The sequence below is a fragment of the Heloderma suspectum genome, chromosome 3 (genome assembly GCF_057233095.1).
Source record: "Heloderma suspectum isolate Gila_16-S chromosome 3, 16-S_ref, whole genome shotgun sequence".
Classification (NCBI taxonomy): domain Eukaryota; kingdom Metazoa; phylum Chordata; class Lepidosauria; order Squamata; family Helodermatidae; genus Heloderma; species Heloderma suspectum.
Window position 1 is genome coordinate 159,432,540 of NC_139460.1, and position 144,179 is coordinate 159,576,718.

The 144,179-nt window shown below is 45.7% G+C and overlaps 1 protein-coding gene across 1 annotated transcript; it reads right to left on the reverse strand.

Annotated features, from left to right (window-relative positions):
* Positions 1-294: 294 nt before the first annotated feature.
* On the reverse strand, positions 295-74,310 carry LOC146350378 (uncharacterized). Its single transcript, XM_084845540.1, has 8 exons — positions 74,201-74,310; positions 69,570-69,630; positions 69,252-69,330; positions 66,106-67,152; positions 12,994-13,111; positions 11,405-11,469; positions 10,872-10,993; positions 295-459 (listed from the first exon to the last, which is right to left on the reverse strand). The coding sequence occupies exons 1-8, from the start codon at positions 74,308-74,310 to the stop codon at positions 295-297; spliced, it is 1,767 nt and encodes a 588-aa protein (XP_084701666.1).
* Between the last annotated feature and the right edge of the window lie 69,869 nt (positions 74,311-144,179).

Here is a 144,179-nt window from a genome sequence, read left to right on the forward strand (position 1 = left end):
CCGCATTGTGCAGGCCATGTTGAATTTATTGTACTCTTAAAACTACAGCACACAGTCCAGCCAAATTTAAGAACATTTGAGTTCTACCAAGTTCAGGGGGACAGATTTGAGCAGTAGCTTTCATCTGCTTAAATCCAACAGAATGTAGGGCTGCAAAGACTACCTAGGAGTAAGTCTCATTGAACTCAGTGGGGCTCACTTCTGAGTAGACAGGCATAGGGTTGAACTGCATATTTAGCTGGATTGTGCCCCAAATTTGTAAAACATTTACCATGCAATCATATAATGAACAACTCAGATGCAGCAGTATAGTGCTGAGGGGTCGCACCGGGGCTTTGCTCCTGCACTTTTATTGGAGCCGGCTCCCAGCCGGGTTGCAGTCTGTTGCTGCTGTGGGGGCAGACGTGGTGGGAGGAGGAGGGTGCAGACTGGCGGCTGTGTCTCGCCTACAACACAGAGCTGGCCAGACAAACGGGGTGAGAGAGGGAGCCTGATGGAGCTCTGCAGCCTCCTCTCGGTGCCCCTTATTCTCCTCCTCAGCTCTCGGATTCTCTGCCTCCCACCCCATGAGCAGCTGCCATGCCTCGCAACTTGACCGTCCCCAGCCAGCCCCTCAGCTTCCTGACCCTTTCCCCTCCCTGCTGCCCATCCCCACGCTGTGCCTGTGCAGAATGTCATCCTGCAGCACGAACCACGCATTCAGGGCTGCAGCTGCTGGCCACAGCAGGAGCAGGCATGGGGGGGGGGGTGCCACCGCTGCCATTATCTGTTGCTCATGCTTATGCATGGGGTTTTCTTAGGGGTGGACGGAAGTCCCTTACCTTTCACCGAAGCTTGTTCGTGATGGGGGGGAGGCGCTTCGCTGCTCCCCCCGCGAAGTTCAGGCCGGGGGGGGGGAGGCTTCTCGCCTTGCCCCGGCAGAAATTCAGGCTGGGGGGGAGGCTTCCCACCTCGCCCCGGCCGAAATTCAGGCCGGGGAGGAGGCTTCCCGCCTCGCCTGGCCGCGAACTCGAAAGTTTTTTTTTTTTTTAAATGCCCCCTGATAGGCTACGTGACGATTAACGTAGCCTATCACGGCTAGGGGTGAACGAAAGTCACTTACCTTTTCTCGCAGCTTTTTCGCGGTGGGGGGGAGCGCTTCGCTGCTCCCCCCGCGAAGTTCAGGCCGGGGGGGGAGGCTTCCCGCCTCGCCCGGCCGAAATTCAGGCTGGGGGGGAGGCTTCCCGCCTCGCCCGGCCGAAATTCAGGCCGGGGAGGAGGCTTCCCGCCTCGCCCGGCCGCGAACACGAAAGTAAAAAAAAAAAAAAAAAAACGTCCCCTGATAGGCTACGTGACGATTCACGTAGCCTATCACGGCTAGATCTGGAAAGTCAGCCGTGATAGGCTACGTGAATCGTCACGTAGCCTATCACGGGTGACTTTAAAAAAAAAAAAAAAAAGCGCGTACGCGAATGGCGGCCCCCATAGGGAGCCGCCATTCGCGTTCCTTATTTAGTTGCTGTAGTCTACGTCAATGTTTACGTAGACTACGGCGAAAATAAGGGCAACGCAAATAGCGTTGCCCTTCTTTTCGCTGTAGTCTATGTAAACATTGACGTAGACTACAGCAACTAAATAAGGAACGCGAATGGCGGCTCCCTATGGGGGCCGCCATTCGCGTACGTGCTTTTTTTTTTTTTTTAAAGTCACCCGTGATAGGCTACGTGACGATTCACGTAGCCTATCACGGCTGACTTTGCAAATCTTGCCGTGATAGGCTACGTGAATCGTCACGTAGCCTATCAGGGGACGTGTTTTTTTTTTTCTTTCATTGCAATGGCGGGGGCGGCAGCCGGTCAAAAGACCGGCTGCCGCTCCCGCCCCGCTCGAACACCGGACGAACCGCCAGCCGGACCCGCCGCCAGGAAGGACATTCAGGGAAGGTAAGTCCCGTCCCGGGGGGGGGGCGGGGGGCGGGGGATTTCTCCCTGAAACTTGTTCGGGGGGCCGAACACGTTGGCGCTTAGCCCCCCGAAGTTTCGGGGAGAAATTCTCCGCCATCCCTAATTCACGGCTAGATCTGCAAAGTCAGCCGTGATAGGCTATGTTAATCGTCACGTAGCCTAGGCTACGTGACGATTAACGTAGCCTATCACGGCTAGATCTGCAAAGTCAGCCGTGATAGGCTACATCAATCGTCACGTAGCCTATCACGGGTGACTTTATAAAAAAAAAAGCGCGTACGCTAATGGCGACCCCCATAGGGAGCTGCCATTCGCGTTCCTTATTTGGTCGCTGTAGTCTACGTAAATCTTTACGTAGACTACAGCGACCAAATAAGGAACGGGAATGGCGGCTCCCTATGGGGGCCGCCATTATCCGTACGCGCTTTTTTTTTTTTTTAAGTCACCCGTGATAGGCTACGTGACGATTGATGTAGCCTATCACGGCTGACTTTGCAAACCTAGCCGTGATAGGCTACATTAATTGTCACGTAGCCTATCAGTGGGCGCTTTTTTTTCTTTTCTTTTCTTGGAATGGTGGCGGTGGCAGCCGGTCGAAAGACCGGCTGCCGCTCCTGCCCCGCACGAACAGCCGCTGAACCGCCGGCCGGACCTGCCGCCGGGAGGGACATTGGGCGAAAGTAAGTCCCGTCCCGGGGGGGGGGTGCGGGGTGCGGGGGGGTGCAGAGGATTTCTCCCCGAAACTTGTTCGGGGGGCCGAACACGTTGGCGCTCGGCCCCCCGAAGTTTCGGGGAGAAATTCTCTGCCATCCCTAGGTTTTCTGTGTGTGGGAGAGGGATTCTAGTGGGCTTGACGTGCAGACGTTAGCAGGGTATCATGTTTTAGCACCATGCAGTGAAAAGTTTTCACCTGCTGTTTGTTTGCGCATCAAGTTTGTCCTTCAAGGCTCAGGTGGGGGCCTGGGGTTGGATCCAACCCCTCTGGTTGACAGTAGGATGCTAGCCTTGTTTAATCTAAAGTAAGTCCCAATTTGTTCAATGGAGTTTACGTTGGAGGGTCTAGGACCATGAGTCACTTAACCTGAACTTGAAGGGTTAATATGAGTAAGGTGGGCGGGATCTCTGAGAGGTCATCCTGCCTTTTCCTTGTCTCCTCCCTCTACTTTCCTATCTTCTTCCTTCCTCCTCCTGCAAGTAATGCTGACCCCAGCCAGCTTACCCGGAGATGTAAGTTTGCTATATCTCCAGTAAAAGTCTGTTCCTAACCCACCACTCAAGTGTGTTTTGTCTACATCTGTGTCTACTGACAGGGGGCTGATTTGGACTTCAGTTTACTCCCCTAGTGAGTACAGTTATGCTTGTAGCCTTGTAAGGTAATCCTACTTGTCTATTCAGAACTAAGTACATTTATGTTCAATGGGATTTACTCCCAAATAAGTGTGTATAGGACTGCAGCCTTAAAGGAGTTGTGGGTCACTGCGGACTAAGTTCCACTTATTTTAATGGGGCATTGCTTCACATCTGGTTGCAGTGGTTCCTCATAATAATAATTCATAATAAATATACTATGATTGTGTTGTTGTTGTTGTTATTGTTGTTACCTGTTTCTTGAATTAAAAAGGACTAACCTTTTTAGTCCACACTGGAGGCATTCAAGATGAAGCTGGACAGCCATCTGCCAGGTATGCTTTGACTTGGATTCCTGCATCGAGCAGGGCGTTGGACTCGATGGTCTTATAGGCCCCTTCCAACCCTACTATTCTATGATTAACAAAATAATATTTTCTAGCAAGTTGCTGGACATGTCTTTGTGTGTGTGTGTGTTTTCTTTTCAAGTGGACCTTCTAATAGTTCTGAATTAGGATGATCAGACAAAGTGACTGAAAGCTCATTTGTATTGTATAATCTTACAAGGTTGTATAATTTTAGAAGGGCCATGAATGTGAGGGGGTGTGGCTGTGACTATCATGAAGGGATGCTGCACTTCTGAATTTGCCACTACACTACTGCTCAGATGAGCTCATTGGGACTTGTTCCCAGGTAAGTGTATATAGCATTGCACCCTTAAGGAAAAATTTAATTCTTAAGGTTATTAGCTCATGTACCAATTATAATTGATTTATTCTTTAAAAAACACATTTTTATCTCACCTTTCAGAAAGCAAAGAAACCCCAAAGCAGCTAACAACCATTATATGCAATTAATAAAACATAAAAAATATTAAAAACACCCTGATCACAACCCAGGACATAGTTGGGCATAGTTAAATGATTTGACTTCAGTTAGCTCAAATGGCCCGAACTCTGTTGGATACATATACCAGTCAATGCAGCAGCAGCATTCCCTCTATTTCCAATGTTCAGGCTGTGAGTGCCTTTGCTTATGAAGCAATGGCATCACATAAGACCGATATATCATCAGGCTTGGGGGAATCCTAATGTTTGCATAAATACAACAAGTCTTTGGGAAAAGAAAATCTTAAGGGTGGGGGCAGAGCCCCCAAACAGCCCAATGAGGACTGAGCATGCTCAGTGGCCACGGAATGTTGGGTGGAGGGATGGAAAATCAGTTGGGAGGGAGAATGGAGTGGAGTGCCTGGAATCCTTAGGAGGCTGAATTGCATGTGGCAACATATTGTTGCATGTAGGGATGTATGGACGGTGTAAAGTCCACTCTGTCTGTGTTTCGCAGATTGTCAAGTGCCTTTTGTTTAGGGATGGGGGAGAATTTCTCCCCGAAACTTCGGGGGGCCGAGTGCCAACGCATTTGGTCCTCCGAAGGTTCGGGGAGAAATTCTCCCCCCGCCCCCCCCCGGATGGGACTTACCTTTTACGAATGTCGCTCCCGGCGGCGGGTCCCGGCGGTGGTTCGGCAGGTCATCGTCAGGGGCGGGGGCGGCAGCCAGTCTTTCGACTGGCTGCCGCCGCCGCCATTACAAGAAAAGTTAAAAAAAAAACGCCCCTGTGATAGGCTACGTAACGATTAACATAGCCTATCATGGCTAGATTTGCAAAGTCAGCTGTGATAGGCTACGTTAATCGTCACGTAGCCTATCACGGGTGACTTGGGGAAAAAAAAGCGCGTACGCAAATGGCGGCCCCCATAGGGAGCCGCCATTCGCGTTCCTTATTTGGTCCCTGTAGTCTACGTAAAGATTTACGTAGACTACGGCGAAAATAAGGGCAATGCCATTTGCGTACGCACTTTTTTCTTTTTCTTTTAAAGTCACCCATGATAGGCTATGTGACGATTAACGTAGCCTATCACGGCTGACTTTGCAGATCTAGCCGTGATAGGCTACGTAAATCGTTGCGTAGCCTATCACGGGGCTTTTTTTTTTTTTTACTTTTCTTTTGAAGTTCGCGGCCGGGGAGACGGGGCGCTTCTCCCTGGCCTGAATTTCGGCCGGGCGAGGCAGGAAGCCTCCCCCCCAGCCTGAATTTCGGCCGGGCGAGGCAGGAAGCCTCCCCCCCAGCCTGAATTTCGGCTGAGCGAGGCGGGAAGACCCCCCCCCCCTCGCATGAACTTCGGGGGGAGAAGCGAAGTGCCTCCCCCCCACCGCAAAAAAAGCTGCGAGACCAGGTAAGTGACTTTCGTACATCCCTACTTTTGTTCCATTGTTAGCCCACAGATGGATGCGAATATTTTTTTTCCATCATGCAGAAAAGTACACAAATATTTATGTAAGTATTTACGTAAGTATTTACTTAAGCATTTACATAATTTACCTTTGTATGCATTATTTAGCGTATTGCCCCCCATTCCATCCAATGTTTCCTCAGCAGAAACCATCTGTATTTTCCTACGAATTTATATGTATAAATTTCGGGAAAGTAAAAAAATCACCCGGAAGTCCATGGACTCTGCCCTGCCTGAGGGGGTTGCTCCACAACAGATTCCGCAGGTTGGATTCTTCGAAATCTGAGCTCATTTTAGTCTGTCTCGAATTTCTCTAGCATCCCTAGTTGTATGTTCCACTTTTTGAGTTCTATGGCTATTGGGTGGTATAGAAATGAAATACATACACACATACATAATTTTTTAAAATAAAGATACTTATCCTTCAAACTCCAAAGGCTTCCTGGAATGAAAAACACAGCAAAATTTTCACCACTCTCTTGAAGGCAAGAATCCATCTAGCCAGGCATGGGAAAATTTGGAAATGCTCTGAAATTTAATAAGAAACTTATTTATAAAACCCTGGGATTTGAGAAGGATTTCTCATATATATTTGGTTAGTGTGAGACCATCAGGTTCCAGAATCTGACAATATGGGTAGTTATAAAGCCTCACCAGTGCCAAAGGCACCAAAAGTCAACCACATGTACCTTTTCCTAGGCTCATCCCGATTAAGTTAGCTTATGCACATGTTCAGCAAATGTGATGTTAATTGGTATGTATGTACCCACAGTCCAACACTAGTAGTAGTATTCTTCAAAACCCCACTGTGCCATATTATGATCTGCTTTTAAAGTTCCTCAGCAAAACAATCCTGTGCTCCCCAGGACAGCTGGCTGCATGGGATACTTCAAAATCTGATGAATTTGGGAGGGGGTATCCAAAATTGGATGCTTTACCCACCTGTTCCCACCTACTAATGCTAAATAAGCTAGATGGGCTCAATGGCCTGTCTAGCTGGGGTTTTGTATTGGGTCAAATTGCCTCCTGCCCTCCGCCCACCCTGCCTGTCTCAGAACACTCCATCATGACCATGCTCTAAGTTTCCAAACTGGTTTGCCATGCAGCATTGGAGGCAAAACAGGGTGGGTAGGTTGCTCTTCAAGAAACATACGTTGAAAGGCTCTTTGGGCATGTGGAACTAATTGTGTGGTTCCTTGGGTTCCAGCTTTTTTGCTGAGCTAAATGACCACGTTCATCCATGGGAAATAAATATTCCATCCATCTCTATCTGATGAATACCTCTGCTTATCCACATAGTTAATCCTTACTGGTAAAAATATACATATTTTATTGTCAGTATTACCTAAACCTGTGGTCAGGTTCTACAATGATAGCTATTAAATTACAATTCTAAACACTGTACACAGGCATGTCCTTTGCTAGCATAATATTTGGGAATAGGATTTCCATGACCTTTATTAGAAAGTTATGTAGTTTGATGTTTGAGAGATTTAACCCACCTAAATCAAGAGCAGATGATTGCTTGCTGCAACGAAGACTTCAAAAGAGAAACAAAATTCTTTCCCCATTTACTGCGAGACCTCTCATGCCTAATCCGCATGCCACTTTTATAGTAGTGGAATAATGTGTAATAAATTCATAGATTAAACAGCACTCTATCCAAGTATAATCAATCAAAAATGACAGCTGATTGATTTCTTTTGTAAATGAGAATATACTTATTGTTTAATTGATTTCAGTGTTCTCCAAAAGGTGATTTGAAAGTCATAATTCAACTGCAGCTTAGCTGCAGTTTTAGTATGGCTTTTACATAAATAAAAATGTTATTTTGGGGGGACAATGCTGATCTTTTTACTTTTCTTGTTTTAACTCTGTGATAAAGACATTTACAAGACTCATTCAGTCTGGGAACTAGAAAGGATGCTATAATTTGCATGTTCATCGTGAGGTTAACGTAAAACTCCAGGAACATTTTTCCACTTAGATACATTCTGTTAAAGCATAACTTCGAATGAACATCTGAATGTAAGTTATATCGTTAGGAAAGAAATCTCCCTTGAGACTTATGACTGTAGGATTTAGGTACCATAAAAGGCAAGAAACAGATGGCAATGCAACACAAAAGCATTTTAAAATAAACATTAATACAAGTTGGGATACACATCTTATTAGGAATGCGGTTTTAATCATATTAACTGTTGTTGACATTGCTACTTCAGCTGCTTCATGGGAGTTGATGGAGAAAAATCCCTAATTAATGTGGAAAATGATGCATGTACGGCATTAACATATATTATTTACTTTTGAAAAAGACAGTACTATTTTGGTTTAAAAAAACAAACTCAATGAATATTTCTAAGTACTCTCATATTTTCCATCAGCATATTGTGAATGTTTTGCCATGTTCTTATGGTAAAACAGAGGAGGGGAACCTCTAGTCCTTCAGATATTGTTGGAGCCCAGCTTTCATCAACCCCAGCCAGCCTGGCCAGTGATTAGGGATGATGGGTGTTCTAGTCCTACAACATCTGGAGGGCCACAGGTTTCCCACCCCTGCTCTAAAATATTCTAATGAATTGCACAATACACCCTTTGCTGTTCTTTTTTAGTAGTCAGTAAGAAATGCTACAGCTCTTGCATTGTAAATTGGTGGTTTGAAAATACAACTAGGGATATATGAATCCCTTACCTGGTTTCGGTTGGGGCATCTGCTGCAGGGGGATGAGGTGATCCGTTCCTCCCCCCGGAATCCTGCCTGGCTGGCTCTGCTCTGCGGCCATGCCATGGAGCCGCCGGCCAGGCTGATCTGCAGCAGGGCCTCCAGCCACTGCCAGGCTGGTGCAGATGCAAATGGCATCCTGCGTAGGGGGCACCATTTGTGTCCCTGCTTTAGCTGTGATAGGCTACATAAATATATACATAGCCTATCAGAGGCTAGCGTAGGGACGCAAATGGCGGCTGCTATGTCAGCCGCCATTTGCAGCCGCAACAGCCCGGCAGCGGCCAGAGCCGCCGCTTTATCCACTGCCGGAGCCACCAGCAGAGCCGCCGCCGCCGCATCTGCCACCAGGTACGTCCGTCCTGGGGGGATTCTGCGGGGTGGTGGGAGGCTGTTCTGCCACAGACTCTTGGGGGGGCAGATTCTTTAGAATCTGGCCTCACTGGAGACTGTGGCGGAATTCTCCACCATCCCTAAATACAACAAACATCTCATTCTGTAACACGTTGGCTCTGATCTTTACATCCAGGAGCTCTGGTATGTACACAATGCACTTAGGATACAATCCTATGGGGATACTCGGCCACCTCCCATTGGCGACCAACTATCCAATGCAGGGTGGGCAGAGCACGGAGGGGATTTTCTCCACTGCATTCTGGCCACCCTGCATTTGTGGCTAAATGGCTGATTTTGGCTGTCTAGTCAGGGCACCTTGGAGCGGGGGGTAGGGGAGGCCGGATGGCATATAGGAAATGTTGTAATGGTGCTTCCACCATCCCCTCTCCTAGGAATGCCCCCATTTTGGCTGTTCCATGCTGCTCTTGCGAGGGCGGAGCCAGGAACAAACTGCGCCACCTATGAGGTGGCAGGGGAAGGGGCAGGGAGTCGGTTTTCTGGAACTGACCTCAGAGTGCTGGCTCCGAGCTCAGTTCCCAGAAAACAAAAAATCCTGTGGCCATCTTGATGCTGTCGAGTGGCCATAGGATTGTACCCTTACTTGCAAAAAGGTTTTCTCCATTAATTTCAGTAATGTGAATTCACTCCCAAAGCTAGCCCTTGTTATCTGATGCTAAAATTGGACATCAAATGGACTGCGTCAACTGTTGGCAATATAGGTTGAAGCTAGAGATGGGTGAGAAATTGTTTCTGTTCCACTGTGATAAGAATTTCCTAAAATTCTCCATATTTGGGACAAAAAGAACTTGAGATTTAATTTTTTAAAAATCCATCTGGGAGAACTCGAAAAATTCATCTGCCCGGGACCAGGACATTGAGTGCTTTGGTCTTAGATATTTGGGTTCGAATCCCTGTGTATTTAACTACATTAGTGCTTACGTAGGGTTGCCACTCCGTTGTTCTGTCAGGCTCCTCGTCTTAGCTCTATGGCAGGCAGGTACCTTATGGTCCTTTCCATGATGGAAATAGTTGTGGCTATTGAATTTGGCCAGTGCCCATGGGTGAGAATTCTGTTTCAGTTCATTTTTAATCAGAATTTCCCCAAAATTCGCTAAGTTATTTGTATTTGGGACAGAAATAACATAAGAACTGAAAAGTTTGGATATGGGAGAAAGCAGAACTGAGAGATTCACCCATCCCTACTTGAAGCGAGCCCTCCATTTTCTACCAGTTTATTACGACTGTTGGCGTCATTAGATTATCTTCGTTATATTTGTCTTGTGTTGAGTTTGCTTTGGGGGCAATGCTGATTTTGTTAGCTATTTTGAACATATCAATGAAAAGGCAGGATGTAAATTTAATAAGCAACTTGTGTGCAATGGGGATGCACACATAATCTACTCCACTACTGTAATGATGTAGGGAAGCTTTCCTTGAAAATATAAAGGCTCTGTGTGCAGATCTGGAGCTTCAGATTGGGTTACTCATATGGATGTGAATGTTCACGACTGTGACCACATTGGAGGCTTATGTGCACATGAACATTCAAGAAAAAAAGTCAGCACAACTTTAAATAAGCCCAGGAAGTGTTCAGGTTATCTATGACACATGGAAATCAGTACAAAGCATAATCAAATAGTAGACACAATCCACAGAGAAGTTTTGCTGCATAAGCCATATTGAAATGAATGACTTGTGTAGAAGAGCTACTTGGTGGATTGTGGTTAGGACTGGGATTTGGATGTAAGTTCTACTGAACACAGAGTCAATTGACATGCTATGCAGAATATCGTGCCCCTTTCACATTACCTTTATACATTCCCTCCCTCTGGGGAAGCTAATTAGATGGTTGGGATCCTTATGCACATGCTCTGTCCATACAGTTGTGTCTGCAACTGCAACTGCAACAACCCAGCTGCATAGGAGCATCTCCTGTTCTGGCCGGAATCCATAGGACACTCAGGCAAAACAGCATAATAAGGCAGATCAGGACTATGGAGAGCTCTCTGGGGAGCAGGATTAGGCCAGATGCTACACTCATTAGAAGTTGCTCCAGCACAAGTCTGGAGCGGACTGGTGCTCTATTTAGCCCTGCTGGGAAAGGTGTGGGCAAAGCCCCCATCTTCTTGAGTGGAGCATGTGTGGTGGTTTTTAAAGGGCCTGCATTGTACCGTGCAGACATGTGCTTTGGCATGGCTGCAATGCTTCCCGTGCCCCCTGGCAAGGGTGGGGTGGAGGAAGAAGGCCAACTGGGACTGCAGGCGGTTCTGTTCACTAGAGGAGTCATTTGGCTCTAAGGAGGAAGGCAGAGCTACAGATCTAGGGGTGAAGCCTCTAATGAAGGAACTTTGAACCTCTTTCAGCAAAATTCCATTTTGGAGAAGCTTTTTAGGGCTGCATTCCAGTAGTGCGTGCAGCCAAAGGCAAAAGAGGCGGGGCCAGATACCCCAGATTCCATATTTTAGCTTAGAGCTTTTACTGCCAGCAACTAAGCCTTCGGAGAGGCATCTCAACCTTTTCGAATGGAGAAAAAAGTGCACAAAGGTCAGGAAACCACCAAACACTGGGTGGTTGAGGGAAACGGGGTGGGACCAAGGAAAGGGGGTAGACATCTGAGGAACCTCAACAAGCCAGAGTGGAGCTCCAGGCAGGCCAGATTTGGTCCCTGGGCCTGACATTCTGCACCTCTGCTCTAGTAGGTCACCATTTTGGACACTGTCTCCTGGGGAGTCTTCAGAGCTCTCCCTTTGATTAAGATGGGTTAAGGTCCTAGACAACAAAATGATGCAGGGTGTGGAGAATGTGGATAGTGAGACATATTTCTCCCTCTCTCAAAATACTAGAACCCGGGGTCATCCTATGAAGCTGACTGGTGGGAGATTCAGGACAGATAAAAGAAAGTACTTCTTCACGCAGCGCATAGCTAAACTATGAAATTCGCTACCACCAGATGTAGTGATGACCACCAATTTGGATGGCATGAAAAGTGGGTTGGACAAATTCCTGAGGAAAAGGCTATCAATGGCTACTAGTCTTGATAGCTATGTGCTACCTTTAGTACCAGAGGCAGGGAGCCTATATATACCAGTTGCTGGGGAACATGTGTGGGAGGGTGCTGTTGCACTCATGCCCTGCTTGTGGGTTCCTGGTCGACAGCTGGTTGGCCACTGTGTGAACAGAGTGCTGGACTATATGGACCCTTGGTCTGATCCAACAGGGCTGTTCTTATGTTCTTACTATGACAGACCTGCTCATAGAAGAGTGGCTCTCATACATCCCAGGTAGCATCTCAAAGACCTGTTATTCTGCATAGCATGTAGATCAGCTCTTCCAAATTCACATGTGTGTAGATAGACACACACACACACGCACACACAGTTAAACACTGAATGATACACTTTGCCACAACTCATATAGTGCAGCTCTTGGGCATCATGTTAATACTTTTGTCACTAATAGCTTTCCATTTATTCAGAAAAAAGGATGTTCTGGGTGATATAGTTTAGATGACAGTCATGATGCTTCACAGTGAATCACTGAGGAAGCTGAGATTTGAATTTAGTGTATCAGAATGGGAAGATAGTGTATGCCTACAATCTATTTCTCCAAACTGCAACAAGATTAAGATTACAATTTTGATGAAATATTGATGCCATTGCTGAGGCATTTTTGGACAATTCAGAGTTAAAAATGAGCATGTTATTTGCATTAAAAAACATCTGTATACATCTTGGAGTGACAGATGTGCTTATGCACTGCAGAAATGTGCTTCTGAGTGACAGGGGCCTTGAAACGTTGTTTATGTGTTTAGCTCCCAGTATCAAGGACATGATTTAGTAGGAAGCATGTTAACACCATTAATACCATCTTCACCAACATTTATAATCCCATCCCAAAGAGGATCATTTCCCCTCTTTTATGAAGCGAACACAAGTTCCCATATTCTATGCACACGACTTTCTGCTCACGCTATCAAAAGTTAAAAGGTATCTGGTTGAAAGAGTCATTCCCAACTTAAAGAAACAGATTAATTGATGAGAAATTCCTCATTGCAAACATGAAGGCGTATACTTTTTTTGGTAGTTGTTGTCATTGTCACAAAATTGTGCTTGCATTTTTCTATTATTAAAATGAATGTCAACACAGAGAAAGGTATGTTCAGGCTGTCATGGGGTGTACACTCAGACTGCATCTGAACTTTTTTTTACAGGGAGAAGCATTCGACGATTTGATCACCTGTCAGAATCATCTCTGTGAAATGTCTCATAGAGCCTTCACTTCTTTTTTCATTACCATCTGTGAAGCAAAAGAACAAAGCCTCCACTGCTTTGCCAGGAAGGTCTGCTGGAGTAGAAGAATTCAACAGACATCCAGTTGAGGGCTAGATGGACATCCAGTTGGGCCGTTGTCCCTGTGAAAAGGAAGGGGAATGTGACAAGGGGTTTCTTTTCCTGGGGGCGTTTTTAGTAACATCATGGGTCACCTGAACTTTAAACATTCAAGTTTGATAAGCAGGCAGACTTCTGCATTATTAGCTTTAACTTACAGTAAAATGTAGTAGTAGGTAGCGATGCTGGAGAAATTTGAGACGGATTAAATTGAGCTTGGATTTCTAAGAATCCGACCTGTGGAATCTACTGTGAAGTACCCCCGCTCAGGCCATGCGGAGTCTGTGGACTTTTGGATAATTCTTTTTACTTTCCCAAAATTTATGCATATAAATCTGTAGAAAAATACGTAAGTTTCTTCTGAGGAAATCTTGAATGGAATGGGGGACAATACACTAAATGTTACGTACTGAGGTAAATTATGTAAATACTTATGTAAATATTTATGTAACTATTTATGTAATTATTTCTGTATTTTTTCTGCATGATGAAAAAAATATTCTCATCCTTCTGTGGGCAGATGATGGAACGAAAGGTGTCTGACAATCTGCAAAACACAGATGGAGCGGATTTTACACAGTCCGTACATCCCTAGTAGTAGGTACTTAAACCAGAAACGAGTTCAGTGAAAAGTACCTACCAAATGCCTCCACTGTGCATCAACAGCAACCTTCTGGATTTCTAAAAGTGCAATCAACATTCAAATAGGATTCTCTTTATTTAAATTAGACTTATTAGAAATTTAAAGCAGAGGAAGGCACTTTCAATAAAATGAATAAATAATTAAGGCAAATCTGTATACTTGTCAGAAGTTCCATATTAAGAATTAGGAGACGAGAGACAGCTTCCTGACAGTTCTGTCCCATTTTTTTTTTTAAAAAATAAAGAACGGTAAATTTAAAGAGAGGCTTGATGTTTTTTTCAAGTTTACTTGATCAAACCCCAAACCCCAAACCACGGCCAGATAACTTCGCTGATAATAATCATAGCATTTAATCACATACAATTTTTTTTAAAGAGCACTGCAGTTCACTTTATTTATTTGCTTATTTATTTATCTTAAAAGGTGGGGGGGGAGAGTCAAGATTTTATGCTTCAACTGGTTTTAAGCATTGATCTGGTTTGTGAAATACAATAACAAATTGCATGTTAGAAACTGGTCAGTTGGCAATGCATTGTCAGCAAACTTAGACAATAATCCTTTGAGTGTTGTAGCTCTGCAGCCGTTAATAACAGAGCTTGTTAGCTAAAAGCTGGCAAAGCCTCAAGTATTTAAGAGGATTACTGCTATAAACCATTATATATATATATATATATATATATATATATATATATATATATATATATATATATAAAATCTTTCTCTTTAACATTCAGTGCCATTGTCATACTTTGTGGCAGAAGCTCCAATTTTATTTTATTTTTTATTTTTTAAAATGAGCTTCCATTTTGCTAAGTAAGTATTCATGGTTCTGATTTGGTTAAAGGCATTTTTGGTTTTAAGGGTCTTAGACACTTGGTTCTCCTTGAATGGCAATGGAAATCAGAATGGTAAATTCACTTTCAAGTTCAACTCAGGGCGAGTTCTAACTGGTGCTGATCCAGAAGTACACATGCCCATGTTCAGGTGTGTTTTTTCCATTGTCAAAAACTGATCTCTGTTTTAGGGATCTGTTTGAGGGTGCATCCCAATGGGTTTGCTTGACTTGGTCTTCTGGTGGCTCTGGTATTTCTAAGAGTACCAACACATTAATATTTAAACATCCATAATAAAGCTCTGTGTGATGTCATCCCGACAAGATGGAAGATTCAAAAAGTGGCAGATCTAAATAATTAGGTTTCGCAAATGCCTACCCAGTGAGACAAAAAAAGAGGTTATGTGGTGGAAAACATGGTTCTTCTTGAGTTCCAAGTCCTTGCATGTGGAATTTTCCTACTTTTACTGTAAGTCAGTTATTCCGAATTCTGGGAAACACGGGGCTGATCTACATTGCGCCCGCCATCGCAATGAATTCGGTGTCCTATTGGGTTAAACGCTCTCGCATTAAAACGTGATTATTCACACTCACCCATTTTCCCCATTGCAGTGCTTCATCGAATGTGCAAGCTCAGTTCACACTTGAGCGCTGTGCTGTTTTCCTGCTGTTTTCCTGCTGTTTTCCCGCGCGCGCTTGTCTGATCTCAGATGCTAAGCGGGGTCAGCCCCGGTCAGTAGTTGGATGGGCAACTGCCTGGGAATCAGGCTTCCTGCATTGAGCAGGGGGTTGTTGTATCCCCTCAAATGACACTAAGTTTTACCCCCTCCTATCCCCCGCTCCGGATGTTGTTGTTTTTTAAAATTCAGGCATTATCCTCACAGAATCGGGGCTTCTCTGCGATGTTTTTTATTCTAATTGAGGCATGATCTTCGAAGCTTCAAAGTAAAGTGGCCACTAGAACACTGGGGGCAGGGCCAGAGCTCTGTGGTGGAGCATATTATTTTCATGCAAAAGGTCCTAGATTTAATCACAGGCATCCCTGGCATCTCCAAGTAGGGAAAGATTCCAATCTGAAACTCTGGACTGCTGCTACCAGTCAGTGTAGACAAGACTTAAGATGGGGCAATGACTTAGTGTAAGGAAGCTTCCTATGTTTGACTTTTGTCCTCTGAAATGCATAGAAGTTCCATGGCAGTTGTGTTGGGTTTTCTCGACAGACCAGTGTATATGGACTGGTTTCTGATGGTGTGAAGTTTAAACACTGACATATTAATTGGTCTTAAGGGCATACATGATAATGAAATTATGGTATATGACAGTTAGAAGTGATTTTAAAAGGATTGCTAGCCTGTGTGTATGTGAGTTTTTAATCTGTTTTTAAAAGAAATACATACAGAACTATCCTGGTAATAATTTAAAGGATACCACCTTTGTTCAATTACTTCTCAGGGATTTTAATTGCTGCAGGGTGCTCTGGGATTCACGTAAAGAGGAAGCCTCTTATATTTTGTAATGATTTATGCTGACACCACACACCACATAGTACAATCATTAGTTAAAAGTATTTCACCATCGGCACTATAATATTTGAATGCTCTCTCTCGTTCTCTTTCCCCAATGTCTACTACATGTAGAAAGGAAGGATGGCATGGAGAGGATTCTGTCTAAATTTATCCCTGACATTTAATGTTCCTTTGTCCAGAAACGATGATAAAAACAACAACTACTACTACTTATGGAGACCATTCAAATATGGATTTACACTATTTGCAGCCTGAGGTGGTAGTTTGGAATAGGTTTACCACTTGATTCTGGGATAAACTGCCCATCACCATTCAGAGGTTTTTGGCCTCCTTCAATGGACAATAAAGGACATTTATTTAAAGGTGTAAAAGGCAAGCACCTTTCACCTGAAGAGAATGAAACTTGCCTTTTCCTTGTGTCTTTTGAGATTAGATTATTAAGCAAGTTATTCTTGTTGTTTTGAGTAGAGCTGTGCACCACCGCATTACAAGGCCCAAATAACGAGGCGAAGCAGGCTTCTTTGGAGCAAAATCCTCATCATAAAGGTGGGTCACAGCAATACCGAGGCACCCTGGAGTGAAGCACCGCCCCCATGAAGCGCCTCCTCTGCCTCATATATTCAGAGCTCTACTTAATACCTGAGAAGTCCAGACAGGCTGTCTCCCAAATCTATCAACTTCTCAAAGCTCACACAGAGGGGCATGAGGAGGAAGAGAAAGGGGAGGGGAGGGGAGTGGACATGGGAAGGTTGGGGAGGCGGGAAGGCGAATAAGGAGGAGGAAGGAGTGTGCTTTGGTGAATAAGAACTCTTAGCCAGAACCGACGCCAGCAGTCACCAGTCAGAGAGAGTGGTGGAGGAAAGGGGTATATATACTTTGGCGAAAGGCTGCATTCAGTTATTGTGCCAGCTGTGGCTTTGGGAGAGGGCTGGTGTGGATAGATGATCGTGTGTGTGCATGTGCATTCCAAGGAGCTGTTCCTTCAGTTTATTTGATTTTGATCGCCATTAGGCTTTCCTCAAAATTGAAATTAAAAGGAAACATCTTGATTGTACTGGGAGCATTCCCTCACTTCTTGATCGTCCATCCCCATAGGGACGGTGTCTTTTGCAGCACCTCTTCTTGCCACCTTCTACTTCTTTCTACCTCTGACTCATTTGTTATTTGTATTTAACTAGATTCATCTCTCCTTTCCATATTTTTTCAAACTAATATAGCTTTTCCTCACTTGTTGCTGCTACACTCTCCACTCCCCTGCCATTCCTGTGTTTGTCTATCTCAATTTTGGACTCCGGAAAAGGCTGCGTTTGTTGTTTAAGGTCAACCTTCACTTCTGCTTTCTCCATTCTATTTCCTTGTAGTTTTTCTCTGTCAACTCTGTCTCTTTTAGATTTTTACAATCCCAGTCTTATTTCAATTTTTAAAAACAAGCATTGACTTCTGGGCATGTTCCTCCTGCCCTCGCTTTTAAGTCATATGTAAGCATTTAGTTTTTTCTTTTTTCTAAATTCTTAAGGAAAGGCATATTATAGCAGCCTATGTGTGTAGTATTTGGTCCCCCACCCCGCAGTGCTGAAGTGAACTGTCTGTGTCTTCTCTCTAAGTTGATCCTCCCAAAACAGAAATTAAAGGGTTTTTTTTAAAAAAAGAAATCTGAGTTTGATTTTTCTTGGCTCACATCTTATTGCCTGCGCTGTCCTGTGTTTCTTGAAGTTACCCTGCCTTCCATAAAAGAACATGAAATATAAAATAAATTAAAGACACCCGTCATTTGCTTAGGTAGTTCCGCTTTTCTTTATCTCTTTTGTGTCTGTGTCTGTGTGCATGCTAGGTTGTTGTTCCCCCAAACTATACATCCAAATTTCAAGGCAGCGTTGAAAAAGTACAAGACACAGTATTTATATTAATTACCTTCTTATTCTAATAACACTCCACTGTGTGGCAAAGCAATCCAGCACAATATGAGGCATCTTCAGTGTGCTGGCAGGGGCAGAGGTGGGGAAAAGTTACTGCTCCTTGCTTTGGGAGGTTTCCTGGAAAAACTCAAATTTTACCTGCGCCTAGCACACAAGCCAGTGGGCCAAACTGCCTGAGCTTTGGAGGGTGCAATGCCCTCAATGGAGGTTGGGAGGGGCCAAGGTGTCACACCTGTGCATGGAAAGAGGGATAAGTTACAGCTCTTTGCTTTGAGAGTTTCTGTGGAAAACATCAGATTTTAACTCCGCCTAGCACAAAAACCTCTGGGCCAAACTGTCTGAAAATTTGCAGGTGGCCCCCTCTCCAGGAGGTGGTGGAGGGGTCCCTTAGGTTCATGCCTGTATTATAAAAACTAAAAAAGTTATGACAATTTGTGTTTTCCCATGCAAGTCAATGGGAAAACGCCAAAAATGGGTGATCCAGATATCCGAATCTTGCTTCAGAATTGGATCCAAGTTGAAGCAGAGCAGGCCCAAACCAGTCTGTGGCAGATAGGGGTCACTTCTGAGCAGGGCTGTGCATGGACCCCCCGATCCACTTAGGATGCCGCTTCAGGTCCTCTGAAGTTTCCACAGATGTGTGTGACACCTGGGCCCGTCCCAGCCCCCTCAAGGGCATCCCACTTGCCAAATTCCAGGCCTTTTGGCCAACTGGCTAGTGTGCTAGATGCAGGTTGAATTTGATTCCTCCCCCCTGGAATCCTCGTGGAGCGGCTCCACTCCGTAAGGATGCTGCAGAGCCAAGGGCTGCCCTGTTCCGCCATCCACCTGCCCCGTATTCCCTCCCCTGTTTTTTTTTGGCTCCAGAACTTATGTAAATACGTTCATAATTCCTGCCAAAAAATCCTTTCTGCACGCCCTAGGTCTCTGTAAGAGTAAAGCCCTTTACAGGGATTCGCCGTGTAACTTCTGGTAACCTCACCTCACCTCACCTGACCTCACCTCACCTGACCTCCACAGACGATAAACAAAAGATGGAGGATTTCTGTGGATGACTCAGCCCCAGCGAAAGAAAGCTTTCGGAAAATGCCTCGTAAAAAGGGTAAAGCCAGTCGCGGTCTTTCTTCCTCCATTTCCGGTTTACATTTTTATTTTCGTAATTATTTCCAAAAAATCCACCCTTTGGCGGAGAAAAAAAAATTGGGTCTGCGTGAGCTCTGGTCCAGGTTGATCTGGCCGCCCCGTTCTGAGGATTCTGTGGACTGGATTTGTTAGAATTCGAGCCCATTTAAAATACGGGTGGAATTCTCTGACATCCCTATTTTCAACACTGCCTTGAAATTGGAACAGATCGAAATAAGACTGAGTTTGTAAAAGTCTAAAAGAGACAGAGTTGACTGACAAAAATGACAAGGAAATAGAACAGAGAAGGCAGAAGTAAGGGTCAAGATTACAGAACAAATGCAGCCTTTTCTGGAGTCCGAAATCGAGATAAACAAACAAATACAGGAATGGCAGGGGAGGGGGGAAGCGTAGCAGCAACAAGCAAGGAAAACCTATGTTTGAAAAAATATGGAAAGGAGAGATGAATCTAATTAAATACAAATAACAAATGAGTTGGAGGTAGAAAGAAATCGTAGAAGGTGGAGGGAAGAGGTGCTGCAAAAGACACAGTCCCAATGAGGACGGACGATCGAGGAGTGAGGGAACGCTCCCAGTAGGAATTCCCAGAAGGAACAACTCCTAAGAATGCACATGCATGTGCACGTGCACACACACGATCATCTACCCACACCAGCCCTCTCTCCCAAAGATATAGCTAGTTCAATAACCAAATGAAGCCTTTCACCAAAGTATATATACCCCCTTTCCTCCACCACTTTCTCTGATTGGAGACTGCTGGCATGGGTTCTGGCTGAGAGTTCCTATTCACCAAAGCTCACTTCCTCCTCCTCCTGCACTCACCTCCCCACCTCCCCCCGCCTGCCCATGTCTGCTCACCTTCCCCTCCCTCCTTCCCCCCCCCATGCCCCTCCACGTGAGGCATTGAGAAGTTGATAGATTTGGGAGACAGCCTGTCTGGACTGCTCAGGCATTTAGAAGAGCTCTGAATATACGAGGCAGAGGAGGAGCTTCGTTAGGGGGGTGCCTCAGTACTGTTCAGACCTATCTCGTATCACGAGAATTTTGCTCTGAATCAGCCTGCTTCACCTTGTTATTCAGGCTTTGTAACGAGGTGGTGCACAGCCCTACTTCTGAGGATCTAAAGTATGGATGTACAGATTACCCACCATCCATGCCGATGGGGAATTCTGTGGGGGGGGAGGTGATCCGTTCATCTCCCCTGGAATCCTCGCAGGGCGGAGCTGCTCTATGAGGATTCTGCAGAGTCAAGGGCCGCCCTGTTCTGCCGTCCGCATGCCCTGGATTCCCCCATTTTTTTCAGCTCCCCGAACTTAAGTAAATAATTCTGTAAGTACCACCGGAAAATCCTTTTCACATGCCTGCCGTTGGTCTCCGTAAGCCTCGGGTCATAAGAAAAATGCCTATTTATTTTCATAAAAAGAGTAAAAAAGGATTCCCCATGTAACTTCTGGTCACCTGACCTCACCGGACCTGACCTGACCTCACCTCCACAGACAATAAACAGAAAAAATGGAGGATTCCCACTTCGCGACTCAGCCCCAGCGAAAGAAAGCCTCAGGTCACAGGGAAAGTGCCTATATCGTAAAAAGGGTAAAACCATTCGTGTTCTTATTCTATTTCCGATTTACAGATTTCTTTTCATGATTATTTCAGTAAAATCTGCTGTTTGGCAAACAAACAAAAAGAAGGGTCCGCATGAGCTCTGGGCCGGTTGGACCGGGCCGCCCCATTCTGAGGAGGATTCCGTGGACCGGATTTGTCAGAATTCAATCCCATTTAAAATTCGTGCGGAATTCTCTGACATCCCTAATCTGAAGTGGCATCTGAAGAGGATCGGGGGGTTTTGAAACACACACATACAGCCCTAGTTTTGAGGGCCTGTATGTGTGTGTCTCTTTTAACGTTCTGTTCATATTGTCTTGCTTTTGCTGCTATTTTGGTTAAGCTTTTTGCCTATTGTTGTTGTTGTTTTAGACTAGAATTGTGAGTTGTTTTTATTTGTTTTTCCTTTTAATCACTTAGGGATGGAAAGATCTGTCAATCTCAGTCTCACCAAGATTGTTGCTTTTTGAGCTCATTCTATCCAGTTTCTGCATGAGCTTGTGATTGACTGATTTATTAAAAATTCATACTTTTTAGTGTGCATTTCCCCTAATGCACGCATTAATGTATGCATTTCTGTGTACATTTTCCAAGTATTTAACTTGCTGAAATACTATGTTGTGAGAACTTTTTTCAAATATATGGATGTTGTTTACACTTTTCCCCCAGAAGAGCAGCATCAGAAAGTTTATGAAAATGCAGATTTTGGAACACAATTTTAGGGCAATCTACATTACAACTTTAAACTGGTTTCAAACCGGTTTATCTAAAGGGATCCTGCAGTTTCATGAGGGTACTGAGAATTCTTTGCTAGAGACCCCTGCCCCCTGCCCAAGCGGCCCCTCTTCCTACAGCTACAATTCCCCAAATTCCTGTATTTGGTAGCCGTAATCGCTAAAAACAGGTTTGAAACTAGTTTAAAGTTGTAATGTAGATTGCCTCTTTGTCTCAGCTCACTGAAAGGGTCTGGATGGGGGAAATCCATTAAAAAAACCCAATGGAGCAAATGTCTCACCCATACCTAAATTGTTTTGGGTGCACTATGGTTAAAAGGCAGTTGATAAATACAGTTAATTTTAGACAGGCGGATAAATAATAGATATATTGATATATATTTGTTCAAGTGCCACATCTTCATATATCTTAGGATCCTTAGTTCAAGAGTCACAGTTTGACTACACTTGGCAAGCACAAAATATTTATACCTTCTTCAAGATGTGCAAGTATTTTTGCCTCCAAATTAGCATAATCATAAAGTTATTAAACTCAGCTCTTGTTAATGCCTATGATATCTCTGAAAAAGGACACCATAAAGAATGAAACTTCATATTATGAATATGTATGTGTTGCCAGCCATTTCATGCCTTCCTCAGCTCTATTGGCTCTGCTATTGCATTCAGACAATGCCATTGGCAGATGGGATAATTTTCAGCTCACTCTTCATGACAAATGGAAGAGGAGAACAGCAGTGAGACACCTTTGTGCAAGTACTAAAATAGATTGTGAAAGGCTCGCCTCCCTTCTCTCTAAATAAGAAAAGTAATGTTTATGTAAAGCTGTAACTTGAAATGAATCTTCATTAACAGCACTGAGATAGAAAAATACGCAAAGAGCTTTTTCTTTCACCTGCAGAAATGAAACCTATCAGAATATATTGACAGACATACCTAGACACACAGTTCAACCGCATCTGGATTTTCTTAACATCTATTTTTGAGAAGTTATTGATAATTTAATTGAAAATAATATTTACATTCATCTGAAATAAAGAAAAGAATGGAAAAAGTAATGGCTCAGTATGGTGGATTAATAATATAACCTTTCGCTTTGATACAGAGTACAAAACTGATTTATCCATAAGCTTGAAGAAGATAGATGAGGGCAACTCAATTTCATCTAAAATATTAATTGCTCAATGCGTTTGCAAGGGTAGAAACTGTAGCCCTGTACAGACAGTTAAACAGGGTAGAGATGGATGGATGTGGGAGAGATATGGGGGGAGTAGGATCACATCTGATGACTCCACCCCAACCACCGCACATTGATCCGGACTCGTGCTCAGGGACCTATGTGCATATGTATCTCTGGAGTATGGCTCTTTCAGTATAGAAAAGAGTAGCACTTCATCGAATGCTCGGTGAGGCTAATTGTTTAGGGCTCCTGAATCCTGTCTTCATCACACACCTGTTGCTGTGGAGATCATGCCTAGGTGGGAAAAACTGAATTTTAAACCCTATTTGAAAGATTGCATCCTCCCTTATGGGCCTCCCCAGGTTTTAAGATCCTTGGGAGAGGCTTTTCTCTCTGTCCTGCCAACACGGGAGACAAATTTAGTGGGAAAACATGAGAGGGCCTTTTTGGTGGGTGTTCCCCCTAGGCTCTGGAGCTCCCTCCTAAGGAAAGGCAAGGTTAGTTCCATCTGGCAGGCAAATACTTTTTTTCATTCAGGCAGGCGTTGTTTGCTGCATGAGGTTTTAACTGCTGGGTGCTGTTTACTATTCTTTTTAACTTATGTGTTTTTACATGATGTGTTTTAATAGACGTGGTTATGTTTTAATTATGTTACATTTTATCTGTATTGGTACCCACCTTGAACACTGTTTTAAGTGGAAAGGTAGGGCATAAATTGAAATAAATAAATAACTCCTGAACAGTTTGTCTCAGGTAAGTTAAATATATGTACGTGATAATAATTGCCTGTGACTGTGGAGTGGGCACATTTTGTCAAAAGCTTATTTTTTTTAGCTGCTGTAGGGTGTCTTCTTCTCCTTTGACAGCCTACCTTCTGTAAGTTAGGTGGAACATAAAAATGGTCCCTACATTCATACAACTGTTGGTGTATTGGGCCTCTACTCTTAACTGTGAACTGTGGTATTGCAGTGTTCCCCGATTGTGTATACAGGCCCAAAGCACATACAGCTGTATGCACCTGTACACATGCAGCACAGTGGATGTAAGTCTTTATCATAAAAAGTATGGTGGCCATGTATTTGAAGGGCTGCCAGAGGACCATTTGAAGGTGTCCTCTGTTTGAACGGCTGCCAGGTCCAATTCCAGATAAAGAACCATAAGACTTGTTGCCCATCTGCAGCTAGCAATTGAAAATCAGACTGAATAGGCAGGCACACAGGTCACAGTCTTCTGCACTATGCTGAGATGTACTGTATTTCTATTTAAATTATGGTAATTATTTCTATATTTGCATCTATACATTCCAATTAGCATATGCAAATTTTATGCAAATCACAGCTTTCTTTTGTCCTCTTTTTTGGTGATGCATTTCCTTGTTGTTCAGTGATTCAGTCGTGTCCGACTCTTCATGACCCCATGGACCATAGCATGCCAGGCCTTCCTGTCCTCCGCTCTCTCCCGGAGTGTGCTCAAGTTCATATTCATTGTATCGGTGATGCTATCTAGCCATCACATCCTCTGCCATCCCCTTCTCCTTTTGCCTTCAATCTTTCCCAGCATCAAGGTCTTTTCCAGGGAGTTTTCTCTTCGCATTAGGTGGCCAAAATATTTGAGCTTCAGCTTCACTATCTGTCCTTCCAATGAGCAGTCAGGGTTGATTTCCTTTAGGATTGACTGATCTGACCTCCTTGCAGTCCAGGGGACTCGTAAGGGTCTTCTCCAGCACCACAGTTCGAAAGCATCAATTCTTCGGCACTCGGCCTTCCTTATAGTCCAGCTCTCACAGCCATACATTACTACTGGGAAAACCATAGCTTTGATTATATGGACCTTTGTTGGCAAGGTGATGTCTCTGCTTCTTACTATGCTGTCTAGGTTTGCCATAGCTTTCCTCCCAAGGAGCAAGCGTCTTTTAATTTCATGGCTACAGTCACTGTCTGCGGTCATCTTGGAGCCCAAGAAAATAAAATCTGTCACTGCTTCCATTTCTTTCCCTTCTATATGCCAGGAAGTGATGGGGCCAAATGCTATGATCTTTGTTTTTTTAATGTTGAGTTTCAAACCAGGATGCATTTCCTCCTTTTGGGCAATTCATAAGTGACCTCCATATTAAAAAGTGCACGCCTGACTTAAGTGTGCATCATTCCCCATTCAGAAGCACAGACATTTGGCGACATTGTGGTCTGCCTTAATTGCAAATAGTTCCTCATTCAAAAGCACAGACCTCAGCAGTGCAATGTTGTCCTTGGAACTGAAACATAATTCTGCAATTGGCTTAAATGCATAAGAACATATGCAGCGAGCCACTACCCTTTTTCCATGGATCCAACAATAGGATTAGCAAATGAGTTGCATTTTCAAGAGACTCTTGTTCAACAGCAAATATGTGATTTTCACTTCAGAGGCGTAGTGGATATTTATGGCCTCCCTACTACTGCGATTTCTTCCTTCTTCTTCCTTCCACCTTCTACTATCTGAGACATTAAACATTTCTTTATAATTAGTGAGCCTTGTCAAGCTGGTGCAAAATAGCAGAGCAGTTGGCAGGCGGCCTAAGAGCAGAAGCAAGAATAGCAAATTCTTGGAAGCAGAGAGAGACAGAAGCAGAAGTTAAACCAAGAGACAAATCCCTTACAGTTGGCTCGCTCTCAATTTGGCAAACCTGGAATGTACACAGAGACAAAAAAAGAAAAGAAAAAGGCAAGGACAGGATGTGTGTGGGAGAATACGAATAATAAACACATAAATTAAGTAAACTCCAAATAGTGTTTGGTGTACATTAATGACAACAAGGCATATTTTCCCTTATCTTCAACTTCATGGTGAGATTAATCATCTGAGATAACTTCTTCCGGAATGAAGCAGCATTACTGGGAACTACTGCAACCTTCCCCTCACCTGATGCCTTCCAGCTCTTAATAATAATAATAATAATAAACTGCACATGCACAAGTGCTGTAAACTTGCATTAATTTTCTCCTCCTTGAAGCGAGAGGGTTCTAGATTGAGAAAAAAAATTCCATCCAAGGTAAAAAGACAGCAAAATTAGACATTCTCTCAATATGTACCATGTAGCGATGTTTCAAGTTTGGGCTTACTGAATTACAGCTGCATCGTGGGGTGGAGGGGAATCCTTACAGGTAACAGTGCACAGGGGAGGTTATCTCTTCCCTCCCCAGCACACTTGGAGCCCTCCTGTGCCCCGCCAGGTATGGCTAAAATTCTTAGGAAAACAGTTCCCAATGGTACCATATGCTGCATTTCTTGTAACAATCCTCCCTGAGTGCTGGTAATTAGGTAAGCAAAAACTGCATTCTGTGCATCAAGAGAATGTATAGTTTGGGTCTAATGCTTAGTCATTGAGGTGGTGAACTTCATCTGGACTCTACCACTTCAGTCTGCAGGTGGGAGTTCACATGACTTCATGGTCTTCGATACAAAATAATTCCCTGCACATAGAAATCTAGCATCTCAGGGAAACAACTGGGCTAGAACCCTTCCTCTTGACATATTGGCTTTTTATGTGGAGGAAGATTGCTTGTTGTTTGTATAGAGGCGCATTCAATCATGCGAGCTCTCACTTGCAATTTGGAGTGGTGTCTCTAACTTGCTGCTTCCAGTTGGACCTTCTCTTTTGTTCTCACCTCAGGGCAAAACCTCAACATAGTACGATCCTTTGTCCTTTACAAGTGTTACGTACTTGTGCTGATGTGTGATGCAAGAGCTATATGAGTGTAGGCCCCATTTACACTATTCTTCCAACCCTCACAAAGTGGTGGAGTGATGGGGAGGACAGCATCCATTAGGCCTCAACGTATACAGGGCTTTTGTGGAGTGCGTGCTTCACACGTTGCACTATTGATATGCTCGTTAGAGGATCAATGCAAGGGCGAAGGCACAGACAGCCCTGTTGTTTCAGATTTTCCTCTGTGAAAGAAATGGAGGGAAGTGCATTATATGTAGCAATCAATTCTGAATTGGCTAGGTTTTTTTTTATTATTATTACCCTTGCCAAATATTTGCACCATGTTTGAATTTGTTCCTTCTTATCCTTTTAAAAATAATGACCATGTTAAAAGAAATCTGAAGGCCTGTTTGGAGTAATATTTGGCAGCTGCTCCCTGTGAAGGTCTTTATTGCTCAGCTCAACTAGGACAACAAGAAGCAGTTAGTAACCAGTATTTATTACAATAAATTTCAGCATAAATTCAAACTGCTGTTAACAGCTACATACAGATCTCCATCGACAAAAAAGCATGTGGTATCCTTCCTATTACTATTTCAAAACCACTCTCATAGATTGTGAACTGCCTCTGTAAATCAGATTGTCCTGTGTATATCAACTGCATGTGGAATCTGCAGCCAACAGGTGGATTAATTTTACAAAATAAAACAAGAACAGCAGATTGTAACGAGCTCTTTTCAGCCAGCTTTCCCTATCTGAAACTGAACTGATGTTATTCCATTTTTAAATCTCTAATTGCATCTACATATTGTAATTAGAAATCTATGGCTGTGATCCATAAACCTATTTTATTCCAAGTGTTTGGTTAATTTATCTCCTTCAAGAAACTCGGACTAAATGGACAAATCCAGACTTTGTGGTGCAACATTTGTATAGATGGTAACAGTTCTCAGTTTTAACCACAAAAGCATATGCAGAAAACCTTAATTTATTTTCCAAATTCCTGCTGTGAGTCTTTAATTTTGAGCAAATTACCAGTATCTCTGATGTATCATGACTTCAGCTTTATAAGATCTGCAACTCTCTGCACAGCCTCGTGTTCCTCTCCTCTGCTGTAACTTACCATGTCCTGATGTCAAGACATGCAATTCCCTATTCCAGGTCATGTTAGTAGCTAGGGTCCTAGGGATGTCTGTTGCTGGGAAATCTGGCCCATTTTGGGCTCATCGACTTCCACGGCCTGCCCAACTCAGCTTGCTTTTGTGAGCTGAGCCATGCATTTTCTCTGACTTCCAGGGACTTTTAACACTTTGTTTTTCGCCTTGGCTGAAATTTGCACAACTAGATATTTGTAGAAATTATGGCTGCAAATTTGCTTAATTTGTGCAAATTTCAGCTGTAAATTGCACAAACTTTCATAACTTCCAGAATTTACAGCCATAATTTGCACAATTATTTTTGCACAAAAAAGAATAATTTACAGAAATTCTGCCAGCTGGCCCAACTCGTTGTGCACTGAGTTGGGCCAGCTGGCAGAATTTCTGTAAATTATTCTTTTTTGTGCACTCGTTGTGCACTGAGTTGGGCCAGCTAGTGGGAGATGGAATAAAGCTGAGGGGGCTAAGCTGACAAAAGCTTGTCAAGCTCCACCCCCCAACCAGATTCTTCCAACAGCCCTATTAGTAGGGATGTATGAACTATGATAAATCCACTCTGTCTCTGTTTCGCAGATTATCAGGTGCCTTTTGTTCCATCGCCCGCCCACAGATGGATACGAATATGTTATTTTATCATGTGGAAAAAAATGTGTAAATAATTACGTTAAGTATTTACTAAAGTATTTATATAATTTACATCAGTACGTAACATTTAGTGTATTGTCTCCTATTCCATTCAATGTTTCCTCAGCAGAAACTTGTAATGTTCCTACGAACTTATATGTGTAAATTTTGGAAAAGTAAAAAAAACTCACCCGAAAGTCCATGGGCTCTGCGTGGCCTTCAGTAGGGATGGCAGAGAATTTCTCCCTGAAACTTCGGGGGGCCGAGGGCCAACGTGTTTGGCCCCCCGAACAAGTTTCGGGGAGAAATTCTCCACACACCCCCGCCCCCCGCACCCCCCCCGGGATGGGACTTACCTTTGCCGAATGTCCCTCCCGGCGGCGGGTCCGGCCGGCGGTTCGGCGGGTGTTCGTCCGGGGCGGGAGCGGCAGCCGGTCTTTTGACCGGCTGCCGCCACTGCCATTCCAATCAAAGGAAAAAAAAAAACGCCGCCGTGATAGGCTACATGACGATTAACGTAGCCTATCACGGCTAGATTTGCAAAGTCAGCCGTGATAGGCTACGTAAATCGTCACGTAGCCTATCACGGGTGACTTAAAAAAAAAAAAAAAGCACGTACTGATAATGGCGGCCCCCATAGGGAGCCGCCATTCCCGTTCCTTATTTGGTCACCGTAGTCTACGTAAAGATTTACGTAGACTACAGCGACCAAATAAGGAACGGGAATGGCGGCTCCCTATGGGGAGCTGCCATTTGCGTACACGCTTTTTTTTTTTTTTAAGTCACCCGTGATAGGCTACGTGATGATTAACGTAGCCTATCACGGCTGACTTTGCAGATCTAGCCGTGATAGGCTACGTTAATCGTCACGTAGCCTATCACGGGGGCGTTAATTTTTTTTAAAAAAAACTTTTGAGTTCGCGGCCGGGCGAGGTGAGGCGCCTCCTCCCCGGCCTGAATTTCGGCCAGGTGAGGCGGGAAGCCTCCCCCCCCCGGCCTGAACTTCGCAGGGGAAGCAGCGAAGCGCCTCCCCCCCACCGCGAAAAACTTCGAGGACAGGTAAGTGAGTTTCGTCCACCCCTAGCCTTCAGGGGTCACTCTGCAGCACATTCCGCAGGTCGGATTCTTAGAAATCTGAGCTCATTTTAGTCCATCTGAAATTTCTCCAGCACCCCTACCTTAGTAGCTGCTGGTGACGGGGAAACGCACAGCACAGTGATGTCAGAATACACATAAGCGATAGTAGACATTAATGGAGTAAGGAATTAGTCACATGGCGACTGTTGTTGGTGGCAACTGTATGCATATAGTAATGTATAGTTCTAACCTTGTCATATTCTGAGACTCACTCTAATTAAGTCTCCCAAAATTATGAAAGAAATAAACCGATTCTTTCAATCCTCAAGGGACTCTATGCTGTTCAACATCTGAGGCCTTGCTTTGGGGGGCTTTGCCAACTGATTCTTGGAGGGTATCCATGAGAATCAGGGCCTTCTCAGTTGTGGCATCAGTACTATGGATTGTCCTGTATAGAACCCCAACGTGCTAGTCCTTTAGGCACCAGATTAAGACCTGGCCTTTGGGCCACCGTTTTTTTCTCCCTGTGCCCCACAATGTCACAACATCTGGGTATTCTGGAGAATTTGGGTGGGGTTGAATTTCATCACTCCTAATTTATGCCCAAAGGCTTCATGTGAGAGGCTTAGTTTGATTCACTTTCTTTTCTTTTGTAAGAAAGGCAGACTAACTACAACAACAATAATAAATCAGTCCAAATGCCTATTTAACTCACAGTGGCTAACTGGGGACAGATCTGCATCTCGTGTCATATCGATCCGATCCGATCATGGTGACGCTATATCCCTCTTATGCATTTAATACCTCGTAGCACTCACAATGACATCCATTGCGTTTTTTTGATAATACAGAATAAAAAAGCATTATATAATGCTAGAAAAGCTCTATATGGAATGCGTAAGATGCCCCAACAGTTATCAATGCACTTCAAAAAGCACAAGTGTAGCCTAGATGTCTATGGAAAGCCCTCAAGCACAAGAGGGCAATAGCCCTTGCACACTGTTGTATTTTAGTCATTGATATTCAGAGGCATGCTGTCTCTGAACCTAGCAGTCACATATAGCCATAATGACTATAGACATTTGGGTTGGATCTGGTTTTAGACATACTTAGAGTAGACCCATTAAATCAATGGGACTCCCATTTAATGAGTCTACTCTAAGCATGACTAAGTCCAAATCCAACCCATTTCATTTTTTTCAGTTTGGACAACACTTTTCAACTAGAGGTTAACATTAAAACCATAAAATGTTGTGAGTACATATGAACATTTCACCTAAAGCAAGACATGAGGCAAAATTGAATGGGACATATATAACAAAACATCTGTAGGAATTTTGTGGGAACTTCAAAAGGGTTTTAGTAAGCTTAGAAAATAATATTTTAATGAATCATGTTTCATGTATTTGACACTCCTACCGTAAATTTTGTGCATGTTTAGAAAAGGGAAATTAGGATAACACGAGAAAATCAGAATCAGATTTACATCTCTCCTTTTTATCTCCTGAGACCCCTGTAGGCTGTTGCTTTGATTTTACAGTTTATGAGTTCAGGACCAGAAGTGAAGTTCATGTTTCTGTCGTCCCCTCTGAGGAACAGCAAAAGGCTGGCCATCAATCTGGGCTATTATTCTGGTCTGATGTATTGCTTTTGTCAAGAAACCAAGAAAAGAACACCCATTTTGAAATGCTCTTGTCAGAAACCCCCACCCCCATCTTAGGAACCTCATGTCTATGGGTACTTTGTGTTTTCATCACAGTTTCAAATTAATTAGCAAGGGACTGCTTCAAAAGCCTTAATCTGGCCTAGTGTATTAAGACACATGCATTAGCAGTTTCCTGTTTTCGTTTCGACATTGCAAGGTTTAAAGAGTTCTTTTTACTTTCATTGAGTAGTATTGAGGCCCTTAATGCACAATATTGACAGAGTAATAAAAATAGCAAATTACATTGCAGGCTTTGTGCCAACTTCATTAAAACCCCAGTCATATATATATATATATATATAGAGAGAGAGAGAGAGAGAGAGAGAGAGAAGGATGGAGTACAAATAACAGCACGACTGCATAGGCTACCTTGTGAAAGCTACAGAAATCCATTAAGTAATGGTAGTCTTGTGTTTCTGCTGCATTGCGTAATACGACCTCATCGACACATGCAACGGAATAACGTGGTAGAATGGACTTTACCGCTTCACACTGTGTAGAAGGAATTACATTTTGAATGTAACACATTCTATGCAAGTAGAAAACTAGCATAGCAATGAGAACTAGGGATAGACTAAATCACTGTCACATGTCTTCATCCATTAATCTGTTCTGTACTATTTTCACACTATTCTATTTTTTCCAAAACTGCACATTTTTTTGCATTTATACATGTATTTAAACACATATTTTATATACGTATTTAAACACATATTTTAAAACATATTTCCCCTCAAAATATGGATTTCTATATTTTTTTCTCAAAATATGCATTAAAATGCATTCCGATACTGTTTTGAGCTGAGAACTACATTGGAACATTTGGGAAGTCCAGAAGCCAGTGGGTGACTATGTTCTGATTCGCACATTAATCCATCAGGCACAGATCGCATCCATTTATATTGAAATGTGCAAAGATCAAACTCCTCAGACATCTTTAACTAGAACTTTCTCCCTGATGTACTAGCTTCCCCCCCCCAGTACCTATCCTTGGTATATTTGGTCATATTTTTTCTTTCAGACAGTTTTTGGGGATGCCTTACAAACGTTGTTAATGTGAGTTTCTAGTCAACATTCTTCAGGGTTCATCCCCCTTCCCCAATTCTCTAGAGGTTAAGGTTGCAATTCCCTTTCCTGGGAGTAAGCCCATTAAACTCAAGTGGGCCTACATCTGAATTAGTGTTGTGCTGAAAATTTCTTCCATTTTTTTTTAACCATTCTTATTCTTTATATAAAAAGAAATTGCTTTAAAAATGTTCAGAGAAGAACATTTTGGAGTTCATGATCAGAGAAGAACATTTTGGAGTTCACTGAACTCATGGGTGGAGTTCAGGGTTCTTTTGCTTACCTTAAGAGGAGTGGATGGGATTGCCCTGTGGTTCACTGTCTAATCATCTCTCCAGCAGTCTGCAGCCCACTGTCTCCTCTGCTTCCCATACTTCAATTAAACACATGGGAAGACATCATGAGATAATTCCTCCCTCACAGCTTCTCCCCCCTGCTCAGATCAGGAAGTGCAGGCAGCTAGGGAGGCTGCAGAGTGATGGAGAGTTGTGTAATAGAGACAAAACATACAGAGCACCCTCAGCCACCTCACATTGATAAGGATAGCTCAAACATCGCTGAAAAAAATTATCCACCATTCTTTTTGTAGGGACCACTTTCCTCAGCTCCCACACAACCCCAATGCCCTGGAATGATGCTAGGTATGGGGCATTCTGAAGAAAGCAAACGGTGGTCATGCTGCCAACACAGTTGTTGCTGTCGTCAGTTGCAGTGGCAGCACAAAACCAAAATTGCTTTGGAAAAAAAGAAGCTGTGGTACAACATTGAGCCCCACCTCTGAGAAACTGTTGGAGAATTTCTCCTTCCCCTGGAGAAATTCAGTGAAATGGCTGATGGCTCCCTCCAATTTGTCTGCAAATAGGGTGGGAAATGTCAAGAGGTCATTTGTGCATAGCTAAATAGATGCACCTAAGAATGCACGTTTGGTCTGCAAATCACATGGCAAGCTCAGAAATGTATGGACTTTGAGCACAGACTACATCCAAATCTGTGTTCAGTTTGGAATGTGCAGACTGGGTAAATCCTCATTAACAACGTACTGAAACTAGGGATGTACAAAATTGCCCTTACCTGGCTCTGCTGGGTTCCGCTGGGGGGGAGGCACTCTGTCCCTCCCCCCGGAATCCTCACTGGCCGGCTCCGCTCCATGGGGATTCCGTGGAGCCGCCGGCCGGCTCCGCCAGCAGCCGGACATCCAGCCGCTGGCTAGCAGGGATGCAAATGGCGGTGGCCGTAGCCACTGCTATTTGCATCCCTGTAGTCAGCCGTGATAGGCTACGTAAATCTTTACATAGCCTATCACGTCTGACTTTAAAAACAAAAACGCACGTACGCAAATGGCGGCTACGGCCGCCACCATTTGTGTTCCTTATTTTGAGCCATCTTAGTCTACGTAAATATTTACGTAGACTAAGACGGTGAAAATAAGGGGAACGCAAATAGCGTAGCGGACGCTATTTGCGTTCCCCCTTATTTTCGCCATCTTAGTCTACGTAAATATTTACGTAGACTAAGACGGCCCAAAATAAGGAACGCAAATGGCGGTGGCCGTAGCCGCCGCCATTTGCGTATGCGCGTTTTTGTTTTGTTTTTAAAGTCAGATGTGATAGGCTACGTAAATCTTTACGTAGCCTATCATGTCTTTTTTTTTCTTCTCCAACATTGGAAATGGCTGCAGTGGCAGCTGGTAGGAAGACCAGCTGCCGCAGCCGCCGCTGCTGCCACCGGAGCCGCCACCACCCAGAAGATCCGCCCCAGGTAAGTCTCGTCCTGGGGGGGATCTGCGGGGGGGGGGCAGGGGGCCGAATGCACTGGCATTCGGCCTCACCGAGATCCGTGGCGGAATTCTCTGACATCCTGAAACAAATGTCTCATGCATCCCTAAGAATAAGTGGCGCATTCCATTTTAGTAGTCAGTGCAGAAGAATCTATTGCAGGACAAACGCAGGCAAAGCAGAGCAATATGTGCATGTGGCTTATCCCTGATATGAAAAGGGGGCTGTTAACAGATGACGTGTCCCTGTTTTCATCTGTGAAATTTTGAAAACTTAACAGGTGTCCACAAGTCAAATTATTCTATGACAATTCCTTTTTCTTACATTGGTGGCCTGGTGTTTTTGGGTTTTTTTAAAATAATCATGACAGTTCCTGTACCTCAGCCCCTGATTTGTCTCCACAGCCAGGAGGCTGCATTAGTACTTTTAGTTGAGGCTGTGACCCATAAACAAGATTGTTGTTGTTCAGTCGTTAAGTCATGTCCAACTTTTCATGACCCCATGGACCATAGCATGCCAGGCCTTCCTGTCCTCCGCTCTCTCCCAGAGTGTGCTCAAGTCCATATTCATTGCATCGGTGATGCTATCTAGCCATCTCATCTTCTGCTGTCCCCTTCTCCTTTTGCCTTCAATCTTTCCCAGCATCAGGGTCTTTTCCAATGACTTTTCCCTTCACATTAGGTGGCCAAAATATTTGAGCTTCAGCTTCAGTATCTGTCCTTCCAATGAGCAGTCAGGGTTGATTTCCTTTAGGGTGGACTGATTTGACCTCCTTGCAGTCCAGGGGACTCGTAACAGTCTTCTCCAGCACCACAATTCGAAAGCATCAATTCTTATGTGCTCAGCCTTCCTTATAGTCCAGCTCTCACAGCCATATATTACTACTGGGAAAACCATAGCTTTGATTATACGGACCTTTGTCGGCAAGGTAATGTCTCTGCTCCTTACTATGCTGTCTAGGTTTGCCATAGCTTTCCTCCCAAGGAGCAAGCGTCTTTTAATTTCATGGCTACAGTCACTGTCTGCGGTCATCTTGGAGCCCAAGAAAATAAAATTTGTCACTGCTTCCATTTCTTCCCCTTCTATATGCCAGGTAGTGATGGGGCCATATGCCATGATCTTCGTTTTTTTAATGTTGAGTTTCAAACCAGGTTTTGCACTCTCCACTTTCACTCTCATCAAGAGGCTCTTTAGATCCTCTTTGCTTTCTGCCATTAGGGTGGTATCGTTTGCGTATCGGAGGTTGTTGATAATTCTCCCGGCAATCTTAATTCCGACCTGTGATTTTAATACTGAATCTGTTGCACATAGCAAAAAAAAAAATGAAACTCCAGCAGTGGGTTTGACTTATGCAGTCTAAAGAACACCCTCTAAGTATTAAAGTGTTAGAGCAACTAGGGATGGATGAATTCACTCCATGGGAAAGCTTGATATATGCAATATTAGAGGTGTGAATAGGCCATTTATGCCCCTAATATTGCGTAGATCAGCCTTTCACAGCCCAAATTTGCACGTATTTAAATATGCATGCTTTTAGTGACCTCCTTTTCCCCGTAAAAATAAGTTGGGCAAAATAGCGGGCATTCATGGACAGGTCTGAGTGAATGCGGGGAACGTCTGGGAAGGCGCAAGTGGTAGGGATGCTAGAGAAATGAGCTTGGATTTATAACAATCAGACCTGCGGAATCTGCTTTGGAGTGCCCCCTCAGGTCGTGTGGAGTTTGTGGACTTTTGGATGATTTTTTACTTTCCCAAAATGTGCGCATATTTATTCGTAGGAAAAAATATACCAGTTTGTGCTGAGGAAAAGTTGAATGGAATAGGGGATAATACGCTAAAAGTTACGTACATAATTGTTACGTACTAAGGTAAATTATGTAAATTCTTACGAAATCTCTTATGTAATTATTTGTGTATTTTTCCGCATGATGGAAAACAAACAATTCACATCCATCTGTGAGCAGACAATTAGGGATGTACGAAAGTCACTTACCTGTTCGCGGATTATGTTGATGTTGGGGGTGGAGACGTTCTGTCCCTCCCTCCGGAACCCTCGCCGGGGGGGAGGTGCTCCGTTCCTCCCCCCTGGAATCCTCAGCAGCCGGCTGTGCTCTGCGGCAGCTCCACGGAGCAGCCGGCCAGGCCCAGCCAGGCCAGAGCCATCTGCAGCCGGATTTCTGGCCGCAGAAGGCTCTGGGTAAAAACAACAAAAAACCACGTACGCAAATGGCAAATATTTATGTAGGCTAAAACGGGGAATCAAAATGGGACGCAAATAGCACCCACTACGCTATTTGCATTCCCCTTTATTTTCGCCGTCATAGTCTACGTAAATATTTACGTAGATTAAGAGGGCAAAAATAAGGAACGCAAATGGCGGCGGCCATAGCCGCCATTTGCATACGCGGTTTTTTTTTTTTTAAACCCACCCAGCCATGATAGGCTATGTAAAGATTTACGTAGCCTATCATGTCATGTTTTTTTTTTAAAAAAAAAAATCTAGCCATGATAGGCTACGTAAATCTTTACGTAGCCTATCACGTCTTTTTTTTTTTTTTTTTTTTTACAAGAGTGGAAATGGCGGCAGTGGCAGCCGGTTGGAAGACCAGTTGCTGCCGCCGCCAAAGCCACCGCTGGAGTCACTGCCACCCGGAGGATCCACCCCAGGTGAGTCTCGTCCCGGGGGGGATCCACGGGGGACGGGGGGGCAGGCCGTTCTGCCATGGAGTTCGGGGGCCGAATGCACTGGCATTCGGCCTCACCGTGATCCGTGGCGGAATTCTCTGCCATCCCTACAGACAATGGAACAAAAGGTGCCTGACAATCTGTGAAACACAGACAGAGCAGATTTTACCCTGACCGTACAGCATGAGTGGTGAAGAGCAAGGCGAGTGGTTCGGCGGGGGCAGTCTGGGGGCGTAGGCAGGGGGGGAGCCCAACGGACTCCTGGACCCAGCTGGGTGTCTCTGCCATCCCTCAGAACAACTAAACCAAAAAAAACCCCTTTCAAAAATACACTTTAATATAGAAGAAATACATCAGAACAGGGAAACTGGCAAGGTAATATTTAGGTATCAATAATGACTGCAGCTGAAATGGATTCTGCCGATAATGGCTACAACTATTAGAATAATAAAATAATATCATATTTAATAGCCATAAAACCCAGGAAAATAACTAGCTTGGCATTATGTCTGTAAGGAATATATAAATGACAAAGCTACAGTCTGCAGATATGTCTCCCAGCAACAAACAAACCACTTCCATTGTTTTAACCCACTGTCTACATTTTAGTTTTATTTATAAAACTGTATTTTATACGTATTTGTAGAATATGTTTTATTCTATAAAACAGGTTGAAATAAAGTAACCTGCATAAAGGAAAGGCGAAGCTTACAAAAATAAGGGCATGATCCATTCAGACTTCACTGCTGTTAAGTCCCATTGATTTTAGGGACTCACCTCCACCCGTCCTCACGGGGTGCTTGCCGAAGCGCTGCTGCCTGCCCTCACTCGGTGCACGAGCTGCTGATGGTCTGGCAAGCCTCTGGCAGCTACCTGTCCCCTTAGCAAGCTGCCATTTTGTGTAAAATGGTGGCTCGGGGTAAAAGCCCTTTATGGCCACCATTTGCACAACATTACATTTCTGGAAAACCCCAAGTTGTAATTTTTATGCAAAATGTAGGCTCGCTAAGGGGATGGGTGGCTGCCGGGCAATCCTGGACGGCACAGTGCTTGGCGAATGGGCCCCATAAGCAAGCGGCAGCTCAGGGAGTTGGGTCCAGTAGGCTGAACAATGGGGAGTCCACCAGACTCCACCCCCCTCTTGGACTCCCATGACATCCCTAGCTGATTTTAACTGGAGAGATGTAAGCATTTGGCTAACTTTCCCACAGAAATCAGTAGGACTTTAAAAAGTTCCAAACTTTGACTGGATTATGCCTAGAATGCCAGTCCTAAACCCATTTGTAATCTTTTTGTAACTGCCTTCCAATTTAAACTAAACTTCTATTATCAAATATATAAAGGCATAGCATCGTGAAACTGCTTTAGAGGATGTATTTATTTTCTACTACAGGGAATTTTGTGCGGGTGTGCTTTTTAAAGGTGAGGTGGTTGGCTTGGTAGGGTGGGCATGTGTCCTCCTTTACAGAGGACCATCTTTTATTTGAAAGGCTGTCAGAGGACATTTCTCTGTGTGAACATATGCTCTATATGAAGGGCTGTCCTCTCCAACTGCAGCTTGAAGATAAAGAACCATCAACTGTTGCCCATCAACAGTCAGCAGCAAACTGAACAGACAGTCGCACAGGCTACCTGGTTCCAGCCTTCCAAACTGTGGTGAGATGTACTGTATTTCCATTTAAATTATAATAATTAGTTCTACATTTGCATCTTATCTAAGCTTATGCAAATTTATGCAAATCAATGTCCTCTTTTTTATGATGTGTTTCATCTTTTTTTTATGATGTGTTTCATCCTGGGCAAGGTGCTTGAGCAGGTGGTTGTAGGACAGCTCCAGGCACTGTTGAATGAAACGGATTATCTAGATCCATTTCAATCGGGCTTCAGGCCTGGTTTTGGAACGGAAACTGCCTTGGTCGCCCTGTGGGATGACCTCTGCTGGGAGAGGGACAGGGGGAGTGCAACCCTGTTGATTCTCCTGGACCTCTCAGCAGCTTTCGATACCATCGACCATGGTATCCTTCTGAATAGGTTGTCTGGGTTAGGAGTTGGAGGCACTGCACTACAATGGTTCCGCTCCTACTTGGATGGCCAATTCCAGAAGGTGGTGCTGGGGGATTATTGCTCTGTGCCATGGCAATTGTGCCATGGGGTTCCACAGGGCTCTATTTTATCCCTCATGCTGTTTAACGTCTACATGAAACTGCTGGGGGAGGTTATCCGGAGGTGTGGGCTGAGGTGCCATCAATATGCGGATGACACCCAGCTCTACCTCTCTTTCTCATCAAAACCAGGTGAGGCAGTGGCTGTTCTGAATCAGTGCCTGGGCACGGTAATGGACTGGATGAGGGCCAATAAACTGAAACTCAATCCAGACAAGACGGAGGTACTGTTAGTGGGTGGTTCGTCTGCCCGGCTAGGTGATATTCAACCTGTTCTGGAGGGGGTTGCACTCCCCCTAAAGGATCAGGTTCATAGTTTGGGGGTGCTCTTGGATCCAGAACTGTCACTTGAGGCACAGGTGAACTCAGTGGCATGGAGCACTTTTTATCAGCTTAGGCTGGTATACCAACTATGCCCTTATCTGGACAGAGATAGCCTAGCTACAGTTATCCATGCTCTGATAACTTCTCGTCTGGATTACTGCAATGCGTTATATGTGGGGCTGCCTTTGAAAACGGTCTGGAAACTTCAGCTGGTCCAAAATAGGGCAGCAAGATTGTTAACAGGGACTGGCCTGCGAGCTCATATTACGCCAGTACTTTTCCAGCTGCACTGGCTGCCAGTCCATTTCCGGGCCCGATTCAAAGTGCTGGTGTTAACATTCAAAGCCCTTAACGGCTTGGGGCCAGGTTACCTGAAGGATCGCCTCCTCTCATATGTGCCTGCCCGGACCTTAAGATCATCCTCAGCGGCCCTTTTCCGTGAGCCCCTGCCAAAGGAAGTGAGGCGGGTGGCTACTAGAAGGAGGGCTTTTTCTGCTGTGGCACCCCGGCTCTGGAATGAGCTCCCTAGTGAGGTTCGCCTGGCATCTACATTGCATTCTTTTCGGCGCCAAGTGAAGACCTTTTTATTTTCCCAGGCATTTTAGCATTTTAGCTTTCTAAATTTTTATCTTTGCTGTTTTAATTCTGTATTTTAAACTCCTGCACTGCTGCTAAGTTTTATTGTGGTTGTATTGTTATATTGTGGTTTTAATGTTCTATATATTTTTAATTGTTTCATTGTGTGTTGTTTGGTTTTAATTTTTGTGAACCTCCCAGAGAGCTTCGGCTATTGGGCGATATAGAAATAAATAAATAAATAAATAAATCTTTTTGGCAATTCATAAGTGGATGAATCCAGCTAGGGGGCATAATATGTATGAGGAAAGAGGTTTATGTGCATATATGCTATCCCTCCCCTTCATGGATCACTGCCTTGTTGTGGCGAAGGGGCTTGCGTAACTCAGTGAAGCCATAAGCTATGCCGTGCAGGGCCACCCAAGACGGACAGGTCATGGCAGAGGGTTCTGACAAAATGTGGTCCACTGGAGAAGGAAATGGCAACCCACTCCAGTATTCTTGCCAAGAAAACCCCATGGAACGTATCACAAGGCTAAAAGATATGATGCCGGAAGATGAGCTCCTCAGGTCGGAAGGTGTCCAATATGCTACTGGGGAAGAGCAGAGGGTATTTCCAAGTAGCGCCAGAAAGAGTAAAGCGGCTGGGCCAAAGCCGAAAGGACACTCAGCTGTGGATGTGTCTGGCGGTGAAAAGAAAATCCGATGCTGTAAAGAACAATATTGTTTAGGAACCTGGAATGTCAGATCAATGAATCAAGGTAAGCTGGAGGTGGTCAAACATGAGATGGCAAGATTGAACATCGACATCTTGGGAATCAGCGAACTAAAATGGACAGGCATGGGCGAATTTAATTCAGGTGACCATCGTATCTACTATTGTGGGCAAGAATCCCTTAGAAGAAATGGAGTAGCACTCATAGTCAACAAAAGGGTGGGAAAAGCAGTACTGGGGTACAATCTTAAAAACGATAGAATGATCTCAGTACGAATCCAAGGCAAACCATTCAACATCACAGTAATTCAAGTCTATGCCCCAACCACTGAGGCTGAAGAAGCTGAGGTTGATGGGTTCTATGAAGACCTACAACACCTTCTAGAACTAACACCAAAAAAAGATGTCCTCTTCATCATAGGGGATTGGAATGCTAAAGTAGGAAGTCAAGAAATCACCGGGATAACAGGCAGGCATGGCCTTGGTGTACCAAATGAAGCAGGACAAAAGCTAATAGAGTTTTGCCAAGAGAACATGCTGATCATAGCAAACACTCTTTTCCAACAGCATAAGAGGCGACTCTACACATGGACGTCACCAGATGGTCAATATCGAAATCAGATTGATTACGTCCTTTGCAGCCAAAGATGGAGAAGCTCCATACAGTCAGTAAAAACAAGACCTGGAGCTGACTGTGGCTCAGATCATGAGCTGCTTCTTGCAAAATTTCGGCTTAAATTGAAGAACGTCGGGAAAACCACTAAACCGTTCAGGTATGACCTCAGTCATATCCCTTCTGAATATACAGTGGAGGTGAGGAATAGATTTCAGGGATTAGACCTGATAGACAGAGTGCCTGAGGAACTATGGATGGAGGTCCGTAACATTGTTCAGGAGGCAGCAACAAAATCCGTCCCAAAGAAAAAGAAATGCAAGAAAGCCAAGTGGCTGTCTGATGAGGCTTTACAAGTAGCTCACGAAAGAAGGGAAGTGAAAAGCAAGGGAGAAAGGGGAAGATATACCCAACTGAATGCAGAGTTCCAGAGAATAGCAAGGAGAGACAAGAAGGCCTTCTTAAATGAACAATGCAAAGAAATCGAGGAAAACAACAGAATGGGAAAGACTAGAGATCTCTTCAAGAAAATTGGAGATCTCAAGGGAACGTTTTGTGCAAAGACGGGCATGATAAAGGACAAAGAAGGCAGGGACCTAACAGAAGCAGATGAGATTAAGAAGAGGTGGCAAGAATACACAGAAGAACTATACAGGAAAGATCTGAATGTCCCTGATAGCCATGATAGTGCGGTCACTGAACTTGAGCCGGACATCCTAGAGAGTGAAGTCAAGTGGGCCTTAGGAAGCATTAGTAACAACAAAGCTAGCGGAGATGACAGTATTCCAGCCGAGCTATTTAAAATCCTAAAAGATGATGCTGTTAAAGTGCTGCATTCAATATGCCAACAAATCTGGAACACTCAACAGTGGCCACAAGACTGGGAAAGGTCAGTTTACATTCCAATTCCAAAGAAGGGCAACACCAAAGAGTGTTCAAACTACCGCACAATTGCGCTCATTTCACATGCCAGCAAGGTGATGCTCAAAATCCTACAAGCTAGGCTTCAGCAGTATGCGAATCGAGAACTACCGGAAGTACAAGCTGGGTTTCGAAGAGGCAGAGGAACTAGAGATCAAATCGCCAACATTCGCTGCATCATGGAGAAAGCAAGAGAATTCCAGAAAAACGTCTATTTCTGCTTCATTGACTACGCTAAAGCCTTTGATTGTGTGGATCACAACAAACTGTGGCAAATTCTGAAAGTGATGGGAGTACCAGACCACCTTACCTGTCTCCTGAGAAACCTGTACGAGGGTCAAGAAGCAACAGTCAGAACCAGACATGGAACAACCAATTGGTTCAAAATTGGGAAAGGAGTACGACAAGGCTGCATATTGTCACCCTGCTTATTTAACTTATATGCAGAGTACATCATGAGAAATGCCGGGTTGGATGAATCACAGGTCGGAATTAAGATTGCCGGGAGAATTATCAACAACCTCCGATATGCAGACGATACCACCCTAATGGCAGAAAGCGAAGAAGATCTCAAGAGCCTCTTGTTGAAGGTGAAAGAGGAGAGTGCAAAAGCTGGTTTGAAACTCAACATTAAAAAAACGAAGATCATGTCATCTGGCCCTATCACTTCCTGGCATATAGAAGGGGAAGAAATGGAAGCAGTGACAGATTTTACTTTCTTGGGCTCCAAGATCACCGCAGACGGTGACTGTAGCCATGAAATTAAAAGACGCTTGCTCCTTGGGAGGAAAGCTATGGCCAACCTAGACAGCATAGTAAGAAGCAGAGACATCACCTTGCCGACAAAGGTCCGTCTAATCAAAGCTATGGTTTTCCCAGTAGTAATGTATGGCTGTGAGAGCTGGACTATAAGGAAGGCTGAGCGCCGAAGAATTGATGCTTTCGAACTGTGGTGCTGGAGAAGACTCTTACGAGTCCCCTGGACTGCAAGGAGGTCAAATCAGTCCATCCTAAAGGAAATCAACCCTGACTGCTCCTTGGAAGGACAGATAATGAAGCTGAAGCTCCAATATTTTGGCCACCTAATGCGAAGAGAAAACTCCCTGGAAAAGACCCTGATGCTGGGAAAGACTGAAGGCCAAAGGAGAAGGGGACGGCAGAGGATGAGATGGCTAGATAGCATCACGGATGCAATGAATATGAACTTGAGCACGCTCCGGGAGAGAGCGGAGGACAGGAAGGCCTGGCGTGCTATGGTCCATGGGGTCACGAAGAGTCGGACATGACTGAACGACTGAACAACAACAACAATGCTATCCCTAGCTGGATGAGCGATCATGCATGCAATAAATTGATGTTATGGGTGCGAATCCTTCTCTGAATTGGTGGTGAAGGCTCTGTATGTGTAGCCTTGTCTGCAAATTATAATAGCACCAATCAGGTATTTGGAGGGTGGACTGTGAAGGCTATATTTAGCCGTTTCAGCCTAGGGATGTATGAAACCCCTACCTGGCTCCACGCCGGGCAATCCACGGTGGGGGGGAGGCGCTCTGTCCCTCCCTCCGGAATCCTGCCCGGCCGGCTCCGCTCTGCAGCCTCTGCTCGTAGCCGCCGCCATTTGCGTCCCTGTATTGAGCCGTGATAGGCTACGTAAATATTTACGTAGCCTATCACAGCAGGGGGAAAAAACCCCAGCGTACGCAAATGGCGGCGGCTACCGCCATTTGCATACGCTGGGTTTTTTCCCTCCCTGCTGTGATAGGCTACGTAAACACTTACGTAGCCTATCACGGCCTCTGCAGGGACGCAAATGGAGTCCCTGCGTTAACCATGATAGGCTACGTAAGTATTTACGTAGCCTATCACGGCTATGAAGAGGAGGAAGCAAATGGCAGCCGCAGGACGGCCGCCATTCGCAAAGCAGCATGGACGGGAGCAGGTAAGTGCTCCGTTTCGTGCGCCTTTCGTGGGGTAGGGGCGGTGGGGAGTTCGTCCCACGCACCTTTCGTGGGTTGGGGGCGTGGGGGCTTTGTTCCGCAATGGATTTCGGGGGGCTGAATGCACTGGCATTCAGCCTCACTGACATCCGTTGTGGAATTCTCTGACATCCCTATTTCAGCCACAGACAACAGTGCCATGAAACAGGGTGAAACCTTCTTATCCCCTGTAAACAACAAGTAGAATTGCAGTTGAGTTTCCACACTTCAGAAGGCATGGAGCTTTTTTCAAAGTGTGTATCTCACTATATTCTTTCCACACAGTGGGCATGACATAGCCACGTGAGCAGTGTTTGTCCCCTCCCATCTTGCCCACCCCCAATTGCTTTAATTCCAAGTGCACTGTTTTAATGAATTGTTTCCATCCTGAAGTTGTTTTATCAAAGGGTTAAGGAAAAACAGCAGTTGAAACTGTCAAGGCATGTATCAAGTTCGCCTCCCTCTCTCCTGTAGCAGTGGCAGCTTTCATTAATTCTCCCCCCTCCCACCGCACCCTCTCCCAACATTTGAAGCGGCTGCTTGTCTCTTGAAGCTATTTCCTCCTTCCTATTGATAGTGCCCTTTTACCACTGTGGTGTGTGTGTATGCACGTGTGTGTGCAAGAACAGCTACATTTCTTGCCCCTAAAGGATTTAATTTTTTGTACCTGTGCTAAAGTGAAATTGTCGATTTTTTTTTTAAGCAAACTAAACAAACAAATCCTAGTGCCTGCAGTGTTGCTCCTGCTGTTGAGTGTTGAAAGGGGAATAAGGCCATGCTGCACAATGGGAGCAGGGATATTTTTTTTAAAAAACCCAACACATTATTGTAACTTTGGGGCTGTGTATATGTGCCCCCTCCGCTTTTTCTGGAGGATGGAAAAGAACAGGGGAATAACTGGTGTTGAGCTGTCTAGAGATGGGTGGAGCAGGATCAGGGATGTGACCTTTTAGCAGCACTGGACTGCAGAAAAGTCTGTAAAGCAATGAAAGATCTCCCAACCTTCTGAGCTTTCCTGTGATGAAGTACAGTACAGATTCGTCTCGCACTTGCCCTGCCTCCGGAGACAGCCTTCACAAGTCACGACGCAGTCTCTCAAGGCTGCTACAGGTCATCACCACTTCCTGCCCTGTGGTCTGTGCGAGCTTTCTCCAACTTGGCGCCCTCCAGATGGGGTGAACTACAGCTCCCATAATCCCCAACAGGCCACCCTGGCTGGGCATTATGGGAAGTGTAGTGAACCCCATCTGGAAGGCTCTTTAGAACCTCCCCCTTAATTTTTTATTTCCTTGTGCATTGTAAAGTTAATGTTTTCCTTTTGAGGGAGGAGGAGACATCTTTCCTCCTTCCTCCTCTTAATTCTTGCAAATAGCTATGATAATAGGACACATCATTACCCAAGTGAAAAGCATGCCTCTCATGACAGACAGAAGAGGGGTGCTAAATGAAAGGCCCAGGCACACCTGTGGAAATTGAGCTGCTTTTCTGATTTTTAACAAAAAGCCAGATTCTCTGCATTGTGATAAAAGACAGAAGAAGTGCAGGATGATTATTATTCAATGATGACATCATGCAGATGCCCTGTAAAAGGTGTGTGAATGAATTGTGGCAATTCGACACTGAATGCAGCCCTAGAATTAGTTACACAAAAGGGCTTCTTTGCTTGTGTTTTTATACCGATGTAATCATGTATAGACTCACTGGAAAGACCCTGATGCTGGGAAAGATTGAAGGCAAAAGGAGAAGGGGATGGCAGAGCATGAGATGGCTAGATAGCATCACTGATGCAACGAATATGAACTTGAGCACGCTCCAGGAGAGAGCGGAGGACAGGAAGGCCTGGTGTGCTATGGTCCATGGGGTCACGAAGAGTCGAACATGACTGAACAACAACAAATCATGTATAGATTTTTTGTTAACAAAAGTCCACCACTCCCAGTAAATTACGAAATATCAGGAATTATTTAACTTTTAAATGGAAAGTATTTTACCTGTCATTTTTTCATGCTAAATTATTCTTCTGAATGTGCTCCAGGATTGGGAAAACTAGTGTTGTTTAAGATTTTAAGTGAATGAGATTTTTCCATTAAGTGGAAGAGCTAGAATGGTGGCGAAGAACATGGAGGGAACAGTCCTATGTCCTCTAGACAGCATCTGGGGGACATAGGATATTTCGGTTTCCTGGATCCGAGCTCAGAGACTTGGAGCCAGGAAACCACATTCCCCCTCCCTCTTGCAGCCAGTGTGGAAACACCTGCAGTGGCTGCTGCTATGACCTCACAAATGCGAGTTTATTTGGGAGTGAAAGGGGGTGTTCCAGGGGAGTGGTGGAGACCAGGGCAGCAGCCATATGACAAATCCTATGGCCACCCCAGCCTCCTTCCTTCCCTGAAGTCTCTGCTAGGCAGGAGAAAATGCCCATCTAGCTTAAATACAGAGCAGGAGGTGCTTCTCCCTCAGCATTGGATCTTTGGAAGCATCCAAGTACAGACGCTTATGAGTACCTAGGGCAGATCCAGTAGGATTGCACCCTTACTTGCTTGTCTGGGTTTGGTTATTCACATCGAATGCTCTAAGGAGGCAGCTTGGGTCAGCAATAGGGATGGCGGAGAATTCCGCCATGGATTTCAGTGAGGCCGAATGCACTGGCATTCGGCCCCCCAAAACCCATGGCGGAACGGCCTCCCACCCCCCGCCACCCCGCGGAATCCCCCCGGAAAGAAACTTACCTGGGGCTCCAGTGGCGGCGGTGGCGGCTGGTCTTTCGGCCGGCTGCTGTGGCCGCCATTTGCGTCCTGCCAAGCTGCCGTGATAGGCTACGTAAGTATTTATGTAGCCTATCATGGTAAAGGCAGCCACGCAACTGGCAGCCACTACGCCATTTGCGTCCCGCCGTTTGCGTCCCTGCTCTTTGCCGTGATAGGCTACATAAATACTTACGAACCCTATCACGGCAGCCTGGGAGGACGCAAATGGCAGCCTCTACAGTGGCCGCCATTTGCGTCCGCAGCAGTCCGGCCACTACGGTGGCTGCCATTTGCGTCCACAGCATCCCGGCCGCGGCTGGAACTCCGGCTGCAGATGGCCCTGGCCGGCGTCTCTGTGGAGCCGCCGTGGAGCGGAGCTGTCCAGGGAAGATTCCGGGGGGAGGTCCAGAGTGCCTCCCCCCCACACTGCGAATCACACCTGCAAAAAGGTAAGTGATATTTGTACATCCCAAGTCAGCTATGCTGACTCAGTTATAGCAAATCCTGCCCCAAAAGGTAGGTTTCTATCTCAAATTTTAAAGACTAAGACTGCATCCTATACACACCTACCGGTGAGTAACTCCCATTGAACTCAGTGGGATGTATTTCTGAATATACATGCATAGGATTGCTACAAGCTTCTGCTGAGAGCTCCAGCTTTTCTTTTTTAAAACCACTACCACCCACATTTATAGAAAATAGGAGCTAACACAGGCATGGAACATTCAATTGTTTATTTGGCTTTACATCTTCCTTTAGGAGCAAGTGGAAGAGATAAAGAACACCTGGTATAGAAGGAGGAGGTCTGGCTAGCCCAAACATTTTCTGATGGACTGGAAACTTTGAGGGAAATGATATTAAGAGTTTATGTAAAGGCCTGTCACATGTAGTATTTTGACAATGGGAAAATGTAAATGCATGTAACTTTAAGAAGACTTGTGTTGGTTTGCCTGGGGAAGGATAAATAATTAAGAGTGCTTGATATAACATTATATTATGCACCCTTAGAGATTTGTTTTATAATGCATTGATTTATCTATTGTTTTAGAGCAGCTTATCTTGAGTTTTAGGAGTTCGATTGAGTGTTTGTGTATGAAGCGATGTGACCAGGGAGGTGAGGAAAATGTTATGTATTTTAAGAAGCTGGAATGAAAAACCTTTCCAATGTGCTTATGATGGTGTGTTTAGTAGTAGCAGAAGTACTAATAGTGGGAAATATTCGAAGTTTCCTGGTTAATTATGATGTGACATTACACAAACCAACCACGTGATACATGGGAATCTGCTGTAGGGACACAAATGGCGTTCCCAACGTAGGACACCATTTGTGTCCACAGCAGCCCAGCTGTGGCTGGAGGCCCCACTGAGGGTTGGCCCAGCTGGTGGCTCTGCAGACTGGTCACAGAGCGGAGCTGGCCAGGCAGGATTCCGGGGGGAAGGAATGGATCGCCTCCTCGTCCCCGTTGAGGATTCCAGGGGGAGGAACGGATCGCCTTCCCCCACCTGTGGACCCCAGCGGAGCCAGGTAAGCAAGATTTCGTACACCCCTACTCAGCTCCTCCTCGCTTTCAGCCATCAAAGTGGTATCATCTGCATATATCTGAGACTGTTAATGTTTGTTCCAGCAATTTTAACTCCAGCCTTGGATTCATCAAGCCCAGCACATTGCATGATGTGTTCTGCATACAGGCTGAATAGGTAGGGTGAGAGTATACAACCCTGCCATACTCCTTTCCCAATCTTAAACCAGTCCGTTGTTCCGTGGTCTGTTCTTACCATTGCTACTTGGTCATTATACAGATTCCTCAGGAGGCAGACAAGATGACTTGGTATCCCCCCACTACAGTAACCTGTGCATTCTCCTTGTGTGTCTGTGTAACCCACTGGTATATTTTCTTTAAGAGTTTTGACTGGGAATATTACTGCACATGCCCAGTAAGAGTGAGATAGGGAGTGGCCACCATTTTAGGCAGTTACCAAAATGCAGTGTGGAAGAAGCTTGGTTTCTCCTCTCTGTTAAGACCTTGAACCTTTGAGACAGGTTAGTAGGGAGGTTTCCTTTTTTAAAAAAAAAAAATAGTCATAGTTTTTTTTCAAACAATATGAGTTCTGTGTTTGTTTATGTTCTTTTATATTGTATAAAGGGCTGTTTGCAAAGTTTGCTCCTGTGTTATTGGACTCATCCACCTTGAGAAGATTGCTCCGGAGCTGGAGTGAATGGAATAGAAACTGTTTTCTTTCTTTGGCCAGCAGAAAAATCAAACTTCAGAGAGAAGTTTTATTTATATTTTTGTGGTGGACTTAAGCTAAAAGACAGAACTTTGGGAAGGCTGTGCTCTGTGTTACTGTTTTTGGTGATAAGTGAATTGCTATGCAGGTACAATTATTACACGTGCATTATTATTGTTTTTAGTTAAGAAATTAAAATAATATATGTTAATTGTCCCGGTACAAGGCCTTTGCTGTGAGTCTCTTTGGAGACCCTGAAGAAAAGTGCTATATCTGCACATGCTTTGCCTGGAGTCATATTTCATGGCATTTAGAAGCCTACACAGAGTAGCAGAAAAATGGACATTTGACAGCACTAATGAAGAAGAGTGTTATATTCAAAAATCATCATTGTTCCCAGCAGTAACAGATAGGTGCTGGTAATGACAGAGGAACACTGGACCATAATTGGTGGCATTGTAATCCTGTTAAGAAATATTGGAAGAAGATCATAAACAGCATCAGAGAAATTATTGGCTATAAGTTGCAGTTAACCCCAACAACTATACTCCTGGGTGATATTAAAGATCAGATCCCTAGGTATTTAGTGATCATGATGAGTTATATGTTAATAGCTGCAAGGGTCCTCTTAGCGAAAGCTTGATGATCAACATAGAGTAGCAACTCTAATCTGAAACAAATTGAATATTTACATGTTGCTTTAGATCAAGGGTAGGGAACCTGTGGTCTTCCAGATGTTGTACTTCAACTCACATCAGGCCCAGCCGTTATGGCCAATGATAATGAGAGTTGCAGTCCAGCAACATCTGGAGAGCTGTAGGTTCTCCACCTCTGCTTTAGATGTTGCTGTGGACCATTCTGGGAAGAGATGATCTGGCTACTGTCACACTTATGCAGGCCATGACAAACTTGGACTTAGGGATGTATGGACTTTGTAAAATCCGCTCTGTCTGCCCACAGACAAATGTGATTTTTTTCCCATCATGCGGAAAAGTATGGAAATAATTACGTAAATATTTACATAAGTATTTATGTAAGTATTTACATAATTTACCTCAGTATGTAACATTTAGTGTATTGTCCCCCATTCCATTCAACGTTTCCTCAGCAAACTTACGTATTTTTCTACAGGTTTATATGCGTAAATTTTGGGAAAGTAAAAAAATCACCCCAAAGCCCACAGACTCCGCACGGTCTGAGGGGGTCACTCCACAGCGAATTCCACAGGTCGGATTCTTAGAAATCCAAGCTCATTTTAATCCATCTCAAATTTCTCCAGCATCCCTACGTGGACTATTGCAATGCATTTTATATGGACCTCCTCTTAACATCTGGAAGCAGAAAACAAGTATTAAATATGGATAGTTCCACAGTTGACCAGGAGTAGTGTGGTTGCTGCCTATTACCAGTGAGAATACCATTTCACTGAGGCCTTTCCCACAGCAGGAAACACCTTCCCCCACCCCACAGTAATGCTGCCACCAGGACCTTTACCTCAGGTCCAGCCCTTTTACTTTGTGAGATGTGAGGACACACTGGCTTTTATTCTGACCTGTCCTATTCCCTTTATTACTTTACCCTTTTTGTAGCCATGAATAGTAGGTGTAGGATTTTATAAAATAAAGAAATCTTCATTAATTACAGCATTAAGATCTTAAACTGTAAATAAGTAACTTTAAAAGCTTCTGTCCTCCTGCACACTTGATTTCCACTTTAGTCCTATACACACAAATCTTAGTCACTATCTCTTCACAATTTATCTCTTCACCATCAGTCTCTTCACAGAACCTATCCAAACCCTAGCTCTCTCCTCAAGCCCTATCCTGATCTAAACTTTTCCCTATCTTGATCCCTATCTGTTCTAAACCCTATTCTGAAGCTGAACTCCATAAGAACAGCTCCTTGTTTATGTAGCACATGCCATTTCACTACCACACCCAGCCAATTATCCCAGATATGCAAATACATCATACCTCCTGTTACTCATACCATTCTCACTCTAGATCTACCTACCATAAAATGTAGGGTTATAACATCAATACACATATATAACCACAGGTGCATTATATATTTACACATGTAACATCATCAGGAGCAATAAGGACTATGGTACTCCAGTATTCAAAGAACTTCAATGACTGTGAGTTAGCCTAGGAATAGATATGTGAAGGCCTGGGGAAAAAACAAACAACACCCCCCCCCCCGATTATCCTTCCAGTTTTTTCCCCCAAGTGCTGTTTTTGTTTTTCCCCTGTCCCTCATGGAAATATTGAATAATTTTGGATTATGAGATATTTTATTTAGAATTATTAATACAATGTTTCAGATAAGGTGCTCATATATTGCTACCTGGCCTTTACTCCCTCAAAATGATTTCTAAAACCTAGTAAGATTGTTACGTAAGACTGGAGATGAAAAATTTCTGGAAATGCTGAAGCCATGGGGGAATTTTTTTTAAATCTACTCTGTATGGTTCCCAGCATAATTATTTCTTCCATTACTTATTACAGTTATTGATCTAATATGTCTTTTACTGATAGATATTTAGGGATGCTCATGATCAGTTTCCCCAACGTGTGACTAGAGTCACCATATCATAATATGTGAAGAAGATGTGCATTCTTGACAGTTTGGGGTTTATTCCAGAGTCCTATGTTTCTGGGCTTGTTCTGGTTAAATGCTATAGAGTCAAAGAATGTAGTTCTAAAACCCACATGTGAGAGAAATACTGTAGGCTATTCCACCCCGTGTGATGGAACACTGTGTGGATTATCCCAACTGTGTTTCTTTTTAAAAACAAACAAGAACTTTAAAGCTTGGATTGGTGGAACTCACTGCCACAGTGTTTAATAAAACTCCCAATTAGACTTCACTGTTAGGGAATGCTGCCTCAGTTATAAAGAAAATTAATTGCTACCACCAGTATAAATCACCTACACCTAGAGAAACTTAGTACCCTGGTACTTATGATGTACATGGGATTGACATTATCACTGGATATAATCACTCAAAATGAACAAAAAGTAAGGTGTTAAGGGGAATGATTTACAAAAGGGAATGTCACTCTTCAAACAGTTCTTAAATATGCTTTGTTGACATTCCTAATAGGTAAAAGAGTCTTCCCCAGTTAAATAAACTCTCAATAGAGCTTATTTTCTTTTCTTTCAGACTAGATTTTCCTAAATTCTACCCAAACCAATACCTCACAAACAGGAACAGTTGGTGTATACCTGTCTTCCTCTGCCTTGAGCGACATTTTCTTGGTGGAAAGGTGGGCTATAAATCAAATAAATAAACTGTTGCCCGGCAACAGTTAGCACCTAAATACCAGACTGAACAGGCAGGCACACTGGTTGCCTAGTCATAGTCTTCCACGCTATAGTGAGATGTACTGTATTTCTATTTAAATTATAATAATTAGTTCTACATTTGCATGTATCTACTGATTTGTCTAAATTAGCTTATGTAATTCCTCATTTGTCTACTTTTATTGATGATGCATTTCCTCTTTTTTGTGATTCATAAATGGCCAGCCTATATTTCATAGTGTTTTATGATATAAGCCACCTTGAAGGCTAGGGGTGCACGAAAGCCACTTACCTGGTCTCGCAGCTTGTTCGCGGTGGGGGGGAGGCGCTTCGCTGCTCCCCCCGAAGTTCAGGCCGGGAGGGAGGCTTCCCGCCTCGCCCGGCCGAAATTCAGGCCGGGGAGGAGGTGCCTTGCCTCGCCCGGCCGCGAAATAAAAAGTTAAAAAAACCCCATGCCCCCGTGATAGGCTACATGACGATTAACTTAGCCTATCACGGCTAAATCTGCAAAGTCAGCCGTGATAGGCTACGTTAATTGTCACGTAGCCTATCACGGGTGACTTAAAAAAAAAAAGCGCGTACGCAAATGGCAGCCCCCATAGGGAGCCGCCATTCGCGTTCCTTATTTGGTCGCTGTAGTCTACGTAAATCTTTACGTAGACTATGGCGAAAATAAGGGCAATGCAAATAGCGTTGCCCTTATTTTCGCCGTAGTCTACGTAATCTATCTTTGCAAATCTAGCCGTGATAGGCTACGCTAATCGTCACGTAGCCTATCACAGCAGCGTTTTTTTTTTTTTTTTTACTTTTATTGGAATGGCGGCGGCGGCAGCCGGTCGAAAGACCAGCTGCCGCCTCTGCCCCTGTCGAAGACCTGACGAACCGCCGCCGGGACCCGCCGCCGGGAGGGACATTCGGGAAAGGTAAGTCCCGTCCCGGGGGGGGGGTGCGGGGTGTGTGTGGAGAATTTCTCCCCGAAACTACTTCGGGGGGCCGAACACGTTGGCACTCGGCCTCCCGAAGTTTCGGGGAGAAATTCTCCCCCATCCCTATGAAGGCCTGGTTCAGTGATAGGAATGTCAGAGAAATCCAAAGCAAATTCAAATGACATTGGATTGCTATGAATCTGACCTGTGGATTCCACTGCAGAATGGCTTTTTCCAAGTCACACAGATTCCATGGAATTGCAGAATTGTTTTTACTTTCCAGAATTGTACAAAAATTTCTTCATATAAAAATACTAAAGTTTCTGGAAAATATGCTAATATATACACCATTTTAAAAAACACACCCAAAACGCTTTATACATCTCCAGTTTCTCTTCCGCCTTTGCTGTGTAGCCATCTTTTTGTGTGTATGCTCTGCTCATTGATTGTATGCTAGGGATGGCGGAGAATTCCTCCCCGAAACTTCGGGGGTCCGAGCGCCAACGTGTTCGGCCCCCCAAACAAGTTTCGGGGAGAAATTCTCCGCCCCCCGCCCCCCACACACCCCCCGGGGTGGGACTTACCTTTGCCGAATGTCCCTCCCGGCGGCAGGTCCGGCCGGCGGTTCGGCGGGTGTTCGTCCGGGGCGGGAGTGGCAGCCGGTCTTTCGACCGGCTGCCACCCCCGCCATTCCAATAAAAGAAAAAAGAAAAAATGCCCCCGTGATCGGCTATGTGATGATTAACGTAGCCTATCACGGCTAGATCTGCAAAGTCAGCCGTGATAGGCTACGTTAATCGTCACGTAGCCTATCACGGGTGACTTAAAAAAAAAAAAAAAAGCGCGTACGGATAGTGGCGGCCCCTATAGGGAGCCGCCATTCGCGTTCCTTCTTTGGTCGCTGTAGTCTACGTAAAGATTTACATAGACTACGGCGAAAATAAGGGCAACGCTATTTGCGTTACCCTTATTTTCGCCGTAGTCTACGTAAATCTTTACGTAGACTACAGCGACCAAAGAAGGAACGCGAATGGCGGCTCCCTATGGGGGCCGCCATTTGCGTACGCTTTTTTTTTTTTTAAGTCACCCGTGATAGGCTACGTGACGATTAACGTAGCCTATCACGGCTGACTTTGCAGATCTAGCCATGATAGGCTACGTTAATCGTCACGTAGCCTATCACGGGGGTGTTTTTTTTTAAAAAAAAAAACTTTGGAGTTCGCGGCCGGTCGAGGCGAGGCGCCTCCTCCCCGGCCTGAATTTCGGCCGGGTGAGGCGGGAAGCCTCCCCCCCGGCCTGAATTTCGGCCGGGCGAGGCGGGAAGCCTCCCCCCCCGGCCTGAACTTCGCGGGGGGAGCAGCGAAGCGCCTCCCCCCCCACCGCAAACAAGCTTCGAGGACAGGTAAGTGACTTTCGTCCACCCCTATTGTATGCTGAGCTAAGAATATGCTAAATTCTTATATGCAAAATATGCAAAATTATGCAGTGTCATCAATATGCGGATGACTCGCAGCTCTACCTCTCATTCAAATCTTCACCAAGGTTGGCCGTAGAATCCCTGTCCAAATGTCTGGAGACGGTGAGTGGCTGGATGGGGAGGAATAGGCTAAAGCTGAACCCTGACAAGACCGAGGTACTTTTGGTGGGAGACAAGAGGAGGCTAGGGGATGTTGACCTGGTGTTGAATGGGGTACGGCTACCCTTGAAAGACCAGGTCCGCAGCCTGGGGGTCATTTTGGACTCCCAGCTGTCCATGGAGGCTCAGGTGTCAGCTGTGAGCCGGACAGGGCTGTATCAACTTCATCTGATACGGCGGCTGCGCCCCTTCCTTCCCGACCATCTGCTCCCATCGGTAGTACATGCCCTCGTCTCCTCTTGTTTAGACTACTGTAATGTGCTCTACGTTGGGTTACCCTTGAAGATGGTTCGGAAGCTGCAGCTGGTACAGAATGCGGCGGCTCGCCTGATTAAAGGCAGCAGCCGGCGAGATCTCATCACTCCAGTGCTGAAGGAGTTGCACTGGTTACCAGTTGTTTTCCAGGCCAAATTCAAGGTGTTGGTTTTGACCTTTAAAACTCCATGTGGTTCTGGCCCAGCCTATCTTAAGGAGCGCCTCCAGCAGCACCAGACAGGCCGCTTAACAAGATCAGCCTCGGATGGCCTTCTCTCTGTCCCATCAGCCAGGACAGCTAGACTGGTGGGGACGTGAGAGAGGGCCTTTTCTGTAGTGGCCCCCACTCTGTGGAACTCCCTCCCTAGGGAACTCCATCATACCCCCTCTTTAATGAGCTTCCGTCGTGCATTAAAAATGTGGCTGTTCAGGCAGGCATTTGGGGTGGGTTAGGGTATTTTAGAAAATGTTTTTATTGTAGAATTTTATTGTTTTATTGTATGTTGTACATCGCCCAGAGTGGCTGGGTGACCAGCCAGATGGGCGATTAATAAATTAAATAATAAATAAATAAAATGCAAAATGTTATGTGCCACTGAAATTCCATGAATTTTAATGGACTTTTTTGTGGACTTTTCTTAAGAGGAAAAAAAAAGTCTGAATCCATCAATGAGCAGACGATGGAACAAAAGATGCCTCACACTCTGTGAAACACAGATGGAACAGATTAAACAAAATCCGTACTTCCCTAGTCAGTGGTGTACAAAAACCCTTAATAATAAATATGATGCCTCCATTGTAGACCATGCTTTGCCTTTCCTTTTATTTATTTTCTAGTCACAATTGTTTCCGCATTCCATGTGAATGATAATGCCTCCTACACTGATAACACCTTCTGTTACACTGTCTATACTGAAGGCCCTCTCAAAAGTCTTACCGATAAATACAAATTAAGGGCGCGATCCTATGAGTTGTGCCCTGGGTACTCATAAGCCCCCAAACTCGGAGGCTTACAAGCATCCTATGCAGAGCAGGAGGCACTTTCCTCTCTGGATTTTAGGTAGATAGGCAATTTCACCCGTCTAGTGGAGGCTTTGGGGAGGGGGAGGCAAGGAAGCTGGGGCAGCCATAGGAAAGATCATAGGAATGCCGCTCTGGTCTCCTCCCCTCTCCCGGAAACGCCCCCTTCTCCCTATCTCCGAGCTCCGTTTTATGAGCACAGAGAAGCAGCCAGCGTGGTTCTCTCTGCACCAGCTACAAGTGGGTGGAGGGGAGTGCGGCTTCCTGGCTCTGAGCTTGAAGCCCTGTCTACGAGCTCGGAGCCAGGAAACCAAAAGATCCTTTGTCTCCCAGACGCTGTCGAGGGTACATAGGACTGCTCCCTAAGTTACACAGAGAACCTATTTTGGTTTTCCTCCGGGGTTGTTTATTTGTGCAAAGTAAGGGCAGACTCCGGCCATGGAACTCAAATGGTTTCTCCTTCCCTGCCATAGAGAGTAAAAAGACAGGCTGTTTTCAACAGAGGTCTACACAAACAGCACTATAGTGCCACCTACTGACAATTAACCAGAATCCTAATCATTAGATAATAGCCTATTTATATTTAAAAGAGCAGATGAAGTTGGCTGAGGGAAGAATTCATGTGAGGTGATTGTTTAACTTTAAGATTAATGTCTAACCCAAGTAACCAACCACAAAAGACATCCAAATAAAGTGAGTGTGTAAATTTATTTAGAGGATTTATTTACCACCCTTCATAATAGGAAGGGCAGATAACAGCAAACATTTATAAGCAAGAAAGTAGAACAAACAAACAAACACATATAAAACAAATATAAATATATATAAGCAACTAGAAGGGCTTAAAAATTACACTGAAGATATAAAGGGAAAATTTAGGATCACCACATCAGAAGAGTAATATGGATGGTGGAAACACTGGATTGGTGGTTCAGGAAAAACACATAAAACTTATGCATTCACTGCCATAAGATTTGGTAGAAGCCAATAGTTTAGGTGGCTTAAAAAAAATGGAATAGAAGAATGAATGGAGGATTGTCAATGATGACAAGCCTTTATATCAGGGCTGGCAAACCTATGGCTTGCCTCCAGGTATTATTCAACTCCAATTCTCATCAGCCCTAGCCAGTATGGACAATGGTCAGGGAACACGGGAACTGTAGTCCAGGAACATGTAGAGGGTTGCAGGTTCCCCACTCCTGCTTTAGATAAATGGAGCTTATACTTGAGAGGAATTATACCTCTGAGTTCCTAACGCTGGGCAAAACAGTGAGGGCTGAAGCCTTCGTTACCTGCTTGTGAGCTCCAGTTAGCCACTGCTGGAAACAGAATGCCATTGAGAAAAAAAAACAATTCCAACCTGGAGTCAGACTACAATTCCCATCAGCCCCAGGCAGCATAGATAATGGTTGGGGGCATTGGGGGTTGTAGTACCACAACATCTGGAGTCCCTAGTTCGGGAAATTTATTTTTCGTTTTATTTTATTTCTTTTTATTTCTATACTGCCCAACAGCTGAAACTCTCTGGGTGGTTCACAAAACAGGACTTAAACCCTTAAAATACAATAACATAATAAAGCATAATATAAAAGCCTTAAACAGTTAAACCAACAGAATAAAGGCAGAGTAAAAACCAAAATAAAAGCCAGCAGCAGCGCAAAGATCTTAAAACACACAAAACACTTTTCATTTAAAGATGAAGATCTAAAAAGGCTGTCCTACACGGAACTTTGGTCCGAATGAACAATTCTTATGTTCTCGTAGGGAAGGAATTTGCACAGCCGTTGCAAAAGACTACAACCCACTTCTTCTAGTATACTGTCATCTGCTGAATAAAGCTTTGTTTTAACTACTGATTCAGAGAGTACTATCCAAATCCTAACATGAATTTTATTTAAATCAAGTCAGAAGTACGACAGCAGGACAGAGAAATCTGTATGAAAGCCCAAGACAACAGGACACCTTATGGTGTGCTCACACAATCCACTACATAACTTCTGGAGAGAATACTGTTGAATATAGTTTTCCTTTGGGTAAATTTTTAATTAAACTAACAGCATGGATGCAAGCTTTAGATCTTCACTATTCAATTGCCAGAGAAAGCTATTAGAATTTTAACATCTTCAAGTGTTTCATTTTTGTAAAAGAAGAGTTACTGCTTTTATTTGCATGAATATAGAAAGTTTGTAATATGAACTGGCCATCATTTATAAGTCCAGAGTTCCCTAGAGTACATTGCAAAAAACAACAACCACACAACCCACTAGGCAAGGGATCTTATAAGGATGTGCTATACATCAAAGTAAAGACCAGTTTCTTAACTTTATTGAAGAAGATATAGAAGGAACTGATTCCAAGGGTGGCTTATGCTGCTGCTACCATTTTGCAAATGGAGTCCCATTAAGCAAAGCCAAAACCTTCAAGACATCAGTGAATTTAGTAAAAGCCCAGTGCTCAATAATGCATTGCATTTGTCTGTGGTCCTCTACTGTGGCCTTATCACCAGTGGGCCTATGCAAGTGTAGTGGTGGTATGTGTGTGCGACACACACACACACACACACACACACACAGATATAACCAGTTGTCAGCCATAGCTCTCAAATTGGTTTAAAAAATGAACATAAAAATACAATACAATCCAGCAAAGGTAGAATCAAGCAGGTAGTTGAAAATAATTTAGCATAAAATAAACACAGAACTAAAAGGCCTGGGTGACCAAAATGTTTTCACCTTGCTCCAAAGATAAAATTAAGATGGCACTAGGCAAATCTCCCTGTGGAAGGAGTTCCATAAATAGGGTGCTGCTCTGAAGAGGCCCTGTCTCTGGTCACAACCCATCTTATTTGAAATTAAGGATGCATGAATCTGTCCATTTCATTTTCTCTCAATTCTGATGGGAATTATTTGGTATTGCTGCCTCCTGTTAAAAAGGCAATTAGCAGAAAACAAAACAAAAGGCAGAGCAGAATGGGCATTTACCAGTCCCACATATACACAAAAGGCTAAAGAGAGAGAGAGAGACCAAACCTTTCTTTAATGAGAAATAAGTAAAATGGTTTACTCACAGTTTCTTGCACATTCAGTCCAGTTTGTTCAGTCAATTTCTTTGTGTTATATAACACAGGCAGGAGCGAGAGAACAGGCCATGTGCTCCCAGCAGTGGCAGAAGGCAGAGAGAGCTAGGGAAAGGAAGGGGAGGAATAGGAAATAACTCCAGGCTATAGAGATCCTAAAGCTAGCTATGCCCATGCATTAACTAACTGCGACACTGCCCCCTTCCTGCAACTTGCAGATGGGGGAGCAGTATTCCCAACAAATTTCTCATTTTTCCAGTCTTAAAATCTTTCTCTCAATTTCGCATTTTTCCAATCTTAAATTTGGTCATCCAAAACTGAGAATTTCCCCAATCTTAAATTCAGTTAATCTTGAACTTCAAGAATTTTTACAAACAAAAGTTCATTTGAAAATTTGTCACACATTTTTGTGTGCATTTCTTCTAATACATGCATTTTTACCTAACATACACATTTTTGCAAGCATTTTTGCAAATACAATGCATTTTAAATGTTATTTTTACAAATGTACACATGTTTATATGCACGTTCCCCTAATATACACATTTTTGTACACATCCTTTGATTGGACAAAATTTGCAATGAAAATCTTACAGTTTCTGAAGCAGGTTTTTAGTAGAATATTTAAATAATTTTTTAAAAAATAAGTAAATAAATCCAGATTTTTGTTGTTGTTCAGTCGTTCAGTCGTGTCCGACTCTTCGTGACCCCATGGACCATAGCACGCCAGGCCTTCCTGTCCTGCGCTCTCTCCCGGAGCGTGCTCAAGTTCATATTCATAAACAATATTGTTCTTTACAGCATCGGATTTTCTTTTCACCACCAGACACATCCACAGCTGAGTGTCCTTTTGGGTTTGGCCCAGCCGCTTCACTCTTTCTGGCGCTACTTGGAAATACCCTCTGCTCTTCCCCAGTAGCATATTGGACACCTTCCGACCTGAGGGGCTCATCTTCCGGCGTCATATCTTTTAGCCTTGTGATACTTTCCATGGGGTTTTCTTGGCAAGAATACTGGAGTGGGTTGCCATTTCCTTCTCCAGTGGACCACATTTTGTCAGAACTCTCTGCCATGACCTGTCCGTCTTGGGTGGCCCTGCACGGCATAGCTTATGGCTTCACTGAGTTACGCAAGCCCCTTCGCCACAACAAGGCAGTGATCCATGAAGGGGAAATCCAGATTTAGCAACCTCCATAATCTCTTTGGTCCTTTTGCTCTTCACATAATATGCTCTTTTGCTATATAAGCCCAAGACTCATTGCATGATTTTTGATAGTACACAAAGGACGAAAGACAGTTTTCATTTTAAGAGTTGTAGTATTTGAAATTTACTCCAGTGGGCTAAAATATTTAATACAAGGACACACAAACATATCCTTACTCATAGACAAACACTGGCATACTTCCAGGGATTGGCTGTCGCCTCCAAGCCCGGGGGTGACTGCTTATCCACTGCAGGGCGGGAGGAGTGATGAGGAGCGCATCTCTTCCGTGCTCCTGCCGCTCTGCTTTTGCAGCTAGACAGCTGATTTCAGCTGTTTAGCTGCAGGACTTTGGAGGCCAGATGACATATAGGAAGTGCTGTATCGGCACTTCTGACCTCCCACCTTGGCCCGCCCCAGGAACACCCCGTTTCCCTCACTCTACACTGCTCTTCTGCGTGCAGAGTGCGGGGATGATCCGCGCTGCCTACGAGGCGCTGCGGGGGGAGGGGTGCAGGTTGGTTGTCCGAGAACCGACCTCGGAGTGCGGGCTCTGAGGTTGCTTCCCGGGAACTATGGCTGTCTAGCCTCTGATTAGTGGCCATAGGATTGTGCCCTAACTTTTATAATAAGTAAACTTGGATCTCCAATCTTCTTTTGAATATATATTTTCCCATTTAAGTAAGGAAAAATAGAGAATACGCTGTAAATCTTACTTGTTATTTATTTGAACTGTACCCTTAACATTTTTTTCCACAATGGGAAGTCTACCTTTTCAGAACTTTGTCTGTTATTGTAAATTATACACATACATAAACTAGGCATAGAGATTTATGTTTGGTGTGACCCTTTTAATGCTCTGTACTTGCTGTTAAGTTGCATATTTTGCTACCAAAGCATTGTAACTCATAAAAAAATAACTAACGCTGAAAATTCAGTTAAGTCTAAAAAAACCCTAGGCATTAGTTCTCAGACTTGGCACTCCTTTTGGGAAATCAAAATTTTTATTGCCAGATAAATTAATGTTTCAAATGTGTGAATACAGATGCTGTTTGCAAATTTGCACAATCTGTCTTCCAGGGGAAAGAATTTATACTGTATACAGTAATGGAAAACAGAAAACTTCATATTTCACTAAATTGCATCTGTAGAGAGAAAGATTTATATTGGCGATTTTTGTCACTGAAATGTGTGGCTCTAAAGCATTTCACTTGAGTGCTGGAAATGGACGTTCCGTATTTCTATTCCAGTTATTCTCCCACATGTTCAAAAAGATGGATACATTATATCATCTGCTGTAAAAATAGATACATTAAATGCTCAGCTGTGTTCTGTTTATTTGTAAAGGACTGGAGAAGGTAACACCTCCAACCCCTCCAACCACATAGTACCCCCCCCCTGCAAGTCACTCGTAAGAAAACAGCAAGCTTGGGCATGCACGGTGGACAAAATCCAATGTTACATGAGTGGACTTCCACTTGTCCAACATGATTTCCCACTCTTCTCACTTCTGCAGCGCCCTTCGCCCGCCCTGCCCCCGAATTCTGTTCTGGAGATTCCCCCAAGTCTCAAGAGCAGATTTTTAGGGCTCTTAGGGGACTCCAGAGGAGTGGAAATAACCCCTCCACGTTCTGCTGGTGAATGCTATTCCATCGATGGAAGAGGCTAATTGGTTTAAACCCTGTATTTGCAGGCAGGGTACATTCTTTGCTCGGTGTGGGCTGTAATAGAGCACAGCTCTGTTTTTATTCTCTACCAGCCAGTTCCCTTCTGCCTCTTTTTTATAGGCCTGTCAGCCCCACCCTCTGCATAGCTTCACCCCAGGGGTGTGGTGAAGTGGTGGGGTTTGGACAGGTATGGATTGTCCGACTGTAGAAGGCAGAGACCAATTCTTCCCCTCCAACTGTGCTCCTGTTTGTCTGCTTTTCCATTTGTCTGCTGTAGCCATATCTGGCCTTCTTTCTAGTTGACCTTCCCTTTACTCAGCTATGTCAGTAATGGAGGATGGAGACATACTTCACAGTATTATTTTAAAGAAACGGCACCCCCCAAAACATGGTTGTTGAGATTCTGTCACTGGAAGATCACCTCATAGAGTTCCTAGCTATTTTAATCATTCCTAAGCATTCACTCAGACCTCTATTAACATTTCTGGGAGTTAACACAGATAGGGTGCCATAAACTCTGAACTGTGGAAAGTGACAAAGCTACAGCAGAACACTTTACCATCAAATTCCCAAGCACATTGGTAATAGTGCCCAGGAATAGTGCTTTTGTTATAGTATCATTTTCACCTAATGGGGTCTTCTTTCCCCCCCTCCTCTGGTGTCAGTTCTCCTTCTGCTAAAAGGCTTCAGAACAGAAGCTAACTCTTTTTTCCAGCACTGTAGAATTGGATCCAATTACTCTTAGCATCTAACAACAGAATGTATTTTAATAGGATTTTCAGTAAAACAAGGCAGATAAAAATCAGATGCATAGGCAAAGGATTTTTCATCTTTAATCATTAAGCTACCAGTACAAATTGAGCCCTGCAGTTATTTCATTCCCAAAGGAGATCAGAGTTTTAAAGAATTCAAGGGATTAAACATTTGTGTCTGAGTGAACATGCTCAATGGTTTTTGTGTGTGTGCCCGATATCATTAAAAATGTACTTCTTTCCATACTTTATTTTAAGTAAATACAATACAGTTGCTTTCTAGGTTGCTGTTCTTTCTAGATGCTCAGCTTCAAGAGTGTCTATTTGCGAGCAGAGATGGGTCAAAGAAGACGCAGACAACAAGCTTGGATTGAAAATTGGGCCACATTTTATTGAAATATTTGCAAAGGGGTAACTAGGACGGGCATCTAACTGTGTCAGCGGCTAGCTGACACTTCATGGGCGAAAACACACCCAGCCTGAGGGGTGGCGGTGATCTCGCCATCCCTCCGGACTGCCCCTTGTGGGGGAGGTAGACCTTCCGGTGTCACCCCCAACCCGGTGCCGCACAACACCTGGGTGAGTGAGTAGGGTTGGTCTCCCAGGCAACCCTTATCCCCCCGCCGAGCCACACAACCCGTTCGGGGGGCCCTCAGGTGTCACCTGTCACCATAAGGTGCCTCTGTGTGCACACCATCCCTACTCCCTTTCCAGTTTTGCCCGTCCTAGCCGCCAAGTGGAATGTGGCCAATGATATAGACTAAAATCCCTTACAGGACACACTCAACCCTCATAACAGTGTGACGTAGGCAAAAAAGACTCACAGTCTACGGCCAATCTGACTGTGAGCCAAAATATTCCTACATGGCTCCCAAAGGGGCAACCGGCAACAACCCACACTGCTAAGGGGAGGGTGGGAGGGAGCTGCGTCGTGCCAAAGAACTGAGATAAGGAGGGGATCGAGTTTAAGACAACTCAGTCTGCTCCTCCCCGAATGGTGGTGCGACTGGGGTGCACCAATCAGAGGCCCATACATCTTATCACCCCACCCGCCCACAATGCCCCCCCCCCTTTCAGCCAGACAAGCTGGCGCCGGGTAGGGCATTTGCGAGCGGAGATGGGTCAAAGAAGACGCAGACAACAAGCTTGGATTGAAAACTGGGCCACATTTTATTGAAATATTTGCAAAGGGGTAACTAGGACGGGCATCTAACTGTGTCAGCGGCTAGCTGACACTTCATGGGCGAAAACACACCCAGCCTGAGGGGTGGCGGTGATCTCGCCATCCCTCCGGACTGCCCCTTGTGGGGGAGGTAGACCTTCCGGTGTCACCCCCAACCCGGTGCCGCACAACACCTGGGTGAGTGAGTAGGGTTGGTCTCCCAGGCAACCCTTATCCCCCCGCCGAGCCACACAACCCGTTCGGGGGGCCCTCAGGCGTCACCTGTCACCATAAGGTGCCTCTGCGTGCACACCATCCCTACTCCCTTTCCAGTTTTGCCCATCCTAGCCGCCACAGGAGTCACAGGCCTATTGCCTGTGAAACTCCCCCCACCTGCGCAGAAGAACTTCCCGCAGGCCCCTTTGCAGATCGGCCAAAAATAAATCATTGCCTGTGTCTGACAGGTGGACACCGTCCTGCCTGTAAAGCTCCCTCCTAGTCCAATGAATTCCTTGGTGGTTGATGCAACCGTCACCATGCTCTGGCAACCCACGTGCCAGTTCTCTATTCACCTTGCGCCGGGCCCTTTCCATGGCCGCATTGCTCTGCGCCCTCCAAATTATTATCAGGAGCATTGAAGACCATAATATGGTCACCCCCGGCCAGCGATGTCGGATCGTCCACAGATCGGCCAACGCCTGCTCAATCAAGTCCTTTCCAGGCTTGTAGCCCGGGTCGTTCCCTCCAAGGTGTAACACCAGGACCTGTGGAAGGAAACTGACCAAACCTCATTGAAAGAGTATGGGGAGCAGACCATCCCATCGCATACCCCGTCAGCCAAGCCATTGTATCGCCACCTGTTGGGGAAACTGCAGCCATGATCCGAAGGCCGATGTAGAAGCTCTGCGGGCAGCCCAAAAAACCATACTGTGCCCACAAATGAGCACCCATACTGGCGTTGGTCGAATCCCATCTAAATAAAACATTGGGGAAGGCAAGAAAATCATAAAGAAGCATCAAGAAGCATCAGGCAACTTGCGAATGTAAGAGCGGAAGGCCCTGGAGCGCCATCTCCCTACCGCTTTCACTTGCTTGGATGAAAAACCTATGGCAGCTGCTGTAGAGGCCGCCCCAATACAAAATGAGTGAGTCCCGAAACGGTAATGCCACAGACCCAGTGTGGTCAAGGCTAACTTAGTGACTGCCCAAAATTGGAACTTTGTCAGTGGTGAACCATCCGCATGGCAAAATAGGGGACCCTCACTTGCCCCGCGGTGCTCAATGAAAGCCTGCAAGACCCTGACCGGGCATAACTCGTCGGCCTGGGCCTGGTTAAGGGTAACCAATGCTCCCTTGCCTGCCTGATCGGTTTTTGAACGTCAAATATGGAGGTGAATCAGGCTAAGCTGGATCTGGATACCTCAAGGCCCCTGGTGGTGTCGGATTTGGAGGCCCAGACCAGTTCTGAAATCCTGAGGGCCCCAAAAAAGGCTGTTAAAGCTGCAGCGTGAAAGAGGGAGGCTTCGTATGGAGAAGAGCAAAGGGAGGGCCACAATGCCTGAAGTCCTGTGAGAATAACTGGCGACAAAGGGTGCCTGGAGTCTGGCGGGGCAGGAAACATCCGTGCCCAGCCTTGCACAGCTCTCCTAATTCGGAAATCTGAGGTGGAGTCCTCTACCCCTTGCACCTTGGCCCAGAAGGCTAATGAGGCGAGCTTCCCTGAAATGGTCCTAGCAGATAGTCCCTTGTTATGCAGATGTACGCAAAATTGTAACAAGGGGTCCACAGGTAAGGGCCACACATCCTGCAACTGAAGCCCGCACCTGAAGACGCCAAACTCCCTACCTGCTCTCTCGTAGGCAGTTCTAGTGCTGGGGGCTATAGAATTCAGGATCGCGTGTTCGACTTGAGAGCGCCAATCTCCCACAGTTCGTCTGGTATGGGGTCTGGCAGCGGACGGGCCCACGGAGCCAGTGCACGGAACCTGTCGATCTGGTTTCGTGACAAAGCATCGGCTACAGGGTTCCCCGGACCCGGCACATGGCGGGCGCGGAACCATATGTTGTGGCGTAGGCATTGGAGGGTAAATGCCCTAACTCCATGACCCTTTGGTTTCTAGAGGATAATGTATTAATGACGTACACTACAGCCAAGTTGTCGCACCAAAAAAGGGCGACAGAGTTGGACATCAAGTCTGCCCAAATATGTACAGCCACGTAAATGGGGAAGAATTCCAGAAAGGTGAGGTCCCGACAGATACCGCCGGCAGCCCAGGTCTCCGGCCACTGGCCCAGGCACCACCAGTCTCGCCAAATTAGCCCAAAACCAAAGGTGCCAGCCGCATCCGAATGGATCTGCATGTCAGCTCGCAGAAGTAATTCATGTCTCCAAAAGGAGATGCCATTAAAGTCCCTCAGGAATTTAAGCCATACCCGCAGGGCCATGCGCATAGCAGAGGTGACTCTGGTGCAATGATGCGGGAGTTGAATACCCCGCATTGCCCAGCAGAGCTGTCGCAGGAATGCACGGCCGGGGGCAACCACCTTACAAGTGAAGTTCAGATGGCCAACGACTTCCTGTAGTTCTCTAAGGGAGACTTTACAAAGGTGCAAGATGGACTGGAGCTTATTTTTAAGTATCATCAATTTATCGTGAGGGAGATGAGAACACTGTGCGCGGGTATCAAGCTCGATCCCCAAGAACGTCAAAGTAACAGCAGGGCCCTCTGTCTTCTCGTGTGCCAAAGGGACACCCAAGTCTGAGGAAAGGGATATGAATGCCCTAATCAGGTCAGAGCATTGACTGCTGTCACTGGGTCCAGCAAACAGGAAGTCATCCAAATAATGGACTACATCGCCGCAGCCCATCTTGTTCCATATGGCCCATTCCAGAAATGTACTAAATGTTTCAAACATGGTGCAAGAGATGGAGCATCCCATAGGGAGGGCGCGGTCGATGTAAATTTTGTTCTGGAAGGAAAATCCCAGCAAATCAAAATCCAGAGGATTGATAGGCAAAATGCGAAAAGCGGATTTGATATCACACTTGCCCATCAATGCCCCATGGCCCAGAGCTCTTATCATGGCTACCGCAGCATCAAAGGATGTATAACGCACGGAACATAGGTAATCTGGAATTTCATCATTAACCGACTGGCCCTTGGGGAAAGAGAGGTCATGAATTAACCTGAATTCACCGGGCAATTTCTTGGGTATAATTCCCAAAGGGGAAATACTCAGGTTGGGTAGCGGGGGCGAGGAAAAGGGGCCGATGACCCGACCTGACTGAACTTCTTTGTTAATCTTATCTTGCACCAGGCGCCGCATGCTAAGAACAGATCGGTGGTTACCGGACAAATACGGCCTGCGCAGGCCCGTAAAGGGGATCCTGAAACCCAAAGTAAAGCCGCGTTCCAAGTAGATCGCTGCCCACCGATTTGGGTAACGACCTAGAGGTTGAAGGAGTGGAACAATCTTAATTGGGCTGGGGCCCTTTGGGAGGGGGAGGATGCCCACCGCCCTGTTTTCTGCCACCCCGGCCATCCTTTGGGGGACCTCTCCAACCTCTGGCTCTTGGGCAAGAGGGGCAGGAGTGTTGACCGCCACAAAGGGAGCACTCGTGCTGGAAGTGGCATGGGTTATGGGAGCAGGAACCTTTGGAGTTGAACTCCCAGCACAGCCAGCGGTGTTGAACCCCTGGACCCGCAATAGTCTTGGTGGCTATTGCGGGCAACAGCTTGGCCAGGATATGGCCGCTGTCGGACCTGTCGCCGAAGCCTGGCCTAGAAGGGGTCATGAATTGGAGCCAAAGGTCCTGGTCCTTCAGATCCCAGCGCATGGAGGGGTTGATGGCGGCCCTCCTTCGGAAGGCCTCGTTGTAAGCCAGCCATGCGCTCCCCTCATAATCGGAGTAAGCCCTGAATATTATGTTGAGGTACTTGGTGAGAACCCAAGCCCTCTCAGGGAACCTCTGCTGGAGGATGCCAGCGTAAATTAAAAAGCCTGGCAACCAGTTCGCCCAGGTGCAAGGCACCTTGCAAGCTTTGCTCCGCTCAGGATCTCGGTCATGGGTCCTATCTTTGTCACTGGGTTCGGGCTCATGAAAGAGTAGGGCAAAGACATCGATAAATTCACCCCGCAATATATTTTCTCTAGTAGCAATGGTTAAGTGAAAACCAGTAGGTGAGGATGTAGCACCAGTGGGCATAGATCCACGACTCAGGTTGGCACATAGGTCAATTGAGGACAACTGTGGGGCTAGCAGGGAAGGAGGTAGGGAAGCTAGTGGGTCACTAACCGAACCGACGGGCCCCTGCCAAACACTGGCGGAGGCGACATTAAGCGGATGAGGCTGGACCAATGGCGGGGCAGGCACAGTGGCATCTCCTGCCGGTAGTAGTAAGGGGAATGAAGAGCCAGGCCCCAAAGAACTGGGAAGGCTGGCTGATAAAGCAGCTGAACTAGGAGTTGAGGCCGAGGCAACGGCCTGAGGAGTACTAGCTGCGGGGCCTGAAATAACTGAAGGAAGTGGACAAGGGGGGACTGGGCCGCCTTGAAAGGTAACCCACGGCACCCAACCCAAGGGGTTGATTTGCCCCATACCCGGCCAGGCGAATTGAGGTGCCAAAGCGGTCTCACCTGTACCAATCGTGGGCACGCTCTGATCCCCAGCTGGAAAAAACCGAGGTTGTTGCTTGTGCGCCCAGGGAAGATGAGGCAGCAGAAGGGAGGAGCTCCGCTGAAGGCAATGAGCCTTCTGGAAGAGCCGATGAAGAGGAGGTGGATGCCTCAATAGCGTCCAGGCGATCTGAAATAGAAAGGAGCAACGAGCGTTGGGTCTGCTGTCACGTTCGCTTGTGCTGGACCACTGAGGATTTTTTGTGCCTGGCCCGGGGAGGAGGAGGGATCCCCGAGGAACACTCAGCAGCTTCCAAATGAGAAAGAATTGATGCCAGTACCGGGTCTGCGTCCTCATCAGAGTCAGAATCGGGCCTTGGCAGCGATCTTTTGGGTAGGGGGGGCAGGGCCCTCCCCTTCCCTTTCTTACCACCCTGGCCCTTCTTAGGAGGCATGATGTAGGAGGTGAATTAAGCTAGCTATCAAAGAGTTAAGAAAGCCGCTGGGCCCCCCAGACAATAGGCAGCCACCCCACAGCCTTAAGGTGTGCGGGTACGAGTTCCAGACATGACAGAGAGGCCTGGGGATGAAGATGGGAGCGCTGCACTACCGATTAGATAGAAAATCAGATTTTCAAGAGGCGCAGCCAGGGGCCAAAGGTGATGGAACTGTGTTTGAGCGCGGGCGCACTCAGCCGAGGGCACCCTGTCTAGGGAGGCGCCAAACAGGCAGTCGCTGCTGTTATGCAGTTTTATTAATTAAATATTTAATAATCGTGATTTAATTTTTTTGGGGGGTGGGGGGGAGACGTCCCAAGCCCCTGGGAGGCGACCAATCGGGGCTGTGATATACACGCCCCGACTCGGCACAGCAGCCAGGCGCCCCTCCCAACAGGCAGACTCGGCTGACAATTGGGGGGGGGCAATCAGACCGCCGCTTGGAGCGCTGCCGCCGGCAAACCACAGCGCCGCGCCCACCTGCCCGCCGATGCCCCACGCCAGGAGCAACACCTAAGGGAGACCGGCAAGGTGAGGAGGAAGAGGCCGGCAAGGCCGACGGCCAGGTAGACAGGCCAGCCGGCAGGCGGGCCGTGAGCCGAGCCGGTCAGGCAAGTGGGCAAGCAGGCGGGCGGGCGAGGTGAGCGAGCGGGCAGGAGAGCGAGTACACTAGGAGACCGAATGGACGGACGGACGGATGGATGGGCAGGAAAAGGAGACGGCAAAGGAGGGAGGGAGGCGAACGATATCACCAATAACTCCGGAGCCCCGGAGGCAGCAAAGTTGGCTCTCCCGACGGCCAGGTCCAGGTGGCTGGAACGAGGATGAAGCTGTTCTCCAGCAGACCAAAGTCCCTCGTCGTGTCTTTAGCTGTGTCGCGCCAAACAGCTGAGATAAGGAGGGGATCGAGTTTAAGACAACTCGGTCTGCTCCTCCCCGAATGGCGGTGCGACTGGGGTGCACCAATCAGAGGCCCATATGTCTTATCACCCCACCCGCCCGGAATGCCCCCCCCCTTTCAGCCAGACAAGCTGGCGCCGGGTAGGGCATTTCCCACTGATGTCATTCAAATATCTAATTCCAAAAACAATGTTATTGTCACGTGTCATCTTGAACTTCTAAATTATACGAAGTGCAAGGTACACTCCTGGACTCAACAGATACAGTCCTACCTCATTTGTTTATGCATAAATCCAGTCCTCTCTCTCTCTCTCTGCACACCCACTTTTCATCATCTACAAATCAATCCTTCCAACCATACACACACACAAAAAAATCTCTTGGCTATATCTGTGCCCCCCACCAGCTCCTCATGCCATATTCAGAAATGTGCAGACCTTTGACCCCACCCCACCCAAGCTGTTGATCAGTGGGTCTATGTGGCCTTATTTTGAAGCCCTCAACAATCTGATCCTGATCCAGAGTGAAAGTAAATTAAAGCACAGTGGGTCAGTTGAAACCCAAGGCCAGGGAAAACCCATGCCTAGTACTGGGGAGTCAAGAAAGAACATAGTACTGAGAGTCAAATATTCAGATCAGGGGTCAGATGCATGTGGAGGGAGTTGAGCTGCAAATCATGGGGATGTAAAGAGAATGGCTGTATCTGGAGTGATGATTCAACGAGAGATGCAGATACCATGGAAATGATTCAGAGATGAAAGGAACCTGAGGGAGGAGCAGGGAATTATGCAAAATACAAGGTTATGCAAATCTGGAGCTCGCACAAAGAGCAAAGAAAATGAAATTTTCAGGTGTGTAGAAGGCTGCCAAAAAAAAAGAGCCAAGTGGACACACTCCTGTTTTGCTCTTGGGTTCTGATATTGTAACAGAAATGTTATTGTGTAATATTAAGGGAAGATACAACTAGTAGAGCTAGATTGTTGGCTAATGGGCACTGGTGGTCATTTACTATTCCTGAAGCTAGCTGAAGATGCATGCTCGATAGCTTTTGAAGGTTAGATGACTTTTTCAGTAAGCATTGGTGGCTGGAGACCACTAGCTATGATCACCACAAACAGAGAGAAACAGTCTGGGACCTGAAATGCATCCACAGAAGGAAGATGCATTTTGTAGCTTGCTGGATGAAGCAGCCCTGTTAGGGGGGTATTAAAACTGTTTTACTTTGAGGGTAGCTGATGCTGCTTAAAAAGTGAGCGCTGGCTGGCTGGTTTCTTGCCTGCCCCATGCTCAATGCATGTATTTCTAAGCAGGTATCATGAAATTGGCAAAAATCTCCAGTGTTCTTTCCTAGTCGATCCCAAAGTGCCAGCTCCTAGAACGTCCGATCACTTGGGGGAAGATATAAGCAGTGTACGAAATAATGCTGTCAGATGTAACATGCTTAATGATGTAGATTCAGAATGGACATGCTTCCTGAAAGAAAGGCTCGAGATCCTTCTATGACCAAACTGAAAGAAGAAATCACAGCAAGGGAAAATGAATTCCTAATAAATTAGGGATGGACGAAAGTCACTTACCTGATCCCAAAGCTTGCTTCGCGGTGGGGGGGAGGTGCTCCGTCCCTCCCCCCGAAATTCTGGGTGGGGGGAAGGCGCCCCGTCCCTCCCCGCCAAAATTCTGGGCGGGGGGGAGGCGCCCTGTCCCTCCGGCCATGAAACGTTGTCTCCTGCCGGAATGCAAATGGCGGCAGCCGTAGCTGCCGCTGTTTGCGTCCCTGCGGTCAGCCGTGATAGGCTACGTAAATGTTTACGTAGCCTATCACAGCTGACTTTAAAAAAAAAAAAGCACGTACGCAAATGGCGGCGCCCATGGGCGCCGCCATTTGCATTCCTTATTTTGGCAGGTGTAGTCTACGTAAACATTTACGTAGACTAGGGAGAAAATAAGGGCAACGCAAATAGCGTTGCCCTTATTTTCACCATAGTCTACGTAAATGTTTACGTAGACTACACCTGCCAAAATAAGGAATGCAAATGGCAGCGCCCATGGGCACCGCCATTTGCGTACGCGCTTTTTTTTTTTCAAAGTCAGCCGTGATAGGCTACGTAAACATTTACGTAGCCTATCACGGTGTTTTTTAAAAATCTAGCCATGATAGGCTATGTAAATCTTTACATAGCCTCTCACGTTTGCTTGTTTTTTTGTGTTTTTTTACCTGGAAATGGCGGTGGCGGCAGCCGGTCGGAAGACCATCTGCCGCCACCGCACCACTGCTGAACCGCCGCTGGAGCTGCCGCCGCCAGGGACATTCGACCAAGGTAAGTCCCGTCCCAGGGGGGGCGGGGGGGCAGACCGTTTCTCCACCAATTTCGGGGGGCTGAATGCACTGGCATTCGGCCTCCCCGAGATTAGTGGAGAAATTCTCTGACATCCCTATAATAAATATGTCAAGTGTTTGAGCTTTTAAAATGCAGAATGAATTAAACAGACCCTTAAGGAAAAGAAACCTGAGTCTCAGAAAAATAGTGCCCTGTTGCAGGTTGCCTTTCTTATGCTGTCAAGGAAGGTTTTTCCCTGCTTTTTTCCATCCAAACCCACTCCTACTAATTTGAAAGTACATTACGTTTGATCAATGTATTGCATGGTATCTGTTTTATTATGCATTTGTTGTTTCTTCATCCTGAAGAACTTCTTACAACAATTCTGTGTGGTGAGGCAGAGAGGACTGAGCCTTTGGGTTTTTCCTGTGTCTAAAAATGCTTCGAAACCATTTGCCTTCTTCTTGATAATGTTGCTGTTTGCTCTCCTTAAGTTCAGAATCTTCAGCACTTTTGGATTCTTTTTTTTCTCTCTATATGTCCAGGGTTCTGTCCAGTTTTCTCATGGTTGGTTCATCAGTATATCTAGAATTTGTTCTTTTTGTTCCATAGATACTACCAACAGTTTAAGTTCATATTATTTTCCACATTGATTTCTGTAACATTCTTCTTGTTGGTCTTCCTGTCTCTAATGCATCCCACTCTGTCTACAATGCTGCTACTTGTCTGATACTTTCTGCTTGCACTCATATTACTCCTTAGTACCAGGCTTTTCACTGGCTTTCTCTCTCTCTCTCCCTTTGTCTTCATGTTAATCTTTTTCTTCTTACTTGATATTAGCTTGGAAAAAAGGAGGGTAAGGGGAGACATGATAGAGGTCTACAAAATTATGCATGGTGTGGAGAATCTGAATTGGGAGACATTTTCCCCCCTCTCTCAAAATACTAGAACCCGGGATCATCCTATGAAGCTGATTGGGGGAGATTCGGGACAGATAAAAGGAAGAACTTCTTCACACAGCACATAGTTAAACTATGGAATTCACTACCACAGAAAGTAGTGATGGCCACCAGTTTGGATGACTTTAAAAGGGGATTAGACAAATTCCTGGAGGAAAAGGCTATCAATGGATACTATTCTTGATGGCTATGTGCTACCTCCAGTAACAGAGGCAGTGAGCTCAGGTACACCAGTTGCTGGGGAACATGGGTGGGAGGGTCCTGCTGCGCTCATTCCCTGCTTGTGGGTTCCGGGTTGACAGATGGTTGGCCACTGTGTGACCAGAATGCTGGATTGGATGGACCCTTGGTCTGATCCAGCATGGCTCTTCTTATGTTCTTATGTCTGCTGATCTATAGCCCTTTTCACACCAGTACAATGAATTGATTGGAATAGGCACCAGGGACAGCACAAGATGTGCCACCTGAGGCAGGAGAATCCACGTTCACCTCCCCCCTTTGCATTTTTTGTGTGGGTTGTGTGTGGATGATCTTGCCTGAACAACAGGGCCTTCACTGGAGCAAGGCATTGTGGGCATTGTGGGCTCTAGAGACTGGCTCTACCACCGCAGCACAGACATTCATTTTCATTCATGTATAACATTTCTATACTGCCCGATAGCCAACGCTCTCTGGACAGTTTACAATGCTTAAAAGCATGAAAATACAATATAGTGATTTATACCCCACCTTTCAACCAAAAAATGGCATTCAAGTCGGCTTGATATAAAATATAATTTAAAACCATTCACTTACAAACATATAAACAGTTTTACACTATCAACAGTAAAAATCCCAAGGCCCATTAAAATACCTTATCTTATGCTGTCAAATGCCTGGTAGTGGAGGAAAGTCTTGACCTGGTGCTGGAAATATGACAATGTTGCACCAGCCAGACCTCAATCAGGTAGTCTACAGCATAGATCCCTTCCTCATAGCAAGAACAGAGTGCTCATCCCACCTCTGGAGAGCCTTGCCAGCCACAGTAAATGACAGGTGGGAGGCAGGCAGAGTGGCAGGTGGGTGTACAGACAGACATGGTGACCGGCCCTATGGAAATCTGGAGAGGGAGTATAATGGGCAGCTGCTGTGGTGGGCAGGTGAGCTCCCCAGCCCCAATTTGCCACTCCCCACAATCTTCCACTTGAGTCAAGGGTCTGACCCTACCTCACAGGGCCAGTGCCAAGGGTAACATGACTGGTCACCTGCCGAGGGCCCACAACACAGCAGGAGCTCATTGTCAACAGCCCCAAGGAGTTGATCCTCCTCTTCACCATTGCAAGATGCTTGGTCACCTGCCACTCTCTCTCTCTCTCTCTCTCTGGCCAAGGCAATAGTTGTGGTGAGAAAGGGAGCAATAGATTCTACTGCCTACCTGCTCACTGGCTTTATGCCTGGCTAGCAAGCAAATGGTAGCAACAATGAGAAAGATAATGAGGAGCAATAGCAGCTGGTGACAATCGTGGTGAGAAGGTTGACTCACTGACAGAGGGGGCCTACTGAGGGTGTCTTGCCCAAGAGCCTTCAAATGACTGGAACCAGCACTGTGGTCTCATAAGAGATTTGCTCCTGGCAGGCTCACACCCACTGGCCCAGCCTTGACCTCCATGTATTCAGTGTAAGCCCCTGGTTGACATAATGTGGGAGAACGCTTTTTGTCCCAGAGAACCAGCATGGGGGTCTGATAAGGCACTCACCTAATGATTACCATTGCTTAGGGATGGATGGTACACTTACCTTCCGTTCCGTGCTGTTTCCACTGGGGGTGGAGGCGCTTCATCCCTCCCCCCGGACTCCTCAACGGGGGGGGAGGCGATCTGGTCCTCCCCCCCGGAATCCTGCCCGGCTGGCTCTGCTCCGCAGCCAAGCCGTGGAGCTGCTGGCCAGCTCCAGCCGCCCACAGCCGGACATCTGGCTGCTGGGCAGCCCTGCAGGGACACAAATGGCAGCTGTCGTAGCCGCCACCATTTGCGTCCCTGTATTTAGCCGTGATAGGCTACATAAATATTTACGTAGCCTATCACGGCAGGGGGAATAATCCCCAGCGTACTCAAATGGCGGTAGCCGCCGCCATTTGCGTACACTGGTTTCCCCCCCCCCCGCTGTGATAGGCTACGTAAATACTTACATAGCCTATCACGGCCTCCGCAGGGATGCAAATGGTGTCCCTGCGTTAGCCGTGATAGGCTAAGTAAGTATTTATGTAGCCTATCATGGCTATGCTATGAAGAGAAAGTGAATGGCGGCTGCAGGACAGCCGCCATTCACAAAGCAGTGCAGACAGGAGCAGGTAAGTGCTCCGTTTCACCTGCCTTTTGTGGGTTGGGGGCGGCGGGGACTTCATCCCACGTGACTTTTGTGGGTTGGGGGGGCGGGGGCTTCATTCCGCGACGGATTTCGGGGGGCCAAATGCACTGGCATTCAGCATCTCTGAGATCCGTCGCGGAATTCTCTGACATCCCTACCATTGCTTTAGTCACCTTACAGATAAGATTCCAAGGACCACAATTGCACACGTGACATGCTGTCAGCTCAGAGAAAAAGCTAGTCCAGTGAGTAGCTCATTTGTGTGCCTCAATTATTACTTATGTTGTGTATATATTTTGTCATCTTGATCCCACACAAACATACTTTATTCAGCCGATCCACTCCAGTTAGTTTAGCTCTGTTATGCCTAACGTGCTTGATTAGCAGAACAAGGTGGTAAAGGCCTAAGATGTTAAGAGTGAACTGTAATATTTTAAATAGCAGGAGATGTTGTGCTAATGTTCCCTCATATTTTTTTAAAAATAAATCTCTGTATATATAAAACTGACATCACAAGGAGAAAAGTTGTAGTTAGGGTTCTTTTCTGTTATATTAGTTTCCTACTTGCAGGGGCGTGTGTGTTTGTTTTATTTAGCAAGAGGGATGATTCAAACATGCAAAGTCCCCCGCAGTCTGAAGTAAGTGATACAGGCCAGTCTTAACACCTTGGCCTTTGCCACCTCATTAATAACATTTTAATCACTCCAAATCCAGTTTGTTCATTGTCCTCATTTGGCCTCATAATAGGTTTTACAGTGTGATTATTTATACAGTTCAATGGGACTTACTTCCAGGTAAGTGTATGGGGTTGCAATGCAATCCTATGCATGTCTACTCAGAAGTAAGACCCACTGAGTTCAGTGGAGCTTAGTCCCAGGATTGTGTATGGGTTTGTAGCCGAAGTGGGGGACCTGAATCTAGGGATGTCTGTTGCAGGGAAATCTGTTTGTTTGTTGGCTTGATGGAGTTCCACAGCGTGCCTGACTTGGCTCGCATTTATCGACTGAGCTGCAGGTTTTTCCTGAACTCCAGGAACTTTTTGCATTTTTAAAAAATTGCGCAAATAGAGATTTGCACAAATTGTGACTGAAACTTGTGCAAATCTCTGTGCATTTTTTTTTTTTTAATATGGAAAATCCATGAACTGGCCCGACTCAATGCAGATTGAGTCAGGCTCCATAGTGAAAAATGGACCAAAGTCCAAGGGGGCGAACCAAGGGAAACTCATTGAGCTCCACCACCCAAATGGATTCCTTTGACACCCCTCCCTGAACCTAGGCTTCCCTGGTCCAAGTCCAGCACCCAGTATCCACACTGACATATGGTAGTCATGCTGCTTAAACATTTCTCTCTGTATGCAACATTACTGAGCTCAACACTGACTTATGGGGAGGAAGTTAAGCCCTTTCCTCTGCATGCAACATTACTGAGCTACTAATAATTGAAGGGTATTGATCAGGTTCTCCCTACTATTTTCTGTATTTTTTTTTAGGTATCAAGATGAGCCAGAAGACATGGAAGGGCATGCTCGGGTATATGCCAGGGAGAAGGGGACTGAAAGAGAGAGAGAGAGGTTGCAGGTGGTGTTTGACTGCTGAACTGAGAATATGTATCTATACTTTATCTGGAAATCAGAAGTAAACAGCACATTAATTAAAACTGCAGATGATATCAAGCTGCAATAGACTGGTAATGGCACTAAGAAGAGATACAAAACAAAGTTACTTAGAAAGGTTAGGAAAAATAGGAAGGACAGAATAACTCTAAAAATGCACTACAAAGAAAACAAAACCATTTGAGAGAAATATTCTGCTGTGCATGGAAGGGAGATACTAAGAATACAGGGAGGGAGAAAAGATAAACAAATTCAAACCTTGGATGTAAAAATGGAAAGTACATTGTAGAGAAAAGCTGTGAAGCTAAGACTATTTTTTCTGGGAAATGTTTGCTTATTAATGATCAGTGATGATCAGTCGATATTTCTAGAGCTAGCTGAAGATGCCTGCACAATGTCTTTTGTTCTGACTGAGGACTAGAACGTGTTTCAGAAATGAGCACAATTGGATGGTGGTGACCACTCTACAGATGCTTGAATGGTGTCTGGCGAGAAAACATTTGGGAGTGATATGCAGTCTGAGAAGGAAGCAACTTGTTCTCCAGATGTTGTTGGACTGCAACTCCCATCATCCCGCCCCATTGGGTATGCTAGGTAGGCCTGATGGGAGTTGCAGTCCAACAATATCTGGAGGGCCAGAAGTAACCCAACCCTGGTCTTGGTGCTTGCTTGCACAACTTGTATAAATAGGAATTATATAATATTATACACCTCCAAGTTGTCCTGAGAGGGGACAGCTATATCTTCGCCACCTCTGTCAGGGAAAAACCACCACCCTTTTTACCATGAAATAGCAGCATTTGTCACAGCTGAAGAAATGGCAGGTAAATGGCAGGTGTGGCTTGCCAACCTTCCATTAAATAGGTATCTGTATATATCTATAGATATCCATGGTGGCATAATGAAGTTCATCAGTCATGAATTGCACAGATAAAATACCCTTGCTCATATTTTTGTCAATGGCCAAAGTATATCTGGATGAAAAAAAAAAGAGATAATCAGTCATATTCAAGACATTCAATGCCATATATAGACAAAGCTCTGTCAAGTTAAAAGAAACATGCTCGAGTGTGTGTATGTGTAGAGAGAGAGTTGAATAAAAATGAAGGACAGGGAAATAGTAAAAAGAGAAGATTCTAGCTGATACCTAACACTTTCATGGTTTTTTTTAAGTATTATCTGAGCTGTGAGATAATAACTGAAAGGTTTGATCAGGATAAGTAATTTAGCATCTTGGTTGTAACTATACTATCAGTTTCAGAGCGAGACAATTTAAAATGATTTTCTCTTGAGCAGCCAAACATCCCAAGAGCTTTTGTCATGTCTGAGGGCAACATTTTGCATGAGAAATATTATTCCCATAACAGACAAATCATATACAGCTTAAATGGTTGTAAAAAAGCTTTAAAACGTTTTGAGTCACTAGCTCAGCACACCATAAATGGACCTAAGTGGATGCTTTGTAAACGCACTGGTGAGGCTTATCAACCATTGGGCCAGTTCAAAATTACAAACCATGGTGCTATGCTGGCACTGGAGAGCAATTTGGTTTGGTTGCCCATAATTACAAACCATGTCAGGTTTATAATAATAGCTGCTCTGAGTATGTAACCCGGTGCAGGGGAGCTCTCTGGTGGAGTGCCTCAAGCTCCACTCTTGACCCTGATAAGATACAGTAGAGGTGTCTGTTCTGAGGAAGAAAAGTTCTGAGGAGGATGGTGTGAGACAGGTGAAGAGGAAAAGAAGAGAGAAGAGAGGTCCTGAGGAGTACTGAGAGAAGACAGGGAGAGTGACAGCAGCCACACTGCCTTCTGCCCTTCCACAGTTACAATTCAGCAGCTGCTCCATGATCGCTAATTGTCCGTGAATGAGGCCTGCCTTAGAACACCAGGCCGAGGCCGCACAGCCAGACACAGGTGCTAAGAGATAAACCCATTCTTTCAGATCCTATAGTTATTGGACTTGGTTTTATTGTTTAGAGACAATCGTGAAAGTGTTTCATCATTTGAATATTCCTTTTACTTCCTTCCCCTCCTTTTGCTAAATAAATCCCAAATCTTGGTTTTAATTATCCTGGTAAGTTGCTCATTGGTTCCTTTCCTTACCCTCCTGTGAGGGAACAGGAACCTGGTGCAATGGAGGCACTGTAGTCTATTTTGGGCTCAGCCTTTCCCCCATCTTCCATCACACTATTGTATGAACCCAGGTCCTATGGTTCCCACCACAACACAGGGTTGCTGCTGGTCAAGAAAGCGGGGTTGCAAGAACTGGATTGTTCCCCCATCTTGCGTAAACCTACCAATATTCATACTGGCACAGTGTGATTTGGTTCATATTGATGCATAGTTAATAGGGATGGTCGAACTCACCTGCCGCCACCTCGCTCACCACTCGCCAAACCCCCACCAACTGCCCGACCCTGGGGGTGTCTCCACAGCAATGGAAGGAGAAATGAATGGTGGCTTACCCAGATTTTTCAAGGAGATTTTTGGCTTTGGTCCATGCAGGGCTTCATGAGTGAGTGCACCGGACCAGTATAAGTCGCTTCACAGAACGTACTTCCGGGTGGGGTGGTGGTGGTGGTGGAGTGAATGTCATCTGACTGGCAGGGGCTGCTCAACCAATAAGAGAGGCTTCCCTCCCATCCATGCTCTCCCCCCTTTCTCCTTCGATAAAATCACTCTCCTTCTCTCCCCGCCCACGCATTACTTACTCCCTTAAAGCAGCAATCATTCATTACAGGAATGAACACAGTGTTCTCCCTGCCTTGAACCTGCTGAAGCTGTGAACAATCTCCTTCTCTCTCTCTCTCCCTCCCCCCCCACATTACTTACTCCCTTACTTTTTAAAACAACAAAGAACATAGGAACACAGTGTACTGCCTGCCATATTGCAATCAATTGAAGCGTCGAAGCTTTGACATCAAGGCTCCTAAATGTTTTATTTCGATTCATGGGATCTTGGTAACTTTGGCAGTACACATTTTGGGAGCAAGCCTCATTGACCATAATGGGAGTTACTTCTGGGTAGACACAGATGTGTTTGTGCTGGGAAAGACAGGGAGGGAAAACAAAGGGATAGGAAACTAGCTCCCTTTCTAATCCGATGCTGTGCAGGATTGGATGATCGACGATGGAAGTAGTTACTATGTCAGAGAATTTCGCCACTAATCTCGGGGAGGCCGAATGCCAGCGCATTCGGCCCCCTGAAATCGGTGTTGAAACGGTCTGCCCCCCCACCCCCCTCTGGGACAGGACTTACCTTGTGCGAATGTCCCTGGTAGCGGTGGCTCCGGCGGTGGTTCAGCGGTGGTTCGGCGGCGGCAGCTGCGGCGGCCGGTCTTCCAACTGGCTGCCGCCGCCACCATTTCCAGTAAAAAAAATAAAAACCAAAAAAAGTGATAGGCTACGTAAATGTTTACGTAGCCTATCACAGCTGAGTGAAAAAAAACAAAAAACCGCGTGTACGCAAATGGCGGCGCCCATGGGCGCCACCATTTGCGTTCCTTATTTTGGCATGTGTAGTCAATGTAAACATTTACATAGACTATGGCGAAAATAAGGGGAACGCAAATTTGCGTACGCGCGTTTGTTTTTTTCACTCAGCTGTGATAGGCTATGTAAACATTTATGTAGCCTATCATGGCTGACTGCAGGGACACAAATGGGGGCAGCTACGGCCACCGCCATTTGCGTTCCCGGCCGGCCGGGATTCGCGGCGAGAGGGACGGGGCGCCTCCCCCCCCCCACAAATCAACTTTCGTCAAAGGTAAGGGACTTTCGTACAACCCTAGTTACTTCAGAATGGCAATAAACCAAACAATGGAGAATCGCAGCATCGAGATTGTGCTTTACAGCCTCTAGGAAATTAGTGCTTTAAAATGGGCTATTTTGAGGTGGGGGGATCTCTGTAAATTCTGAAGTGTACATTCAGGGGAAAAGCCTCTTGACCACAATGGGAGTTACTTCTGAGTACGTACACATATGTTTGTGCTGGGTAGGGGTGTATGAAACCCCGCTTACCTGGCTCCGCTGGGTTCCGCAGGTGGGGGGAGACGATCTGTTCCTCCCCCCGGAATCCTCAATGGGGGGGGAGGCGATCCATTCCTCCCCCACCCCCGGAATCCTGCCTGGCCGGCCCCACTCCATGGCCAGGCCACGGAGCCACCGGCTAGGCCAACCCGCAGCGGGGCCTCCAGCCACTGCCAGGCTGGTGTGGATGCAAATGGTGTCCTAAGTAGGGGACGCCATTTGCGTCTCTATGGTCGCCCATGATCGCCCATGATAGGCTACGTAAATATTTACGTAGCCTATCACGACTAAAGCAGGGACGCAAATGGCGTCCCCTACGCCATTTGCATTCCCGTTTTAGCCGTGATAGGCTACGTAAATATATACGTAGCATATCATGGGGCCGGCGCAGGAACACAAATGGTGGCCACTACCAGGTAGGCTCCGTTTTGCGGGGCTTTCGCAGGGTGGAGGGGTGGGGGGCTCCATTCTGCCATGGATTCTGGGGGGGGGCGAATTCACTGGAATTCAGCCCCCCTGGGATCCGTGGCAGAATTCTCTAACATCCCTAGTGCTGGGAAACACAGGGACAGGAAACACTCCTTGACCAGTGTACTGGTGAAAGCCCTGGGCAGGGCTAGCATACCCAAAGTGAATGCAGGGGTTAGGGCACACAACAGCTCTACCATCGAGAACCTGATTTAAGGAAAAGAATCAGACTATAAACAGTCTCAGGAAATCCAGTTTTTCCACAATGAGCTTTGGGCTGGCTGCAGGATGGCCACGATGTCATGTGCCCCTAACAACCTCCAAGTGCAGCCAGCTCAGTGTAAGTCACTTGCGGAGACATTGCCCCCCCACCCCGGTTCAGCATGTGGGGTGAGCCAGTGGACATTCCACGGGCACCTGGAGAGCAACAAATGGCGTCCGGCAGCTGCCATTTTGTGCAAAATGGCAGCTAGGCCTTTTCACAAATCCCCATTTTGTGCAAATGGTGGCCACTGGAGTCCCTGTTGCTGCCCACCAATCCCTGGTTCTCTCCTTTCAAGGAAGGTGAGTGCAAGGGGTTGGAAGGCAGTGGGAAACCGCGAGCTTGTCCAACTTGGTGCACATAGGGATGCTGGAGAATTCCGCCACAGACTCCAGTGAGGTCAGATTCTTTAGAATCTGGCCCCCCGGAGTCCGTGGCAGAATGGAGCAATCCCCCCAGCGGAATCCCTCCCGGACAGAGCCTACCTGGCTTCGACGGCAGCGGTGGCAGCTCCGGCGGTGGCAGATCCGGGTTGTCTTCCGGCCGCTGCCGGGCTGTGGCCGCAAACGGAGGCCGCTATGCCAGCTGCCATTTGCATCCCTGCCAAGCCATGATAGGCTGCATAAGTATCTACGTAGCCTATCACGGCAAAAGCCAGGGACGCAAATGGCGGCCGCTGGCCAGGCAGGATTCCAGGGGGAGGGACGGATTGCCTCCCCCCCCCACGGATGCCCCTCAGCTAGGGATGGGGGAGAATTTCTCCCCGAAACTTTGGGGGGCCTAGTGCCAACGTATTCGGCCCCCCAAAGTAGTTTCGGGGAGAAATTCTCCACCCCCCCGCCCCCCCCCGGGATGGGACTTACCTTTCCCGAATGTCCCTCACGGCGGCGGGTCCCGGCGGCAGTTCGGCAGGTCTTCGTCAGGGGCGGGGGCGGCAGCCGGTCTTTCGACCGGCTGCCGCTGCCGCCATTCCAATAAAAGTAAAAAAAAAAAAAACGCCCCCGTGATAGGCTACGTGACGTTTAACATAGCCTATTACGGCTAGATTTGCAAAGTCAGCCGTGATAGGCTACGTAAATCATCACGTAGCCTATCACGGGTGACTTAAAAAGAAAAGAAAAGTGCGTACTGCTAATGGCAGCCCCCATAGGGAGCCGCCATTCGCGTTCCTTATTTGGTCACTGTAGTCTACGTAAAGATTACGTAGACTACGCCGAAAATAAGGGCAACGCTATTTGCGTTGCCCTTATTTTCGCCGTAGTCTACGTAAAGATTTACGTAGACTACAGCGACCAAATAAGGAACGGGAATGGCGGCTCCCTATGGGGCCGCCATTTGCGTATGCGCTTTTTTTTTTTAAAGTCACCCGTGATAGGCTACGTGACGATTAACATAGCCTATCACAGCTGACTTTGCAGATCTAGCCGTGATAGGCTACGTAAATCGTCACGTAACCTATCACGGGGGCATTTTTTTTTTAACTTTTTATTTCACGGCCGGGCGAGGCGAGGCGCCTCCTCCCCGGCCTGAATTTTGGCCGGGTGAGGTGGGAAGCCTCCCCCCCTGGCCTGAACTTCGGGGGGAGCAGCAAAGCGCCTCCCCCCCACCGCGAAGCAAGCTGTGAGACCAGGTAAGTGGCTTTCGTGCACCCTATCCTCAGCCGAGCAAGGTAAGGGATTCATACATCCCTAGGTGAACGTTGAGTCGGGCAAGCCCAGGGATCTGCAGACTGGCAACTGGGGGACTGAGCCAGGGAGAAATTGCCAAGTTTCGAGCCCCACTCAGATGGCTGCACCATCCCTAATGGTTCATATTGGTGTGGTATGATACGGTGAATGATGCCACACACAAGCATGTCCATTACTTGATTGCCGAGCATGTGATGACTAGCTGTGGAATGTGGAAAAGCTTTGCATTTGATGTTATGGAAGATAGTAAAGAAGTTCTAGCTGTGGTGTAAGATTTCTAACAGCCTGTTCATATAGGAAGACATCACTTGATGATGTCATGAAGGTATGAACTTGCATATGTGAACCTGTTCTTAGACTAGGGCAATCCCTGTTCAGCATAGGGTGGTCACTTATGAATTGCCAAAAAAGAGAATATGCATCACTAAAAAGGTGGACAAAAGATGACACCAATTTGCATTAAATGTTATATAATGATTTATATGTGTAGATGTAAATTTAGAAATAATCATGATAGTTTAAACAGAAACACAGTAAATCTCACCATAGTGTGGAAGACTGCAACCAGGTGGTGTGTGTGCTTTGCTCAGTCTGTTTTCTAGGTGCTATTCATGGGCAACTTCAAGGCCCAGCTCTTCCTTCTGATGGCTTCTGATCTTTAAATCAGACTTGGACTGGACTGCCCTTCCAGTATAGGAGGACTGTGCAATAGAGGACAGTCCGCTGACAGCCCTTCATATAGAGGACTGTCCTCTGTAAAAGAGGACACATGACCACCCTAGCAGCAATATAGCTGAATGAGTGTTCCTAGGCCAATCACTACCTCTCAGCCTCACCTGATGGAATACAGATATGAAAAAAGACACTTAATGTTAGACAATTACTTGCCAACTTTTATCTCAGAAAAAATGTGGATATGAATCAACATGTAATAAAAATAATTGCAGTAAAACTTCAGGAACTGATAAAGTTAGCTCTATATAATCCACAAGGGAATACAAGGAACGGAAGGCTATATTGATCAAAAGTATCATCATACTAAATATTGATGTGTGATTTTTTGGTGGTATTTTTGTGTAATAGTTGTATGAAAAAGTTGTTAGGTCTGCCACCTGGTACCCCATTAGTTCTGCATCGTGCGGGAGTTGGATTTCCCACAATTGTGTTTCATATCCATACTGCTATAGTTAACTTTGTTTTTCTTTTTTAAAGAAAATGGAAAATCTTTCAGATAGATACATTTTTAAGTTGTGTTATCTCAATATTACAGATTTCCAAGGACTGGGCCTCCAAACACCATAAGATATTCAGATTTTGTTCTATTTCTCTGCATCTTTGGTAACTCCCACTTGTAGGTGCTAAATTCAGAGCAGGATGTTTGCATTGTCTGAAAATATTCAAGGTGTTTTGGATATACAAAAGGGCCATTATATAAAGCCTCCTATTTGTATTAGTTAAATTTATATTCTCTGTTCTGTTAAGAAGTAGACAATGAAGCAGGCAAAGAATCAATTGATATTTTGGTTTGGGGTTGTCACTGTTGCCTTTGTTTTGAGTAAACGTTTGATTTCCAGTTTTGTCTTTTTGAGCATCCTAAACAGCAACAAATGCTTTTTGATTCACTTACAAATTATAAGAGAAGAGGCATGAAATTTTCTTAACCTTTCTTGCAGCTCTATAAATCACAAACAGACAAGAAAGTTAAGCACTGCTTCACTGGAAAACGCAGCAGACAGATGTAGCATGCATTCCCCTCAAAATAATTCAGAACCAGTTTCAATTTATCAAATGCCTACTTTATCTGTCAAAACAACGTCCTTTCTCAACTAAAGGGCATTGTTTCTGCAGCAAAGGAAAAAAAAAGTTTTGATGCATTGTTATCTGCAAATGGATGGCGAAATAATGGAACAACAGGCTGTGTTTCAAACAAGGAGATCAAAGGGCAAAATGCTTTGCAAATGTTGTTAAAAGAAATTTAGCTGAAAATGCTAATTCCAGATAAAGACATTCATCGTCCAACTGACTCCTTTCTTTATGCTGCTCCGCAAAATAAATAAATAAATAAATAAATAAAGTGAAATTTCTTTAATTTAGATATGGTGGACAAATAGACTTGTCCATTCTGATTCAGGGGAAACAGAATTACAGAGTGAAACATGCATTAGTAAGGTATCTTGCTGGGCTGCCACTTCTACGATCTGGCAGCAGCTTGGGGGAAAATGTCTGCAATTGCTTTATTTGAATATGCCATGTATTTCTGTGCAATCAGTGGACTCTAATGGGCCCATGTGGATAAAGAAATTGTTGATATTTAAAGTATTTCATTTATCACAAGATGTGAGTGTTCTAAACCAATCCCTTTTCATCTAGATTTTAAACATTTTTAGAAAAATACTTTGAGCATAGTCCTGCCAAAGTTAAGCAGTTTCAAATCCAATTGATTTAAATGGAAGAGTTAAATTACGTTTTTATTTAAGTTGACACATGTACATAGTGGTATATAAGTTAGGGTAAAGGGGGCATTTGCTATGGATGCAGGCTGGTCAGAGATGCAAAATAACTCTCAAAGACAATGACCTGGTTTGCATGACACGACACAGCTCACCATAGGTTATTTAACTCACAATGAGCTGTGAAGCCTGCAGGTGTTGTTTTGCATATTCAACCCCCAAACTGGGGTTGTCATGTCACACAAAGCAGGCTACTGTGGGTTATGTGAAGGTTAAACAACACAGTCTGTTGTAGGGTTATGCGAGGGTTGTTTAACCCTCACATAACCCATGATGGCTGGGTTCACATGCCACGACAACCCCTGTCGGAGGTTGAATATGCAAAATGGTGTCCGGCACACACCACAGCCTCATCAAGGGTTAGACAACCCATGGTAGGCTGTCATATTGTGTGAACTGACCTGGGGGTAAGCCTGTTCCATGACCAAAACTCCACTTGTGGATCTCTGGTTCAAACCCAATACGTTGAGAATGATTAGGATGTTGTCATGTTTAAATATGGAATAATTAAGCATGTTTTCAAGGTGGCAGATGAATAGTCAGATATTAGCTTGCTAGTGAGGCATAGTGAAGACAGCATGTCAGACAGAGTAGCAACAGATGCAGCTTCTCCTGCTGCGTAACACAGTAAAGCCACTTCAGTCACTGAACAGTGCTGGTGGGCCAGAAGAAAATTGAAGACATCATGTGACTTTGGACAGTGGCAGCCAGCATGTCTTGTTCAGCAGCTCCAAACAGAAGCAATCTATCTGAGATGTGCTAATTTTGGGGGATGTAAACAGTAGTATCCTTAATGGTCCACAACCAAACTCAGCCCAGTGCTAGTTCTCATAAGAGAGAGTACAGCACTGGGAAGCTGCCCAAGACATTGTACTGCATTTTCACTGACTCTCTTAGATATCTCTTCACCCATGGAAAGGTGTATCAGTTTATTCTGAGTCAATTCTTTTCTTACAGCGCAAGCCTATGCATGTTTCACTGGAAATAAATCCCACTTGTCCAATGGGGCTTACTTCCTCCTAAGTGCATTTAGGATTGCAGCTGTAGACAAGTGCTGAAAACAATTGATGGGATTTATGGAGGGATATTTGCTGCCTTTCCTGAGCTGGCGTTTGCTGTATTGTTCCTCAGGGAGCAGGGGGTGTTATAGGTGTGGCCAGGAGAGTGAGTGAGAGAGAGAGAGATTTATTTCTATGCTGCCCAATAGCCGAAGCTCTCTGGGCGGTTCACAAACATTAAAACCACAAAGTGTGGCATAAAACAATATAAAATATAAAAGCTTAAAACCACAATATAATAATTCAACCAGAATTAGACCTAGCTAGCAGAGATTTAAAATACAGATTTAAAACACCAGATCTAAAAGACTTGGAAGCCGAAATGCTAAAATACTGGGAGAATAAAAAAGTCTTCACCTGGCGCTGGAAGGAGTTGGGCACATGATGGGTGGGGTTGTTGTGTTATGATGCACGTAACACATATGATGCACATTTGAATGCACTTGTATATTTGGTGCTGGGGAGTCCCCCTGAGTTTTACTGGAGTAGATTAGGGTGATAAGAGTTGCCATGTTTTAGCAGAGGTGGGCCAGAATTGGACAGGGAAATAATAGTGGAAAATCATATTGAGACACTGGAGATGCAGAACATTGGGGGTGAACAACTTCAGACCAGGATTAGAGGTCTGCGCAAATGGCCTCTCAAAATTCTCAACCTTATAAGAGAAATTGGGACGGAAATGTTGCTGAATTTCCCCAGAGCAGCAGTCATTCTCCCACATTTCTCACAGGTGGACTCACCATTGGCACAGGTTGTACCACAGATACCTTCTTTTTTCCTAAGAGATGTGGGGTTTTTTGCATTTCCATTGCAAGTGGCAACAGAATCCACTTTGTTGGCAACCTATCCCCCATTTTGCATCCTCCACAATGCAGGTGTGAGGGTTCAGTGTTGTGTTCAGCTCCAGGAAAGAGGTGTAGCTAGTGCTGTACCAAAATCTGTTCTCCAATTTCCTGAAAGTTTTCTTCCCTCCTGAAAATGGCTTCCATTTTTCTGCCTTATTCTCAGCCCTCAGGGTATTTTAGTATTTATTTTGAATGTATTTTGGTGGTGTTTTTGAGCTTACTTGGCTCACAGGCTGTGGTGGCTGACAGTGCTGTATGCATGTTTTCTTTCTATCACACATCTCTCCGTTGCACTGCAGCCTGTCAGGCTGCCTGCCAGGCTGCCTGAGCTTTCTGATCTGAAAATGGGAGGAATTACCTCACAATGCCTTCCCCTGGGCTTTAACTGAAGGAGGCTACAGGCTGCCAGAGAGATGATTGGACAATGAAAATCAGGACTTGTGCACACTCCTCAGCCACCTCATGAGCATAACAATCTTGAATCCAACCCTCAGAATTTCTCTGAAATGTTCTTCTCCTTTGAATTTCTTTTTGACTCTTTTCTATCAAATTGAATGAGAATGGTAAAAAAAAAAAGTTGAGGAAATTTTCAGTATTGCACTAACCAGGATATTTGAGAGAGCTCCTTCTCCCTTACCAGCCTACTCAAGTCACTGAAGATACCAGATGAGGCACTCCTGGTGGTTCCACATGGGCCTACAGGAGCCCACTTGGAGTAGCACCTTCAGTGTATTGGCTCCTTCTCTATGGAATGCCTTGCCTGGTGATGTCAGGCAGGCACCAATAGTGTTGTTTTCAGCACCTGCTCAAGACATTTTTATTTAAACAAGTCTTCCTTGAGTAACTAGCCACAGCACAATCTGATTTTATTGGTTTTACATTTGTATTTCAGTTGTTGTCATCGTTTTCCCCCTTTTATTATTCACCACTTGAATATTTTACTGATATCGAGCGGTATATATATTGAGTAAATCAATCAATCAATCAATCAATCAATAGGCCTGGAAGTTTTAGGCAGTTGCTGATTATTCACTCTTCTGGAACTTTCCTCAGCCAACTAGACTAGGGCGACCGCCACCCCAATAGCCCTTTGTCTCTCAAGGTAGTGCTGTTTCACATCAGGCCTATTACCAATACTTCAGAGCTGTTAACATAGAACTTTATCCTGCATGGAGCTGAGAAGCTGATTCTCTTTCTTTGCTCCTTACTTGACATGGCAGATGGTAGCTTGCCATTGAATCCATTATATATATACATCCTTGAAGGAGGAAGTGATCCTAGACTTCCTTAAGGAAGTGTGGTGAGACTGATCCTGAGAAAAGCTTCCCTTCATCTTTCTGATCTATGCAATTATATCTAATCTCCCTTTTGAGGGCAGGGTGTCAGACTTGGTGGTGGCTGTACAGCTCCAAGTGGAAGAAAATGATTGTGTAGACCCAGTCAATCTGGGCATGGCGCAAATACTTTGGACATTCTTCACCTAGAGATGTACAGGGAGAATGGATTGTTCCTGTTAATTCTCCTAGACCTCTCAGCTGCCTTTGACACCATTGTTCATGGCATCCTTTTGGATCAAGAGTCAGGGTTAAGAACATAGGGCTCCAGGTGAGGCCCTCTGTGTGAGGGTCAGATAGGACTGGTAAGAGTCACACCCTAGCCTGGTGCCCAGCTCTCATAAGTCACATGGACAAAGAAGAGGGCTTTCTGAGATTATATAAAAGGACTTCTGCCAAAGGGCCAAACTACACGTTCTTCAAATCACACATAGCAAAGCTATGTGTGACTGGATTATTTACTGTAGTGTCCGTGCATGCGGCCCCAATTTGGATCTGTGCCATGGTGTTCTGGGAGGGGGATTTAAACTTTTCCCCCTCCTGTTTTCATCCTGAAATCCCCCCATGTTTTTTGTGTTTTTTAAAATAAACACACACACACACACACACATACACCTGCATTGGAATCAGTAGCTCTGCTATGAATGATACGATGAACATTTAGTTTGGCCCTAAGATTTAGCTCACCCGGCTTGAAGGGCTTCCTGGAGCTTAGTCAGACAAACACAGTGAACATAGGTCTCTTGCTCACAAGGAGCTTTTCTGAGCTGTACTCTGTGTTAGTAGCTCAGAGATTTTGTAGTACAGCTGTCACCAGCCTGGTTAGTCTTGCCATTGAATCACCAAAACAGATGACAAAAGGAGACACCAATTTGCATAACATTTGCATATGCTCACTTATATGTATAGATTCAAATTTGGAAATAATTATTCTAATTTAAATAGAAATATAGTCCCTCCCACAATGGTGTGGAAGACTATGACAGGGTGACCTGTGTGTGCCTTGCTCAGTCTGCTGTCCAGGTGCTGTTGATGGGCAACTTCAAGGCCCAACTCTTCCTTCGGATAGGTCTTTATCTTTATGCTGGACTTGGGCAGCCCTTTAAATGGAGGATGTCTTCAAAGCAGAGGACAGTCCGCTGGCAGCCCTTCAAACAGAGGACTATAAAAGAGGACACATGGCCACCATAGCTCTGGTGCCCTCCAGATGTGTTCAACTACAACTTCTTATCCAGCCATGCTAGCTGCAGGATGCTGGGAGTTGTAGTCCAACACATTTGGAGGGCCCCAGGTTGCAGGAGGCTGGAATAGCATATCAGTGTCTAGGCTAGGATTAGTGACCTGGAGAGAGAGAAAAGAGAGTGAAAGATGCAGTTTGGAGGGGCAGTTGAAAACTCACTCTTACAGATGTGCAGAATACTGTCTGAGCCAGAGAAAAACTTCTCAGGGGAATGATGTTCAGTTTGTAATATGTTTGAGTATTACAAGCTTGACAAATTCATATTCTGAAACAGGTAATTATGAACTTCAGCAACATCACTAATAAAAACACATGGAGGCTGTAATGGTAGTCACATCTGCCTGGAAGTAAATCTCATTAAAATCATTGGCATTGACTCCTCAGTGAGCATGCATAGGACAGAATGGGCTGTTACTTGACCTGCTTTAAAATCCATAGTGCTAGCTATGGGGACTGTACAGTGTTTTACGGCTCCCAATTTCCCTAAGTGGTAGGGAATTTCAGGCGGGGGAGCTTTTACAAAGTCCAAGAGACTTAAAGTATTGTTGCCACATTGTTTTTTTTTTTTTTTTTACAACTTGTGCATATAGTCTTCAAAGCGGCACCAACTCTCTCCAAAGCCAACCACTTGCAGCCCTTATAGCTCTCTCAGCGAGCTTCTTCCCATCTCACTGTAAAACTCAGGTTGCTGTCTCTTTTGCTAGTTTAATGGACCAACTAGTTCAGCCTTCCCTATCTATCCTTGGGTGGCTCACCACAAGAGGCATCAGAACACAGATGTAGTCCTGGCTGCTCCTAAGACAAGTGCATGGATTTGCCAAGGCATTTCCCTTAATCCTCAGACTACTCTTTAACTCACCCTTTCCCAACATGGTGCCCTCCAGATGTGTTGGACTGCAAGTATCATCATTCCCAGCGAGCATGCTAGCTGGGAATCATAAGAGTTGTAGTCCAGCACATCTGGAGGTCATCAGGTTGGGGAAGGTTGCTTTAACCAAGATCATCAAGATCATCTTTTTTCATACAACTTGTATGACCACTTGTATGACCATTGGTCTTTTGGGGCCATTAACCATTCCGTCAGTCACGAGTAGAAAGGAATCATGATGGAGCAGGTACATATCATCTTGATCTCTCTGCTCCTCCATGACTTTGAGGAGAACAAGAATAATGTCAATGTAAAAAGCCACCTGTGGTGTTATTCTAGGTTGTGGTTTCATAATGGTGTTCACAATGGTTGTGGTTTCATAATGGGCAGGTGCTCACACAATGACAGTCTCCAAGGACAGTCCAAAAATGCAGGTAGCTGTGTCGATCTATCTCTCTCTTTCTCTCTCTCTGTATCATATCTGTGCACATGGGGTAGCTCACAACAATATCTTGTTGCTGGGAACCTATCAACTCTCACCCTCCACTCAGAGGGAATATGGAAGCCTGAGGGGGTGGCAGGTGATGTCATCAACCCTGCTAATCAAAAAGTCCCAGCGTTTTGGCCCTGTAAGCCCTGGCTTCACTACACCATTGGTTCCATCACAACATCAGGGCCATTCGCACAGATGCTTTGTAGGTGGTCAGATCACCAGTGACTGATTTTTATTTTTTATTTTTGAAGTGGATTTTGGCACATGGAACTGATCTTGGCAGACCCGTACCAGGACATTTCTGTGGCAGGTGTAGGGCAGTTCCCTAGCCCCACTCATGCTAACTGGTGATTGGCACTTCAAAAATGGGTTTCTATAAAGCATGAGAAGCAAACTGCTGTTTTACACCAATATAGCCACTTCAGCTGTATTTAGTTCAGCTAAAAGCAATTAAAATACATGCCCTTTATTTTAACTAAAACAGTTTGGTCAATACTTGAAGTTGATGCTAAAATGTTAAATTGTCTGTCACAAATACATTTTTGCAGAGGTTAAATTAACTGTGACGTGAAGTAGATATCTAAATAAATAAATCAGAACTTAGTGCAGATATTAAAATGAAATACTGAATGATTACATGCCTTGCTTGAATATGTTATTAATGTTGTCCATTTTGAAATGAGTTGAACTCCTGTACTCGTACAAATTAACTGAGGATTTCAGCCAAATGTTCTCATTATATTGTGAAGTAATTTGAACACACACAAAAACAACTTTGCTCAATGTTTGTCTCTTTGGCATTTGGCATTGTTTAACTACAGCAATATATCTTGAGTTGCATCAGTTTAAAACATGCACAGTCACGGTTGATCATCAGGTCTCTTTAATTTTAACTCAAAATAATACTCTTCACACTTCCAAAAAAAGTGCAGACATATACCTTGGATTTTATAACTTTGAAAAGGGAACTTGCACAGAAAGTACATCCTCATTTTGTGCTTGTAGATCAAGCTCACAAGAGCAGTTCCCCTTCAAACATAACTGTAGAAGCATGAAGAACTGTAAATAACTCATCCATCTGCTTGTTGGTGATTTCTGTAACATCAAAGGCCTTCCACAGAACTTGTGAAACGTTTCAAACTCTCTAGGTTTGGATCAAAAGTATTTTCAGGCATCTCAAAAAGACCACCAATGAGCTTCCATAATTAGATATTCTGATAGGGAAATTCAGCCCTTTCATAGGGCAGGGCAGGGCAGGGCAGGGCAGGGCAGGGTGGGATGGAATGGGGGGCAGAGGAAGGAACCCTAAGTGCAAGGCCGATGACATTTTGGTGCCTGCCTGAGGCAGAAAATACAAATGGTGCCTATTTATTTATTTATTTATTTATTTATTTCCTGCCTTTCTGCCAAAAAAGGTGCTCAAGGCAGCTATAAACAAAATCCAGTTAAAAACAAAGGGCAAATCCAGCATAAGCCCTACTTCGAGCAGATTCATTGAAATGAATGATCAACATGAGTCCCATTCATTTCAATGGGTCTACTCTAAGTAGGGCTTATGCTGGATTTTGCCCCAAACCTTCATAAAAGATTGCATGCACATGGTTTTCTCCCAAACTGATGGAGTACCCAAATCTACATGTTGATTTTGGTCTGTTGCGCTGCAGTGTTTGTTAAAACCATTTTGTTTATGCCACACTGCCTTTATATTACCCCACACATATAAAAATCAACTCCATCCCTCCTAATGTTTACTTTGTCTTCAACGGAATGTTACGGCATATGTATTTTGTAAGAATTATTTATTTACTTATCTATTCCTGGCATTTATATAGGCCACCCAATATCACAAACATAAAACTGCAAAATACAATATTAACGTACAGTATAAAAACAACAACAAACTAGCATAAAAATTGTCAGCAGAGATAAAACCAGTTTCGCAGCATTCATTCATTTATTGCATTTCTATACTGCCCAATAGCTGAAGCTCTCTGTGTGGCTTACAAAGATTAAAAACCATTAGAAATACATTATACAAAGTGTAAAAACCATTTACATAGTAATATATAGACAGACAGCACAGATGAACATATATCTAAAACAATTTTAAACAATCAAGAATAAGAAAAATCCAGGACCTGATTAAAACTTCATCATATGCTGCCAAATGCCTGAGTGAAGGATCTTAACCTGGCTCTGAAAAGATAACAGTGTTGGCATCAGGTGGGCTTTATTGGGGAGATTGTTCAATAATTGGGGGGTGGGCACACAGAGAAGGCCCTCTCTCTTGTTGCCACCTTCCGAGTCTTCCTCAGAAGAGGCACCTGGAGGACAGCCTTAGAGGAACAGCATAGAGAAAAGATAGGTTCAGGCCAGGAGAGGCGCTCTGTCAGGAATTGTGGTCCTGAGCCATGTAAGGCTTTATAGGTTAAAACCAGCACCTTGAATTGAGCTTGGAAACATACCGGCAGCCAGTGCAAGTGGGCCAGAATTATTATGATATGTTCAGACCTTCTTGTCACTGTTATCCATCTGGCCATTGCCTTTTGCACAACCTGCAGCTTCTGAACAGTCTTTAAAGGCAGCCCCACGCAGAACGTATTGCAGTAATCTAACTTGGAGGTTAACAGAGCGTAGACAGCTGAAGTCAGGTTATAGGGATGTACGAATCCCTTACCTTGTTCCGGGTGGGGGTGTCCGTGGTGGGGGAGATGCGATCCGTCCCTCCCCCTGGAATCCTCCCTGGCTGTCTCCACTCCACTCCGCGGTGAGTCCGTGGAGCTGCTGGCTGGGGCTGGCCACTGCCTTACTTCTGGCCGCGGCTGGTCTTCAGATGCAAATGGCGTCCAGCGTAGCAGATGCCATTTGCTCCTCCTGCCTTTTGCCATGATAGGCTAAGTAAATCTTTACGTAGCCTATCATGGCAAAAGGCAGGGATGCAAATTGCATCCGCTACGCCATTTGCACCCCTGCTCTTTGCTGTAATAGGCTACATAAATCTTTTTGCTTGTCACTGCTAAACGCAGGGATGCAAATGGCGTCTGCTACGCTGGACACCATTTGCATCCAAAGAGAAGAAGAAGCAGCCGGCGGAGGGCAGCCGGATGGACTGGACCTGTTGACAACCAGGTAGGGTCCATCCCAGGGGGATTCTGTGGGGTGGTGGGGGTAGTCCATTCCGCCACGGATTCTGGGGGGCCAGATTCTAAAGAATCAGGCCTCATTGGAGGCCATGGTGGATTTCTCCACCATCCCTACCAGGTTATCCCTGTCCAGATAGGGGCACAGCTGGGCCACCAACTGAAGTTGGCAGATGGCATACCATGCCACTGAGACCACCTGAACCTCAAGTGACAAAGATGTCTCCTCCAGGAGGACCCCAAAGCATGGCTAAAAATACATAATGTAAACACTGGGTACAATTCAAATTTTTTAAATCACAGTTTTTTAAAAGCCTGAATTAATTTTTTAAAAAGTGTTCTCTTGCACCAAAATGATTTTAAAGAAGGTGCCAGGCCTTCTGTAATAATAAATGAAATACGTGGCAATTTCCTGCCCATTAATGATGCCCAAAACCTGGTGCCTGAGGAACCTACCATACGCTGCCTCATAATTAATACTCCTTCCAAATAGAACGTGTTTCTTTAAGTGATTATCATATCTACTAGGATAGAGTCATTTTTAAAGATTTTTATGAAGAATAGTGACAGGGTTATTTATATGTTCTTGAAGCAGATTAGGTTAATCTTTCCCAAAATGATAATTCAAGAAGACTAAAGTCAGCAGTAAAATCATGTCACCAGAGCCGCAGAACAGTTGTCAATATCAGTTTGCAGTGATTCACGTTAAACTGTTTTGATAATTTCGACGGCATTCCCCCGAGTTTTGAATCAAACCTTGGGTACTATTAAATCATAACTGTCCGAGAAATTAATTTGAAATGGCCATGTTATGCTTAGCTTCCATTGAAACGGCTCCCCTAGCCAACCATAGTACATTCCTCAAGATACCTTCCAATTGTGGTTAACCAGTTTTACAAGGCTATGACCTAGTTTAAACCATTAAGGGACAGGGCAAACTATAAATCCCGATAAATGAATAAAATAAATAATTAAATATATGTGCAGGTGTTTGATTACAAATTGGGATTGTATTAAAAACAAACTCACCTGGCATAAAGCTAGTCATATTTCTTACATGTACATAGACTTGCACAGTACAAGGTGTAGTATTCTGTAAAGTGTAATGAGGATGTAATTTGTCTCTCCCCCAACTGTCACCTGGCAGAAACAATTTACATCACAAGGCTACTGAGACACCAGCTGCCTTCAGCCCTCCCACAACTGTCACCTAAGAGCATCTATTCTGTAAGGTTAGCTGAACAGTTTGCATCCCAGCTGGTCATTATAAGAACTGTAACTTAAAGAGCTGGTGCCTGAGCTTGCTTTTTCCTCTTCCCTCCCCATCATTTTTCCCTTGTGTGCTGTGTCTTTTAGGTTGTAAGCCTGAGGGCAAGGACTGCCTTACTAATGATGCTTGTAAGCTGCTCTGGGAGCCTTTTCAGCTAAAGCGTGATTATAAAAATGCTTTAAATAATAAATAAATGAATTGCTTAAATGAAATGTGCAATGTCTTTAAAATGGGCGTGGGTGGATTTTGTTAAGTATAAAACTCCCTTTAAGTTGGTAAATAAATAGGGCTCAGCACCACTTCAGCTCAAATCCCAAATCTTGAAGCACGTCGGGGTAATTTGGGTGGAAGCAGTGCAGTTCTGGAGTGGGCTGGGAGGAGCCTGAAGTGGGTTGGACTGCTCCAAAGTGCTTTAGGCTGCTTAGGCCTGATCTGCACAGCAATGCGGGTGCCCTGCTCCTTACCTAGACCCGTGGGAAGTGCCCGCAGCTGCAGTCATCTTGGAGGGAGTCGCCATTTTCTTTTAAAATGGTGACTCTTCTTCCAGTAAGTAAATGTTGCACAGACTGTGGTGGTAAAGGGGCCATCTATGCAATATTGCAGGCGTAAATGGGCCATTTACGCCTGTAATCCTGCATAGATGGTCCCTTTACATCTGCAATCTATGCTCTACTTACTTACTGGAAGAGTCTCCATTTTGAAAGAAAATGGCGACTCTCTCCAAGACGGTGGCAGTGGCTGCAGGCACTCCCCATGGGTCCACGTAAGAAGGAACAGGGGGCTTGCGCAGCTGGGTGGGGTGGGGGCTCATTACACTGGGTAGGGGGTGGAGTGGGTGTGGGGCTCATGCAGGTGGGTGGAGGGTGGTAGTGCTTCGGCTGTCCGGATCTTGTTTTGGATCTTGAGGCTGAATCATGTTGGCCTGGCTCTGGATTGTCTCAAGGTGGGTCAAGGCCAATTTGGAAGCTCTGAATCAGCCTCTGAAGTGGGTTGGGGGGTCCCTGCACAGCCCTATAAATAAATAACAATACTTAATAATATTTATAAAGTGCTTTCAAATGTTCTAAGCACCTCTCATTCATCATCACAGTCATCTTTACAATAACCCTTTAAGGTAGATAAGGTGGGATTGAGGTTGAGAGAGTGGCTTGTCCAAGAAGAAGCTCTCAGGGGCTGCATTCCAGGAACAAAGACAAATAACCCCTTCCCCAGCATATTATAGGTTAAAGTAGGGCTGTGCACTGCTTTGGTCCAAAGCCCAAATAACGAGGTGTCGCAGGCTGATTCAGAGGTTCCTCCTCGCAATCAGAAACAGATCAGAATAGCAATGAGGCACCCTGAAGTGAAGCAGCTCGTCTGCCTCGGAGATTCGTAGCTCTTCTTATGCCTTCTGAGCAGCCCTGACTGGCTGTTTCCAAAATGTATGAACTTCTGAAAGATCACATGGAGTTGGAGGAGGAGGAGGAAGGGGGAAGGCAAGAGGATGTGGGGGAGCCAACATTATCAATTTGAGAGAGATCTGGCCACCGGGAGGGGCAGAAGATGAGGCGGGAGGGGGGAAGAGGAGAGGAGGTGGCGGTAGGGATGTCAGAGAATTCAGCCATGGATCTTGGTGAGGCCGAATGCCAGTGCATTTGGCCCCCCAAAATCCATGGCAGAATGAAGCCCCCTGCCCCCTCGCACCGTGAAATGGGCCCAGAACAGAGCACCTACCTGCTGCTGTCCACGCTGACTTGAGAATGGCGGCTGCGTCTGTGGCTGCCATTCACTTCTTCCATATAGCCGTGATAGGCTACTAGGGATGTACGAAATTTGCGTTGCCCTTATTTTCGCTGTAGTCTACGTAAATCTTTACATAGACTAGACATGCCAAAATAAGGAACGCAAATGGCGGCGCCCATGGGCCGCTGCCATTTGCTTATGCGCTTTTTTTTATTTTTCCAAAAGTCACCCGTGATAGGTTACATGACGATTTACGTAGCCTATCACGGCTGACTTTGGAAATCTAGCCATGATAGGCTACGTAAATCATCACATAGCCTATCACGTGTGTGTGTGTGTGTGTGTGTGTGTTTACTTTTTTATTTTGTGATGGTGGCGGCGGCAGCCGGTCGGGAGACAGGCTGCCGCCCCCGCCCCTGACAAAACGCCGCCGAAATGCCGCCGGGACCCGCCACCGGGAGGGACATTCGGCCACGGTAAGTCCCATCCTGTGGGGGGGCGGGGGGCGGGCGGAGAATTTCCCCAACACTTTCGGGGGGCTGAATGCCTCGGTGCTTGGCCTCCCGAAGATTCGTGGAGAAATTCTCCGCCGTCCCTATAGGCTACGTAATTATTTATGGCTATTTGATAGGCCATTTGCATCCCTGCGGAAGCCGTGATAGGCTACGTAAGTATTTACGTAGCCTATCATGGCTTAACTAAGGGAATGCAAATGGCGGCGGCTATGGCGGCCACCATTTGTGTTCCCTTTTTTTTCCATTTTAGCCTACGTAAATATTTACGTAGGCTATTACAGCAAAAAAAAGGGAACGCAAATGGTGGCCACCGTAGCCGTCACCATTTGCGTCTGCTGTTTTTTTTTTTTTTGCCGTGATAGGCTACGTAAATATTTACGTAGCCTATCACAGCAAAATACAGGGACACAAATGGCGGCGGCTACGGCCGCCGCCATTTGCGTCCCTGCAGGCTGCTCAGTGGCTGGATGTCCAGCTGTGGGCGGCTCCAGCCAGCGGTTCTGCAGAATCTCCATGGAGCGGAGCCGGCCAGAGAGAATTTTGGGGGGAGGGACGGAGCGCCTCCCCCCCCACGAATGTCACCCTTCAAAAAGGTATGTGACTTTCGTACATCCCTAGGTGGCAGCGGCGGAGGAGGAGGGAGGGAGCTTTGCCGTGAGTCAGCCTCCATTTGCTCATTGTGGGAGAGGTGGTGTTACTGGAGAGGAGAGGACTGTCTGAATATTATTTGGCTAGAGCAGTGGTCTCCAAAGTGGGGTGCACACACCCCAGGGCGCACACAAGATAATCCATTGGGGTGCATGAGCCACCTGATAATTGAGCAGTCTCCCGATGCCCTGATGAGCTGCCATTGTGTGCAATGATGGTGGTGGCGGTGGAGGCAGCACGGTGGGACAGGAGCTGAGAGGGAAGCTCCTTGGCATTTCCCTCTTGGTTCCAGACCTATCCTGCCCCTGAGGTGGCCACCAAGAGCAACTGTGCCAGTCTCTGCCAGGCATGGCAGAGGAAGTCACAGCACTGGAGCAACCCTTCCCACTCTCCTTTGGCAGAATGAAGCCGGAAAGAAAGCGCTATGTTAGTCTCTCCCTATCCCACTCTTCTGTAATAAGTTTACCATTCATTCTTCTTGTTTGTTCACTTAAAAATCCTGAAAATTTCACTGCAGTTGCTTATCTTTCCCTCCCCCAACCTTTTCAATTCTCTCTCAGCCATTAGTTTGCCCTTTGATTCTGTTGAGATTTTTTCTAAATATATATATGTAAATATAGTACTTTTGTTTCCTTGTTCTTGGCTCCCCTCCACCTCCCCTTCTCAACTCCTGTATTCCTTCCCTTCCCATTTTTGATCTCTTTCCCCTAAAATAAAATAAAATAAAATAAAATAAACCCTCCTTTCTCTTCTGTTAGGAGTATAGCTACCCCCCCACACACACACCACATTGCTTGTAGTTTAGTGTTTGCTTTTCTTTTGCTCATGTGTATGTGCTTGTGCTGTGTGGACAAGCAAACAGTGTGTGTCAAACAACAACACACACTCCACACTTCCAAAAACAGTGGGCAAAGCACTACACACATTAACATCTATTATTAAATAATACAACTCTAGACTGTGTGTTGAAAAGCAAGCAAGCCCAATACAAGGCATCTTCGGGGTCTTGGCAAGGCAGAGGTGGGCGAGTTGCTGCTGTGCCCTCCTGGCAGGGTTGCTGTGTTGCTTCCTGCCTCTGCCAGACCAGCAGAAACTCTCCTTGCTCTTCATTCGAGTCAATGTGCCCACCTTGCAAGGTTGCGTTGTTTGCTTCCTGCCTAGCAGCCAGTGTTTTCCCACGCAATTCATCCAAGGAGACCCTGAGGTTATTGACTGTGAATAGGAAGGTAGTACTAGGGGAAAGGGGCTATTTGCACTTCAAAGAAACCTACAGCAGAGTCTAGGGATAGTGACCTCCTCACCATTTCAGCACCTAACTTGATTATCCCTTTATGAACTTTGGTTTGAGTTTGATAACAGCACATTTTACCTGTGCCTTGCACAAGAACTCCTGGGCCAAACTGTCTGAATTTGGCAGGTGGGATGCCCTCCAGGGGGGCTGTGCATTTCCCAACTTTCATGCACTTCTGTTCAAGCAGTGAAAAGTTATAGCTCTTTGTTTTGAGAGATTTCCTTGAAAAAATCAAATTTCACCTGCACCTAGCACAAAAACTACTGGACCAAATTGCCTGAAATTTGGCAGGTCGACACCACTCCAGGGCGGCAGTCCATCCCCCAAATTTCATATATGTATCATGAAAACTGAAAAAGGTATGGCTGTTTGTGTTTTCCCATGCAAGTCAATGGAAAAACACGAAGAACGAGTGATTCGGATGTCTGAATCTCGCTTCGGGTTCAGATCTGAGTTGAACTGGATGGAGTTCAGTCCAAAGTGAAGCAGGGCCACTTTGGAAGGTCCAAAGCGGCATCTGAAGCGAAGTGTGTGTGTGTGTGTGTGGGGGGGGGGTTCCGTGCACTGTCCTAGCTTAAAGCTGTTACTGCCAGCAATTAAGAGAGGCATTCCAACCTTTTAGAATGGGGAAAAAAACTGCACAAAATTTGGGAAACCACCAAACAAATGTGCATTTTTTAAAGTGCACATTTTTAAAGTTCACATTTTTCGACCGCAAACAAGTTCAGCAACATGTGAGGTTTTTTTTTAATGCACTTGTGTTTACATTTGGTGGTGTGAATGGGGTAAATCTAAACAAAGAATGGGGTAAGTCCAAAACAAAGCAAAATGAAATTATTGTACATCTCTGGCCAAACCCCTTTGAGCATGCGTACTGAGGGTTTGGGGCAGGCTTCTGCCAAGACCCTTCTGCATAGCTCTAAAAAGTTCTGAATGTTGCTCTTCACACAGGCACAGAACTCATATGTTTGCACAAACGACCACTTGAAGAACCACAGTTAGCAAACTCTTTTTTCTTTCCTTCTGCCCACCCTTCCTCCAAACACCAGCATAGTGATGTGAGATCCAGCAACGGGAAATGGCTCCTGTCTTGTGCCATTAACTTATTAATCAGGCTTGAAAATTCTGGGAATCTGTGTGTAACAAGAGCCAAAAGCCCAAAGTAAAAGAACTGAACACTTAAATCAGAAAGCCAGGTGACACCACAGATAGGCAATGTCACTTATGTTGTTCTGATGGCTCACATTCAGACAGGAATATTTGTCATCTAGTGGAATGATACATGGTGGGCAGATCCTCAAAGAAATGCAAAGGATCTATAAATTGGCCATATTATTCATTATTGTACTGTATGAAATAGGCTTTTAAAAAAGCTGCTAATATACCACGTGCATTTTAAAAAAGAACACTATTACCTAAAATGTTATGACATCACACATTTGTAGATGGAAACAAAAAGCCTTAGAAGCATAGCACAATACAGGAGCTGGAGTTTTTCTTGTCATCCCAAGGTACACGTTTTTGGCTTAACCCTTCAGACCTCACCCACTACTGAATCCAGCCCTAAGTACATGCAGCTGAACTGCCCTATATGCTTCCCTTGTTACCCTGGGCACCACATTTCTCTCCTTTCTCCATTGCCTTCCTCTCCACTGAAAGTTAGATTGTAGGTTGCGAGCAGAGATGGGTTAAAGAAGATGCAGACAACAAGCTTGGGTTGAAAATTGGGCCACATTTATTGAAATAGCTGCAAAGGGGTAACTAGGACGGGCATCTAACTATGTCAGCGGCTAGCTGGCACTTCTTGGGCGAAAACACACCCAGCCTGAGGGATGGCGGTGATCTCGGCATCCCTCCGGACTGCCCCTTGTGGGGGAGGTAGACCTTCCGGTGTCACCCCCAACCCGTGCCGCACAACACCTGGGTGAGTGAGTAGGGTTGGTTTCCCAGGCAACCCTTATCCCCCCGCCGAGCCGCACAACCCATTCGGGGGGCCTCAGGCGTCACTTGTCACCATAAGGTGCCTCTGCATGCACACCATCCCTACTTTCCTGTTTTTGCCTGTCCTCGCCGCCAACTGGAATGTGACCGATGATAAAGACCATATTCCCTTACAGGACACTCGACCTGCAAAACAGTGTGACGTAGGCAAAAAAGACGCACAGTAATAGGCCAATCGAACTGTGAGCCAAAAAATTCCTACATGGCTCCCAAAAGGGCAACCGGTAAGAAACCCACACTGCTTAGGGGAGGGTGGGAGGGAGCTGCGTCGAGCCAGAGAGCTGAGATCGGGAGGGTGAGCTGAGTTTAAGGCAGCTCAGCCTGCCCCTCCCTGCGTGGTGGTGCCACTGGGGTGCACCAATCAGAGGCCCCTACGTCTTGTCACCCCACCTGCCTGCAATGCCCCCCCCTTTCAGCCAGACAAGCTGGCACCGGGGTGAGGGCATTTCTTCAAGGCTGGGATCTCTCTTTTTCCTTATTTACTCTATACAGTGCTTTTCAAGTTGCTGGCGCTACATGAATAATAATAATTATTAGGTATTGGTGAGAAGTGCATTTCAGTTCATTTTTCATGTTTGTTTGTTTGTTTATTTATTTATTTGATTGATTACATTTTATACCACCCAATAGCTGCAGCTCCCTGGGCAGTTCACAACAATTAAAACAAGACAATAAAATACAGATGATAAAGTAAAATATCAAACTTTAAAAGTTTAAAACTACAAAATAAAAATAAAAATAACCAAATGGAAGGTAGCAGCAGTGCAAAAAATTAAAATACAATACCAGATAAAACCAAACTGAAACAGTACAGAGAAATGCCTAGGAGAATAAAAAGGTATTCAGCTGCCACCGAAACAAGCACAATGTAGGTGCCAGGTAGAGTTGTGTAAACTCACCAGAGTCCACCCCGCGACCTGCTCGCCACAGATCCCTGCCCACTGCTGGAACCAGCTCATGCTGGGACGTGAGCCAGCTGGTGGTTTGCAGGGGCCCAGCGAGCACTGTCGCTGCTGCCCCCGCAAGCGACTGCATCCCTCTCTGCCGACCACTGGCAGGGAGGGGTGCAGTTGCTCTTGGCAGCAGGATGTGAAGCGAGAGGGAAGAGCCACTTCCCTCTCGCTTCCCATGCTGCCGTTTCCGCTGCCACCCAGAACAACTGCGCCCTCTCTGCCAGTGCTTTACAGAGAGGGGCACAGTTGCTCTCGCCAGTGGTGGCATGGGGATGGGAGAAGGAAGTGGTGCTTGCCTCTCCTCTTGCCCAGAGGAACTGCAGCCCTCTCTGCTGAGCACTGGCAGAGAGGGTGCAGTTGCTCTGGGCTGCAACAGAGATGGGAGAGGGCCTCTCCCACCACTGCCGCCATCCAGAGCAAGTGCACCCCTCTCTGCTGAGCACCGGCAGAGAGGGGCACAGTTGCTCTCGGCAGCGGTGAAGCAGTGATGGGAGAGGGAAGCACCTCTTCTCTCTTCCATGGCCCAGAGCAACTTGGCCCCTCTCTGCCGAGTTCTCGGCAGAGAGGGGCGCAGTTGCTCTAAACGGCAGGATGGGAAAGATTCCCATCCTGTCATTGCCGCTTGGGCAAGGAACGGGGACTGCTGTGCTTGCCTGACTCGGCATGTGCTGAGTCGGGCAAGAGGAGGAAGTCGCAGACTGGCATCTGAGGGACCAAACTGGCAGGAACCCTCCAAGCTCGAGCCAACAAACGGACACTGATGACATTCCTAGTGCCAGGTCAACCTCTCTAGGAAGCTCATTCCAAAACTGGGGTGCCACAGCTGAAAGGCCCTCTTCTTTGTAGCCACCCACCTCACTTCCTTTGGCAGGGGCTCCCAGAGAAGGACTGCTGAAGCTGATTTTAGGATCTGGGCAGGTGTATATTTACTAAAATTCACAAATTTCTTCATATTCAGGACAGAAAGAATTTGAGATTTGAAAACTTTGAATGTGGGAGAAACTGAAAGTGACATATTTGGCTATCCAGATTGAGGGCTTTGAGTACTTAACTCTTAAAAGTCTGGCTTTGGAGCCCTGTTTATTCCAACTGTATTAGCGCTGACATAGGGCTTCTCATCTTTAAGAGCTATATGGCAAGCAGATATAACATGGTCCTCTCCGTTCTTGGAATAGCTGTACCTATTGACTTTGGCTGGCCTGGTGCAGATGGGTGAGAATTTTGTTTCGGTCTGTTTTTTATAGGAATGTTTTAAAATTTGCAAATGTCTTCATAGTTTGTCAGGAAAAAATGAGATTTTAAAAAATTGGATTTAGGAGAAAGCAAAATGGACAGATTTGTCCATCTCTAATGATAATAACAACAATAATAACAACCTTGTGCAGAAACATACCACAGTTTGCCACTGAGGGAACATTTGATTGGAAACCACCCACACAATATAAAATATTGGCTCCCAGACAAGTGTAGTTGTTTAATATACATGTCTGTTCCTTTCATATCTAGTTGCTCTGATCCAATGGAGTGTGCATGGATGATGATTTTCAAAGCTAAAATCCAATGGATTAGTTATTTGGCTGTGGAAAGGAATGAATCCAGGCCTCCCATTCCCCTCTTTGAACAGCCAGTCACTGAGATTTTAGCTTCTTCTTTTTAAATAACTCTGTGCTCATTTCTGGTTGCTGGATGAAAGAGGAGAAGATCACATATTGCTGGGTGTGAAATATTCAGCCCAGTGCTGTCATGACTTTCAAGGGGTGGGGACTGAAAACAGAGATTTTTCCATCTTTGGGGGCTCAGGAAAACTGCAGTGTTTTTCATGGTGACATAGTTTATCATGATAGAGATGAGGCGGCAGAGAATTGCAGTCTTTTTTTTTTTTTAAGACAAAAATCTTTGCCGACACTTGAAGCGGTATCGGCCCAGTAGGAACAACGCTTTTTCATTGTTTATTTGTTAATCCCCATAACTTGGGGGAAAGGCCTTTTTTTTTTTGCATAAATGTAAAAGATCATGTAGGAGCCAGGGTCACATTGGAATACTTGAGACATCTTATTTGTACACCTAAAAACATATAATGTGGAGCAACCCTAAGACTCAAGCATCCTGATCAGTAGTGCACTGGAGTCAGGGCTCACAGGATCAAAGCACTGGGACTTTTTGATTAGCAGGGATGATGACCTCATCTACCATCTCCCTCAGGCTTCCCTGTGCCCTCTGAGCATAGCTGCCATCCACACAGGGGGAAATGGATTTTCCTAGCAACATTATATTGTTGTGAGGTATTCCTCTTGTAAGGCAAAATATGTGGGGGGGTCTTCATTTTGCATAGATAATTAAGATGCATGAGCTTTACAAATGACCTACAAAAGACAGAGAGAGAGGGAGAGGGAGAGGAAGAGGCAGAGAAGCATCAACACAGCTGCCTGGATTTTTGGACTCCTAAGAACATAAGAAGAGCCATGCTGGATCAGACCAAGGGTCCATCTAGTCCAGCATTCTGTTCACACAGCCAACCAGCTGTTGACCAGGGACCTACAAGCAGGACCCGAGTGCAACAGCACCCTTCAGCCCATGTTCCCCAGCAACTGGTATACACAGGCATACTGCCTCTGATACTGGAGGTAGCACATAGACATCAGAGCTAGTAGCCATCAATAGCCTTCTTCTCCAGGAATTTGTCTAACCCCCTTTTAGATTCTTCTTGGGGGCATGGCTCAGGGCACTGTCATGATGAGCCACTGGTTCCGATAAGGAGAGCCATGTGTGGAAGTTAGGGATGGACGAAAGTCACTTACCTGATCCCGAAGCTTGCTTCGCGGTGGGGGGTAGGCACTCCGTCCCTCCCCCCGAAATTCTGGCCGGGGGGGAGGCACCCCGTCTCTCCCTGCCGAAATTCTGGCTGGGGGGGAGGCACCCCGTCCCTCCCTGCTGAAATTCTGGCTGGAGGGGAGGCACCCCGTCCCTCCGGCCGCGAAACCTCGTCTCCTGCCAGGACGCAAATGGCGGCGGCCGTAGCCACTGCCGTTTGCGTCCCTGCAGTCAGCCATAATAGGCTACGTAAATGTTTACGTAGCCTATCACGGCTGACTTTAAAAAAAAAAGCATGTACACAAATGGTGGTGCCCATGGGCCGCCATTTCCGTACGCGCAGTTTTCTTTTTTTTTTCCACTCAGCCGTGATAGGCTACGTAAACATTTACGTAGCCTATCACAGTGTTTTTTTTTAATATAGCCATGATAGGCTACATAAATCTTTACATAGCCTATCACTTTTTTTGTTTTTTTGTTTTTTTAACTTGGAAATGGCGGCGGCGGCAGCTGGTCGGAAGACCGGCTACCGCAGCTGCCGCCGCCGCCCCGTCACTGAACCGCCGCCGCCGCCCCGTCGCCGAACCGCCACCGCCACTGCCGCCGCCGCCAGGGACATTCGCACAAGGTAAGTCCCATCCCAGGGGGGAGGCGGGGGAGCAGACCGTTTCTCCACCAATTTCAGGGGGCCAAATGCGCTGGCATTCGGCCTCCCTGAGATTCGTGGAGAAATTCTCTGACATCCCTACCTGCTGCCCAGCCTCGGTATGTTCTGGCCCCCAACACTCCCCACACTGCCTCCATCAGGTGGACACATGCCCCCTCGCTCCCACCTATCAGGCTACCCACCCCTAAAAACACAACAGAATCCCCCAGAAATTTAAAAACAAAACACAAACAATTAAAAAATCCCCTTAAAAATAATGCCAGGCAGGAGTCCATGGTAGTGATAGTGATAGTGATAGTTGTGGTGGTGGTGTGGTGGCGGCAGCGGTGGTGGTGGTGGTTGTGTGGCGGCAGCGGCAGCGGCGCAGCAGCAGCAGCAGCAGACCTCTTTCCAGGTGGTGGCAGCTTCTCCTGCAGGCCCTGGCTCTCCCAGGCCACCTCAGCCATCCAGCTTATGTAGCCCCTCCAGGAAGGGGCAGGTGGAAGCAGCACAGCTGGCTCGGTACCTGGGGTCCTGGTCCTGCAGGGACTGGCAGTCTGCCAGGCAGAAGTCTGCAGGGAAGGCCTGGTGTTGGTGGCAGGGGTGGCGGCAGCAGCTACAGCAGGCCCAGCAGCAGCAGGCACGCCTGTTCCCCGGTGGTGGCAGCTTCTCTTGCAGGCCCTGGCTCTCCATTATATACGGCAAGGTCAAATTTCAGATGTCTGATCTGGCCACGGTGACACATGCCTTAGTTACATTCCATTTGGATTACTGCTACATGGTCTACGTGGGGCTTCCTATGAAGAGTGTTCGGAAACTGCAGCTGGTCCAAAGAGCTGCTGCCAGACTGTTGACTGGGGCTGGCTACAGGGAGCATACCACTCCCATGTTAAAACAGCTTCACTGGCTTCCAGTCTGTTTCCGGGCACAATTCAAAGTGCTGGCTATGACCTATAAAGCCCTATACTGCTCTAGTCCAGGTTATCTGAAAGACCGTATCCTCCCTTATGAACCTGCCCGTGTCCTGAGATCTTCTGGGGAGGCCCTTCTCTCAGTTCTACCACTGTCACTGGCACGTTTGGTGGGAACCTGGGAGAGGGCCTTCTCAGTGGCTGCCCCATGCTTGTGGAACACCCTTCCCAGGGAGGCTAGGATGGCTCCCTCCTTGATGTGTTTCTGGAGACAGGCTTAAACTTTCTTGTTCTAGCAGGCCTTTGGGACATAGTTGGAACCTGGGGGTAAGCTGCTAAAATGCTGTTTTAAAATTAGGACGAAAGTCACTTACCTGTCGTCGAAGGCCGTTCGCGGAGGGGGGGAGCGCTTCGCTGCTCCCCCCGCGAAGTTCAGGCCATGGGGGGGTGGCTTCCCACCTCGCCCGGCCGAAATTCAGGCCGGGGGGGAGGCGCCTCGGCTCGCCTGGCCGCGAACGCGAAAGTAAAAACAAAAAACAAAACAAAAAACTTCCCCTGATAGGCTTACGTGACGATTCACGTAGCCTATCACGGCTAGATCTGCAAAGTCAGCCGTGATAGGCTACGTGAATCGTCACGTAGCCTATCACGGGTGACTTAAAAAAAAAAAAAGTGCGTACGCGAATGGCGGCCCCCATAGGGAGCCACCATTCCCGTTCCTTATTTGGTGGCTGTAGTCTACGTAAATGTTTACGTAGACTACAGCGAAAATAAGGGCAACGCTATATAACCAAATAAGGAACGGGAATGGCGGCTCCCTATGGAGGCCGCCATTCGCGTACGCGCTTTTTTTTTTTTTTAAAGTCACCCGTGATAGGCTACGTGACGATTCACGTAGCCTATCATGGCTGACTTTGCAGATCTAGCCGTGATAGGCTACGTGAATCGTCACGTAGCCTATCAGGGGAAGTTTTTTTTTTTTCTTTCATTACAATGGCGGCGGCGGCAGCCGGTCAAAAGACCGGCTGCCGCTCCCGCCTCGCTCGAAAACCCGCTGAACCGCTGGCCGGACCAGCCACCGGGAGGGACATTCGCAAAAGGTAAGTCCCGTCCCGGGGGGGGGGTGCGGGGTGCGGGGGGATGCGGAGGATTTCTCCCCGAAACTTGTTTGGGGGGCCGAACACGTTGGCGCTCGGCCCCCCGAAGTTTCGGGGAGAAATTCTCCGCCATCCCTATTTAAAATACTGTCTTAAAATGCTGTTTTAATGTTTTAATATAATTTTAATTGTATTGTTGTTTAATTATATTTTAATGTTTGTATATTTTCATATGTTTTAATTGTATATATTTCAATGTTTGTAAGCCACCTTGTGTCCCAGTACTGGGGAAAGGGTGGGGTATAAATAAATATAATAATAATAATAGTATTTCTATGAAGCAACGTGTAAGTATAGAATCTTCCATATACAATCTGAAGTGGCAGAGTCCAGCCTCATGTGAAGGAAGGTATCGCAGGATTCTGCTCATCATGTAACTCAGCCCTTACTTTCATATTTGGTAGAATGAGACTGAAAAACATAGGGATGTACGAATCCCTTACCTGGCTCCGCACAGGGGGATCCGCGGTGAAGGGGAGGTGCTCCGTCCCTCCCCCCGGAATCCTCCCTGGCTGGGTCCGCTCTTTGGTGGCTCCACGGAGCCGCTGGTCAGGGCCGTCCACAGTGATTCCTCAGAGCTGCTGGCCAGCTCTGAAGTGCCAGTGATATGGCCTCCATGCTGTATCGCTAGTTGAAGGGAAGTGACTGTGGATGCAAATGATGTCCAGCATGCCATTTCCGGCCGTAAAGGCCTTAGTTTAAGGTAAATGCAGTTCCCTCCCTTCAACCAGCAATACAGCATGGCGGCCATATCGCTGGCACTTCAGAGCCGGCCAGCAGCTCTGCGGAATTACTGAGGACTGGAGCCGGCTGAAGAAGATTCCGGGGGGGAGGAACGGATTGCCTCCCTCCCCTGCAGACCCCCCCCCCCCGGAATGGCAGGGAAGCATTTCACCCATCCCTAGAATGTATGTAACGTTATAACCTCCATCTACATTGGAATATTTTCCTATAATGGAAAGAGATGCAATAGATGTATTAAAAACCAGGAACCCCAGATTTAAATAACATTTTTATATTACAAAATGCCATGTGCCCGGGACTCCCTAGTGTTTTTCCACACTCACCATTCTGGTTGGATTAAATACATGGAAACATGGCTATGGGAGAAGAGGACAGGAAGGGAAGGGAAGGGAAGGAGAAGACAAAGGAGCAGAAAGCCAGCTGGACTTAGGATTGAAGCCACTTTCCTGCAGGAGAAAGACAGCAGCTGTGGCACCAGGGCATCTCCACCATGCCCTGCCTCCTCTCCACCACAAGCAGTGGGAAGGCAAGCCTCTGTTCATGCTTCGTTGTATTCACACACCAGAGGGGGCTTTCTGGAGGCCCATCCTACAGGTTGCTGCAGAAGTGGTGTAGTGGAACCAGGGCTCACAGGAATGCAGTAGTGGGACTCCTGATTAACAGGAACACTTATGTCATAAGCCACTCCCCTCAGACATCCCTGTTCCCTCAGAGCTGAGGTGCAGTTCTCACAGCTAGACTCTCCTTGGGGGTGTGGCTATGGGGACCGTCATGATGAGCACCCGCATTTCAAAATCTCCACTATGCCACTGACGGCAGCGCAATACGTGAGGTAAATCATGCCTGTAATGAAGCAAGTCTCACACCCTTTAGCTTGTGGCTTTGGGCACCCAGAGCTATGAGCAGGGCTGGAACTGTCCCATCTGAAGCAAGAAATGACTCCTCAGCCTGGCCCTGATATGGCATGTGTGTCCATATGAAAAAGCCTGTATCTGGTATAAAATCCAGAGAGAGAGAGAAAGAGAGTCTAACAGGTCTGAAAGAAAACTTTTATTCATAGAGGTTAATGTTTCCTAAGTGCAGCTCTCTCTGTCTGGAATAAAACTGGAAGTAAGGTCGCTCTTATACTGGAATGCCCTGCATCAAAAATACAAATAATTTTCTATTAGCCGTGTCAGCAGGATAAATAACTGCAAGGTGGAATCGAGGCTATTATCAGGAAATGTACGAACATTCTTCAAAACAACCCCGACCTTAATAACTTGTTTAAAGATCTCCTCCTGATGGTTTATGGAAGAAGCCCAACTTAAAAGACAAAAGTGTGCTCAGCATGCATTGTTAATCACTCCAGACCCTCAGTGGCACAGTTACCTGATGGCAATTACTTTTCTGATGCCTGTGACTGTGTAATTCAGCCCCCAAATAGAAGTGTTTTATTTTATCACCCTATTAGACGGAAAATATCCTCTCCCATTTAATGAATAATAACATGCGCTACAAAGAATATACAGTAGCCCATCTAACCAAATGTCCTTGTACTGCAGTTAGCCAGAGATCAGACCACAAAAATGATGACTGAACCAAAAAAACCCTCTCCATTAGAGGGAATGATGGAACCTCTCACAAAGATGAACACATTTACACTCAGCTTACACCACTAGATCTATGGAATGATGTTTTTCAGTGAAACTAGAGCGTTGTATAGCTTGTTGCAGTTTCTTTAAGGAAAGCAGGTAGATATGCAAAACATAAAGCACATTTATCTCAAGGATACATGGAAGAACAGTGCTAAAATTTTGCCAGATGGAATTCAGAAGATCATTGGTGTAAGACATAATCCATTAAACACACACACACACACTAAATGCACAGTTAGTCAACAGTTGTTTTTTATTTTGTCCTTGTGGTTTTCACGCATTATTCCAGTTCTGCTTTTAACATATAATATTCTAGATTTCTGTTGATTTTAATGTTATGCTTCTGTCTCTGTTATTTATATATTGCTTTGAAGATTTTATGACTGTGCATTAATATATTAAAAGCGGGCCCTGTAACAAAATATTGTAGTATGGTGTGCTGATCTTCAAGACACTCCATTCCATTCCCCCTCCCAGCTGGTTCTCTAATTTTCCCTCTGCAATCCGGCAGCATTTGGTGGCCACTGAGCATGGACACCCCCACCCCAGTTTCCCCCCAAAAAAAACGTTTTGCACTTCTATAAACCTCAGGATTCCTCCCAAGCCTGCTGACACATCCCTCTTGTGCATGGGTGGTACTGCTTTGGCTACATAAACAACTGCAACTGGAGGTCAGAAATAGAGGGAACGATTTATTGTGATGATTTTCATTAGTTGCATGTGTGCCTCTAGCATCAAGTACTCAGAGGTATACTGCTACTGAACATGAAGTTTCCATTTAGCTAGCATGGCTAATAGTAACTGATACACACATTCACTATGAATGTGTCTAATACTTCCTTAAAAGCCACCTAAGGTAGTGACCATCACCACATTTCTGGAAATTTGGGGCCAACACCACATTTTTATGGAAAACATTATGGGACGTGTGGTATCTCCTTCAGGGCCAGGGCATACACACTTCCAAGCAGGCCCAGAACATACCCTGACAGTTTCCAGCAAGTCACAATCCCTATTTGCTGTTCTCCGCCAACCCCCTGTGATTATAATCATGTGACAGGAAGAGTGGAGCCATGTTTTCCAGGCTTACGCCCTCCGTTTCTTCCTCGTTGGCTCAGCCTTGGCTTTATTTATTTATTTTATTGTCATACTTATATACTGCTAAATATAACAAACCCCTGAAATGGTTTACACCTGCCACCATCCACTGTGCAAACTAGCCAGCCATTTCCTCCCACTGTGACCTGACTATTCTGCCTTGCTGCTGTTGCAGGACCAGCTGGGCTCCAGAGCATGTAAGGAACCAAAAAGGCTCCTTTTTGTCTCCAGTGCTTGACTCTTGGCAATATGTAGGCCAAGTGCAGCACACAGCAATGGCCATTTAAATGCTGTCATCTCGTTGGCATGTGTGGTGCCACATATACACACCGAGGCGCCCTCTACCTCAGCACACATGTGCATCTTTAGAAAATGGTAAACTGAATAGGGGTAAGAAAATCAGCAAGAGGGAGATGGGTGGGCAGACCCTCTCAAACCAGCCAGACCCACAGTTTTCTGGTTAGTTGGCAGCCATATTGTAGATAATACCTCTAAGGGTGCAATCCTAACTTTATAGGCGGCCACCTCCGACCTCGGAGTTGACTGCCTATCCAAAGCAAGGCAGGAGAGGCACAGGGGGGATTGTTCCCTCCGCACCTCTCCTGCCTTGCTATTTTTCACTTGACAGCTGTTTTCAGCTGTCTAGTGGCAGGGGGGCCGACCAGGAGAGGAAGCTGCTGTATGACACATTGGATGTGTCATACATGCAGCTCTGCACTCCCCACCCTGGTACACTCCCTGGAATGCCCTTTTTCAGTCGCTCCACACTCCTCTTCCGAGCATGGAGGATGGGGCTTCTCCGCACTGCCTCCAAGGCAGCATAGACGAGCGGGGCAGTAGGTTTTCTGGTGTCAAGATTGCCCCTGTTGCCTTCTGAATCCTCCAATAGCCAGAATCAACACTCAGACAAAAGGGCTGCTTTCCAAGGCTTTAATTCCATTCATCCTAATGAAGCTTACAGATACTAATTGCCTGAGACTCAGGGGAAACACAAAGGAACAGCCTACTAGGGGTTTCTAAGAGTTAGGAATCAGGATGTCAGTTGGTCTCCGCTATTTGCGTTCCCCTTATTTTCGCCGTAGTCTACATAAATGTTTACGTAGACTACACGTGCCAAAATAAGGAACTCAAATGGCGGCGCCCATGGGCGCCGCCATTTGCGTACGCGCGGTTTTCTTTCTTTTTTTTTCACTCAGCCGTGATAGGCTACGTAAACATTTATGTAGCCTATCACGGCTGACTGCAGGGACGCAAATGGCGGCGGCTATGGCCGCCGCCATTTGCGTCCCGGCAGGACAGGATTCGCGGCGGGAGGGATGGGGCGCCTCCCCCCCGGCCAGAATTTCGGGGGGGAGGGACAGGGCGCCTCCCCCCCACGGCGAATCAACTTTCGGGTTCAGGTAAGTGACTTTCGTACATCCCTAGCGGCAGGCGCTGGTGGAGCACGAGGGGCAGGCCATGCCGGGTAAGGGGAACAAGGGAGAGATGTGTAGTATCTATCTCCTGGTCCGGGCCTGTCCAGAGCCAAAGGATGGCTGGGGGAGGGATGACTCCATCTTCTGGCCTTTGTTTGCTGCTCTGCAATGCCAGTTCTGTTACCCAGAAAACCTCCCTCATCCATGACATGATCCGAGATGAGGGTGCAGACCTGGCATGTATTACTGACACCTGGCTGGCCGAGGCCGCTGCTCCTAGGGATGGCGGAGAATTCCACCATGGATCTCGGTGAGGCCAAATGCACTGGCATTCAGCCCCCCAAAATCTGTGGTGGAACGGCCTGCCCCCCCCGCCCCCCCCACAGATCCCCTCCGGGACGAGACCCACCTGGGGCAGATCTTCCGGGCGGCGGCGGCAGCGGCCGGTCTTCTGACCGGCTGCCGCCGCCGCCATTTCCACTCTTGTTCTTGTAAAAAAAAAACACAAAGTGATAGGCTACGTAAAGATTTACGTAGCCTATCACGGCTGGGTGGGTTAAAAAAAAACACAACCACGTACGCAAATGGCGGCGGCTACAGCTGCCGCCATTTACGTTCCTTATTTTTGCCTGTCTTAGTCTACATAAATATTTTGCATAGATTAAGAGGGCAAAAATAAGGAACGCAAATGGCGGCGGCCGTAGCCGCCGCCATTTGCGTATGCATTTTTTTTTGTTTTTACCCAGAGCCCTCCGCGGCTGTGGACAGCTCTGGGCTGGCTGGGGCTGGCCGGCTGCTCCGCGGAGGTGCCACGGAGCACAACTGGCTGCGGAGGATTCTGGGGGGGAGGAACGGAGCACCTCCCCCCCGTCCAGGATTCCGGGGGTAGGGACGGAACGCCTCCCCCCCCACCATAAACATAATCCGCGAACAGGTAAGTGACTTTCGTACATCCCTAGCGGCTCCAACTCTTGCAGCCATGTGTCCAGCTGGATTTTCGTATGCACAGCTGGAGATCGGGGAGGGGGAGTGGCTGTTATCTACTGAGAGACCTTGGTCTTCACCAGACCCCCTCATCGGGAGACGAAGGTTGCTGAGTGCATGTACTGGAGGTTGGGCCCAAAGGGCAGTCTGGGGATTCTGCTCCTGTACCTTCCACCCCGCTGCATGGCTGACACCCTGGCTGAGGTGCTTGAGGTGGTCTCTGATGTGTGTGTGCAGTCCCTTAACTTGTTGGTGTTGGGGGACTTCAACGTACATATGGGGGCCGTCCTTACAGGGGCACCTCAGGACTTCATGGAGACCATGGCTTCCTGGGAGCGGCACAATATTCCAACTGGGGCCATCCATGCAGCTGATCATGCACTAGACTTTGTGTTTGTTTCTGGAGAAGCAGGGAGTGATCTGGAAGTCAGGGGTATATCCAACACCCCCTTGTCATGGTTAGATCACTATGTGGTGATGTTAGACCTCTCGGTTCCACAACCCCTCCGCAGGGGTGGAGGACCCATTAAAATGGTCTGCCCCAGGCGTCTTATGGATCCAAATGGATTCCTGAATGCGCTTCGGGATCCTCTGGAACACACCAACGGCCACTTGGTCGAGACCCTGGTGGGTGGCTGGAATGCCACAATCACTGGGGCATTAGATCGGGTGGCTCTGAAATGCCCTCTCCCCCTGAACAGGGCTTGGACTGCACCATGGTTCAATCTGCAGTTACGAGCTCTGAAACAGGAGGTGAGACGGCTAGAGAGCTGGTGGTGGAAGTCTCGCTCCAAAGGCGATCAGACATGGGCTAGAGCTGTATCTTCAGCCTATCACGTGGCGGTGAAGGCAGCAAAAAAGGAATATTATGCTGCCTCTATCGTGTCTGCAGAGTGCTGTCCCAGGGGGCTGTTCCAAGTGGTCCGGAGCCTGGTTGGTCCTGTGAATCCGGAACACTGGAGCATTCTAAGGCCTCCTGTGAGGCCTTGGCAAGGCACTTTGCAGATAAAATTGATGGGATTAGGAGTGTTACTCCATGTGCTGTGGATACAGTTAGTGAGCAAGAGGCGCCGTGTAGCAAACCGGTTTTGTGGGATCGGTTCCAGCTTCTTCCTTCTGATGCGGACAAGGTGCTTTCATCTGTAAGGCCGACCACCTGCTTACTTGATCCTTGCCCATCTTGGCTCATTATTGGCTGCAGAGAGAGACTAGGTGAGGGGATCAGGGTGGTGGTGAATGCCTCCCTAGAGTAGGGAGTGATGCCATCAGCCCTCAAGGAGGCAGTGTTAAGACTGCTCTTAAAGAAGCCCTCCTTGGATCCCCAAGTTCTGAACAACTTTCGCCCAGTCTCAAATCTGCCATTTTTGGGCAAGGTGATTTAGTGGGTGGTGGCGATGCAGTTGAAGGCACACTTGGAAGGAACCGATTATCTAGACCCATCTCAGTCGGGCTTCAGGCTTGGGCATGGGACAGAAATGGCCTTGGTCGCCTTGGTGGATGATATGAGGAGGGCTCTGGATAGAGGTGAATGCTCCTTCCTTATTCTCCTTGACCTCTCAGCGGCTTTTGATACTGTTGACCACGGTATCCTCCTGGACTGCCTGGAGGGGTTGGGCATTGGAGACACCATATTACGGTGGTTCTGGTCCTTCCTCTCTGGCAGGTACCAGAGGGTAGCACTGGGAGAGGAGGTTTTGGACCCGTGGCCACTCACTTGTGGGGTGCCACAGGGTTCCATCCTCTCCCCGATGCTATTTAACATCTATGTGAAGCTGCTGGGGGCTATCATCAGGAGGTTTGGGGTGCGGTGTCATCAATATGCGGATGACCCGCAGCTCTACCTCTCGTTCAAATCTTCACCAAGGTTGGCCGTAGAATCCCTGTCCAAATGTCTGGAGACAGTGAGTGGCTGGATGGGGAGGAATAAGCTAGGGATGTTAGAGAATTCCACCACGGATCCCAGGGGGGCCGAATTCCAGTGAATTCAGCCACTTGGAATCCATGGCGGAAAGGAGCAACCCGCCCCACCACCCCGCGAAAGCCCCCTGGAATGGAGCCTACCTGGCGGCGGCTCTGGCCATTTGCGTCCCTGCTTTAGCCGTGATAGGCTACGTAAATATTTATGTAGCCTATCACGGGCTACCATAGGGATGCAAATGGCATCCCCTACCCAGGACACCATTTGCGTCCTCAGCAGCACAGCAGCAGCTGGAGTCCCTGCTGCGGGTTGGCTTGGCCGGCAGCTCCGCAGCCTGGCTGCAGAGTGGAGCTGGCCAGGCAGGATTCTGGGGAGGAGGAACAGATCACCTTCCCCCCATCGAAGATTTTGCGGGGAGGGACGGAGTGCCTCCCCCCCACCACGGATGTCCCTGGACGAAACAGGGTAAGTGTTTCATACAACCCTAGAATAAGCTGAAGCTGAACCCTGACAAGACCGAGGTACTTTTGGTGGGAGACAAGAGGAGGCTGGGGGATGTTGACCTGGTGTTGAATGGGGTACGGCTACCCTTGAAAGACCAGGTCCGCAGCCTGGGGGTCATTTTTGACTCCATGGAGGCTCAGGTGTCAGCTGTGAGCCAGACAGCGCTATATCAACTCCATCTGATATGGCGGCTGCGCCCCTTCCTTCTCGACCATCTGCTCCCATCGGTAGTGCATAGAGATGGTGGAGAATTCCGCCATGGTTCTCGGTGAGGCTGAATGCCAGTGCACTCAGCCCCCCAAAATCCGTGGCGGAACGAAGTCCCCCCACCCCCCACCCCGTGAAATGGGCCCAGAACAGAGCCCCCAACCCACTATATGCATGCGAAGTGGAGCACTTACCTGCTGCCATCCGAGCCAACTAGAGAATAGCGGCTGCCTCCGTGGCTGCCATTTGCTTCCTCTTCATAGACGTGATAGGCTACGTAAATACTTACGTAGCCTATCATGGCTAACGCATGGATGCCTTTTGCGTCCCTGTGGAGGCCGTGATAGGCTATGTAAGTATTTACATAGCCTATCACGGCAAGGTAAGAAAAAAACCATGTACGCAAATGGCGGTGGCTACGGCGGCCACCATTTGCGTTCCTTTTTTTCACCGTTTTAGCCTTCGTAAATATTTTTGTAAGCTATTACAGTGAAAAAAGGGGAACGCAAATAGCGCCCACTACGCTATTTGCGTTCCCCTTTTTTTCCGCCATAATAGCTTACGCAAATATTTACATAGGCTAAAACAGCGAAAAAAAGGAATGTAAATGGCGGCCGCCGTAGCCGCCGCAATTTGCGTACGCGTTTTATTTTCACTTTGCCGTGATAGGTTATGTAGATATTTACCTAGCCTATCACTGTTAAATACAGGGACGCAAAAGGCAGTGGCTACGGCAGCCACCATTTGCGTCCCTGATGCCCAGTGGCCGGATGTTTGGCTGTGGGCGGAGCTGGCCGGTGGCTCCGCAGAATCCCCGCAGAGCAGAGCCGGCCGGGCAGGACTCTGGGGGGAGGGACGGAGCACCTCCCCCCCACCGTGAAGCAGATCTGCGAAACGTTAAGTGACTTTCATACATCCCTAGTACTAGTGCATGCCCTGGTCTCCTCTCGTTTAGACTACTGTAATGCGCTCTACGTGGGGTTACCCTTGAAGACAGTTCGGAAGCTACAGCTGTTACAGAACGCAGTGGCTCGCCTGATTAAAGGCAGCCACCGGTGAGATCACATCACTCCAGTGCTGAAGGAGTTGCACTGGTTACCAGCTGTTTTCCGGGCCAAATTCAAGATGTTGGTTTTGACCTTTAAAACCCTATATGGTTCCAGCCCAGCCTATCTTAAGGAGCGCCTCCAGCAATACCAGACAGGCCACTTAACAAGATCAGCCTCGGATGGCCTTCTCTCTGTCCCATCAGCCAGGACAGCTAGACTGGTGGGGACGAGGGAGAGGGCCTTTTCTGTGGTGGCCCCCACTCTGTGGAACTCCCTCCCTAGGGAACTCTGCCATGCTCCCTCTTTAATGAGCTTCTGCCATGCATTGAAAATGTGGTTGTTCAGGCAGGCATTTGGGGTGGGTTAGGGTATTGTAGAAAATGTTTTTATTGTAGAATTTTATTGTTTTAAATTGTTTTATTGTGTGCTTGTGCATCGCCCAGAGTGGCTGGGTGACCAGCCAGATGGGCAATTAATAAATTTAATAATTTTTTAAAAAATAATTAATAACAAACTCCCAGCACATAGAAAAAGACTCCACTATAACCCTTGTCCCTGATATACTAATCTTCTTTCCAAAACCTGTATGAACAATATATATTGCTAAAGCAAGTGGCTTTTAGGTAGGGATGTACGAAAGTCACTTACCTGAACTGAAATTTGATTCACAGTGGGGGGGAGGTGCTCTGTCCCTCCCCCCAAAATTCTGGCCAGGGGGGAGGCACCCCATCCCTCTCACCGCGAATCCTGGCTGGCCGGGAACGCAAATGGTGGCGGCTGTAGCCGCCGCTGTTTGCGTCCCTGCAGTCAGCCGTGATAGGGTACGTAAATGTTTATGTAGCCTATCATGGCTGAGTAAAAAAAACAAAACAAAAAACCGCGCGTATGCAAATGGAGGCGCCCATGGGCGCCGCCATTTGCGTTCCTTATTTTGGCACGTCTAGTCTACGTAAACATTTACATAGACTACGGCGAAAATAAGGGGAACGCAAATAGCGTAGACACTACGCTATTTGCGTTTCCCTTATTTTCGCCGTAGTCTACGTAAATGTTTACGTAGACTACATGTGCCAAAATAAGGAACGCAAATGGCCGCGCCCATGGGCGCCGCCATTTGCGTACACGCGGTTTTTTTTTTTTTAACTCAGCCGTGATAGGCTACATAAACATTTGCGTAGCCTATAATGGTTTTTTTTTTTTTTTTTACTGGAAATGGCGGCAGCGGCAGCCGGTCGGAAGACCGGCCGCTGCTGCACCGCCGCCGCACCGCCGCCACACCGCCGCCGGAGCCGCCACCACCGCCACCGCCGCCAGGGAGATTTGCACAAGGTAAGTCCCGTCCCGGGCGGGGTGGGGAGGGCAGACCATTTCGCCACCGATTTCGGGGGGCTGAATGCACTGGCATTCAGCCTCCCCGAGATTCATGGCAAAATTCTCTGACATCCTTACTTTTAGGTTTTTGGGGTTGGTAGAGTTAGAGGAAGAAAAACCACAGGCAGGAATATCAGAGGAAAGAAAAGCAGAAAGATAGGATGGGTGCAGGTCCGAGAACCTTTGGAGATCCAAAAGCTGAATCCTTGCAAAATCTAAACTCTACAACTGAGCTATGAGCAATCCCATATAATAAGGGTAATTAAAATAGCTGGCATGAATCCCATGTTGATTAAACCCTTGTTAAGGTACCTATTTGTGTAGAAGTTGGCTAAGTACATTGTTTAGTTTAAAATAAAGAGGAAAATGGACTGATGCTGATGTTCACAATGCTGGTAACAAGCTCTCCACTTTGAGTTACAAGCCACCAGTGTTAAGTTTTGGCTCTGTGGGGCTGACATGCTGGCTTAGAATCTGACTCTTTTTTAGCTGAAGTGACAAGGGCTTTGCGGGAGCTACCTTCTGCTTAGTGCCCAGCTCAGAATAATCCTTCTATTACGTATTGCCTGGAAAAAAGCTTCGTAAAACTCAGAAGCTTACATATCATTTCCATCTAACTTTGTTTCTATAAACTGTATCAAATTCAAATTAACAATGTTGTGTTTGTGTAATGGCTTGTATGACTTTATTGTCTAGGTACTTTTACTTTGGGCTTATCATATACATAATGTAATAATTAAATAAATGACATTATGCCAGGGCTTCTGCACTGGCTCCCTATTACTTCTTTGGCTCAATTCAAAGTGCTAGTAATGTAATGTCCTATGAGGCCCTGGGTCAAGCATAAGTAAGAGACCTTGAGATTGACTTTCTTAAATATACTTCCCTCTAACAGCGAACTCAGCTGGTGAGTGCTGACAAGCCCATAGCCAAAACAGGGCCAGGGAGAAACAAGAGGGAGGTAACAATATGCTCAGAAGAAACTCAAGGTTTGCAGAAGTACAAAAATATGTAGGGAAAAAAACTGATGGGGTAAAACCCCACACAACAAAAACTGGCCTGACAAGGAGTGAGTATGCTCAGTGGCCATGAGTGTCGGGGGTGGGGGAGAGACTGAAAACCAGAAGGGATGGGGGAATGAAATGGAGCATCTTGGAAGACAGCAAGTCTGGCTGAATGGCTAGCTGGCTGGAACGCAGAACAGGAGCACTGCAACGGTTTCTTGCAGGTCCCACTTGAAACTTTTATGCATTAAGTTAGGGCCAAAGGGGCACATGAAAAGTTGTTCCCAGTGGCTGTCCATCAGCTTTGTAAGTCTTTTCCTCTGGAGGCTCACCAAAGCCCCAAGCCTGTATGTCTCCCAGAAGCAGTATCAGGCATTTTTATTCAAAGTGGACAGATATCACCATCTTATCAAACAACTAAAATTTTCTAAGCACAGCACAGAAATTAAAAGATAATACAGTCCCTGCCCATAGGCTCATCTGGTTGAATAATCATGTTGTTACCCATCCTGTGCTCTTAGGATGGGGTGGGCTATAAGCTGTCTTTGGTAAATAAATGAATTAGACCTCATAGATCACTGTGAAATATGCTGGAGTCAATGGAACATTTTTAATGAAAATCTTATGTGATGGAAGTACTTCAGTACAAATCCTCCTTGTAGGGTAGAATTACACATAGCACAAGAGAAATGTTGCTATAATAAGTATCTTAGATCATAAAGAAGGCACAGTAAACCGGTTGCTTGGGATCTTGGGCGGGAGGATGCTGTTGCACTCATGTCTTACTTGTGGGTTTCCCACAGGCAGATGGGCTGGCCTAGCATGCTGGACTAGATGGATCCTTGGCCTGATCCAGCATGGCTCTTCTTAAGTTCTTCTGAATCAGAATGATTAAGTCTGAATGAGAGACGATACTGAAATGATTGAAAAGCCGGTGATATATCAGGCCTATATAGATCAATGTACCATAAACCTGGTCCAGATTTTGGTCACTGAGAATGTGAAGTTACGGGTTTGAATTTATTATAAACCAACCTCAGATAACATGTAGAAACTAAAATATGCATGCAGATCTGAGTGGGGAGCGTCATATACTTTTATAACAAGTGAGAACAGAGGTTATTACCAAAGCTTTGTTAACCTATGTGACATAGCAGGTGCTCTGGGAGACAAGAAGATAGTCGAGCAAGGAAAGCAGCTAGGCAGTCTATAACTGCTCCAAGTTGCTCAGACTATGCAGCCAAACCAGGCCAGAGTCAGAGGCTTTGTGGGATTACAAAGTGAAACTCTGTTGGTCACTTATGTCACCTGACCCTCTTGAACTAATAGCTGCAATACCACACTATTTCCATGGTGGAGCTGCTGAAGCAGAGCAAAGAACAGGCCGGGAGTTCCCCTCCTTTGGCAAGTTACCACATTGGTGTAGCAAGAAACTCCTGATGCTCTGAAGCCGAACACAGGTGGGTTTTGCTGCATGGGTGATAACACAGGAGACGAAAGCTGCCAGTCTGGAAACCGTGTCTTTGAAAAGCTCCAAAGCAGCAAGGAAAGATGTTCCTTCTGCCCTGCTTCCCCACTGGCCTTTGCCCATCTGCTTAATCCACCACCTAGAAAGGAAAGATCTGCTTGGTGTAGCACAGGGGTAGGCAACACGGTGCCCTCCAGATGGTTGGACTACAACTCCCATTATTTATTCATTTACAATATTTGTATTCCACTCCATATCTAGAACAGATTTCGGAGCGGTGAACACCAAAGATAAAAAAGTTAAAGGATAAAAAGATTAAAACACCAGATTAAAATTATGCTGTTTTTTTTTTTATAAATAGAATACCAATAGAAACCATGACTGGCCAATTAAGAAATGACTCCTGGAAGAGTGCTGTTTTCAGGAGGTGCCAGAAACAGCACAGTGTTGGTGCGTGCCTGACCTCCAGGGGCAGGGAATTCCAAGGAAAGGGGGCCACCATGCTGAAGACTCTTCTCCTGATGGGCTCCAGTAAGGCTATAGGTCCATGGGAACCACTAGGAGCATGCCCTCCGATGACCTCAGTGTCCTGGCACATTGGTAAGGGAGGAGGCGTTGTCTCAGGTATCCTGGTCCCAAGTTGTTTAGGGCTTTATACACTAGTACTAAATCCTTAAACCTGGCCTGGTAGCGAATAGGCAGCCAGTGCAGTTCCCTCAGCAAAGGAGTGACATGCTGAAAAGGGGCAGCTTCCAAGAGCAGAGTGGCTGCCTTCTGCACTAGCTCCAAGCTTCTGGAGCAGCCTTAAGGGCAACACCACATAGAATGCATTGCAGTAATCCAGTCTTGAGGTTACTAGAGCCTGTACCACTGTGACCAAGCTATCCCTGCCCTTAGAGATAACTACAGGAGAGGCTGTAGTTATCTCTAACCATAGCCCATGCTGGCTGAAGTTGGTAGGAGTTGTCATCCAAAACATCTGGAGGGCACTAGGTTGCCTACCCTTGATGTAGCAGGTAGGTAGGGGTGTATGAACCCCACTCACTGTTCTGCCTGGGGGTCCACCGGGGGGGGGAGGTGATCCATCCCTCCCCCCGGAATCCTCCCTGGCTGGCTCTGCTCCGCGGCAAGTGCACGGAGCCGCTGGCCAGGCACGTCCGCAGCTGGACTCCCATCCGCTGCCTGTCTGCGGACGCAAATGGCGTCCGTTGTAGTGGACACCATTTGTGTCCCTGCTCTGTTTGTGATAGGCTACATAAATATTTACTCCTTACCTCCACCACCCCACGAAGTTCAACGCTGATGGACCCTATCTGCTGCCGGCCGGGTCCAGGTCCATTCTCTGAGTCCGCAGCTGCGTCCGCTGCCCGTCTGCGGACGCAAATGGAGTCCAGCATAGCGGACACCATTTGCATCCCTGCTCTGTTCGCGATAGGCTACCTATCTGTTCATGATAGGCTGCTGCAGACCGGCAGTGGACACAGCTGTGGACTCAGCGGATGGACTCGGATCCGGCCGGCAGCAGGTAGGGTCCGTCCGCGTTGAACTTCGCGGGGTGGCGGAGGCAAAGGGTCTGTTCCGCCACGGACTCTGGGGGGGGGGGCGGATTCTAAAGAATCCAGCCTCATTGGAGCCCATGATGGAATTCTCCGCCATCCCTATAGGTAGGTGAGGTGAAAGGATGGGTGGAATAGGAGAGCAGAAGGCTCAGCTGATCCTCTTCTGCAGCCAGCTCCAGATCTTTTAAAGGGCTATGTATGAACATCAACTTAGCTGGCAGCCCTGTCCCATATGAATAAACTCTGCCCAGGTTCTACTGGTGCCAGAAACAGTGTATTAACAAAGTATTATGCCTTTAACAAATCAGAGAAAAATAAATATTAATGCGATTGGAATGGTCATAGATAAATGGTAAGCCAACGGATTCCAGGTTCAATCCCCACCATTTCCATTTAAAAGAATCTCAGGTAAGCAGGCCTGGAAAAGACTCTGCCTGTGATCTGAAAGGCCACTATCAGTCAAAGTAAGCAATGCTGGGCTAGATGGACCAAAGGTCTAAGGCAGCGTCCAGTGGTCAAAGGCAGTCGGTAAAATTTAGCCCACTTTCTCCCCTCAAATACCACACCGCAAATGTTCTACATTGAAACATCCCCCTGGAGCAGAAATACCAGCCAGGGAGATCTGCTTAGCATTTAAGAGAGAGCAGCCAAGACACTTAACATTGCCCGACCCTTTGGGTGAAGGTTTAGTGCAGCTTCGGCACGGCGGCTGACAGAACCTGCAAGAAAAGCATGTCCTTGGGTAAAAATAGGAAAGAAAAGAATTCACCAAGGGCTAGACGGGAAGGAAGTGAAACAAACAAACCCTCCAAAGTAGCTGATAGATGGATGTCCACATTTTTCACTTTGAGCCACTATTACAGTCTGATCTTCAAAGGACTAAAATCAAGTCATTAAAATAAGAGGTTAGTTTTTAATGAGAAGTATATAGGATGCTTAACATAATTAGACAGTGTGCTCTGGAGGATTTACAGGACTTAGATGCGTTTTTGAAAGGGTAGAAACAGCTCAGCAAAGTGCATTTTGACTTCATATTTTGTACAACCTACATCTGCAAGTTGTTTTAATATGTCTGCTTGGAACCCTGCAAGGCACTGTAAAACAACAGTTCCTTCCTCACTTGCTGGCTTCATCAGAAAATTCTTGCAGTAGAGGATATTCTGCCCTTTAATCTTAGACATTCTGCATATACTCGCCATTCTCCTGAAATGAGTCAAAGTTTTCCTTTGTTTCCTTTTGAGATTTTTTTTTTTTTTAAGTATCTTTGGAGATGTGGGGGAAGCAGAAGATATCCCATGGATTTCTTTGCAAACCTACAACCAACTTTTATCAAGGGAAATCAGTTGCAAGAGATATGAACTTAAAAGTAATGCTTTTTTTGCCATGACAGGGGCTGCTGACAAACCTACAGCGCTGCCATTTCTGTGCTTTTCAGATAAAGGCTGTGATTCTGTTCAGACTTGCTTAGAAAGCGTAGTATGATCCTAAGCATATTTACTCAGAATTATGTCTCATTGCGTTCAGTATGTGTGCTTACAAGAACAGCCTAAATCAACAGGACTAGTTTCCAAGGATCAGACTGGAAACATGGTAGACCTTTCTTGCAGCACTGCGAATTATAGAAAGTAAATGCATGTGTGTGATTCAGAAGAGGCGACTAGATCATTTTTATGCAGAAGTTTCCAGCAATACTTTGCTTGGAGTCCTAGGACTTCTGTGGCATTGTTTCTATTGATTATGTCTTTCCCTCTGGCTCAACTCAGCAGCCACTGAGCTTTTCTTTTGTCCCCAAAGCCCTTTTTCTTTATTTTCATTTCTCTCCCGTGTCTAAATCTGGTGGCCTCCTTCTGGCACCCCTTTTATTTCTCTCCTTATAGAAGGATTTTGCATGTAAGCACTTACCAACCTTTTTTTATATTATTATTGTAAGGAATAAAAGAGCTGAATGCATGTTTTAATACATTTTTAATGGCCATCACCGATCCACTACTTTCTTTCCATTGTCTTGCCTCGCTATTATGTTAAAAGACTTTTATTTTTATCAATATCTATTGTGCCATCCTGTTAAAATGACAAAGACTCCCACGCTGAGCAAATTGAACGAGCCCTTCACTTCATCAAAGGGAGAGACTCATTTCTGGCTGCTCAGGCTTTTTGGGGGGCGAGTCTCTGGGAGAACCATTGTTTATATTCTACCGACACCCTCGCTTCCATTAAATAATGTTCATGTATTATTGAGAGAATATCCCACTTTAGGATACAGATAATTTTCTGAAGAGGGCACTTCATTTTGAGGTCTTTCTTTTTCATCATGACGTTCAGGCAGCTGCTGCCACCTACAGGCCAAATGCCACCACGATTGCCAGGGCATACTTAAGACAGTTTCTTTCGGACAGTTGTGGTCTTTCCTGCACTGAATATTCTCAGATTTCAGTGGCTGCTACAAATATAGCAAACTCAATGCAGCTGAACATTACTGGGGAAGAAATACATAACTTGCCATTTCAGTGCTGCTTAGGCTTCTTTTGCCCTGGCCTGCTGCTTTTGGGGGGCACCATTTTCCTTCTTCTTTCATCTCACCGTCCTCCTCAGCCTCACATGGCCAATTAATCTGCTTGGCTCATCGGTTCATGTGTTTTTCTTTACACGCATCCATGACTTCATTGCATCAGATGTATGATCATGACATTATCAACAAAATGTCATTGGCCACCAGCCATAGTAACCAATAGGATTAAAAGGGCTGTGTAGGCCAATGAGGCCAAGGACTGTGTGAGGTAAAGTAGTAGAAGAGAAATGGTGTGGAGACAAACAACATAAAAACACAGAATCAGTGTTCTCAATGTGCCCCAAATCACCAAAAACGGGAGGCACTTTTTAACTTCCAACTTCCACAAAAACAGACAGAAAAGGAGAGAAGTCATTTAAACTGAACCCTATGCACAGTTGAGTTGTGTCTTTAAAACGTATATGTAAGACACAGAAGTCAGGAAATGATGTTTTTAAGAGAGGAAGAACAAGGGATTGACACAAATCAGTTAAAGCTGAATCCACAACCCAGTTAAATTGAAATTTGGCTTTGAATGAAGCCAAACATTAGCATCTAATGTTAAGATGCACATATTTTTATTTCACTGGCTGGCCCAACAAAATTGCTTTCCAGGTTACAGTTTTAAAATTCAAATGTGTTTGAAAAGTCCTTACAAGAATGCTTAATAGACACAAACTTATTGGGGATCTTGAATTTCACACACATAAAACTCAGATCTATTGGTCTATGTTAAGCCTTTGGCAGTTTTTGCATATGGGGCTCATTCAGGCTAGCTCTTTAATGTCTTAAAATTGTTTTTAGGAATATGACTATGATATACTGAATTAAATCCTATTCTCAGTATATGAATGGTCATATATAGATAACATCAATTAGAGTTGTGTCAAATTTTCATCTGTAAATATTTTCAGGGCACAAACTCCCATACCTTCCACATTGTGTTGTGCATTTTTTTTCTGCGTCTCTGCAGCCATTCCTTCTCTGATTTTAGTGCAATTTTTAAAACATGATAGGATTTCTTTCTCCTTTATGATATGACCCCAGCCAGTGGGAGTTCCTGTCATAAAAGTGATGATGTCAGAGTACCCTATAGCCCATCAGAATTTGCTAAATATTGATGGGAGAAATAAAGGCAATAATTTTCTCTCATTCTGAATGAATGGGCCGGAGGTAACATTGAGACAATTGGATGGACTCTCCCTGTTTTGCAGTGCTGTGCTGAAGCCAATTCAGCACCGTGTGGCAAAACAGAGAGCATTGGCAAACATTTTCATGTCTTTTTTAATATTGCTGAAAAACGTCACAGAATAGAGCCCTAATTTTTAAGGGGTGGAAAATGTCCACAAAAATCTGAGGTGGGCACTCCATATGACCTAATTTATGCAACCTTCTTCCCCCTGGCCCCCAGGCCTGGGAAACCCAGCTGGGAAACTGGATTGTGGTAAAGTTGATCAGTAGTGGACTAGCAACCATAAAGGTTATACGTTAACCCTTACACACTTAAAGAGACTTTTACCTTATGTTTGGTTACACCAAGTTAACACTTGAGAGAGAAGAATCATATAAATTGTCCCTCTACATGTATAGGTCTCTGTAGTGCCACATTACTATAGGTGTATGGTGGAAGAGGATGCATGTCTGCTTCTCCAGTGTACATAGATGGAAGCCAGCCAGGAAAATGTGTGAACTGTGGCTAGATATTATTAGAATACCTTTCTTTAACAACAACAGCAAGAAAAAGTTGGCCATGAACCATAGCTGGTTGTAAGGCAATACTGAGTAAGGTATTTTAGAAAACGTTGTTATTGTAGAATTTTATTGTTTTAAACTGTTTCATTATACGCTGTACATCGCCCAGAGTGGCTGGGTGACCAGCCAGATGGGCGATTAATAAATTTAATAATAATAATAAATATCAATTCTTTTTTGTACAATTTTCTTCAGTGAGTAACATTGAGTTCTTGTGCAGTTTTCACCTGTACCCTGTCCTAGTTTGCAGCTCTACAACCTGCTTTTTTAAAGGCTAAAATTTTAGTACAAAATAGTTATTGGATGGGTAACTAGATGGAATATCCCGTAACTCAACCCATATCAAGCATTTCACAACTTCTTTCACCCTCTTCATCCAGATGTGCCATTACTCTTTTAAAAATTATATTATGATTCAGCAAGTGCCCACCTATTCAGTTTATTCATCCATCTTCAGCAGAGGCACCTTTAAAATGTTTCTGAGACCTCTGTTTTATTTCTTACTTCTGACTATTTCACAAGTTCTCCAACCATTTTTTGTAAAAAAAATGTTGTGCACCAAAATTTAGCTGAATTTGACAATTATGTTCACACAATTGATATGATTTTATTTTAATTTTATAATTAACCCATCACACACGCATATGCCACCAGGAATTGGTGATGAATTAGGAAGTGCAATATAAACAAAGAATAACAAGATAGAGTTTCAAAACACGCTAAGCAGCTTGAGCAAGGAGCAACACATTACTATAGAAAATATATGCTATAGATCTCTGTGCCCTGAGGTAGGATGAGAAAGTCAGGCTAGCTAGCTTGTACCATCAGCTCCTGAAGGCACCTTCAGCTGGCCTGAGAGAACTCTATTCTGCTTTTGGTTATGTTTCTTTTAATATTTTCACATCGTAATATGTAACATTTTAAAATAGTAATATTTAATATTTTACAGCAGCAATATTTTAAAATTGTAAACTGCCTTGGTAGAAAGGTGATATATAAATGCATGAAATAAAGATAAATGAAATATCAAGGATGAGGGTAGTGTACTGGTTTCTGGTTCAATGCTCGTCAGGTAGAAGTGCTGTGAATGAACACCTCTAGAGTGCTGTTGGCAGTCAGGGTAGATCAGTCGTCCCTCACCCTGGGGACCATGCTGGCTAGGGATTATGGGAGTTACAGTCCAACACATCTGGAGGCCGGGTCTGGGACAGAAAGTACTGGTCTGGATAGTCCTTTGGATCTGAGACACTATTAAGTGGCTGCATCACCAATCTGTCGAGATATTGGTATATTTGTGTTACAATCTTAGGCGGGCTTATTCTTTATTTGTTAGATGTCTAACAGTGGTGTAGCTTACTTTAGAGTGTGCCCTATTGAACTTGGAGGCAGTTTACTTCAGTGTAAACATGCACAAGATCAGATAACTGAAAGGATACGGGAAGCATCTGTAACTCATTCAGGAAGAGAAAGTAGAATCATGCACGGCCTCATGATGAACCCTCTGATGTCTGTTCTACATGGCACTCTGGGTAGCAATAAACAGCTACTGTACTTGAAGATTCAGATTTATTTTACACAAGTAGGACATTATTTTCATGCTTGGCCTTCAAGGACTCTTCCTTTCAGCATCTAAAATGTTTCATCAAACAATGCAGCATATGTTAAAATTATAATCACTGTTATCTAGAATTCCTATCAAAATAATACCATATTTGGCTTTCTTTGTACTTAAGAAGCACAAAAGGGAACTGTCTTACCACGGATGTTATGCATGGGGCATATTTGGGGCAAAATAGTTTCCTGTCATGAATTTTGAGTTCACTTTTAAAATGCACAGAAGTTTTGAAGCACAAGGTGACATCACAGAGGCAAAGTTTAAAACAAAATCCCAGTTGTGGTTTGAGTGTTCGATGTGAATCAAGATGCATAGGCCTCTCTTCCAGAATCTAAAGAGCTACTTTTGAAACTGAGGGAACTCAGTCCCTCTGAACCCATTAATTATACTATTATGGTATTTTGAGAAAACTATACACAAGGAACATTAAGAACTAGTCTGGAATTTATTGTTGGAGACAAAAACAACAACAACAATGAAAACCTTGTTGCCAATAACTGGCAAAAGAGTAATGTGCTGTCATCAAAACACCAGCTACTTAAAATACAGCATACAGCTGAAATGTCTCCCAAAACTAAACCTATTCAATGGCAAGAAGGGAGGAAGCATAAGGAAACTTCATGGTGTATGGGTTCCTTTTATATACTTTATGAAGAATGGATAGAATTTTGATATTGATCGTTACCATTCATATATATTAATATGATATGAATGAGATATGAGATGGTAATTGATGTTTGGTTTGGTTTTGAACCAATGTGTTTTCTTCTTTGTTTGAAACTACTTCGGCTGTAATCCTATCATCCCTGGGAGGGCATCCCACAGGCCATAGGATGTTTCAGATCTCTCCCTCTGAGGGCAGAGGCCCTTGCAAAGCCACTCCCAGCCACCGATGTCCGTAGAGGCCAAAGGGGCTTCTGTGGGCATGTCCGCAGAATCCATAGCCTTCCCATTCCCCTGACATGTACAACTGTATGCCAGCCTTGGCATCAGCATGCCTAATTTCCCTCCCATTGCAATTTGGGATTGGTGAGCGTTTTATTTCAGTTTGGTTTTGGTAAGAATTTCCTCAGATTTGCAAAGTTCTCCATATTCAAGACAAAAAGAATTTGAGATTTTTAAAAAATGAATGTGGGAGAAACCAAAATGGACAGATTCGTCTGTCCAGGCGGAGGGCTTTGAGTGCTTGGCTCCTAAGAGTCTGGGTTTGAATCTAGGGATGCTCAAGCTCGCCAAGACTCTCTAAACTCCACTTGGAAGTTTGCTTTGCTCCCATTCTAGTTTCTGACCTCTTTTTCTTCTATCTACTCAGACATTAGTCCCATGGAGTGGGCTTCAATCCTATACACTGGGGTGGGGGGGGGGAGAGAGAGAGAGAGAGAGAGAGAGAGAGATGAGCTACCTGCAGCTCCCACTGCTCCCAGCGAGGCTCCTGCTCCCTCGCAAATTTGTGTAATTTGTTTTTAATTTTTTAAAAATAGCATCCATAGCTGCTACAGAGCACCAGAAGTTTGCAAGCTAAATTTGGCCCTTCTGGCACTCTGTAACTGCTACAGAGAACCACAAGGGTTACATTTAGCTTGGGAATTTAAGCCTTGTAGCATTCTGTAGCACTACAGAGTCATTTGCTACTGAATTTTGATTACAAACCAGCATCTTTTCTCCTTCAAAAATGTTTTGGGGACACCCTGAAGAATGTGGACCATGGTGGGAGGGTTCGGGGGGGGGAATGGTTCCTCAACCTCCTGCAGTTGCCCACCCCATTGTTATGTTTAGTGCATACTCTTCTGCATGTGATCTTTTCATAAAACCATTCATAAATATGTCTAATAATGCAACCTTATACATGTCTACTGAGAAGTAAGTCCCACTGAGTTCAGTGAGGCTGCTCCCAGGGAAGTGTGCATGGTCTTTAAACCTGTGTTGATAGAAAACTTCTCCATACCAATCTGGTGTTGGGGTGAAATGTATCCCCAAAAACCTGTGCAAGTAAAATACCTGGTGCGGGGCAGAGCATGACAATATATATTTGCAGCTGAAAAAGGCATGTCTTCAGCAAGAACTCCACTTTTCCAGGAAAAAAAAAATGTTGCATTGTAAAGTTACCGGGGTCAATAATGTCCTACAATGTAAAGTACAAAAACTTGTATGAATGGCATGTGGGGTCCAATTGACCCCATAGTTTTTTAAACTTAAAACAGTATGTTGTGCAAGGAATAGGCAAGGACTGTTGTGGGAATTTCTGGTTTGTGTTCCCCCCACCCCCAGTTACCAATTAGCGTCACCCTCTCTATGCTCCTTTTTCACACAAAATGGACAGAACAGAGTCTGATTTCCTGGCTGGTGGCACATGGATGGAAAAGTTATCCATAGGTAAAGTTCATATGGAATTCTGTAAATGTGGTGTTGGTTTATCAGCCAGTGTCTGTCCTAATTTCCGTGCTGCTGGATCACTTTCATATATGTCAGCATTATAAACATGTAACATTTGGGAAAGGCAACATAGCCGGAATGTTAAGCCATAATTTGTGGGTTTGGATGACACACACTACCTTATTGGATACCTTCCACTGAATGGCACTAATGGTTCATCAGTTGTAACATTCTCATGTGGTATGAAGCACTGTGGGAGAGTCTCACACTTGTGCAAAATTATTGCTATGATCAAAACTATGATGATGATACTAAGTATGATGATGCTATGATGATACTTTGGGACTTGGGGAGCAATCCTATCGTGATTGATGGTTGCCTCCGAACCCTAGGGTGACCACCTATCCAGTGCAGGGCGAGAGGAGTGGTGAGCAGCGGATCTCCTCCCTGCTCCCGCCACCCTGCTTTTGCAGCTAGACAGCTGAAATTGGCTATCTAGCTGTGGGATCTTGGAATGCGGGAAGGGGCAGCCAGACAACACATAGGAATTGTCATACCAGCACTTCTGACCTCCTTTCCCCAGCCTATCCCTGGGAACACCCAGTTTTCCCTGCTCTGCGATGGTCGTCCGAGTGCAGAGTGCAGGGCCAATCCGCGCTGCCTACAAGGCAGCGCGGGAGGGGGTGGAGGTCAGGTCCCCAGGAATCGACCAATCCTATGGCCATCTAGCCATTGACTAGTGGCCATAGGATTGTGCCTTTTGCTTTGTTACAAGAAAGGCTCTAACTGGGGGGGAAAGTTATTAAAAATCAGGTTTGTAAAGGAATTTTGTAAAGCTGTGGGGTATTACTGACCCCTGATGCCATTTGTGGTGACATTAAGGAAAGTTAGTAATTTGTCCATTATGAAAATGAACAAAATATTGTTCCCCCGACACACTATATGCTAGTTTCCCACATGGCAGCAATAGAACAGATCTGGGTTCAAGCCTTTGTAGACATGGCATGTAACTAATATCTTTATACAGCATTTGGTGGGGTCACTTTGACTTCTAAGACCTTAGCTGTATGGTTTCCAGTTGTCCCACTCATTCCGAAAGGGGTATAATTGACACCTAAAGCTATAAGAGTAAAAACATATTTTTCCACTAAACTGAGGAGGGACTGAATGCCACATGGCAATTCACACTTTGTCATGATTGAGGACTACCTGGAACATGTAGTGGAACAAAAGTTTTACAATTTCAGTGTAGCTGGGGGTGTAGATAGAGGATTAAAGAGTCCATCACACTTGCAGAGCCATGGCTTGAGAACATAAGAGAATGTTGAAGTAGGTAGTTGGTACAAATGAAAATGAAAAGGAGTCTGTTCCTCTTGAAAACACTTTCTTCATGTATTCATTCAGCATTTAAATTTTTACATCAAATTAATTTTAAACCTAGAATGTGTTTGTAAGACTGACATCAAAACATTACGTTCTGAGACCCTTATTCCAGCACCATCTCTAATTAGAAGTTCAACTTACTACTCACCATTCACTCAAGCTGGTTTACAGGCAGAGTCTCAATGCAGAGAACTAAGAATATCAACCATGCTTATGGAGGGCGGGGTGGGGTGGTTGTGGATGCAGTGAGAACCAGGCTGTTTTTTTTTTGGCATTTTCAGCAAAGTGCAAGTCTGACCTCTAATGGCAAGTAACTGCTATTTCAAACACCGAGAAAACTGATGTGGACTCTGATGTGTTGAAGAACAGATGGGTCAAAAAAAGATGGAATCCAAGGGGAACAGTAATCCTGCCATAGTTGTATGGAGATCCCAAATGTATGGAGGTAAATACAGAGTAGGTTGAAAACTATTCAGAGGGAGTTCAGTAGACTTAGAATTCTTGCATGGGAGGTGGGGAGGGAGGTTCCACACTTCCCCACATTTTTGTGGTCCCCCCCCCAACCCCCTTTTCTATTCTTCGTTTTGGTAGGTGCCACAGCAATGCAGCTACTGCTGCTGCCACCATTCTTCCTTCCCAGAACAGAGCTCTGCTGCTGCTGCTTTACTACCCACTAAATTTACCGGGAAAGCCAGTGGCTTTAAGAAGGAAAAGAGGGAAAAAAAGGGGGGGGTTGAGAAATGAAGAAAAAACGGGTGGGGAAGTCTGCCCCACCCTGGAATTATAATCCTGCTCCATTGCCTTCTCCCCCACAATTTTTTTTTCCCCAGGAGTAATTTAGGAGGCATGACTTCCGACCCCTCAAACAGAACCATAATGGCCATCCCCATTTTGTCACCTGTGAATGGAGTGGTGAATTGTGGGTAGTCATTTGGCCTACTCCTAATACAGAGGTGGGTAACTGTGGAAGATCTGGGGGCCATTTTTGCCACCTGGACACCCCTCCCAAGCCTCACTCAAGACTGTCCTGTGGGGCCACAGATTGTTTTAAACTCGGTAGCAAAACCGGTCTGTAGCATTCTGTAGTGATACAAGGATTACTTTTAGCTCGCAAACAAGCTAAATGTGACCCTTGTAGTGCTCCTAGGGATGTGTGAACCCACCCCAGCTTGGGTTCTCCAGGTGCCCACCAAAGCGCCGCCTCTGCTCGCCCCCCCCCCGGACCCATGCTCTAGCCCCCATGAGCTCGGCGATTCATCCGCACCCACCCCAGGCTTACCCGCCATTTTGCCGCCTTTTTAATGAAAAAAGGGAGCTTAAAAAATGTGCATATTTAAATATGTGTAGTCTGGGGGCCAGGAAAGCTTAATATGCATAATATTATTGTGCATATTAAGCTTTCTTGGCCCCAAACTGCACATATTTAAATATGTATATTTTAAGCTCCCTTTTTTCCATAAAACAAAAACAAAACAGCAAAATGGTGAGTGCTCGATGGACAGGTCAGAGTGAGTCCAAGAGGGCATGAGCGGGGGCAGGGGCTCAGCGGCGCGGTCTGGGGGTTGAGGGGGTGGTGATAGATTCCGGGACCCAGTCTGCGACATCCCTAAGTGCTCCATAGTGCTATGAGAGCCATTGGGGGGTTAAAAAAACTTCTCTTTGTTTGCCGCTGCCAAGTTCTGCGGCATGCTGGGAGGAGACGGGAGCCACATCTCGCATGTAGCCTGCAGATCATACGTTGTCCACCTCTGCACTAATAGAAGAACCTATTCCCAAGAGCAGCCACTGGTGATAAAACTAGTTATGCTAATATAATGTCAACAGAGGGTTGATCTCAGTTGAGTCCAGTTTTACTAGAACCAGATTAGTTGATGATGAGTTCTAGCTTAACAGGTTCATGCTAGAGACTCCATTTGAAGGCTTTATGATGAAATCTTAGATGCCAGAAGGGTTCTCAGCAAGAGCTGCAATGGTTAAGAGGGTACAGGGCCCTTTGGGCCACTGCAGGACTGGCTGAACCTGAAGGAATGATACAAATAAATTCAAATTTGCTTTATTTATACAGATCATAGACTTTAGCTTTTCTTGCTGCTATCTGTCTGTCTACACACACACACGTATGCGTGCACGCATACACACTATAAGTCTTGAATCAGAACTGTAGAATTAGAAGAAACTCAGTGGATCAACTCACTTTAGCTCCCTGCCTAAATCTGAACAACTCAGAGCTAAAGCATTTTCCACACATACCTACCCAATTTTTTTTGCCCTTCAATACATCTAGGAAAGGGAGACCCAGAACTATTCTGGCTAGCTTTTTTCCCCAATTAGAATACTCCTGCTACAATAACTGTGCCTGTAGCTCGAAATGAGACAGTTTTCTTCAGTCTGAATACGGGGTAAAGGTGTGCTCCAATTGACGCGTTTCTTGGAGAATGTTGTCTCCCCCCACATCAAAGTTGACGCCCAAACATACTTCGTATGAATTCTGCTGCAGAAGAAAAGGTTTACAGCCATATCCTGGACCACCATGTAATGGAATTTTATAAGGAACAGCCGGCCTATAAGAAAGCACTTTAAGAAGAGTGGTGTAAATTTGCTGCCCAATAAACCTTCAAAGGCCCTTTCTCCTAAGTTATAGTTCTACTACTTCACTCTGTATCTATTAGTTTAAAAGCAATTGGATACTTGAAGTGCTCATGATACTTTGTTTGTGACAATAAACTTTGAGAGTTAAACAGCTCTTGCAAAGTTTGAAAGCATTAAGCCTGAAACTTTGCCTACTCTTTCTAGTCAGTAATGTCATTGGCATTATGAAGCAAAGTCTATGCATGTCAGTAATTTGCAGCCACAGGAGAATGTATTACTATTATTATTATTTACTCATGAAGTATTAATAGGCTCATTACTCACCTAAAAACATCAGTTTTAGGAATTACTCCGAAAGGGGAAGGGAGCTTTCAACAACATATCTAGTGGAAGTGGGTGCTTGTTTGATGGCGATCCTCCCTATTTGCCAGCTCAGGCCTGGGCTGCTCAGTACGGATGGTTCTGTGGCAGAGGACTGCACAGCATCCATTCTCAGAGAGACCTGCACTTGTGGGTAAGTTATTGGGGTGCCTCCACACCTGAGAGGAAAGGGGACCATTTAGAGAGGGCAGGGGAGTGTTTGCATGTGCATGCATGCACGTGTGCGTGTGCATGTGCGCACGCGCGCACACACACACACACACTGTGTTTTAGACCATGTACAGTTATTCCTGAGAGGCAAGGTGGGTTACCAGGGTTTGAAATTGAGAATTCTGGTACCTCTAGGGAAATTGGGTTGATGGAGCAGATCTGTTGGTGGAGCCAAGGGGCAGAGCTTAATGTTTTTGGTTGGCTTGAGGGAGGGGGTGCAGAGCAAAGCAGTTTCTTCTACGTTCAAGATTGGAACCCTGAAAAGCTGTTTCTTCTGCTGAGGACTTTGGTTAAACAAGCAGGTTGGGGTGGGGAGTCAACAGTTTTGCCCCTAGCTTTTCTGGCAATTGAACAGGACAGGATTGTTGTTGTTGTTTTTCTTTTTGTTAAAAAAAAAAAAACTCAAAGGTTGGCAACCCTAGGACCAATTTTATATCTAGCCAATTTACTGGTCTTGCACACTGCACAATTATCGTTAGTGTAGCTGGCTGCTGGCCACCTCTGTCCTGTTCCCTCTTGATCTCCTAGTGACAGCCAATATCCCTTTCTGAGGAGAGTGAAGTCTAATAATCCAGGGGCACCCCCATCTGCAGCAGGATGTCCACCCTGCTGCAGTCATCCCACATCCTAAAACAAACATGCAATGAACTGGATGATAATTGATGGAAGGAGAATTGGGAAACTGTGAGACATCTGGCTAGGGGTGTACGAAACCCCGCTTACCTGGCTCTGCCGGGTTCTGCTGGGAGGGGAGGTGCTCTGTCCCTCCCCCCGGAATCCTGGCTGGCCAGCTCCACTCTGTGGGGATTCCGCGGAGACGCTGGCCGGCTCCGCCAGCAGCCAGACATCCGGCCGCTGGCTAGCAGGGACACAAATGGCAGCGGCCATAGCCGCTGCCATTTGCGTCCCTGAATTCAGCCGTGATAGGCTATGTAAAGACTTACGTAGCCTATCACGTCTGGGTAAAAAAACACAAAACGCATATGCAAATGGTGGTGGCTACGGCCACCGCCATTTGCGTTCCTTATTTTTCTATGGATAAAATCCCTTTCTTTTTCAGACAGGGGAAAAGGTAGGGATGTACGAAAGTCACTTACCTGTAACAAAATTTGATTAGCGGTGGGGGGGAGGTGCTCCGTCCCTCCCCTTGAAATTCTGGCCAGGGGGGAGGCGCTCCGTCCCTCCACCCCTGAATCCTGGCTGGCCGGGCCGCAAATGGCAGCGGCCGTAGCCACCGCCGTTTGCATCCCTGCAGTCAGCCGTGATAGGCTACGTAAATGTTTATGTAGCCTATCACGGCTGAGTAAAAAAAAACAAAAAAACCCCGCACGTACGCAAACGGCGGCGCCCATGGGCGCCGCCATTTGTGTTCCTTATTTTGGCACGTCTAGTCTACGTAAACATTTACGTAGACTACGGCGAAAATAAGGGGAACGCAAATAGCGTAGACTCTACGCTATTTGCGTTCCCCTTATTTTCACCGTAGTCTACGTAAATGTTTACGTAGACTAGACATGCCAAAATAAGGAATGCAAATGGCGGCGCCCATGGGCGCCACCATTTGCGTACATGCAGGGTTTTTTTGGTTTTTTTTACTCAGCCGTGATAGGCTACGTAAACATTTACGTAGCCTATCACGGTATTTTTTTTTAAATCTAGCTGTGATAGGCTACGTAAATCTTTACATAGCCTATCACGTTTTGTTGTTGTTGTTGTTTTTTACTGGAAATGGCGGCGGCGGCAGCCAGTCGGAAGACCGGCTGCTGCCGCTGAACCGCCACCGAACCACTGCCGGAGCCGCCGCCGCCACCAGGAGGATTCGCCCAAGGTAAGTCCCGTCCTGGGGGGGGCGGGGCGGGAGACCGTTTCGCCACCAATTTCGGGGGGCCGAATGCGCTGGCATTCGGCCTCCCTGAGATTCGTGGTGAAATTCTCTGACATCCCTAGGAAAAGGTAAAGGGTATATGCTCACTCAGTCCCATCATGGAGGAACCCACCAATATTCCTCCAAGAGAGAATTGATGGATCAACCTCTGGTGCCAATGGGTCCTGGGAGAACACTCCCCAGGTTCTTCGTGGGAACACCAGTATAGTGTAGAGGTCCTGCTGGTGAACTCAGCGGGGTGAGTTCAGGCCATTCATCGAGGGCGGGGAGGGGGCGAGCAGGGGCAGGGGCTCGGTGAGTGGGGCTTGGGGGTGTGGGCAGGAGCGGGTCTGCTGGATTCCTGGACTGAATTGGGCACCCGCACCATCTCTACCTGCATGGAACTTCATATGCTCACCTGCATAGATTTCCTGGTCGCCTGTGGCAACCAGGCAAGTTGTTAAATACAAAGCTGCTCTTAATGTAAACATTGTGAATGTGAGAATGATGTGTACTTCCAATTTTAATTCAAAAGAAGCATCTCTCAGCCATTAGATGTTTGAGAAGCACTGCTCTCGGTGGTGTGTCTTACACTTAAAGTGAATAAAGTGAAGACTAGATGAATGAGGAACAGAACTTGTAAGCTATGGTGTGACTGTCCAGTCAGTTAAGTGAAGATATTATCATGTTATCAGAGGCTGCTGAACACTTACTTATAAGGAGGAATGGGGGAGAAATTTCTTCAGTTCACATTTTAAAGCAAACTTACCTAATTTTGCACATTGAAACCATGATGCGAACCAAAACTCAGTTACACACTGAAATTCACATTTCTCCAAATTTTGCAATCCAGTCTTGCACTTTAAAAAATGAGTACATAAATCTATATATTTGGGAAAATAATGATAAAAATGCTTGCAAAAAATGTTTAGATAAGGCAAAAAAATAGGGGTGTATGAAACCCCACTTACCTGCATCCATGGGGGGTCCGCCGGGTGGGGAGGCGATCCGTTTTCCCCCCCCGGAATCCTCGAGAGAGGGGAGGCGATCCGTTCCTCCCCCCCCCAGAATCCTCCCCGGCTGGCTCTGCTCCACGGCAAGTCCACAGAGCTGTCGGCCAGGGCTGCCTGCAGCCGGACCTCCGTCCGCTGCCAGGCTGTGGCCGCAAATGGCGTCCCGCGTAGGGGATGCCATTTGCATCCCTGCTTTGCCATGATAGGCTATGTAAATATTTACATAACCTGTCACGGCAAAGAGCAGGGACGCAAAAGGCATAGCGGATGCCATTTGCGTCCCCTCTTTAGCCATGATAGGCTACGTAAGTATTTACGTAGCCTATCACGAAAAGAGTAGCAACGCAAATGGTGTAGCAGACACCATTTGTGTCCCTGCTTTTTGCTGTGATAGGCTATGTAAATATTTACATAGCCTATCACGGCTAAAGCGGGGACGCAAATGGCGTCCGCTATGCAGGATGCCATTCGTGGCCACAGACCGGACGGCAGACAGTAGCGGCCAGATCCGGACCCGCCAGAGGCAGGTAGGAGCCAGTCCGCCGAGACTTCGCAGGGTGGTGGGAGGGATTGCTCCATTCTGCCATGGACTCTGGAGGGCTGAATTCACTGGAATTCGGCCTCACTGGAGTCCATGGCGGAATTCTCCGCCATCCCTAGGAAAAATGCACACAAAATGCATGCACAAGGAGAAATGTGCAGAAAAATGCATATGAATTTTCATGCAAACTTTTAAAACAAAATTCTCAAAACGAGCCAAACTTAAGATCAGAAAAATGAGAATCCAAGATAAACTGAAATTGACAGGTTCATCCATCCATGCTTATCAGCAACAAGGCTATTATTCCATCTGCAGCATGTAAGGAGAAAGTAAATGTGGAAAGGGTTATTTGAAGGTAGAACATTCCCTGAAGGTGCAGTGTGGTATTTTTTTCAGCCATGAATCTTGGACCTTAGTTAACTAATTAAAATTAAGACTTGACTTTTCTTTTGAATGGCAGGCTCAGAATAATAATGCTCTATCCAGACAATATTTCATAGATAGTGCTCAGAAATAACAGCCCCAGAAAATGAATGGGAAAACTTCAAAGGTTAAGACATTCCCAGGGTTTTTAACCACACAGTAGATTTCGGTAATAATCTAAAGGTAGCAAAAACTGTTAAAGGAAAGGAAATGTCTTTTGAGTTGACCTTTTCTAGATAAAAAACAGTGAATCCTTAGGAAAAAGATTTTGTCGACCAGACGAAGAGTCTTGCAACAGACATGGTGAAGTCAAATATGTGGCAGAGATTTCGGCCTAAGAACAGGATCTCTACTGAACACCTGGAAGGCACAATTTGAATTGTGAGAAATGGATGTGGTGGGGGGCACAGCCCTTCTGCTGCAAGCCAGTTTTTCTGCACCCCCTTACTGCTTTCTCCTAGCAGCAGTTCTGGATATCTGTTTTCCACATTCTGAGAAGGAGCACCCCAGAAGAAGGAGATTGTGTGGAGCAGATGTTGTGGGTAGAAAAGATAACTTAGCACCTCTTCTCTGCCACTTGCAGCAGGGGCTTTGCTGAATGTGTAATTCAACCCTTAATCATCCCTCTTTCCCAGGATTTAAATGTACCAGCTAGTGAGTGGCAACACACACACACTCAGCACCAAGAAGGTGTACAAGAGCCATTCCACATTTGAAAGAGGACACGCAATGTCATCCATGTTTGGCAGTAACTGAGGGTTGTTTTGAATCCCATGGAGGGGCCATAGCTCAGTGGGAGAGCACCTGCTGGGTACACAGGTCTCAGGCCCAGTCCTTGGCATTTCCAGATAAAAGCATCTCTGGTAGCAAGGCTGGCTGGCTGGCTGGCTGGGGATTCTGCCAGAGTCCTTGGAAAGGCACTGCTAGTCAGTGTAGAGCAGTTTCCCCAATCTGGTGCCCTCTAGATGTTTTGGATTACAACTCCTATCAGCCCCAACCACTGACCATGTTGGCTGGGGCTAATGCGAGTTGTAGTCTGGACTAACACCAGGTTGGGGAAGGCTGGCATAGACAGAAATTGGCAAGATGGACTAATGGCCTATAGCTCATATAGTCAGATATCACTTTATGAATTTTGTTTAGTTAGTAGCTAACAGCCAACCCAGCAGGGGACTGTTTTTATGTCAGCAAGGTTTCCAATAGCCTTTTCTTTGTCTCCTTTTCTTTTCCACATCCCCCTCTCCCTTTATGTGTATGTATATAATATTACTTTTTATCAAGACTTTAAAAAAAATACTCAAAGGTCACAAATCACAATGACCACAAAATGCATTCATGAACTGTGTGATATTGATATAATCTATTGCAATAAACAACTACATGATTCCCTTTCTCCTTGAAGTTTCTTATATATCTTGCAAATTTCTTCATTTCCAGAATATGCTAAACAGAAATGAAGTCAGGTAGAAAGACTAGGATCCAAAGACCACTCCTTTGGGTGTCCCAACTGAATGAGGTGAGCCAGATGGCTACTAAGGAGAGGGTCTTTTCAGTGGTGGCACCCCAGTTGTGGACTGTCCTCTCCAGAAAGTTTTGCCTGATGCCTACATTGTGGTCCTTTTGGTGCCAGGTGAAGACCTTTTTATTCTCCCAAGCTTTTTAGTTTAGTTTTTGTTTGTTTGTTTTTAATGGTGCTAACATTTTTAAAGATGTTGCTGCTGATTTTTAGTTTAGTTTTTACTTTGGTTTTATTCTGTTGTTGCTTTAAATGTGTTTCTGTTTTAATATTGCATTTTTTAAGCTTTATTATGTGAGGGCTTAAGCTTTTGGGTGGTATAGAAATGTAATAAATAAATGAATAAATAATAGTTTCGCTAAACACTGGATGTATGCTGGTTCTTACATCCAACTGTAGCCTCTTGCACACATCACATACCATTCTGCAAGGGTTCCCCAACCTCCAGGGCAAGGGCGTTGCAGTAGAAAGTGGGGCCTCAAAAGCCCAGGAGAGCGTGTAGAGCATCTGAAATCACCCTCTGGGTCCAGCTACTGTATTCAACCCCCCCCCCACACACACACACAATATCTTGCGAAATGAGATAATGAGTAATGAGGCAAATGGTTCCTTGAAGGACATGAATTAGGAAACATTTTAAAAACAGCTATTGGGAGGATGGTTTTCAGAAAAACATGGTCATGGAAGGACCATCAAAGCTGCCAGGGCAAGCTCACAGCCAAGGATTTTTCATGTGTCATGAGAAAGGAACTGAATGTTACCATCACTTATGGTTTTCCTGGGGGAAGTCATCTCACACAAATTACGTATGGTGAGGAAATCTGGAGACTAATGGAGATTCAGCTATTGGAAGTCCCTGAAAAAGAATTATTTACTTTGATCCTTGTTAGTAGTGTCCCCAGGAACTCTCAAGATGTATGTTAGGACAGGAGGGTGTTTTGTGCCTGTTGAAATGAAGATTGTTATGGAAGCCATTTCAAGTTCAAACATTCTGAAACGACATGCTGAAATGTCCTGCCCCCCCCACCTTTGCCTTTGGATCCGCCAGCCACTCAAACGTAGCCCCAAGAGCTTCTCTGAAATGGAATTTAGCCCTCAGGCTGAAAGTGGTCCTGCACAACTGCTATAAGTTGTAAGCCAATGGTCAGCAACCTGCAGTCCTTTGGCCAGATGTGGCTGCTGGCCTACTTCCATGCGGCCCTTGGCCTAATCACAAAAGCCCTCTCTGTCCAATCAGTTGAGACCTCTGGCAAGAGCAAACTGACCCTTCCTGGCAGCCCATTTACTGGGAAAGAAGAAAAAGGGAGAGAAAAAGGAGTGACAGAAAGAGAAAGAGAAAATGGTTGACTTCAGTCTTCCCACTGCTGAAACGCACCCCCCAACAGATTACTTGTGAGGGAATGCAGCCCTCGAAAGAAAAAGGGTTTCCCTCCCCTGGTATAAGGGGATGCCATCTGAAGGAATTTTAGTCCCTTCTTTGTGAATGAATTGAAACCCTTTATGCTCATGCATATCATTCTCACCCAAGATACGTGAATTTGGCATTGATCTGCAAAGTTTAAGATACCTGACTTTTGATCAGATCTAAAGGCATGCATGTAAAATGGCTTTATGAACATTGGCTTGTATCCAAAGATACATTAACTGAAGGGTGTTCATGGCAGGAAAGTTTCCCAACCCCTCCTCCCTATTGCACCCACTGAAAAGTCTCTCTGGATGGTCGGGGGTCTGTCCTGAACAATGTGGGATAGGGCACAGGGGGCTACTGGAGGAGGAGAGATTTGCCTCAAATTGCCATACCACATTGTTCAGGTGGTGCCCCATCCCACCAGAGAGGCATTTTTGGGGAGGGTTGCTGGAGGCTGTCAGGGAGAGGAAGGATGAGAAACTTCCTACCATGAACTTCCTTAAGTTAACTTATTTTAGGATGCAAATCACAATATGCAGAGGAAGTTGTTGGCAACCTGTTGTTGTATAAAAACAAGGAATATTTTGGAGTATTATTTACATGCTTTACATTCTAGTTCTCTCTCTGGTCCAAAGACTACAAACCTTGCAACCACAAGATCCTGATGGGTAAGATAAGAAGGAATTCCTGTAGCCTCACGGCTTTGTAGAGGTGGTGTACACTGTTTCTGGAGAGCTTGAGCAATTATTTGTTTGTACAAATGACATAAGAAAGAAGAAATATTGCTT

Excerpts from the sequence above, each read along its gene's own strand:
- LOC146350378 (XM_084845540.1), bottom strand. The coding sequence starts at position 74,310 with ATGGTGAAGAGGAGGATCAACTCCTTGGGGCTGTTGACAATGAGCTCC. Across the intron at positions 13,112-66,105 it reads ATTCCTGAGGGACTTTAATG|GGACAACGGCCCAACTGGAT; the intron begins GCATCTCCTTTT and ends TCCTTTTCACAG. Across the intron at positions 10,994-11,404 it reads AGGAGACAGTGTCCAAAATG|AGCCAAATGACTCCTCTAGT; the intron begins GTGACCTACTAG and ends CTTCCTCCTTAG.